The sequence below is a fragment of the Nelusetta ayraudi genome, unplaced genomic scaffold, assembly GCF_046127955.1.
Source record: "Nelusetta ayraudi isolate G7.1 ecotype Tasmania unplaced genomic scaffold, CSIRO-AGI_Nayr_v1 ptg000005l, whole genome shotgun sequence".
Lineage (NCBI taxonomy): Eukaryota > Metazoa > Chordata > Actinopteri > Tetraodontiformes > Monacanthidae > Nelusetta > Nelusetta ayraudi.
The window spans coordinates 1459119-1600369 of record NW_027466055.1 but is presented as its reverse complement, the minus strand read 5'-3'; the positions used below and the strand labels follow the sequence as shown (position 1 = coordinate 1600369).

At 43.2% G+C, this 141251-nt stretch overlaps 10 protein-coding genes and 1 long non-coding RNA gene across 15 annotated transcripts; 6 read left to right on the top strand and 5 right to left on the bottom strand.

Annotated features, from left to right (window-relative positions):
* Positions 1–713: 713 nt before the first annotated feature.
* Positions 714–25043, top strand: homer2 (homer scaffold protein 2). Of its 3 annotated transcripts, none has more exons than XM_076047965.1 (9): positions 714–895; positions 9891–10047; positions 15511–15642; positions 15979–16071; positions 16745–16884; positions 19096–19252; positions 19832–19942; positions 21357–21437; positions 23841–25043. In XM_076047965.1, the coding sequence occupies exons 1-9, from the start codon at positions 852–854 to the stop codon at positions 24027–24029; spliced, it is 1104 nt and encodes a 367-aa protein (XP_075904080.1). In that variant the 5' UTR covers positions 714–851; the 3' UTR covers positions 24030–25043. The 3 variants fall into 3 exon arrangements, with proteins under 3 accessions (XP_075904080.1, XP_075904099.1, XP_075904088.1); XM_076047973.1 differs by lacking the exon at positions 714–895 and adding an exon at positions 1085–1629; XM_076047984.1 differs by lacking the exons at positions 714–895; positions 9891–10047 and adding an exon at positions 1083–1629.
* Positions 25044–28612: 3569 nt separating this feature from the next.
* whamm (WASP homolog associated with actin, golgi membranes and microtubules) lies at positions 28613–39911 on the bottom strand. Its single transcript, XM_076047927.1, has 11 exons — positions 39233–39911; positions 37162–37335; positions 36667–36817; positions 35640–35809; positions 33730–33907; positions 32521–32705; positions 31766–31852; positions 31564–31659; positions 30473–30908; positions 30129–30274; positions 28613–29610 (listed from the first exon to the last, which is right to left on the bottom strand). The coding sequence occupies exons 1-11, from the start codon at positions 39809–39811 to the stop codon at positions 29455–29457; spliced, it is 2358 nt and encodes a 785-aa protein (XP_075904042.1). The 5' UTR covers positions 39812–39911; the 3' UTR covers positions 28613–29454.
* A 647-nt stretch (positions 39912–40558) lies between these two features.
* Positions 40559–46149, top strand: fsd2 (fibronectin type III and SPRY domain containing 2). The gene is made up of 12 exons (XM_076047938.1): positions 40559–40922; positions 41346–41441; positions 41629–41862; positions 41992–42014; positions 42246–42367; positions 42888–43052; positions 43184–43318; positions 43479–43632; positions 44106–44239; positions 44749–44881; positions 44959–45135; positions 45643–46149. The coding sequence occupies exons 1-12, from the start codon at positions 40710–40712 to the stop codon at positions 45890–45892; spliced, it is 1836 nt and encodes a 611-aa protein (XP_075904053.1). The 5' UTR covers positions 40559–40709; the 3' UTR covers positions 45893–46149.
* Positions 46000–53405, bottom strand: LOC142902670 (uncharacterized). Its single transcript, XM_076047952.1, has 14 exons — positions 53230–53405; positions 51774–52041; positions 51569–51685; positions 51396–51469; positions 51221–51273; positions 50909–51114; positions 50204–50412; positions 49688–49748; positions 49382–49439; positions 49021–49253; positions 48372–48476; positions 47596–47678; positions 47388–47512; positions 46000–46995 (listed from the first exon to the last, which is right to left on the bottom strand). Exons 1-14 carry the CDS (start codon positions 53256–53258, stop codon positions 46862–46864), a joined length of 1755 nt encoding a protein of 584 aa, XP_075904067.1. The 5' UTR covers positions 53259–53405; the 3' UTR covers positions 46000–46861.
* Positions 53406–53930: 525 nt separating this feature from the next.
* pde8a (phosphodiesterase 8A) lies at positions 53931–92483 on the bottom strand. Its single transcript, XM_076047906.1, has 22 exons — positions 91318–92483; positions 72095–72151; positions 67476–67666; positions 66375–66431; positions 66143–66197; positions 65739–65827; positions 65455–65533; positions 65070–65210; positions 64354–64442; positions 64211–64262; positions 64079–64121; positions 63437–63514; positions 63177–63247; positions 61853–62017; positions 60346–60394; positions 59692–59827; positions 59382–59580; positions 58210–58427; positions 57547–57679; positions 56546–56710; positions 56272–56401; positions 53931–56070 (listed from the first exon to the last, which is right to left on the bottom strand). The coding sequence occupies exons 1-22, from the start codon at positions 91468–91470 to the stop codon at positions 55964–55966; spliced, it is 2457 nt and encodes an 818-aa protein (XP_075904021.1). The 5' UTR covers positions 91471–92483; the 3' UTR covers positions 53931–55963.
* A 4973-nt stretch (positions 92484–97456) lies between these two features.
* LOC142902632 (uncharacterized) lies at positions 97457–103069 on the top strand. The gene is made up of 2 exons (XR_012929121.1): positions 97457–97736; positions 100418–103069. It is a non-coding gene; the product is annotated as an uncharacterized LOC142902632 (long non-coding RNA).
* On the bottom strand, positions 103061–107090 carry gatm (glycine amidinotransferase (L-arginine:glycine amidinotransferase)). The gene is made up of 9 exons (XM_076047869.1): positions 106881–107090; positions 105757–105975; positions 105478–105673; positions 104992–105182; positions 104758–104895; positions 104414–104578; positions 104107–104170; positions 103903–104019; positions 103061–103823 (listed from the first exon to the last, which is right to left on the bottom strand). The coding sequence occupies exons 1-9, from the start codon at positions 107073–107075 to the stop codon at positions 103711–103713; spliced, it is 1398 nt and encodes a 465-aa protein (XP_075903984.1). The 5' UTR covers positions 107076–107090; the 3' UTR covers positions 103061–103710.
* A 2256-nt stretch (positions 107091–109346) lies between these two features.
* LOC142902620 (long-chain fatty acid transport protein 2) lies at positions 109347–116294 on the top strand. The gene is made up of 10 exons (XM_076047856.1): positions 109347–109886; positions 110684–110893; positions 111343–111501; positions 112575–112699; positions 113687–113881; positions 114591–114681; positions 114845–115043; positions 115425–115522; positions 115633–115763; positions 115872–116294. The coding sequence occupies exons 1-10, from the start codon at positions 109379–109381 to the stop codon at positions 116046–116048; spliced, it is 1893 nt and encodes a 630-aa protein (XP_075903971.1). The 5' UTR covers positions 109347–109378; the 3' UTR covers positions 116049–116294.
* Positions 116295–117487: 1193 nt separating this feature from the next.
* Positions 117488–123384, top strand: ildr1a (immunoglobulin-like domain containing receptor 1a). The gene is made up of 9 exons (XM_076047842.1): positions 117488–117740; positions 118468–118638; positions 118859–119008; positions 119610–119729; positions 119857–120003; positions 120386–120508; positions 120638–120822; positions 121604–122272; positions 122511–123384. The coding sequence occupies exons 1-9, from the start codon at positions 117695–117697 to the stop codon at positions 122547–122549; spliced, it is 1650 nt and encodes a 549-aa protein (XP_075903957.1). The 5' UTR covers positions 117488–117694; the 3' UTR covers positions 122550–123384.
* A 463-nt stretch (positions 123385–123847) lies between these two features.
* Positions 123848–132099, top strand: tmem39a (transmembrane protein 39A). Of its 3 annotated transcripts, none has more exons than XM_076047819.1 (9): positions 123848–124159; positions 125846–126059; positions 126175–126397; positions 126820–126903; positions 126994–127148; positions 128245–128602; positions 128857–129044; positions 129137–129257; positions 129822–132099. In XM_076047819.1, the coding sequence occupies exons 2-9, from the start codon at positions 125947–125949 to the stop codon at positions 130059–130061; spliced, it is 1482 nt and encodes a 493-aa protein (XP_075903934.1). In that variant the 5' UTR covers positions 123848–124159; positions 125846–125946; the 3' UTR covers positions 130062–132099. The 3 variants fall into 3 exon arrangements, with proteins under 3 accessions (XP_075903934.1, XP_075903925.1, XP_075903916.1); XM_076047810.1 differs by having other exon boundaries at positions 123849–124146; XM_076047801.1 differs by having other exon boundaries at positions 123849–124165.
* A 1795-nt stretch (positions 132100–133894) lies between these two features.
* Positions 133895–136315, bottom strand: LOC142902608 (serine protease 23-like). Its single transcript, XM_076047831.1, has 2 exons — positions 136008–136315; positions 133895–135071 (listed from the first exon to the last, which is right to left on the bottom strand). Exons 1-2 carry the CDS (start codon positions 136031–136033, stop codon positions 133907–133909), a joined length of 1191 nt encoding a protein of 396 aa, XP_075903946.1. The 5' UTR covers positions 136034–136315; the 3' UTR covers positions 133895–133906.
* Positions 136316–141251: the final 4936 nt, after the last annotated feature.

Sequence of the window (141251 nt, the reverse complement as noted above, 5' to 3'; positions counted from 1 at the left end):
TCGCTATCAAGAAAATTATGACATAAATGAGTGTAGGTATGGATTCGATCTGGCAAGTGTTACCTATTGTCCCTGCCTCGATGGTTTCCTCCTCCACGGCTCCTCCAGTCCTCGACTATAGGAGGAAGATCCGCTGGTCGGCTCCGATACTGTTGATACTCATGATCTTCTGAGGTGTATCGGTGGGCGAAGAGCTCCTCGTATTCCTGAATGGTTTCCGTGGACTCACCCATACTGCGACAGCAATTGCAAATATCAGCACAATATGTATATATAACTTTATCGGTTACGTACGTATTTAATTACATTTGCAGGTGGATTTTACAGTGAAAAATTTGGCCCCTGCATCTCGAGCAACATCCCAATGGAACCGCAACAACTGGTGGGGTCTACTGGGGTTTAGATTACCGACTGTAGATCAAAGTTAGTACGCATACACAGCTATACGTAACATCGCTTACAAATACTAGATGGGTATAAACATTTTATAGACTATATAATTACATTTTGCAATACACTTACACGTAATTATATATCCACAGAAATATATCGTTGTGCTGAGGAATGAACTTCTAGTACGTCTCTGAAATACTTCCCCCCCGGAACAACAAATATTCGTATTTACGGTTCCGGGGGCGCGCGCACCTGAACGTAATTAAGCGGCTGATCCCAGCTATTTTTTCTGTTTGTTGGAGGGCACAAAAAAAAAGTCGTTGAATATTAAATTGTCTCAGAAATATTACATTTAGAGCCCGTAGTTGAAATATAACCCATATCTTATGTCGTACACATATTTTGCAAGGGGCAGTAGAGGCGGTTAACCGCACGCACTGCGTTTATCTGTTGAATTTATGCCAAAGTGTCAACTGGAAGCCAACGCAGTCCCACCGAATATGTAAGTGTTGCGCCATTAACGAGACAGCCATTGTCAGTTGATTTTTACAGCACGCTGCTTTAATTTGCGGTCGATTGGAATTGTCCCCGGGTTCCCTCTGGGCGCCAGCTCGGGACTAACACACCCCCCCCCTAATGGAAAGCGCGGACATTGTGGGTGGCTCCGAGAAAAAAAAAAAAAAAAAAAAACCCGTGTGTGAGCAGGTAGACGAGCCGCATAGTGTCGCTGCTGCTGCCCTTTAACGCAACACCATTCCGTTAGGGAGGACGAAACTCGGCGCAGCGAGCGAACGAAGCGAAGAAACGTGAGCTTTAACTTAATTAATCGGTGCCGGAGGGTGAAGCGACAAAACTGGGAGAAGTGGTCATTGGATAAGAATCTCTAGATATTTTTGTGTCTCAAGTGGAGGGCAATTAAACAGGAGAGAGGCGGGAGGAAACTTCCAACGCACGACGAGGCGAGACTGATCTTGACAACCCGGAGAATCGAGTTTGCGAAGAAGTGCTCTCATATTTCAGCTGTCGCGCAACAGCGACAGGACTTGTTCGTGGCTGGCGCACCGGGGAACCAACTCACACGCCACAGCGCTAATCATCTGTGGACTTTGACTGCGCGTCGAACCTTTGTTTTCTTCCACACCTCTCAACCCCTCTCCAGAAAAAAAAAAAAATCAAGGAAAAAAAAAATCAAGAAAAACAAATTGAACCTTTTCCCCTCAGATCCGCGGCAATGGGGTGAGTAATCGAAGAAGCTCTGTCCTTCAGAGTGCCTCGAATGACACCTGCGCGGCGCGGTGCGGTGCGTGTGTGCGTGTGTGCGTGCGGTGAACACATCGACAACTGTCAAGCTGCTCAATTCATTTGATTGTCACAGCGGGTTTCTGCCATCGCGAGCCGACCGCTTGTCAAGTCCACAGTTTGTGATCGTATTGTTGTTTTATTTTTATTATTTTTTTGCTGTGTGGGCGACTTTATTCTGTCTCCTCTGATTCGCTGTATTTTGCCCACTTGATCCCGTATTAGGTCTTGGTTTATAGCAGAATATTTGCACAGGACTTCAAGCGCGTCACTGATTCCCTTTTTGGGTTTGAAAGTGCTCTGATATGGAGGCGTCAAAGTCGGCGGCGGCGGCCACTAATTACGAAGGATCACGCACTTCTGGGAGCGCGTATTAATGCGTTGTGCTCGGTGCTGGAGGTGCCAGACCGACACCCACATTTGCCCACAGTGTAGGCTGCAGTATATGATTTTGCCTCCATAATAATCTACAGTGCGTGTGTTGACCGTGTGGCACAATGCCATAGTTATGCAATCAGCAGCTCTGCTTATTCCTCCATACATTATGGACGTTTCCGACGAGAAATAACTTTTCATTGTGACTTGGATTTTTTTTTTTTTTTTTTTTTATTCCAGCAAACCACAATAATATTTACAATCAAATACGTTGCAACAATTGTAACGTTGTAAAGGACTTAAAGAGGCATGTGGTAAACATTTGGATTCAGTAATAAATCGAAATTCACCGCCCACTCCTTTTTTTCTCTCTCTCTCAATATGTTAAAAACCAGTTGAGCAGTCCTGACTTCTTCTGAGTTTTGGATTACTCATCAAGCAGGTTTGAAACAACACAGAGGCGGCGGTATTATGTCATGAAACTAGCTGGCTCAGTGGACTGGCGTCACGACAGCCTGTCACACCTTTACTGACAACAAAAACATGACAACACGTTCTGGCTTTATCTTTTAGTCACTTGCTTGGTTTCAGTCAGCGTCAACCGACAGTTTCACTTGACGGCGAAATATCTTCGGCACAGCGGTAACAAATGGCTCCCAGGAATTTTCAAGCAGTCTCTCAACCACCTGTCCATGACTACAGTGCACACAGAGAGTTCATTTTAGCCACTTGTTGAGTTTAACTGATGGGTTTCCCAAACTTGTAGCTACATTTCGTTTGTCATTTTTAGCGTCAATGGTTTGTTTTTTCCCTTTCTATTAAAAATGGAGTGGTAACTTTTCCCATCAAACTACTATTGCGGCTTATTTGTCAATAGGTTAGCATTGTTGATCTCCAAATATTTTTGCAGTGTAGAACAAATCATTAAACTTCAAGTCCCACTAGGTCTCACATACCTAATACCTGTTCTGGAGGAGGAGGTGCGGCACTCAGGGATCACTCTGATCTAATCCCCCAAGCCCAACCCTTGATGCTGAGTGCCAAGCAGGGAGGCATGGGGTCCCTTTTTTATAGTCTTTGGTCTGACCCACTCTCTTAGCAAGGAAGTTGTGTGTTCACAGACACCCACCATGTGTCTTTATTTTGACCCTTTCTCGCTGTAAGTCAGATCCTGATCCATCAGTACCAACTTGAAATTACACCAGTCTCTGAATAAATCAAGTTTGAAGGATTTGCACAGTGGAGCAATCATGCCAAGTCTTCAGCATTTAATGAGGAAATGCTGCTCGTGGTGAGAAATGATGGTCTTCGTTCAGTCTTGGAAGTATAGGTCAGCAGAGCTCCTCTGAAACCTATGAAAATGATTTCAAAATAAAGTTCAGACTGCCCAGGCACATCTGATCACTGCAAAGCTGTCCCTCAGACACTGACACATTAAGCATATTGCTATTTAAAATAAGCCATGCATGGAGCAGCCCTCAAACAGGGATAGATGTTAATCTCCTGGGCAGCCAAAGAGTGACAGCTAAACAGTGATTAGGCTCTGCAATATGTGACGTGGCACTGGGTCTCTTGGCTGCCCCGGCAGGAGAGTGCACTCTTAAGCCTCATCCCAGTGTTTGTGTGTGTGTGTGTGTGTGTGTGTGTGTGTGTGTGTGTGTGTGTGTGTGTGTGTGTGTGTGTGTGTGTGTGTGTGTGTGTTGTTACAGGCTGGCGATAAATGTGTGGACGTGTAGTAAGGCTATAGAATCAGGTCCCACCGTTTAAGACCCACAGACAAATGAAAAGGGACAGAGCGATGGAGGATTGGACGTCTCCTTACCAGATGGTGGAGGCCTAGGAGGCCATCTGCTGCCTCGCTGTGCTTCTGCTGAGACTTCCTCGTTTCCCTTTTCTCTGAGCCGCTAGTTGCGGTCGGACTCTGCACCCCGCGCTTTCTATGACCTTACCGTGACGCACGAGACCGAGCTGCAGTTTCCACTTTGAATCTGGCGCATTGCTTGCATCACACGGCATATTGTGTGTGTCTGTCACCAGGTCACGCAGCTATACCGGCGTGTACAACGGGGAACACACATAGATGTGGTGTTTCTTAATGGCTGTTGAAATGATGTAGAAGTGAATGAAGTTCCAAATGGAAAATTGAGAGCCCGAGGACACAAATTGGGATCCGGTATTTAAAATAAGCACACTGCCTGCACTGTTAATGAAGGTGCAATGTAAAAAAAAATAAAATAAAAAATTCACAATTTGAGTTTTCAGGTCTTCAACACACTGTAGTTCCATTATTCTGTAGGTCACATTGTCGCTAAAGTTCTGGCTTTTGTTAAAGAAAAATAATAATCTGAAAAGGCTTTTTAAATAATACAACTGCATTTTTAATGCAATAATAGCCCGGCTGGTGTTGAGCGTGTTGTGTGTAGCCGCGCTCTCCAACCTGCCTTGCTCATTCATGCACACTAAAGGACATTCTCACTAACAGGCAGCTCTGCTCCCAGCAGACCTTGCAGGTAAAAGTGACAACAAGCCCTTACGCTGCTGTTCTCATAAATTAATGCCTCCGTGCTGCTCTAATGAGATTTTATAATATTAAGTCCACTGCTTTAATGTTGACTAATGAGGGCTACATTGTTTGTCACTGTTTTCTGTTGGCCAGAGTTATCAGTGCTTTGCACTGCATGACTCAGATAAAAAAGAAAAAAATGCTTTCTGACAGAATTGGTGGAGATTCTTCACTGTGAGTTTGCTTAAAAGTCTTTTGCTGCATTATTATTAGCAATAGCAGAGAGAGTAAAGAATGATGTGTCTCCGTACCTGCCATCAGTTCACTGGAGCTATTGAGTATTGACTAAATTCAAACTTCTAAACTTCTGCTCATTTTCTCTATTTGTCACACCACTTGGAGTCAATGGCACTTCTTGTCGCGTGGAGGAAACTTGAACTTGCTGTATTTGGTCCCAGAGTGCTTGATATACAGCACTAATGTGTTCTGTGTGCATCGGTACGTTAAAAAGAGGCTGTAGTGCTCTTCACATGGTTCCTTTTCATAAGAAGACTGCTGGATTTGTGTGTGCTTTTTTATCTGGACACTAGAAATGTGGTGCATTTCACCTGAAAGCACTGTGAAGACTTGGTTTGGTCCTCGAGGACGATCAGAATTTGAGTTTCCCACAATCCACAGATCATTAATCCTCGCGCTTTATTTTGTCGTACAGGCAAGGTTTTGTGCTTGTGTTTCTCTCTCTTGAGTCGTTTCGAGGCAGACCAGGCAAGCACAACTCCAACAATAAAGACAAAACCTGCTCTTAATATTAATACGATAATTAATCATAAAATAAATAATATCAATATTAAAGAACTGTGCTGTTAAAGGCCTGAGCCTCCCTGATGAATGCACCTGAATAATGAATGAAATCAAAAACTGATAAATGTGTTCACACTAAGTGAAACAAAAATCATGGAGTACCAGGAACAGTCGTAAAACAGCAATGACTGTTTTAAAGCAACATTGTGTCTCGTAATGTTGCACTACAAAGCCTAGAAAAAAGAAAGGCAGCCTGACGCCTAAAGTGGATGTATTTTGTCCCAGATAGCAGCGCTTGCCAGCCGATATTGTACCCTTGTGTAGCTGTTGTGCCTGTTGTGTGTCTCTGGGCCCTGATGATGAGGAGTCTTTGAGCTCACTCTCTGATGGAATGTACAGAATGTTGGAGAGCACAAATCTGAAGCTGCTGACGCTGCCGTTTGCCCGCCGAACGCGCTTCCAAAGCTCGGCGTTCGACTTTTTGCCCGCGTGTTACACACACAGCCAGTGAAGCTGGGGAATATACACCTGACCGGGCGCTTTTGACTGTGATTGATGAGGGAAAGCTTGTTGATGAGGACTGGGCTCCGAGCGCATTCTAAAAACTCAGGAATGTGGACGGGCCTGTTTTCTCCCCTCGCTGTGGAAACACATTCCTGAATTCTACAGGTGGAGCAGCGGCAGAACACGGACGCAACATGACAGCAGATAAACACTTTAGCTACAAGCTGCCCGCTATTATTCACACCTCATAGCAGGACCCTGGACGGTGCCGCGTGTGACAGGATCGTTCAAACTTCACTTTAGCCGGTGCTGTCGTTCTACTACCGTCACGTCTTCAGCGACCAAACCTGCCCATTCAACACCAGACATCAATACACAAGCACTGTTTAATACAGCTGTTTACAGTTTTGTCTTAATTTCTCGTATACTCCTATTATGTATGGAGTTGCTATGTAACTTTGCTTTGCAGTTGTCAAACCTAAACTGAACTGAGCTTTTTCATGGTTTCAGTTTGGTGACCTTTGGTGACATTGAAGTAAAATAAATGAAAGTGTATTCCTGAACTTCGTCCATCAGGTTCCCGTACTCACAGACGAGTGCAGGTAGTTTTTGATGAGACAATAATGGTCCCATTCAATGCCATTCAAAGAAAGGTTGTGTGTCGACGTGCAATTCCAATTCTAAGGGGTGTGACTCTGTCCGTGCCGCAGCACACACACACACACTTCAAACACCTGTGAATTATTTAAAACACCAGATGGGGGCAGAGAACTCAGTCAGCTGCTGAACAAACTCTCCAGACCCACCGCTGAAAAATCCCCAGTGACGCCTCCCTCTTTTTTTTTTTTTTTTTTTTTTTATCCTTTAAAATCATCAACCCTAATGACTGTTATCTAGGGAAAGCAGATCACTGGATTCCCCCCCCCACCCTCCAGCGGTTGTGTGAATGCATCCATGTGTTCAGATGTGGCCTTTCACTGCTCTTCCCCCTGCCAGTGTGAGCTGGCTCCTCACACTGCCGCTGCAAAGGTCACCGTCTGTGTGCATGTGCACGCTTAGCGACAGCGGCGATCTGAATAATGGGTTTTGTTATTCCCAAAACAGATGAAGACTGAGATTAGGCTTAGAGGGGACATCAAAATCATTAGGCTTTCATTTCTGTGAGAGCTGTAATCCCGGCGGAAACTAAAACCTTATTAGCTCATGAATTTTTGCCGTCTGGCTGCTGCCCTGTCTGTCCAACGTTATTTCCCCCTGGGCAAGATAGTAGTACATAATAATACTGAATCTTTGAACCACTGACCTCGTGTCACGTGTCAGCAATACAATACTGATGCCATAGGCACTTTTTTTTTTTTTTTTTTAATGGAGCTCTTCCTCTTGCCATGCTTGTGCAAAATGATTTCAGTGGAGTTGCGAGAAAAACGGCATTTTATTGATTTTATTTGTTTTTAAATTTTCTACGCTCCAGTTCTAGCACGGTTAGCCAGCAACTGGGGAGGTTTGCTTTGTCGCAACTGGATGTGCGACGTGCTCGGTGAGAAGACACAATCACAGTGAGACTGACGAGGTGCACACACTTTTGAAATATGCCTGCAATTATGGAGGCCTAATTACACAATGGCTTTACACTGCCACTTGTCTGTCAGTGGAGGCAGCCAGCCTGAAGCTTGATTATCCAGGTCTGCAGTCGCAGCCCTGTTGTTTATCTTTTGACTTTTGAGGAATGTCGTCCGCTGGTGCCTTCAGCGCCATCAGTCGCACCGGTCTGAACGACTGGCCCAATCTAAACCTGGGGAGGTCTGCTAAAAATAGTGTGATGCCTTGTAAATGTACTTCAGCATGTAGTTAAAAAAAAAAACAACCCTCAGCTGTGGAGGTCGACTGCACCGTTTTATTCAGAGAATCTAGCGTTCTTGTTCATGTAGATACTAGTCACTGACACTGTAATAAGCACATACAGATTTGTTAGAAATAAAGACGTAAAATTGAGTAAAGAATTGTAGTCACTTTCCCTTTTTTTTCTATTATGAGGAAGGAATTTTGACCAATAGCCATTTTCTTGTTCCCCCCACCCCCCTATGATTTCCATTGATTCCCTCTGGTTCAGCACAGTGCTATAATCTTTGGACTTTTATCTACATTGCATCATAATACAAGTATATTCTATCATATAACAATAGACAAGTTAAAGTTAAAGTCCCAGTGATTGTCACATCCCAAACAGACAATAAATAAAAAAGTTTCTTGAGCTTAGTTTCAGTGTCATTCATACGTTAACAGGCAGCATTCCTCAGTGGACAATGACCTTTGTAACTTAAGAATACTGAACCAGTGCTGTGTGTACAATTAATACCAGCAGGAAAAATGTTTTGGCACAGGTGACCACGTGTCCATGTCTCTTGTTTATACAGACACATCGAAGGGAAGCAGCATAACGCCCTGTTAATTAGATTTTTTTTTTTTAAATGGGATAGTAGTAGTTGTCAACACAAGAATGCATGTAGCAGAACCTATTTTATCTTTGACCTGGTATTAAAATGGGTCTATTACAGCTATAAAGTTGAGTCAAAAATTAGCTATGGCCTCACGCTTTTATGTGCAGCAAGATCAACACTTCTCTCAAGTGTTGTTTCTATGCAGCCATGTGACTCAGCCACTCCACTTGCTTATTTCCCGCTCTTGTAACTTTATACAACCTCCTGAACTCACTTTGAAAATTGTGAGCTCTCTGGATAATTGAATCCCGTAGGTTTCCATCTCCCAACCTCTGCACCGCCGTGACAGAGTCGTCTTCACCTCCTCTCAGCCCTCTCACTCAAAGCAGCCTTAAGTGTCGTTAAAGGTCTTAAGAAAGTGGGAACATGTCTAGCGTGTTTTGAAGTCGCATGACGACAGATATGCTCGCGTTTTTATTTTCAATCTGTATTCATTCAACTCAACGTGTTCAACTCCTCATTGTATCGTCTCACCTTTTTCGCTCAAAGGAGATGACTTGACCTTCAACTTTGTTGAAACTGAATGATAAATTCTTGATTTCATTTGACTTCAGGTTACTAGAATGTAGGTAAAATCTTCATATTACTACTTGACTACAAGCGAAAAATTTGTCACAGCGTACAAACTATAAAGTGCTGTCCTCAGTCAAAAGAACTCTAATATTGTTCAGCCAAGATGACTGGAGATTTTATTTCCTCTCTTGGTAGAATCCAGCTTCCCTTATGGTCTTAATGGAATTAGGCTCCTGGATTTCAGTTGGAAGCATTTTACCGTCGACACGGGATGCCTTTTGTTCTTATTGCGCTCCTATTGCTCATAGCAGTGTTTTAATTGGAGCAACGCGATAACTTTCGGCTGTTTTAGTCACAGTTTAGTTTCAGCTGAGTAGCCGCAGCCAGACAAAACTAAAGGTCAGATACAAAGCAATATGAACTGAAAGGACAACACTTGCTTTATTGGCATCGCTGTATAAGAACTTTGATTTCCAGAACGACGCAACAAAGAAAGACGGCGTTTAGACACAGGAGTTAGTCGATAAGAAATATATACAGTATGTATGCTTAGAATATAGTAGAGAGTGTGTGTGTGTGTGTGTGTGTGTGTTTGGCTGAAATGCAGTGCAGAATTTTTTTTTGATCAGACAGTGCCTGTTTCTTCCATAAACATAGCACTTTTTTTTTTTTTAACCTCATTTATTGTCCATAGACCAGATCATTTTTTTTTACATAGTTACAGAAATCCAGGAATCAGAAACGGGGGCAGGAATTGTGTTGCCCGAGTGGAGGCGTGTTGATGCGCTAAATGCTTTGGGTTGCATCAGAGCTTTTTGTCTCGCATTTTTGCCCACCGGTCTCGCCGAGGAACTCTGGAACCACAACGAGTGGGTCTGTTGGCGAAATGTCCGAGCCCAACACACAGCAGAGCGTTTCTACTGCAGAAATGTGTCTGAGTCGGAGGTGCATGTTGTTCCGTGTGTCACGCTGCCTCTCACTGTCCCCTGCCCTCTGTTCTCCAGGGAGCAGCCGATCTACACCACCAGGGCCCATGTCTTCCAGATTGACCCGACGACCAAGAAGAACTGGGTCCCCGCCAGCAAGCAAGCTGTCACCGTCTCCTATTTTTACGACAGCACACGCAACAGCTATCGCATCATCAGCGTCGATGCTTGCAAGGTGCGTGCCTGCGTGCGTGTGTGTGTGTGTGTGTGTGTGTGTGTGTGTGTGTGTGTGTACATGTACTGTTTTGTGTGTGGGTTTTGGAGAATGTTGCTGCTGTAAATATATATATATATATTTATATACATTCTCCTACATTCAGCTACATGCAAACAGTGTGGATTTGTGTACCAAAAGACGGTTTTGTCCAGGCACCTCTTGAATGGAGCTCACCAGCTGCGTTTCCATTGCAGTGTTTTGCAAAATAAAAGCGATATTTCTAAAAATTTCGACAAAGTGCAATTGCGATTTGCAGGTGATTCCATTAAATGTTGTGAAGCGCGTGAGCTATAATTCTCGTAAAACTCGTCTCGCGAGGCACCAACCCGGAGGTGCAAGATTCTTTGTGTAAATCTGCAGTTCAGTGTTGGTTGTTGTCAAGAATGCTTGTTCTATTTTTCTCTTTGATTACTTGGAAGTAAAATATTCCGTCTCCTCCTCCGTCCAATCATAACGCGTCATTTTCACTTGAAGTGTACAGGACGTCCGGTGATGTGTAAATGTGAAAAAAGTCTCTCCGTGACACCTTTGCGATATGCCTCCATATGGATACGTCTGAAAAAAACAATCAAAACCTTTTAGCCATATTTCAGAGGTTTTTTCAAGTTTAGGTGTTTTTTTAGGTGTGGTTTTTTGCGATATTTAGGTATTGCACAATTCTAGAAACACATCTACTGATAAAAAACAAACAAACCTGTTTTCGTGTGGGTCCGACTATTTGCTTTTACTAACGTTATTAACGGTCGCAGCAGGTCTCCTTTGTCATCTCCAGTGCCTGGTGTTTGGATCAAACAATACAGCTGATAGTACACAAGTGTGTCTAAACCACATATCCACACCTTCTCCCGCCATCTCAAAGAGTGGATGATGTGTTTCCATGGCAATCGTGCTCGTGTTCCGTCTGCATGAGAACTGATTGAGTGCCGTGTCGGTGGAATCCCGGCGCTCACGCCGACAGGAAACCACCTCTGTGCACAGTCACGCAATTTACCTGCAGAGCCACTTTGGGGACTGGCTGCGTGGTAATTGTGTGGGTATGTTTGTGCCCTCCTGTTTGAGCAGCAGCAGCAGCAGCTCCCTGTTTTGCCAAAGGAGCCGTTTAGGATTACCAACAACAGCGGCATGTAGGCTCACTGTCACGCAGACCTCTCTAAATGCTAAGTATTTGCATGACAAGCATTAAAAGGTAAGGAAAGGCTCTTCTCAGGGGTGACGGCTCCAGCATATTAGATTTCATACTATTCAGATCCTCTGCTCGGCCTGCTCAGAGAGCCTCTGCCATCTGATTAGCACCACACAGACAGTCGTCTGGGTGGTACTTAAGTGAACATAACAGTCTTTGATGTGAAATTAAATGCATTATTTCCTGTGTTTGTGGTGCCCAGTCGAGCTTTACTAGCCTCCAGATTGCTTTATTCCTCATTTCTAGAGGCAACAGTTAATTGTGTTACATCATCAAGCAGCACTTATGGAGTGACAACCCCGACAATACCAGTCGGGTTTGTTTTTTTCTCTCTCCAGTCCCTGTTAGAATCACATAAAATCCTGTGAAGCGGCCACAAGAAATCATTTGTGTGTTCTTATCACACAGTCCTCTGTTGTCTGCCATCCACCTCCTCTTATCTCCGCTTTTGTAACAGTGTCGGTCATAAATTGTTTGCATAAGGCTGCTACATGTAAGCGGAGGATTAAAATGTACAAAGCAGTAAAAGGGTAAATGGATGACTCATGTCGACGGCCCCTCTTCCACCGTTGAACGAAAACGAGTGCGTCAAATGGACTGTGGGTTGAAGCCGAGTCGCCACAAGCCAGCGACTGCTCAGTCATGTTTAATACAAGCTGAATATCGTTTGGAGCTTGTACGCCGGCTCTGCGGGGGGGCAGGTCTGTCCAGCCGAGTCGCCTGTGAGGCTGCGCGCAGCAACTCTTGACAGACCGTCAGTTTATATTTGTCCATCGGCGGCGGCCGAGCAACACTCGCTGACGGTGATACGACAAGCAGAGCAGCGGATCAGCACTTTCAGCTCCCGAATCTCACCTCATGCATTAGAGGCCCCAGATTTGGGACAACAGTGAGAGACATTGTACATGCACGACTTGCCATACTATAACATTGTCTAGCGAGTTTGTTTTTATCTTATTGAATTTTATTTTTCTTTGTTCGGAGCTGGTGAACTAAAAGCTGTTTTTCTGTCAAGTTGCTGAATTGGAATGGCTTTAAGTTGGCTGCTTACTGGTTGGTTTGATTCGTCCCGTCTTAGAATCACAGAGTGAGGAGTCTGTATCCAGATTTAGAGCATTAATGATACAAGATGACCAGCTGATAATTGGCAGTGTGATTCAGCTGTGTCAGTTTGCTGAAGGGAAGGACTCCTCCACTTTTGCCCGCTGACTCTTCTCCCTTCGTGCTGCTGCCACCGGGGGCAGTGTTTTGGTCGTCACAGTTCTAATAAATTCATTCATAATCTAAATAAATGAGGAGATTTGCGTCACGTCAATTCATTGATTGGCAGAATTTTTTTTTTTTTTCTATCCGCCATGTCGCGCTCATTACACCTCTGCAAGATGAGCAATCTGGACTCTTCTGTCCCGGCTGTGAGAGGAACTCAACAATCATCATCTCACCTGTGGCCGTCCCACACAGCTGCCGCTTCCTGCTGTTTGTCATGCCGGCTAATTATGTTTTCCGTTTGTCAATGTTTACATAAAAAAAAAAAAAAAACACTAAAACTGTTCAAAGAGTTGTGCATTGTGTTGTGGACTCAGCGGCGGCTCACTTATTGAGCAACTGTAAGAATCTCTTTCCAAATCAACATTTCACTCGTTCCTGTTGCAGCCTCCAGTTTCAGCTGGGCCCAGGATTCCTAGTGAGGCTTCTGGCAAACAAACGTCGCTCTTCCCCTCCCTCCGTCCCTCCCTCTTTCCCTCGTCTCACGTCTGCCTTCCTACCAACGCCGCAGATTCCCGGTCCTCTGCAGACACCTAATCGGCCCGAGTGCGATTTCTCCGTCAGCTCGCGGCTCTTTGAGTTTCCTGGTGGCCAGCGGGGCCTCGGCTCTCCGTCTCCTGCGCCACCTGATCTGCAGCCCAACACACGAGCGGCACAGCTGCCAGCGTCACTCCACTCTGCCCCTCCCAACCTCTGACACCTCCCCGCCCCTCCCATCACACACACACACAGTCATGCACTGGCTTGCAGAGGCACCGGACATTGATTTAAACATTCCAGAACAGGGCCCGGTCATATCGGAGTGAATTGGGTTACAGTTTATTAGCGGAGTTATTGCGTCATGTGGCTGCAGCCTTTTATCCCTGTTTGACACTTGGCCTTGAACTCAGCGGGTTAGTTATATTGCCATATCTGCTCATTTTGAGCAAAGATCAGCACAAAATATGTACATTAACTTGTGGCAGCTGGAAAATAAACAACAATCGCAGGGCAAAAACGCTGAAGCTGAGGATTCTCACCCTACAAATTTGTGCATAATTTAACACAATATCTGAAAAAAAGAGAATAAACAAACTTTGCAACTTAGAGGTCAAATGAAATGAATAAAGTTCAGCTCTAGATATGAGCTGTAGATGAGGTCCCTGTGGTGTTTGTACAATTTTAAAAAGAAAAGAAAAGAAATTCACTGTGTTTTTGTTTGCGATCGGTGTGTTTGTGTGTGTGTACTTGCTGCGCTCGCCCGAGTGGCTGATTATGCAACTGTCTCTTCATGCTGCAAGACTTCAGCCCACTTCCTCCATAATAAGCATTAAAGATTCATCCCAACACACAGCTTCTCACATTCATACAACATTGTTTTTTTCGGCAAAAAAAAAACACCTTTGTGTGAGCCGCCCGACACCCCTCAGCTCTGTTAAATATTCACTCTGTGGATCTGCAGCGGGGGCAACGCAGGGTCACGTTGTTTTCTATGAACTCTCTCAGGAAAACTGTTCCGAGCCCACCTGCCCTTTGTCACATCCGTGGCCAAATCATATGCTAATGTGCTTCTCGCGTTGTCTTCCTCCATTTGAACCAATGGTAGACTGTGAGGGATTTCAACGAGCCGCAATGAGAGGAAGACGCCGGGGGCGTTGGGAAGGACACGGGTCTGTCAGCGCTTTGAGTGGTTGAATCCTGCGATCAGAGCCATGTTGCTATGAAACAAGGGCTGCTCTGTCATTAAAGTGTCCTCCGTTGTTTCTTAATTGCCGGGCTAATTTGCATGCGTCAATTTTAGGTTCTCTTACATCTTGGTGTCTAGTTGAGACGAAGACGAGGCCGTTCAAGCTCTAACGGTTTAGTTTCAGCGCGTTGATCAAACCTTTTGTTGACACTTTGTGTGACACGAGTGGAGACGCTGGCACGGCTGCAGACGGCTGCGTTGGCTCGCACCCACGCTGGCATGTGCCGCTTACAGATTTGGACAGCTGCAGGTTCACTGTGCATGTCCGACAGGTGTGTTTGTAATTTGAGCACATAGGGGTTAGTGGGTCAGTAGCCACCAGGGCGGGAGATTTCTGTTGCTCGTTTAATACATCACAACTTGCAGAATACGCAGCGTTTTTTATCAACCATTCAGATGCGTGCGTCTGCTGTCAGTACTGCGTCCTCCTGTACAGCGGTGGCATTTCTTTGAACGACTGTTTAATTTACAGTTGCTCTGTCAAAGTATTGTGGTATTGTCCTGCTGCTGCACTCGCCACTTCAGTGTCCCGAGTGACTGCATGTCATCAATAAATGAGGGGGCGTTCTCTGGTGCTAAAGACAAAGGCAGGATTTGATTGGCCCATGTTGCTTCAGTGGTTAGAATAACAATACTGTTCAATTCAACATTTATCACACAAGCCCATAGTAATCGTGAAGTCGTCATGAAGCAGTTGGGAAACCAGCAAAGACACGACTTGACAATTTTTTAAAAGCAAAGCAGGACCTTGCAATGTGGCTTTGCTTTGCGAGAACCTCGAGGCAAGAGCACACGGTCACTACAACATGCAATTCTTTTCTGTTTGCTATTGAAAAGGGGAATGTAATATAATAGACTTTGTCATTGATCTACCAATTGCACCCAAAATTAGGGAGAGAATGTTTTAAGAGGCTGGAGAAGACAATCGGTGGCCTTTCAAAGATCTCTCTGAAACCAGACTGCAGTGTTGAACGGAGGCTTCTGGACACGCAAATCAATCTTTTTACTTTCAATGAGCATGTTGGGGTGGGAACAGCGGCAGAGGTTTACTTTGGTATGAACGGTATGACAATAGGGCATTGTCCTCCGCTCAGGGAATAGTGGCTACAGCTTCTGGAGATTTTCTTCTCATTTGTCTCGAAGAAACAAGAAAGAATTTTTTTTTTTTTTTTTTTTTTTTTTTAATGCCGATCAAAGAAACCCTTTCAGCAGTCTGACACCTCTAATGGTTACTTTGTCTTGCCAGGTTATTATTAACAGCACCATTACGCCAAACATGACTTTCACAAAGACGTCACAGAAGTTTGGCCAGTGGGCAGACAGCCGAGCCAACACCGTCTTCGGCCTGGGCTTCGCCTCGGAGCAGCAGCTCGCCAAGGTGAGGAGGGACACGGGGTCGAGGACGCGTGCGCTGCCAAGAGAGGATTCTGAAGGAGACCCAGCAGGAGAAGATCTCCGGTTGTTTCATATATTCAAACTGTTATCTCCATTCGAGGTCTACGGTGTAAAAAATTGGCTTGATTTATGATTTTTATCTTGGTGAAAGCTTAGCATGCTGCCCATCAATACATAACTAAAGGTGTATACTCACAGTACAACGGCCTTTCAATAATCAGCCCTTTTTCAGTTTTCCCTCAAACTCTGCAAAGTTCCGCCACTCTCTTGTTCTGCTGAAATCGCTGCACGTCTTTGAATGCTTTATCCCGCATTACAGTTTGCTGAGAAGTTCCAGGAGGTGAAAGAAGCGGCCAAGCTGGCAAAGGACAAATCTCAAGACAAGGCGGAGACGTCGAGCAATCACTCCCAGGTAAAGCGTGTGCCCGCTGTCTGACGTTCTGATTGGCTGTCCAACCGCAGCCACATTCAGTCTCTGTCGAGGCACAACTAGAAGCCACCTGGTTTCCTCAATGCTGTAGAGTTCCTGTGGAGGAACGGCTGAAGTTATTACATTGTCAATGTAAATGTGTTCATAGAATCTCATTTGTTGCATCCCAAAAAATAATTCTTGCTAGATTATAAATGACTATATGAGGTAGAAGGCTATTTACATTGGCCTAGAGAAGCCTATCAGAGTGGGTTATTCATTTAAATGAGTTGGATATTGTTTGAAGGGCGATCCACTGTGCAGCCAGCCGGCCGGTTCTCTGGCCGCTCTGCCTGAGGATGGCAGGGATCAGACTCGGCTCGCAGACGGTTACACCAGCTGAGCCGTATGACATGATAAACACTGGCAAGCGATTTCCCCCCCACACACACACACACACCACCCCTCTGCTGTCACAGCTGACGTGTCAGAGTGTTTACACCACTTTCACAAAAAGAAGCTTAGTGCTAACTTGTTAAGTTTAACCCGTCACACTTTGAAGCGCTTTGCTCTCCCACTCTCTCTCTCTCTCTCTCTCTCTCTCTCTCTCTTTTTCTTTTTTTTCCTAAAACCAACCGTCAAAGCCATAATAAGTCTTGCCTCTCTTCCCGACCAGGAGTCCGGACGCGAGACCCCGTCAGCCGGCCAGGCGTCCAGCATCAACGGGACGGACGATGAGAAAATCTCTCACGTCGGTCCGGAGGCGGCCGTGCTGCAGAGCGAGAACGAGCGTCTGAAGAGCGAAGTGGAGCAAAGGTACAAGGACACCTTGCTGTTCAATACATCCCGAGTACATACTTGTTTGTGTGTGATGTGTGTGCGTGTGTGTGTGTGTGTGTAAATATATATATATATGTATATATATATACATATATATATATATGTGTGTGCGTGTGTGTGTGTACACTACGAGTCAAAAGTTTGGACACACATTCTCATGCAATATTTGTTTTTGTTATCTTTACCACTTTCTCCACTGCAGATAGATACTGAAGACATGAAATATATGAGCAAGATATACAGTATGTCATTATGTAGCAAAGGAAAACGCATTCAATAACTCTAAATCTGCTTTTTATGAAAGGTGGCTATTTTGAAGCATTTAAATATGAAATGTGTTTGAGTTATTTTAGACTTTTATTGTTCCCTGCATAATTCCATGCGAGTTCATACGTAGTTTTGATGCCCCCAGTGAGAAACTGCGATGTCAATACGCTTGAGAATGAAAGAAACGATATTAAATTCATAGGGCGTCTCCAAACTTTTGACTGGTAGTGTATGCATATACACACACGTAGATATATTTCATCCACCTAAGTCTTTACTGAAGCAATTATCATAAAGCTAAAAAGCTAAAGATTGTTAGCAGCTGATAACGCTTATCAGCAAACCACTCATAAAAATAATTACAACATTCTGATCGTCAAAAGTTATTTTTTTTCCTGGCCTTTCCCGCTGCGGCTGCCTCACGACTGCATGCACTAGCGTTCAGACAGATTATTCTGCAGATGGGTGATAATGTCTAATCTGCGCAAACAATGTCGGGGGCAGAGAGACGGCGGATGCACAGGTGTTTCCAATCCGATTGCACCGACGTAAACAAACCAAGGTGGCAATGGGGGAAAATGTCTCATGAGCAAATGCTGCACTGCGATAAGCAGCCGCGACTCTCACCCACCATCACGATTATGCATCATAAAATCAGTTTATTTACACAATACATCGCACCAGCAGAATGGCTTGGAAATGTACACGAACTCTAATGGGTTCAAACATGCACTCTCTTGATGGGCAGATATCATCTCATCTGGTCCAGAGTGAAGCGGCTCGGCTTGGCTCGGCTTGGCTCTGCTTGGCTCTGCTTGGCTCTGCTTGGCTCGGCTTGGCTCTGCTTGGCTCTGCTTGGCTCTGCTTGGCTCTGCTTGGTCGTCCCCACTGAATAATCCACATCCAGATGTGTATAAATCGGTAATTGAATGAAACAACAGCTGTGGTTCCAGATGGCCTTAAACTGACCCAGAGGGTTTCCGGGTCAGATGGACTGAGAACACTTTTTATTGGTGCCGTGGAACTAAAGTGCCAGTCTATATAATTGCAGTGTAGGAAAACAAATGTTTTCGAAAGAACAGAAAACCACATGAAGACCTCTTGAAACCAGCAGGTGTAAATAACATTGTGTTGTAGTTTCAACCAATAATGTGTGAAGATTTTGTTTCCAGGCGAAAAAGAAACTTGCTCCTTATCTTTTGTCTTGTGTGTATCAGTACATACATATTGAAAATGCCACTATGACGTTTGAACATTTTTCAATCATCAGGGAATTGCAGGAATTGAACAATCTCAACTTCGTGGTCCACTGAATTCCATTCCATTTTTTCAGATATGAGGAATGGTCTTGTGTTTTTTTTATTTATATCTTTTTTTCTTCTTTTTTTTTTTTTTTATCAAAATGACCAAACAGCTCTTGCTTGTTTTACCGTCAAGGCCGATATTTCCTCTTTTCTCTCTTGGCGGGCTGCTTTCCAGGCGCTCCCAGAGCTGCAGGATTAGAAGTGTGTCACAGGGGCGAAACAGCCGTGGACTGCAGCATGCAAGGCGGTCCACATTTCATCGAGAGCGGCACACTTCAGCTCAGCCATGCATACAGAAGGGAACAGCGATGCATACCAAATATACATCACAAGCCGTTCAACCTATTGATAAGACAGCAACACACCGCGGTATGAAAAGATGGCAAAGTGCAGTGCAGTGCAGTGCAGTGCAGGCTGCGGCTCATGAGACCTTGGAGACCTTCACCTCACTTAGTTCTTTTCATCCCAGCTCCTCCTGACGGTGTGATGTACATCAGCACTAATTAAATACTTATGACGGCAGAGAAGCTGCAGCATTAAACCTCAGGTCAGTGGGCAGCAGAGCGGCGCCACTAACCTGTCTGTGTGTTCCCTTGCATTTCTAATCTGGCTGCAGCAACACCAACGCCAAGAAGTGGGAAACGGAGCTGCAGACCTTGAGGGAGAACAACGCCAGGCTGGTGGACGCGCTGCAGGAGTCCTCGGCCAACGTGGAGAGCTGGAAGAAGCAGCTGGCCGCCTGCAAGGAGGAGAGCGACGCACTCAGGAAAAAGGTGACGCGCTCGCGAGGCCCTGCAGGGGGCGAGACACCCTCCTCTGTTCACCACCATTTCTGGAGAAAATAAGTTTTTAATTTTGTTCATGTATTCATATATTATATTAAAAGTAATCTCAATGGTCTTTTGTGTCAATCTTTCACTTTGTTTTTAATGGATAAAATCTGCTTCAAAACTAAAGTATAATTGTGAAAAATTACCCCTGAGTTCATATTTGATTTTGTGTCAATAGAATTTCTCGAAAGGAATAAATCTGTTCATCAGTTTAACATCTGGGGCCTTTTTAACAAAGCAGTTTCACCAGTTCCTGTGTTCCCTCTCTGCATAAGAAAAGCCCTGTTGGTTGTGTTAGCTTCAGTATTCCCTGCACCAGACGCCGCTATAAATAGAATAATTTTTAGTTTCATAATCAATGTGGGCAGTTTAGAGCGGCCGGGCTGCTGCTGCTTCTTCTGCAGGATGACTTTTTCCAACATGTGTCGGCTTCACGTCTGAGAGAGCGCCGCTCTTTACAGAGAGCCGAGGAAGTTTCCCCTCAACTCAACAGAGGCTCTTCTCTCTCTTTCTCTCCCCTAGATTGCAGAGCTGGAAGCGCAGTGTCAGGAAGCCAGTCAGGAGAAGCAGAAAAACGCCCAGCTGGGTGTGCGAGTGCAGGAGCTGGAGGCCGAGCTCAGGGACAAGGAGCAGGTGAGGCGCCTTTTTTTAAATGAACAAATACTGTATTTTATTTTTATTTATTTTATTTTTTACCTTCTGCTGCTGCCCTTCTGCCCATCACTGATCATTATTATTTTATTTTTTTTCACGAATGTTTTGATGGAGTAAAATTTCACAGGCTAGCTGTGTTTCTTGTCTGAGCAGCAGGGAAATTTGGCACTGATACGGTTGCCTATTGTTCAGTGCATCTGCCATCCCTGATCCACACTGGCTGTCTGCTGCCCAGCAGAGAGCAACGGGGCTGCTGCTTCTAATGAGGATGAAGGCGCTCGGCGCCGCCCTCTGACCTCCGCTCGCGCAGGGTCAAATCGTTTTCTCGGCCACAGGAAATTGATGAGAATCGACTTCAAGCAAAAAACCCTTGAAATGACTAATGACCAGCGAGGGGACACAGGAGGGGAGAGGAAAGACATTCTGGCTGTGTTTTAGCAGAAAAGGTTGCGTTAAAGTTTCCCTAGTGTGTGTGTGTGTGTGTTTGTGCGTGCACGTGTTTGTATGCTTATTATAAACAGAAGATGTAAACAGCGAGGAAGTGCTTCAAAGAGCTGGAGACGACTTCATTAGGCCAAAGCTGCAGCAGCGTCCTGCTAAACTCCCTCTCACACTGACCGAAGGGGCTCCAGCGTGCAGCAGGCAGCCCGCAGGGGCTCAGGCTCACCCAGTGACTCACTCCACCAATTAAAAACGTGCCTTTGAATTATTAAATATCCACTGCGGTCTTGACCCCACGCTGGCCGGCTGTGAAGTAACACAAGAGGTTCTGCTAACGCGGCGTTGCACAGAGTCCGGCGCTCCTTCTCGGCTGCGGTTTGGAAAATGGAGCCGATCGTGGGAGCTTCAAGTTCTGCGCTGCTCGCCTGAGACTGAGAGTGCAGTGGAGCCGTAAACACGATGGGAGTTATTTTAGTGTGGAGAACACTGCGTTTGTCTCGCTTTTCAAATGTTGTGCATCACTTTTTACGCTTGGTTATTGCTGGAAGCCTCGTTTTCAACACCGCTGCTTTAAGATCTGCAGCAGAGGTGGGCAAACCTTTGACTCGTGGGCCACAATGGCTTCTGCAATGTGACAGAGGAGCAGCAGCAGCAGCAGATGAAAAAACAAACACGTCTTGGGATACGTAGGAAACATGTGGCTTGAATGTCAATTGAAAATGAACAAAAGCAAAGTTACAACAAAATCTTCGGTGTTCAGCTCTTTATTGAAATGACTGGAAAATCTGATGAAACACCGCTTTTTTATGACTTACTAATGATCTAATTTCTTTAAACTCGGCGGGCCGGATTTAAAAAGCAGGAATGGGCCGTGGTTTGCCCATGCCTTCCTTACCAATTTGTAACGTGCCTTGTGTCCCCCCCCCCCCCCCCACACCACCCCCCTCCCCAGGAGCTGGAGAACCTGAGGAAGCAGGCGGAGATCATCCCACAGCTCATGGCCGAGTGCGAGAGCGTCACAGAAAAGCTGCAGGTGGGTCTGACAGCTGCCCGGCAGCGCAGTCGCTCTTGTTGTTGTTGTTGTTGTTGTTGTTGTTGCTACGAGGTGATTTACGACGGGAGCGTAACGTCCGCAAAGACCTCCGGCTCACACGTGCGCTGAGCCGGGGAGGGGGGGGAGGAGGCGTGCGCTCGCTGTCAGACGGACATAAAGACGCAGCTCGGCTCTGTTTATTTGAGCCTGCGGGCCGGTGACACAACATTCCCACCACGTGTCCCACCACACACACACACACACACACACACACACACACACACACACACACACACACACACACACACACACACACACACACACACACACACACACACACACACACACACACACACACAGTCATCGCTGTATCTGTTAATAAAGGTCCGTTGCATTATTGCCTCTTTGAAAAGGTTTCCCTCCCACTCATCAGCGGAGCAGGAATTTTTCCACTCTGGCTTATTAGTTTCCCCTCGAGGTGCAGATCGCATGGCTGTTCCTGTGGTGGCCAGCAGCTGATGTCTGCTGTGCTGCGTTCACTGACCGCACCTGCCGTTTGTCGCCGGGTGTTCCCGCGCCAAGTTACGCTGTTGCAGGTTTTCTCTCGGCTCCTCCCTCCTCTTCTGGCGCGCAGCGGTTTCCCGTTTTTCCAAGGCTGATTCTTGACTGACTCACACGTCGACGTCTTCGCAGAACCAGAATTGTCAGACGCGAGGAATGACGACGCGCAGGAGGAGCGGGCGCTGACGTGAGCTCTGTGGACGTCGGGACGTCGGTCTCCGATCGGAATCCACTGAATCAGAGCTGGATTTTGTCATACATGGCGCTGCCTCGTTGTTTCTTCCTGCGGGGTTGGGCAAACACAGAGAATAAAAGCAACAAAGGCATGCCTGAATTCCTGTACAAAGCTCGGCTGTCTGGTTCAGTTCTGCAGCAGCCTGCTGGATGGTTGAGTGACACAGCAGCTCCACCAGGGCCGGACAAACTTTTTGACTGGTGGGGCCACAATGGGCTCTAAAAATGTGGCGGAGGGGCCGGAGCAGCAGCAGATGGATTTAGTGTTTTGGTGAGCCGCCCCAGCGGAGAGAAAATCTATCCTGGGATATGTTGAAAACATGTTGCTTTAGTGTCAAGTGAAAGGGAAACAAAGCAAAGTTGCAACAAAATCAGCGTACGACGCCTCACGGTGTTTGGCTCTGGATTGAAATGACTCTCAAAACACCGAAAACATGGATGAACTCCAGCTATTTCATGACCTACCGACCATTTCTTCAAGTTTGGCGGCCCGCATTTGGCCCCCGGGCCGTAGTTTGCCCACGCCTGAGCCAGAAAGTAGTTTGTGAACAAACCGGCCAGCGAGGCAGAAGAGTCGGAGAAAGATGTCGTGAAAATGAAATCACACTCAAAAGTTGTGACTGTGATTTGATGAGCACGGCTCCCCTGCTGCTGCTTTGGCCCTTGATTTTACTTCTTATTGCATTTTGTGTGAAGAGTGAACAGTGTGATGGTTTTGTCCTCTGTGTTTGTAATCATTGCCCCCCCGCCACCCTTTCTATTTAAAGTCAGCTCCCCCATCTGGTGGTCGGGTTTCAGGAGTCCTGCAGGCGCTGCACCCCTTTGGTGCTCCTATTTTAAACCCCACCCTGCCGGTGCTATCTTCTGCACTGGTGTGTCACCACGGGTCGGTGCCTGCTGAAACACTTGGGCCTCTCAAGCAGGGGTGTCAAACTCAAACACACAGTGGGGCCAACATTTAATACTTGGACAAAGTCTCAGGCCAACATTGAAAAATGTTCTTCCAGATTAAACGGTGAATTCTTTCATATGGACCCAAACAAGCTGTAAATAACTTCATATTGCACTCATGCAAACTCAAATTTCAAATTAAAAGACAGCAAAAATAATAACTTGCAAATAATCTTTTATGCAAATCTTTTTTAATTGCAGCCTTCCGATTTAAGTTTCAACATTCAACCTTTTTCCACGGGCTGATAATACATTTGAAAATAAAATGACAACAATAAACCAATTAAGTAATAATAACGTCTTTCAATGAAGGTGCAACCATTCAAGCGCACGCCTTTGAGTCGCAAGAATCTACTAGAATACCAGCAGAGCAATCTGGGATTTGTAGTATTCGCAGTTCTAATATTCAATAAATATTGCCTGGCGGGCCAAATACAAGTACATTCTTTGAAGTTGACACCTGTGCTCTAAAGCTGCCTGTTTGCAAGGCAGGTGTCAGACGGAGTGACCTCCGACTGAAAGGTCAAGCTGATTTTTGTTTTTTTTTGTCATTATTATTATTTTGTCCAAGTGCAAAGGTGAAAATATAATGAATGAATTGGTGAAAATAATAACGAGAATAATAAAAAGTTTCCCTCCTTCTGCTTGGGTCGGCAGGCTGCGGAGGTGAAGAACGGCGAGCTGGACGGCAGGATAGGATTACTGCAGGTGGACATCGACGACAGTCGACAGAAGCAGGGCAACATGAAGGGCGAGCTGAAGAAGTTCATGGATATTCTGGACGGGAAGATCGACGAGCTGCACGAGTTCAGGCAGGGTTTGTCCAAGCTGGGCGTGGACAACTGAGGAGGCCGGCTCAGAGGTCACGGGGGTCGACGGCAGTACGTCAGAAACTACGCGGCACCTCCCCCCCCCGCGCAAGGTGACGTCCACTCCCAAGGCTTCGACTCCTAATAAACACCACCATGTGATAGAGAGAGGGTTTTCTTTTTCTTTTTTCTTTCTTTCTTTTTTTGACCAAGGGAGAGAGACTCTGCCTGGCAGCAGGAAGGGCAGACTCTGTACGGGCGCTGGCCCTTTAAAGCTTTATCAAGTCAAACTCTTCACTATCTTATCCTTTCTGTGCAAGGAGGGGGGGGCAGTCTGTGTACAAAGCCGGTGGTGGGTGCTTGGATTCTGTCGTCTGTCATTCTGGGTTTTCTTCTGGGGGTTTTTTTGTCTTCTTGTTTCTTGTACTTGTGAGGGCTGCGGCGTTCCGTCGCAAGCAGTTTGAGTTTCAGAGTTGGAGGGGGGACGACTTCTAAGGGCTGAAACTGACAACACAAAGGCTGTCCAGCACCACTCCAGTAATAATTGGTGTAAGAAATTTCCCAGAAGTCGAGGCGACGTCTTTCTCCAGGCTGTCCCGTGTCGTTGCTTCTCGTCTTTCTCAGGTGTGCAGGTGGCAGTTTTTCACTCGCTAGGCGACGGTGCACGCGTGTGACAAAGGGCCACAACACAAAGTGCCTCCAGGTGAATCTCTACCTGGCGAGGAGAAGTGGCCAAATGATGACCGTCACCATTATAGTCATTGAATTTTCTGTTTTATTTAAGAACCTGAGAGAGAGAGAGAGAAAAAAAAAAAAGGTTCCCTACTGCTGAAAAGAAACGAGATGGGGGAGAAACTGAGCCGAGTTTGTGACACTGAAGACAATAACGTCATCATTCTGGATGCGAGTGACACACGTTTGCACAGAAAACTCTTGAGAAGCAGAAGCTCACGTCTCTTGTGGGTGCTTTGTTTCCGAGTGAACACTGGTATTAATGTTTGCATAAAGAAGGGAATCTCTTGTCTCAAGAGCTTTCCTTTAAAGCACCGGGGGGGGGTGGGAGGGGGAAACAATGAACAAATAGAATCCAATTTTACGAGTGTAGTGTAGTGCTTTAAGGACTTTGTGTGAATGCTATAGTTTTGTCCATTTGTAGAGCAGAGATGTGCGTCTCCAGAGGCTGCCGATGTGCTGGGAGTGAGGAGGTGAACGTGTGGAGAGCACAGCAGGCCTTCTTCGCTGCGACCAGTCACACTTTCTGTTTGTTTCCTTGTTTTCAACGTATTTATTTATTTTGGTGCCTCTTTGCAATATTCTGGAAGATACCACCTAAACCTTACGCTTCCACCGATGTACAATAATCTGAAATATACCAAATGACGAAGATTCAAATGTTCCTGGATGGCATTTTGGGGAAACGCGTTGATTCATTGTGCATTTTAAAGCTAAGGCACATGTGTGGTCTATTTAGGGGGTGAAACTATGATATTCATAAGTCCATTTTTCCCATCACTGTCATAATGTCGACATACTGAAACTACAAGGGGACTTTTTGCTTCTGTCTCTGCAGCCATATTGTTCATAAATAACCTGGGTAACACAATGTATGATCCTTCCTTTTCCTTCCTGAACCAATGTCTCTTGTGCACTTTGTGACTCCTGTTCTATATTGTATAATAGAACCAATTGCTAAAATTTAGTTTAATTACAACGCTGACTTGGTGTCTTTTTTTTTCTTTCCTTCCTATAAATGCATAGTGGACCACATTTGGGGAGTCATTCCACAGAGGAACAATGTTTCCCCAGTCCCTGCTCAGCTGAAAATCAGAATTGTAGGTTTATGAAAAAAAACAAAAAAAACAAATATGCTGACATTGTGAAAGTCTTAAGGCATTTTTTTGGATGGAGCCACAGAGGAGGTGGAATGAGCCGTGGATGCCAGAGCTGCATCCCGCCGGGGCTCGAGTACAGAAGCTCCACCACCGCATGCCTTTTCTCTGATGCTGATTTACATAGCACTAAATATAGCTGTAATCCTTACAGAGGAGCACATAGCCAAAGCCAAACAACGTGGATATGATCACCCTCTGTGACACATCTTCCCTGGGATAAGAAAGCAAAAAAAAAAAGAAAGACAGTGCTTTTCTTGGGCTGGAGAAACTTTGTCCTCACAGCAAAGCAGCAGCAGCAGCAGCAGCAGCAGCAGGGGTGGATGGAGGTCGTGTGAGGCAATCCCACCCACTCACCGCTGGAAAACAACCAAATGTGATAGTGCAATATTGTGGTGGTAAAGGACCACAGCTGATAAATCTCTTTGAAATGAATTACCGGTACTGACTGAGCCCCAGAGATGGGATGAGCTCTGGAACAGAGCAGGTCCGTCACTGGGGCCACAGAGCCAACTGAAACTGCAGGTTTCTGTCTTGTGGGTGTAGTTCCTACGCCTGTTTGATCCCCATTTTGACTCCATGAACAAACTCCAAAACTCACCAAGTGACCATGCAAGCAGGTTGAAACCGAAGAAGGGAAAATACCAAAAGTTGCCTCTTTAGCGCCCCCTATGCACACACCAAAGCACTGGAATGGCCACTAGGAAGGTTGTAAAGACGTGGGACAAAAGCCCACGTGCTTGTCTGATCAAGACCTACATTTCATACACTCTGACCTTTGGCCTCCGCCAAACCAAAGTCACCAAGCAAAAAGTCACTGGTCGGTCTCATCAAGGCCTACAATTCACATGAAAACGAACAGTGAGTTCAAAATGTTGTGTAATTTGCTTACACGTATGATTGAGACTTCTTCCAGTACGTATTACACACATTGAACAGACTGGTGGAACATTTCACAGACATAAGGAATGAACCCACAAGGCTCTACAGCGCCACCTACAAAAACAATAGCAGCTGCGCACATCCATGTCACAGCACAGAAAGCTTATTGAGGGGACTTGTGGCAGGGCTGGCGGCCGTCGGGAGGTCGCAGCAGGCCCACTTCCTTCCTTGAATGCTGCTTGCAGCTTTAATTTCTCCTTGGGGCTCTAACTGGTCTACACTCACTGAAGTATAGTGGAGACAATTACAATGAGTCGGTTAAGGAAGGGAGTCCAATTTGGGCAGAAAATGGCGACAACAGAATTTCATTTTTTTCGTCAGAAATGAATCCTATCCTACTGAATGATCTGCTCGTGGCGTCTGAGTGCAAACCTGAGATTTTTTGGATGAATTCTTATCTCGCGTGAGAATACTTCAGTGATCTCCTCCGCATGAAAAATCCATTTTCACTGAAACCTTGCAGTGTGTCAGCCAGGGAGACCGCCGCTGCCTCTTTAGCCATCATGGTAAAGGCTCATTGTGTGACTGGTGTTGAGTGGGCGAGTTGGTGAAACATCATTAGGAGAATGTGCCGCTCTGAACGCGTCTGCAAGAGGGAGGCAGCGGAACAGCACTGCGGGCCACTACCGCCAGTCTCCCTGTTGCCACGGCAACGGGCCCTGGAATTTCATGTTGACGCTGGATTGGCGGCTTCAGTTAAATAAGCTCCATGTGTGTCTTCCCCCCAAGGTGCGTGACCCATCTTCCGCTGTCATTACACGGATGACACCAATAAAAGCGGACGGGAACGCAGAGTGACAGCAGTGTTTCCTCGGGAGCCACCGATCCAAACTCTCAAATGCGGAGACATCGGAGAGTCCAGTGCAGGAGCGGCGGGAGAGGCTGCTGGAGTGCAGGTGCTGGCCACAGCCCACACAGCAGGGGCTTCACCCGCACAGGTTGCTGAGACACCTCTTCTCATGGTGTGACTCATCAGTGAGCAATCTGCTTCTGCATCCCAAAGACAAACTCCCACAGCAACGGCTTCCACTGAAAAATCACTATTGACATATTCGCCCTATGGGTTGGTTACATAACTACTGTGGTACAAATACTTTGAGAAACGAACATTTAACCTGAATACATTTACTCTTCTTTTTGTTTTCTTTGCACCTCTTCCACTGTATTTGGACTCTGGATGCAAAACACCTCGGCGTATGTGAGCCGCTCAGTAATTAATAGACTACAGGTACTGCCCGGAAAATTAGAATATCAAGTAAAAGTTGTTTTATTTTGGCAATTTTACATAAAAGATGAAAGCAACAAATTCTATTGAGCCGTTCCACGCAAATTGACATCTCAAGCAATTTCCTTGTTGTAAATTTGCTGATTAGGATTTTCAGCTTATTAAAACCACAAACACAGAAAATTAGAATACTGTGAAAAGCTTCAGTTTTGAAGCTTCAGAGAGTCCAAAGAATCCAAAACACCTGCAAAAGGGTCCTGAGCCTTTAAAAAGTCTGACTTGGGTCGGCTCAGAAGAGTTCACACATGGGCAAATACAACAACCTCTTCAGGAGATTCTCATTTTCTGGGTAGTACTGTATACTTAGAAACATAATGAGAATGGAATGGATTTCTATAGTGCACTTTTCTAGGCACTCGAAGCGCTTTACATTAAACCCATTATGCATTCACAGCACATTCACACTGGTGATAATGAGCTACATGTGCACATTCGCACAAAGTGGATAATTGGTGGTACAATGCAGGTAAGTGTCGCCTTAGCTACAGTCACCACACGAGTGAATAGATGGAACCCACATTCTTTATTTGTCGTGTCTTTTCATATGGCCGCATGGAGGACACACGAGTCGATTGTGAGCAAAGTGCCCATGAATCAGTGTAAAGATACGAGGACATTCAAAGACAAAGAAGACAGAAAGAAGGCCCGGCCGGTAATACAAACAGCGCCGCAGGCTTTACACTTGTACACTTGAGATCATTAACAACTGAAAATGGCAGAAACACAGCAACGGTCTGGGTTATTAAGTGCTTGCTGAAGTGAAGTTAAAACAAAGAAAATTAATTTAAAAAAATCAAAACTAATTGTTCAGATTAAATTCAAAACAGTGCCTTCAGTGCCCCCCCCTCACCCCTCCCTCACAGTGAGAGCTTCACTGCTTCACTGACATTCTAGACTGCTACTTATATTTCTTTTTTGTCGCTGGAGCTCCACTGAGCAAACAGGTGTCAAGGATTAGACGTGGCCCTCGCTGTCATGTGGAAAATGTCAGGCGACGAGCTAAGTACACAATCTTGGAAGTGAGGGACGCTTCATTAACCCTCGGGGGAAATCCTGCCTCTTATTTCCTTCTGTGTTGTTTTTGTTGGCCTGTAAATGACAACTTGAGGCACCATTTTAGCAGGCTACCATATCATTAGCACAGAGCAGCGGCGTCTATGCACTGCAATGAGATGTTTATCTGCAATGTCAGGAGTAGGTGAGCTCTTCCGGCTACATCGCCGGTTCTAAACACAGCCAAATTAGCATTTCAAGCAACATCAGCACAGTGCAGTATTGGGTGATGAGCACTGCAGATGGAGTTAAAGACACGATTCATGAAGAAATAAAGTCTATGTAAAAGCGTCTTAGCTTTCCCAGTCTGCACTCCTCAACTCGTCGTCTCCTCTGTCGTCCTCATCAGAGTCAGTCGCCACCTTCTTCATCCTCATCATGGCGGCTCTGATGCTGCTCTGCAAGTCACTTTCTGAGGAGTTTGGGGTGCTGGTCCGGACGGCGGCCACCTGCAGCGAGCACCAGAAGGTTTCATAGACATCTTCAAGTCAACAATGCTGGAAAAAAGTAAATGTGTCATCCAATTCAGAAATGAGTATTAAAAAGTCTTTTATGCGGACACATAATGTGACGGAGGGGCCGGAGCAGCAGTAGGTGGGTGGAGTGTTTTGGTGAGCCACCTCATAGGAGAAAAAAATATATCATGGGATATGTAGAAAACATGTTACTTTAAATTGAAAATGAACAAAAGCAAAGTTACAACAAAATATCTGCACTTGAAGCTCTTTACTGAAATGACTCTTCAAACTGAAAAAATGGATGAAAAACAGCAATTTCATGACTTACTATTAATATCATTTCCTCGAGTTCAGCGGGCCAGATTAAAAATCTTAACGGGCCGCCATGCCTTTTCTAGACAGTGCTTTGACAAAGAGTAGGCATCCAGATCATCACGGCCTGCATGAAGGTGGACTAAAGCCCCCCCGGAGGTCGGATCCGCTGCCAGGCTTCAGTTTGCTTCCCTCACCTTTCTTAACGCCACTCCCTGCCTGATGGCCGACATCAGGTTGCTTCTCGGGTCCGCCGCTGGAGACTGAGTCCTGGGAGCAGCTGAGACCTTCCGCAGCTGAATCTGTCCGCGCTGCAACGAGGCCAACACCTCGTCCATCGTTCCTGCAGGCGCAGGGGACAATGGAGCGTTTCATAACCATGGGAAGAAAGTAAGAATTGCTCAGACAGACATACAGACAGACAGATAGACAGACAGACAGACAGACAGACAGATAGACATAGATAGATAGATAGAAGCGGATATTGAATATGGATGGATGACATTGGCTCAGTGCATGGTTCCCTCCCCCCCTCCCTCACCAATATTCTGCTTCAGCGTGTTCCTGGCTGGGAAGGGAGGCTCTGGCTGGTCACTGAGAGGCTGTGGGGTGTCCTCAGAGGAAGACAACGCTTGGATTGGTGGAGAAGGCCTGGCGGTGGTCACAAAGGGAGGAGGCGGCGGAGGAGGTGGAGGAGGAGGAGGAGGTGGAGGAGCAGCAGTGGGACAGGGTGTTACTGTAGGAGGAGGTGGAGGAAGATGAGGAGGAGGAGGGCCGGAGAAGATGTGGACTGGGATGTCCCGCTGCTGGTGTTTCTTGGCCGTCTTGTTGCGTCGGGGTGCAGGACAGATGGAGGAGGGACCTTCAGGCCTGAGGGTCGCGTCCAAGCTGACGATGGACAGAGGCTGCGAGCAATCCGGCACCAATGGTGACATCCTGGTGTGGGGAGTCTTCACTCTGTACTGACCCGGCCGCTTCTGAACAGACAGCAGAGGGAGAAAGAGAGTGAGAGGGGGGAGAGAGAGAGAGAGAGAGAAAGAGAGAGAGAGAGAGAGAGCGAGAGAGAGAGAGAGAGAGAGAGAGAGAGAGAGGGAGACAGAGAGAGAGAGAGAGAGAGAGAGAGAGAGAGAGAGAGACAGAGACAGAGACAGACAGAGAGAGAGAGACACAGGGAGACAGAGAGAGAGACAGACAGGGAGACAGGGAGACAGAGAGAGGGTAGGGTCAGATATTTGAGAGGTTGTAGCACAGGCAGAGGCAAACTATGGCCCGGGGGCCATATGCGGCCTGTTAAGCTTTTCAATCCGGCCCACCGAACTTGACAATATTGATATTGGAATTAAAAGTAAGCAAGTCAGAAAATAGCTGCATTTCATCCATTTTGCCAGAGTCATTTGAGTAAAGAGTTGAATACAGTGGGGCTTTTGTTCATTTTCATTGTCGCCAGTGTTTTAAATCTAATGTTATGAGGTACATCCTAGAAACAACGACTCTTCCTTTTATAACGCTGGAGGTTTTATCTGTGGCACCGCTCGAGTTATATTTCTGTGTCATCGGAGGTACAAAGCTCTCTGCATGCCACTTTCAAGTGGAGATGAAAGAGAGAAGGTGGTGACAGCAGGAGGGCCGGACCTCTCTGAAGGACTTGAGCCTGCTCAGAGTCTTCTCCCGCTCCTGATCCACCCACTCCTTCCTCTTCTGCTCCTCCTCTTTTCTTTTCTCACGTTTCTGCAAGAGACAACAGGGGGAGACGGTGAGCGGCACACGACAGGAACAGCCACGTTTCTCTTGGAGAGGCCCCTGTGGGCTTCCTCCCGCTGCCATCAGGTCGTACCAGGTGGACGTGGTGATGCTGGTTAAACAGGGAGAGGCTTTGCTGGGCTTGAAGCTTCGTCTGCTCCTGAGCCTCCACACACTGGTCCTGAAACACGCAGCAAAGCGTAAATAATATCAGCAGTCGTTGGAGAAACAGAGCTTCAGCTTAACGAGGACGGAGGATCAGTGAGGTATCGAGTTCTGTACGGTCAAACGAAGAAGTTCCTCGGTTCTTCAGTTCAGTTGAGAACTGAAGAAGCCTTTCTGATGAGAGGAGATCACGAGAACAAGTCGAGTGTCCCTGACTGAACCCCTTCTACTGTAAGACCACCTGGATGACTGAGAACATTCACTAACATGCACTCAAAAGAGGCTGTGAAATGAAGAGAAGTCGCTTTTAAGTTGTTGTTGTTTTTTTTTTTTGTCATATTTGACAGCACCATTAATAAACACAAACATAGACAGCAGCGACAATTTATAAAGATGGAACCAGGGGATTTCTTCCCCCCCACTTTGTTCTCAGCAATATTTTTAATCTGGCGACTGAGGACGCAGCCAGAAACAGAGGAGAAGAGGCCAACTGCACCAACTGTGCTCAAACCAGCCAGATTTGAGGCTCAGAATAAAACAATATTGTGAAAGCATTCAGTTTAGAAATCACACAGGGGGGTCGAGGAGAGAAGACAATTATCAGCGCTTCACAACTATATCCAATCATCTCATCATCTTTCCCACCCCCCACCCCCACACACACACACATACACACACACACACCCTCTTGTTGCGGAGGTAGGCTCGTCTGGCACAGATGCTGCCTCTCTTGGTCTCCAGGGTCTGCAGACGTCTCCGGAGTTGACGGACAGCGACAGGCTCTGGCTGGTGGGGACCTGCGTGGGCCAAACTCTGCAGCTCCTCTGCATCCTCGCACACGTCGTAGTACACCACCTCCTCCTTCAGCTCTGAAACACCCGAGCACAAGAAAGTGTCGGGAAAATATGTGCAACTCCCGCAGGCACCGCAACTGCGGTGGCTTGTGATTCTGAGGGTGTCTCTGTCACTCTGGCGACATCCTGTCCAAGGCACAGTGGAAGCCACGCTCGTCTCTTCTTTGGTTTTTGCAGGTTTTGGACATAAAACTCCCACAGCAGGCAGGTTCAGAGAGAGCGACTGCAGAGCCTGACGAGGGCAAACACTGCAGATGCAGGCCACGAGCGCCAACGTCTGATGTCCCAGGAGGGGCCATTAGGAAAATATTTAAACAAACTTTGTGATTCCCAAGTGTGAAGCCTCCAACACTCGACCCTGAGTGACCACGTAAACACAAACCCCACAACATCCTCTTCATCAAAGATGCTGCTTCTGAGAAAGATGTGCATGCAATTACAGGCCATAAAGTAGAGCAAGACATTAACATTTCTCTTTGTGAGGCGTAACCTCCACTGTCCACAGGGAGGCTCCACTGACTCTGATCAAACTGCTGATATTCAGTCAGTGGTGATTGGCCAGTGGGATGAGGCTGAACTTTTGTTCAGCACTCTTTCTCTCTCCTTTCTTCTCGTTCTCTTATTCTCCGTCTTCTAGGTCTCAATTTTTTCCAAGACGTGGGCTTTGCTATATTAAAAGTCTCTGGGCTTTAATGACACTGAAGATCGGTTAACTTTGGGTGTGTGTGGGTGTGTAACACAGCTACGACAACAGTCAGTTTAAAAATTCCAAACATTTAACTGATATTTCTGAGAAATAACATGGGTAGAATGGGAATCATGTCATCACTGATTATAGTATATGTGCGTGCATGTATATATATATAAATATACATATATATGTATACATATGTGTATATCTATATTTTTTCAGCTACAGATGGGGCATTTTTGAAATGATATTTAATATTTGGAGGCGCTGCAGAAGGAGCTTCCTTCCCCTGAACTGCCTGCGCAGATGTGATGTGTGATTGTGATGCGACACTGTGGTGGAGTCTACCTTTGATCTGCCGCCGGACGCTGTCTATCTGAGCCACCAGCAGCTGCTCCTCATTCTTCAGGATCTCGAACTTGGTGTCGTACAGTTCTCGTTGGGTTTCGTAAAACTGCAGCTCCAGCTGGTCCAACCTGTCCTCCTGCTGGCTGTCCTGGGAAGCACTGGCAGACAGGCACGCCAACTAGGCCGCAAAGGCACAGGGGTCAGAGGTCAGAGTCAGCCGAACATTTTCTACTATTTACAGTAGAAGTGACATCATCCCAAATATCTCCTCAATGACCTTTTAAGGCAGTAGGAAGGGACAAATCAAGCTCCACTTTAAAGGTACAGTGTGTAAAATTATGCCATCTAGTGGTCAGATTTTAGACTGCAACGCTCATTCACTCTCTCTCCCTCTCCCAAGATTGCCAGTGAACTACGGTGGCCTGCGATTCCACCGATTGATATACATGTGTATATTTGTGTACATTCATAGTACTGTGAGTAAACACTTTTATATATATATTTACGGGCAGTATATTAAGCTTTTACCAATACAAAAATCATAAATCTGGTAAAAGATTTTACACACCGGATGTTTAATTGAACGACATTTCAGAGCGTCAGTCAGTCCAACCCCAACACCCACGCCAGTTGCTGAAGTTTTATTCACTGTGAAGCCACTCTGTGGTCTGCGATCAGTAGAAATCAAAACGCTCTGAGTTACATCCAATGTATAGGAGGAAGTGAAACTCTGCGATTCTAAATAAAAGCATCACACGGTGCCATCAGACAGCGGAACGCTCATACTGGCCACTGAGCTCTGAGATATTGTGTGGGCGTAGCTTACTGATCTCATTATAAACACGCACACACCGCTGCCTCTGCAAAGCCCTGTGTTAATTTCACAGCGGAAGACACCGCCAGCATCCCCACGCCTAATTTTGAAGAGGTTTAGGGGATGAATAATGCAGGCACAAGCAGGAGTAGGAGGCAATGAAGGTGCTCTCAAATCAGGCCATGCCATCGTATACACTTAAGTGGGGAAGTTTTCCGAGCTCCTGTTCCGCCCACACATCCACACATCCACACATACGCATATATCTGACATGCTTCCAGTACGTAGATGCATGCGGCTCGGCCCGGTTATTCATGTATGCAGGTTTTGGGGAAGAGTATCAAGGGGATTCGTGTGTTTTGACAGGGGCTTTATAAATAGATCAAAGGACGACAGCAGCCAGAGATCTACATCAGGCTGGAATACCAACTAAATATAAAATGGAGCGAGTGCAGAGACTGTGTCTCTCGTCTACACGCTGGCCTTGAGGTAGGAAATACAAGTCAAAATAACAACCGGGGGTTTTCAACCTTGTGTGTGTGTGTGTCCAGTACACTATGTTAGAAGGATTTGCTCCATGTCAATTGCTAGTTATGGACATTGATGTTTTATTTCTGGGCCAATGATGTCGTTTAGAATTGCAGTTTGTGCAAATCACACGTTCCTTAATGTTCTTATTTTGTTTTGAGTTATTTATTACCTGAAAGATACATTGACACTGGCATTAAGTACACTGGTGTACTTAAAAGGCCCCGTGTGTAACATTTAAGTGGATCTACTGGCAGTTTATAGTTCAACTTACTACAAATGTGATATGATATGAATTTTTTTTTTTTTTCAAAGACAACAAGACTGATTCCACTTTGCAAAAGGCCGCCGCTCTACGCCAACGTGTTCCTACATTAGCAGGGAGAATGGCTCTGCTCAAGGTCTTGCAATTTCACACTGACTGCTGACAAAAGCTGGATGTGAAGTAGAACGTCGGAAAACACGGACTGACGTGAACATAATTAACGATATGCTTTCACAGCCAACAGATGCTTCTGCTACGTGCACCTCTAGTTCTTAGTGAAGGAACTGTGTGTCTTCCTCTCACCTTTTCTCTGATCCTGCTTCTCTTGCGGGTGAGACACATCTCTGTTGCCCTCATGTGCTGCAGGGTTTCTTTGGCCAAGACAAAGCAGAGTTTCTCCAGTCTTGGAGCTGCGGAGGCCCACGCGGCCGCCCCGAAACGGCACTTGTCCTCCTCCATCATCTTCAGCATACCTGAATGCACACAAACAAACAACCATTGTGGCTCACCGAGGGAACACAGCAGAATGGAAACAGAATTTTAACAACAATGTCAAATCTTTCCGTTTCCTGGCGTTTCAAATGAAATGAATGCTGATAATATTTCCGGAACAACTAGCCATCATCTTACAATGAAGACAGCTTTATATGACAGTTCAGATGGTAGGTCTTTACTCAGCTCATGAAATACAGCAACCAAAGCAAGAAGACACACTGCTACAAAAGAAAAGGGAACATACGGTCATTACTGTGGAACTCCAGGTCAATCACACTTCCTGGATATTAAACTGTTCAGTCAGGGGGCAATAATGGTGGTGAATCACTCTCGCCTACTTTAGTGCAAATGGGACCTATAACAGGTGCAACGGAGAGGCCATTCAGAAGATTCACACCGAGCATGCGACAGACGTGAGAGAGTCTGGAGACAACGTGGAGAAAGTTCTGCTGCCTGCAATCATCCTCTAGCTCGACCCGTCTGGAGGGTTCAGTGACGGTCATAACCTCAGAGGACTGCACAGACCTTCTATCTATCTATCTATCTATCTATCTATCTATCTATATATCTATCTATATATCTATATATCTAGATATATGATCTGGGATGTGTGATTGAAGTGTTCCCTGTAGCTTTGAGCAGTGTATGATCATTTCCTAGAAAACTACCTCATGCTACAATGTACTTCCACAGATCCTAGCAAATGGGTAGAACATCTCTGTATGCGTATACAACACCAAACTGAACGGCCGGTCTTTTCCTGTGAACAGCACAGTAAGCGGTTTATCACTGGACTCAAGAGACAAGAAAGCTAAGTGATCCTGGCAGCTCCTACCAGCCAGAGCCTTTGAAGTTTGTGCAAAGTACGTGACAGTGATGTCCTGAATTGAGGCGACTGCGTCCTCTGCTTTCATTCTCCACTCTTCCGCCTCCTTCTCAAGAGCTGTGATTCTCTTTGGGCCCAAGTCCTCAACCTCCAAAGACTTCTGCAGAGAACCACAGGAAGTAAACAACATTAAAGTAAATTCATGAAGTCACATCAATTAAAAACAACCACCTTTAATATCTCATGCTTACTTAGGTGCAGTCAGCTTATATTTGAATCCTCATCCAGATGGACGCTAACGCTGTGTTACTTTCATGTCAAATGACAAAAAGGAAATATTTCAACTCAAGAACTTGAGTTCAATAATGAAGAATTCCTGACATTTTACCAAAATGAACAGTTTGAGGATAACGCAACAGTCAATGCAGAACAGGGAAGTTATTTGTCTATTATTTGTCTATTTCCATTTGTCGACCACACATGCACGCAGAGGTTTGCATTTACCAGGATCTCCATCTTGTACAGGCAGGCCAGTTCTCTCATGTCTCTGAAAGGTTGCAGTAGATACTGGAAGAAGGTGGTTGCCACAGTGACCAGGGTCTGGTAGGCCTCATCCTCTTCCTCGTAGATGCTGAGCAGCACAACCATTCTGTCTGCACTGGCATGTCTCTGCAGCAGCTGGAAAAACAATGACATCACTGAGAAACTCTGTCTGAGCTTTGGGTCGCACTCCATCATTCCAACACGATGTAAAATCATGCCTGTGGAGAGAACACGATCGATGGCGAGATCACCTAAAGAATGACTACAGTCATGTCATGATGCTCAAATATAGAAGATGCATTAACCTGAGCGTTTTATTATGTATTTTCTTTTTTAATTTGTATCTCTAATACATACAAAGATAAATGTACGGTATATAAAATTAATTGAATACAAAGTTTGAACTGTCCACTGAGTCTGCTGTTCTCAAATTGAGCTGCTGGCTGCTGACTAAAGCGTAAACCTAACTTGAAGAAAACTCAAAAAATAAACCATAAAATAAATCAACAGTGCTTGTTTTTATGTTTGCCTCGTTCCTCATTCAGCTCACTGCTTGACTTGCAACATTCTGTTCCAATCACAATTAACAGAGTCATGACTCGGGAGTCATTGGCTTTCCCCACACATGTAGGCTGTTGGCTGTTGGTTGTGGATTGTCTTCATTTCAGCAGTGAGATGAAGAGGCAAGTGGTGAGAGTCGGGGGACCACTGTGGGATTGTTGTCCTGGCCTTTTTTAGTTTTGGGTATTTAAAAACGTACGGCATGTATACATTTGTATATAAAAGTATTTGTTATTATTATACCATAGTTGCATTTATTTAAAATATATGAGCCTCATTAAGTCAGGTAAATAATGGACTAGATATTTGGATGAACATGCAACTGGACAGGAGTATCTCCTAAAGTGATGTAGGTGTATTTTTCTGTAGGTTTTGGCTGTTGTTCTCCAACATACTACTGTTTGATTTCCCACATCCATTCAAGGTGAGTGCACCACATAAAATGGAAACTGATAGAAAATGAAATAGCAATGAAATCCTGCGTTCTTCCACTTCTTGCAGCACATCAAAAACACTGATTCATACCTTTTGCCAACGAAGGTCTTTGTAATTCATACAACTGCATTTCCTACAATGCACAATAATCACAACCACTCATGTTATGCTCACCGACCTCGAGCAATGTACTTGTTATTAACCTTGTGCGCCCAGACCACAGTTGTGCTAACAGTGCAGAATGTGAAGTGAGAACAACATTGTTGTCTTTCTTTGATCTAAAGTCTAATAAGTGAAAAACATAGCAGCTTCAGGAAGTAACCAGGGTTGAATGAACGGAAAAAGGCACTGATGGAGGACTGAGGTACAGCTGATCTATGCGATGGTGGTGATGTTGTTCAGCTTTTTCTGCACCTGTCCACCCTAAGCTATTTGTTTTCCTCCTCTCCTCCTCACAGCAGGGTTTCAAAGTGCTGCTGTTGGGTGATCCTGACTGTCGCCCAGTAAACTAACCCAACAGTTAACCATCCCTACTTGTAGCGCTGCTGTTGGAGGAGATTGAAAGGCACCTGTACAAAGTCTCAAACGTTGATACTGCATTTTATATAGCTTCTTAAATCCTCAGTGGTTCATCACTGATAATCCTGTGAGATTTCAATGCTTTCCTGTCTTCCCCCCCTTTTCCCACCAGACACGTCATCACATTAATCACTTTCTTACATTTATTAACCTGTTGTTGTTTTTCTGAATGTGCACTGCTAGTGTGAGCATGCCATTAAACAGTATTGATAAAACTTTAAAAGGCTTAACTCTCTTCGGAGACAACGCAGCTCCAACTTCCTGGACTGACAATACAAAGTTACACAGTTGACCTGTAAACTTTTTTTTTCTTCTTTTTTTAGTGCTGCAACAGTGTAGTTTCCCAATTTGGGATCAATAAAGTCCATCCATCCACCTATCTATCAGTGTGTGGTTCGGTCCTCTGCCCTCCCCTCCCCTCCCCTCCCCTCGCTGAGAATCCAGCACACCTCCTCACCTGACGCAGCAGCCCTTTAGCCCGTGACATCTCGTCCTGCATGCTCTTCTTCTTGAACTCCTGCAGGTTCTCAAAGTACTCCTCGACATCTCGATCGTCTTGGGTGAACAGCGTGTCCAGGACGATCTTTCTCCCGCAGATGTCAATGGCCGTGCTGAAGTATTTCTCCAGTTTCCGGCACGGCGTGTCAAAATCCCTCTCGTCGTCATCTTGGGTTCCTGGCCTACGACTGACGAAGAGCAAGTCCCAAATGTTGCCCTCTTCGAAATCACACAGGTCCGGGAAGCAAGAGCCCAAGATGTCAGCGACCCCGGAGAACTGCTGGTGGATGTGCTTTAAGTCGTTCACCGAGAACAGGCCGGCCCAGCTCGTATCGGCGTCCCCGACCACGGCGACCCCCGCTCGACGCTTCTGCCGCTGTAAAGTCCGATTGTGACAAGTGACGGCGAACTTACACTCGATGACGTTCCACTGTACGATAAAACCCAGTCTGTACGTTTCCGTCTCCTCAAATATGTTGCTCTTGACGGCCACCCAGCCCTCCAGACTGTCGAACCGCTCGCACTCTAAACTATTCATCCCTGTACAAAAGTTTCACTTTGACCACAGTGAAACTGTGTCAGACAGTGTTGTTATACAGGCCCCTGCGTCCATGGGCAGGCCGCACCTACTTCCTGTATACGTCACTAAATACATCTACGGATGCCGAGCTTGGACAAACCTCCGTTAACATATGTTTATTCCTCTGCGATACACCTAAGTTACCGACGCTTCCTTGTATCCGCCAAATCAATGACGAAGATAACTACAATGACCACAGAGACTGTTGGACTTCAGAGAGAGACTGGCAAACGTGCGCCGCGTTAGGAAAAAAAAAAATACTACGTGCAGAGGGTTTATCGCATCTCGGGAAACTTAATGTTTCTTATACTTACGCTTCAATTTCTCATACTGCACACGATATATTCAGGGAATTTAGTGAAGATAAAAAATAAATAAATAAACAGATGTTGTAAACACTGCTTCGTTTTTCAAAGCGGAAACGAATGACGCTAAACTGCAAATTTACGATGAACATTGAATGCAACAAACAAAGCTATTTTTTAACCTCGACCTTTAAATCACATGTTGTGGGAGTTCCACTGACTCATACTAAAACAATGTCCGATAGTAAACCTTAAACTGTCGCCGGCTGCATTTCTTTACAGTTTCTTCAAACTATTATACTCATACAATCGTAAAGCAAGTTTTTTTTAATTTATTTATTCAATACACCAACCATTTTTCTGCGTATATATTTGGCATGCTGGAAATGTGCCCTGGCTATTTCTGTCACTGTCTCTGGGTGAGGGGTTGAATGTCCACAGCTTTGGCCTGACACACCGGTGCAGACCTGCTGCAGTTGCTCTGGACAAAGTGGCACACAAAACCTTTCATCCGAATTTGATAGTCAGCCCCTCTGACAGCAGAGCTTCTTATGGACCTGTATGACATCCGGGGAGGCCGACTGTGTGTCATTAAAGAAGAAGCTGAGTATCAGGAGTCAACCACCATGGAGAGGGGGTTCTCAGCGAGCACGGCCCGGGGTGACGGTGCCTTACCGCGGATCACCGAGGACTCCACTCCATCTCCAACAGGGGCAGACGATGGACAAGATGATGTTGAAGAATTAAAGGAGGAGGCAGCAGAGGTGGGGACAGCAAAAATAACTTTGACCCTTCATATTTCCTTCATTGATTTCTTGCAATACAATAACATTTTTTTTTTTAGAGGTTTTTCAATTAAATTGTTGCATACATTCTGAACAGACCTGTGTACAGACTGATATTGCCATCTTACTTTTAAATGTCATAAAAATATACAAGTTCACAGTGATGTCACACAACACCTCTTACACTACAAATCTTCTTAGATCGTGTAGATGCACAGAAAAGCCAATATATACAACAGTTTAAAATAAATACATTCTACTGTTGTTTTCATCTTGTCTGTTGGTTTGCGTGTCTGTTTTTAATTTAGTTATTATTCATTTGATGACCTCTTTCTTGAGTCGTCTTCTTGTCTTCGCTGCTGACTTGTTCGAAGTAAATGAACAACAAATGTTATTTTCTAGAGAGTCGACGTCTCCGTAACAAACCAGCTGCAAGAAAAAGTTGCTGAAATGGAGAGTTTTTCAGGCCATCTAGAGGAGATCTTTCTCACTGTGGAGGTAAACAACACTTTCCAAAAACTCTTGACTAAGACTTGAGGATTTTTTTCATGTCATAAATGTGTCTTAAGTGTGTCAGTTAACTTCTCACAGATGAAAAAAGGTCAAGTTGTCTTCCCTGATTTTTTCCCCCCTTTGTTTTATCTTTTACTGCTCTATCATGATCATATATGATGCGTGTGATCAGGAGAATTTTGGCCGGCGAGAGCAACACCTGGAGCAGCACTACAACGATGTGCTGCAGACGTTGTCTCAGAGGTACGGCGAGAGGTCGGCGGGCCTGGAGGAGGAGAAGAAGGGGAAGCTGGAGGCACTGTACAAACAGCTGCTGGCCTGCGGTCAGGCCATGGACGCCTCCAAAGAACTCATTGAAGCCTCGCAGGAGATCTACCGCACTGAGGACAAGAGGCTTTTCTTGAAGGTGCTGAAGCTTTGAATCTTTGGTCAGATACTGAAATCTACTGATTACATCCTCTGAGGGGAATATAAAGTGAAAAAACAGACACAAACTCGTTCTTCTATAATTCCTGTCTTTGCCCTCTTTTGACAGATGGTTATGCCCACTATGAAAAGGTATTTATGGTATTTTCATCTGTGAAAGTTAAAGTGTGTGTGACTGTGTTTGGCTTAACCATTTAATATTACCTAATTCATTTTGAAATAAATGCTTATGTTTATGGAAAAAAGTAAAGCTTGTGAAGTCTGCATGACAAGCGCGTTGCTGGCTGAACTGTGCTCCAAAGAGGTTTACTGTACGGATCTTTTGATACTTATATTATTGCTATTTATGTTTCACTACACTAGAGTTGAGGAATATGCCAAAGAAGATATGGACCTCACACTAACGACAACTCTTGAGTTTAGTACACCGTTTGCTGACCTGTCGGATGTCAAAACCATGATGGACTCCATCAACGTTGTTCCAGGTCTAAAACACAAACTACACAAGCGTCTCTGTAAAGTCAGTGTGCAGCAGATAGTTTACGTCCAAGTTGCTACACTCAGTCAGTACCTTAAAAATATCTCACGTTATGTAAAAATACAATGCAAATTGTTATGATTCTATGTTTAGGTAACAGCTAAATGTATTAGGGAATATAAGGAATATAGTTAACATTTATGGCCTATTACAACATATGAGCACATATTGACCAAAAACCCTTTTCCAAACCCATGTACCCACACTTAGACAAATGAAAGGTCCTGTGTGTTTGATTGTATCCACTCTCGCTTTTAGGTTTGACAAAACAACAAAAAGAAAGGGAAATAAAAGCAGATGTTAATACATTATTTAACTGCTGGGGTTATCAGACTGGGCAGTGGCCACTATGTCATTGTACTAATAACAAGCATCATTATAGAGGACTGTACGGGAAGCATTGAAGAGAATGTCTGATAATGATATTTAATGTGAGGACAAATTCAAACTTGCGCCCTCTGCAACAGCTCCATCTGCCCCGGTGATCAATCCCCAGATCGCCAACTCAGCCACCCGGGCGTCCCTGCGTGTGTGCTGGAGCCTGTTCTCTGACGACACGGTGGAGTACTACGAGCTCTACTACAGACCCCTGCTGGAGGACACACCGGCAGACGGCACCTGCGTGCCACCTGGTACGGCACGGCACGCACGGCGCACTCGCTGAATGACGACACCCACGACTGTTAGAGTCGTGCAGAGATCTGATCGGCCTCCTGTTGACTCGTTTCCTGACATCTGAAGAAGATGTGCGCTTGCTTTTCAGTCAGCAAGATAAAAGTGAAGGAGACGCACTGCACCGTGAGCGATCTGGTGCCCAACGCTCAGTATGAGCTGTGGGTGACTGCCACCAACACCACAGGCATCAGTCCAGCCAGTGAGAAGGCCCTCTACATGACTGGTAGATGATCACACTCACACATCAAAAAGTCCCGCATCACATCTTTGATTCTTTAATTTTAAGCTCTTTCCTAAAATCCCTTTCTGGGGTGTGTTGATGTTTGTGTTATCACTTTATATGTTGGAAAATCTTAACTGGCGTTGATGCCTTTTGGGCCTAGTGCCTTCTCCTCCGGTGATCAAGCAGAGGGAGTGTAGCAGCTGTCCAGAAGCTGCTCTGATCCGCTGGGAGTCGGGAAACGCCAACCCTGTCGACTCGTACACGGTGGAGCTCAGTCAGATGAATTCTGATGGCTCACAAAGCGGCATTACTGAGTAAGAACTGCCTTATAAAGAATCAATGCAATTCAGATGTCAAGAGTTTATTGTAATGTTTAAACTGTAAATGGCTCATAAACACGCTAGCGTAGTTGTCCAGATCAATGTGTGATTTCTCCCCTTCATCAAAGGACCTGCAACAACACTTCCACTTTATTTTAGAAATGAACAAGCCTGCATTTGTGCTGGTCTGGAAAAGTTGAGGTCCCGAGTTGGCTAAGTCTGGCTAAGAAAATCTAATCTTAGCCTCAGCTCCCGCGGCACTGTTGGGAGCATCATAATTAATTTACATGCAGTCAAGCATGCTGTTTTAATGTTATTTTGCTTTATGGCATCTTAGCAGTTTTCCACAAAAAAAAAACAAAAAACAAAACATTTAGACAAATTAGATTTAATTTGACACAAGGTCTTCACTAAACACAGTGGTCCAGAGAAGTGACATCAGCATTTTGTGTCATTTCCTCCCCCAGGTCTATAGTTGCTGTTCCCACGTGTCAGTGTCTGATCCAGCTGCAAAAAGGACGGCGTTACCTCATCTCTGTGAGAGCAGTCAATATTGGTGGACCCAGTGACAGAAGTGACGTTGTAACCGTCTCTATGACAGGTAAACGTTTAAAGGAACTCCTTATTTCTATTTAAATGGCTCAGTAATCACTTTTTCAAAAGGCGAAGATATTACAGTATGTCCTGCTTATCCTGGTCAAAACTAACATTTGTCAGGCGCAATGAGATGGGTAGAAAAACATTTTTTGTGAAATTAATGTATTGTATTTGTCGATAAAAAAAAATGCTAAATACCTAAATAAGTTGTATTATCTATATATTTTATATGTAAGGGGGCTATTCTAGATCATCTAAAATATGAAAGTTGTTTGAGTTATTTTGTTGCATAAATATAATAAATTAATTATAATTCTATGTGTTCATAGTTTTGATGCCTTCAGTGACAATCTACAATGTAAATAAATAGTCATGAAAATGAAAGAAAAACCATTAAAGCTGACTGGTAGTGTACAGAGATTTCCAAAAATGCATCTTTTTCCATTAATAATCCTATTTTGGTGTTATTTTCCATCGCATCATGCACATCAGTCTGCCCTCTTCCCTTTGCAGGCACTTTATTTTATCTCCTGGAGGACAGCGCTCATCCCTGCCTGTCTATTTCTGAAGATGGCCTTTCTATATTTTATGGCGAGGAGGAGTTGCCAATCAGTGCTTTGGCTTCAGACGAGAGCACCTTTTCCAGGTGAAGTACCCAGTTTGAGTCTATACTGAAAATTCAAATGTTTAAGAACTCTTTGTGATACAGGTTTGTGCACGCAGGTGTATAGCTGTATTAGGGAACCTGATTCCAGTGAGAGGCCGCCATTACTGGGAGGTCCAAGTGGACGAAACAACAGAATTTAGGATTGGAGTTGCTTATGAGGACACCGAGAGGAACTCGTACCTTGGAGCAAATAACACGTCCTGGTGTATGAGACACATACTCACTCCTACCAGGTAACAGTGCACAATGTCTAGCACAGCTGATCAGCAACAGGCAAGGTTGTTCAAGTTTTATTAACTGCACAACCAACCACTTTTCCCACCCCATTTCAAATATTTAGCCAGAATAGCAGGCAGAATCTCAGGCCGATGTGCCAACTGGGTCAGTTTCATTGTTCCTTTTATTCAGGGTTCAGAGTTTACAGGACAGACTCACAGATCTGACTGTCTGTATTAGCCAAATACTGGCTTCCACAACTGCTGTTCATGCAAATTAGGTTTTCACTAAGTTCAACGGCATACAGACGTATTACTTTGCAAGCATTATTAGGGCATCCCTTTGTAGAATAAAGCAGTTTGTAGGCCATGAATGTGGTTTACGTAGGTTGATGATTCTGACCACTCTTACGCCTCTGTTTATGACTATAACTGTGATGATCACTGAACACCTACCTCTGTGTTATTTTATTAATCACAGTAACAATGTTTATCTTCACCGTTTCTCCACAATTGTCCTTACAGGCATAAATATGAGTTTCTTCACAATGGCTGGAGTCCTGAACTAAGAATCACAGTGAACCCAGTACGAGTTGGAGTGGCACTGGATTACCACAGGGGAACGCTCTCTTTCTTCAATGTGGATCTGAAACAACACCTGCACACTTTTCACTGTCACTTCCAAAACTTTGTCCAGCCCTGCTTTAGTTTAGAAAATCCTGGTGCTCTTACTGTGCACAATGGCATAGATTCTCCACCATACGCCTTAATGTGACTCCACAAAGATGAGATCAAGTGGGAGCGGAAACAGAAGGTCTTATTATACTTGGTGATGTTCTTTTCAGAATAAAAGACACTTCAAGAAAATGTGTGACGACTACAGACGAGCACTTTCAGTTGTTTATTAGAGTATTCCATGGGAACCGGCATACACCATTTTCCAATATAAGAAAAAGTTTCACTGATTGTACAGCTGGTGTAGACCAAGTATTAGAATAAAGACAAATAAAGAGATTCAACAAAAAAAACAAATGTTTTAGAATTAAAATCATTGCTTTTACTTCTTAAAAAAAGAAAAATCCACCCTGAATCTCCACTTTAACTGCTCAAGACCTGTGTCAGTGTGTTTTTGGTTAATAAACAGAACAGTATGTCTGTGCTTGTGAAGGTGAAACTTCTTTTAGATTAGATCGCTAAAAAAACAAAAAAAAAATGCTTCTATCAAATCAAGTAACAAAAGAAAAAACAACCTGAGTTTTTAAAACCCAATCCCTCAGATGTCAAAGGACAGTCGTTAGTCGTAGCTTCAGTACAAAAACATGCACCATGTCAATGCTTCGCTTGAGTAGAGCGAGCCAACCTTCTAGACATCTGCTTCATCAGCAGCCAAACACTTCTCACGTCAACCGACTGTGTCATGGGCTTAATAAAAGCATTTTTCCTGTTCAATTTATGTAACCAATTTACACTGCAGAGTCTTCCTACAAAATGTTGTTTTTAGGGAACGGGGGGTGGGGGGGGGGGTGACAGGTTTGTAAACTTCACCACACAAATGTGAGAAATTCTATTCTTTGAAATGAACTATATAAAATGTGGCAAACTGGCATCTTCATTAAGACGATACAGAATGGATTTTTCTTTTTGCAGAATCCGAAAACGGCACCAGTGAACTGGATGCAGACTTTAAGAGTCGAGTGCGAGTGAGAGCTGGAATCCTGGGAGGTGGAGATACGACGGCGAGGAGTCACGAGCGACTGTCTGCCTTACTGCACAGTGTTCGCTCCTCCTCTTCGTCAGAGGAGTCTCCATCGTAGGGCACGAGTCCCAAAGCGTCTTCCTCCGCCTTCGGCTTCGTCTCACGTAGCTCCTCTTGGACGCCTGGAAGGTTGTGAGAAAAATGGAAGGGCCGGGGGGAAGGAAGGAGGAAAAGGAGAGGGACAGAGCAAACAGAGAGAGAACCCATTGCGGAGCCCCATGTTAGCGGGAGTTTAGGGTTCCAGCGATCCACAGCCGGGGGAGGGAAGATATCAAATGAAATGGCAGCAGATCACACATCCACAACAGGCAGGTCCGGCCGCGCATGTTGAGAGAGAAAACAAAGGGAAAGACAGAGAACATATACAAGAACAGCAGGTCAGTTGGTTCTACCAAGGAGAGATTGCGAAAGGTTCCACTCCTCCCCCATTGCTCCGCGGGGGGGATGCATTTAATGCATCGCACCAAGAAATGCACGAGTCTTCAACAAAATGAATCAATCTAGAAAAGCGTACCCATTGACGGAGCTTTGCTGGGCACACTGACTGGATCTTCCGCAGCAGCAGCATCCCTCGGCCTTTTGCGTGAAACAGGAGCAGGGATCAGAAATGTGGATGGCGGCGGCGGCGGCATCAGAATCCTGAGCAAACAAGAAGCAAACGTTTACACCCAACAAAAGCAACACCGACATAAAAAGGCGAGAAATCACATGTATGAACAAACCTTTCAACCTTATCCTTTTGAATCCTGGCGGTGGGAGGTTCAGCCTCCTGATGAGACGCAGCCTCGGCACTGCTGCTTGGCGGCTGAACACAACAGAAACATTTCATACAGTTTAAAATGCTACCACACACACACACACACACACACACACACACACACACACACACACACACACACACACACACACACACACACACACACACACACACACACACACACACACACACACACACACACTTCATGTTTATTTGTATGATAGATTATTTCACTTTTTAAATTCAGGGTTTCAACCTCAATTTGTGAAAACCACAATAGACAACAGTCAGACTTGGTGTAAACCAGCCAATTAAATGTCTCTCTCTGAGTCTGTCAGCTGGTTTCTGTGGCACATTTTATAATGAGTCAGAGCCAAGTTCAGGTTGGGAAAGTTCCCATGCTCATTCACTAAAGCAGCACATTTATCATGCCGTTGGCTAAAAGACACAACTGACTGCAGCTAGGAGCCAAAACTTCCAGAGTGCGTTGTGAAGCCAGAGTTGCCCAAGCAGCTTTGAAAATGTGAAGGAAGGGGTTTCTGCTAATGCAGCAAGTTGGGACGTCAACTCTGACTTCTGAGAGTTATAACGGAACAGGTAATGGTTCATTAAGGCTTCTATATGATTAAACACTAAACAGCCCGGGCCCAGAAGGCCCAATTATTTGAGTTTATGTAAAATACACAAGAGAGAAAGCGCGGTAATAATATCATTCAGGAATACGAGCTGCTATCAGCTTACCTGACTTCTTTTCTCCCCCTGCTGGAGCTGAGGGCTGGGACTTTCTGACTCACTCAGGGTGCTTGAAGATCCTTTAGGCTCCACATTCTCACTGCTGGCTGAATTCTTAAAGAAGAACATACACAGACACATTCAAATTGCCGCCGTTTTGAAAGAACTTGAAGCAAATTCAGACCAAATTTTGAATTTGCAAAGTCACATCGACTGCGAGTTCATAATTACTTATTGTTAAGTTTGACAAATCTTCTCACTGCATGAGTGAACAGTAGCACATGAATGAATAATATCTATTAACTTGGCAATGCATAAAATGAAAAAAAAGAAGAAGCTTAGTAATCAACCATTTTGAATTCTGCATGACCAATGATATGTAAAATGTCCTTGGGCAAGGCACTTTTCCCACGTTTCCTCATGTAAATATGAATAAATGTTAGCTGGCAGTCGACGGGGATGTTGGTGCAGACTGACACCCCGCTCCCATCAGTCTGCTGCAGGGAACCAGGGTGAACGCGTTGCAAATGAAAAATTGCTTTGACACAAACGGCATTGAACGTGTGATAAATCCAAGCTATTTTTTTTTTTATTATTATCATTATTGTTCTTGAAACTGTTAAGGTTGCCAGAACAGATGCCGTTTTCTTGCATTTACCTGGACAAGATAAGAATGTGGCTGTCTGACTGGATACTGAACCATCGTCTGAGAAGGTTGAGGGTTTGTCGCCATGTTAGAATGACTTGAGGGGCCATCGCTGGCGTTACTCCAGTAACCACTGGCCCCAGGGTACGCTGAATAGCCACCAGCATAGCCGTTGGCTGGGTAGCTATACCAGGACCCGTGGTTAGCGTAACTGCTGTTAGATGAATAGCCATGTGGAGGATATGCTGAAATCAAAGTAAAGAGGCGTGAGTTGATCCTTTGTTGTATGAATGAATGTACATGAAAAAAAAAATGCACCAGTTTATATGCAGCCATCCCAATTAGAAATTTCTTGCAGAAAAGGAGAACTTACATTGTGTTGAGCCGGTGGCAGTATAAATGGACACCATGCGGGCGTGTTCAGCTCTCACCTGCGGAATGACAAAACACCAGGTATGTTGAGGAGCAAGAAAACACATTTCCTCGTCTGTGTTTAACAAGATGCAATGTGGGTAAGAGCAGAGCACTCAGAACCTATCTCTGGAGGTCAGGTGGTTCAAACTACCACTTTCACTTTAGGAGGCTGGTATCAGTGATGACCATATTCTGTCATAGCGCCACCTTCTTAAACCTCCACTCATTTAACCACTTCGGGGAAAATTGCAGCAACATAACTTACAGTTTCCAGCAGACTCTCTGTTAATTTCTTTGCTGCCTCCAGTCCAGCTGCATTAGGGTGGCTGTAACACAAACAATGACACACTCAACATGACTTAAGTCTCAGTAGAAGTAACACATGGCGTTACTTGTCTGCCTAAACAAGAGGTCTTACATTTTAAATGCATGTTTTTATTTTAGTGTAGTGTGACATGGGAAGCTAAATAAAATTTAACTGGTTTCCTTTAACGTGCATTTGTACAAAGGGGATGGGAATGGAAGTTTCCAAAAATAACAGGAGGGTGTGTGTGTGTGTGTGTGTGTGTGTGAAGCAGATATCTTGAAACTCCTACATGCGAGTCCACTGTCTACCATTTGCACTGGAAAGTCCTCATTTTTGATGGATGGCTCTACAAATAGCAACTGCCTTCTAATTCAACACATAAATATTTTCAAAATAAATTGACAAACATGTATAGGATGCAAGCCTTGTGCAAATCATAAAGTTTACTAGTGGCTGATTTTGGAAGAGACATACCTGATGTACACATACAGGGGCTCAAAGGACTCCCGTTTTGAAGCTTGTTCAATGTAGCCAGAATTTTTTCCCCTCAGAAAGACTCGAGCTCCTGTCTCCGTCTGGATGTGACTCAGGTACGAACCTCCAGGACCCTCGATCTTTTCGTTCACGTTGAATGACTGCAGCGTCTGGTCTAGACCCACAAAAATCTTTGTGTGCACAAAACTCTGAACATAATGGACAAAGTGTCACTTATTATTATGCTTTAAAACAGTAGAGTAGTTAAATGACATCTTAGCAAAGAGTGACTGGGACTAGCGCTTGTAAGCAGATGCAGTCATCCAAGTCTTTTCCCTCGGTAAACATGGATGTTCTCTCTGCTACTTTATCTAGGAGGTGAGTATCAGTAAGGCAACATGGCTTTCATTTGCCTCACTTTCTTTACCTCCACTGAGAAATTCTAACTTACCGCAATGAAAAGAAATAGCCCACAAAAACTATGTAAGTGATATGAATAATGTAAATGAAGAGCACAGATTTATTTATTTATTTATTTAACTTTAAGCCCAATTAATTTTTTTTATACAAATGATCTCGTAGCAATTAGTTCCCATACTTTGGCTGATCACTGTATTACCCACCACCATTAATCAAAAGAGCATACATTTAAACTTTGGGAAATCACAAAATAGAAGTATGTCTCAAGTGATGGAGTTTGCTTACCCCTGTGTGAGGAGCTGCAGGCCGATGTCCCTGGCTGGGCATGGCACCACTGTGGGGCATCCTTGGCGCAGGGGACGGAATGACAGGGCGAGGAGGCTGAGGGTAGAGTGTGATCGGTGGCATCATTGGCACCTGGTGACCTCCTGATGCTGCTGAAGCTCTTAGCAGATCCTCAGAGATGATCTCCTTAATTCTCATCACTGCCTCTGATGTTGCAGATAAGCACACAAAAAGTTAAAGAATATTTGAAACATTTGGAAATGTGTTAAGTAAACTTGAGACTTAACATAAAACGCCTTTGCTCAAACTTACTGTTGACCTGCTCTTGGTTCTTTCCTTGGACATGCAAATAGAGTGGTCTTTGTCTGAAAGGGTTATGAGAAATGTTAAAAAAAAAAAAATACATAAGTACTGCATTCACATTCTACTTTCCTGTGGCTTTCATATGCATATATACAAAGGCAGGATTTAAAATGCCAATACATACCCTGCTTTTCCTCTATCAGTTTCAGACATAAAAAGGCCTTTAGTTGAGACAACTGCACCACTAAATTGTCGGATCTGCAAGTTTGTAAGAAAGAATATCAAAACATTGAATAAATCATAAAAAACAGCCCATCGTGTTCATTTCTTCTTCTTCTCTTTTTTTTTTACACTTACTTCTTCCTGTGTCTTCACTTTAGTAAGAAGATCCCTGCAGTTTAGTGGTACATCATTAATGTCAACCTCGGTGATCACCATCTCTTCAGGGATGGCTGGCACAGGTGCACTTGGAGCCTGAAACATTGGTGAATTAACAACTCAAGCTCCAAGAAGCTCTCAGAAACTCTCCATTAGATATGTCATACAGGAATCAAGTTATTACCTTTGCTAATAATGGTGGTGGGGTCAAAAGCTTTCCTTTTGCCATTAACATTGCATTTATTTTAGCAGCCATGGCAGCAGCCATTTCAACCCCTCCTTGAGGCTTTCCCGCTGTTTCCGGTGCCTCTGACATGCTGTTGTTTGGACCAGCAGTGCCAAGAACTCCAGACAGAGACACAGAGTGGGCTGCATTCTCATTACTCCCCTGTTGCCTGACATCAACACTCTGTTTGGGTTGTGCTGGCTTATCCCAGCGGCTGCTTAGACACCTGTAACAAAAACAACAAAAAGTGTTAAATACATGATGTTTAGTTTCTAGGACATTAAAAACAAACAGACCAATTCAAAACTTTTCAATAATAAGGAACCTCTAGCCTGTCAGACTCTCCAGAAATGAGAAAAGGACTGATTTGGTTTTCTATGTTCTTCAGAAAGATTCTGCGCTGTAATTGAAATGAGCCCTTTATGTCAAAGGTGTTAAAGACACCTTGCCTTGAGGTTTGTGACAAAATACAAAAATACAAAAGTGCATAGTCACCAACAAAATATCAGTTTCAGGGAGATAAAAGGAAGAAAAACGTTGCTTTTTGAACATTTAAGATGTGCATTCACAATGACAAGGCAGCTTTAATCACGGGGGCGAATAAGAAGTACGTAAATTGTTTTCTTCTGCGCTACAGTTAAAGTGTGTGACGAGCATTGATCCAATAGGATAGAAAAGTTCGGTATGCAAAATAAACAGCTATCCAAAATAGTTGAAGGTGTAAATGTTAGCGTCCTTATCAATATACATTTCCCACAATTTATGAATATACTGTACATATATTTATTTTTATACCAACAACGATGGTATTATAATAAAAATGTCCACCAGTATGTGAAAAGAACATCTTCGGTTCTGGAAACATCACGTCCGGTTGAACTGAAACAATAACGATTGCGTATGCGGTTGCTGTTGTGTAAGTTGAAGCAATGCTATTGTGTTAAAAATAATAATATAATAATGATAACAAATTAATGCCATCGCTAAAGACGTTTAAATGCCCCTTTGGGTGATGGTAATGTATCACTTCTACGTTTAGATGGTAAACCACAAGTTCACCGACAACTTTGGAGCTAGGGTGGCTAGGATATGCTAATCAAAATCAGCTAGTAGAAAAGTTAACTCGCTGAAGCTCGGGCCGAGCTGCTAGTTCCAGCATATTTCAGAGCCTTGGTGAAAAATTTTCACGCGAGCCAACCCTCTTGTAGACTAACGACTATTAACTTATGGGCATATAAATTATGTTTGACAGACTGGGTAATTCAAGTGTTCGTCAGACAACGTCCAAGTTATCGTAACTAGCTTTAGCTTAGCTTCAAAGGCTAGGGCTGAAGTCTACCCTAGTATGCCGTGGTGTCGTCATTTAACCTGGTCAACAGTTATATACACATAGACAGACTGAGTCAGAACCTACGGTGTTTGTCCAGTCATCCCCGAAGACATAGCAGGACCTCACCAATGTGGGAAAAAACAAAGAAATGTGACTAATGTGGCTGACTACGAACGGCAGCGCCCATCCATCCATTAGCTTCCTCCCCACCTTTTTCTGTTGACGACTTGTCGCAAAGTCACACTTGACGGAAGTAGTGCTTTTCTGTCGTCAGAAACAGTATGCCACTTTTAAAATACCACTTTCCAATTAAACTGACTTAACGTAGCCATATATTTCGCAAATAGGCCGTGTTTAAAAACCTACATTTGGAGGGTCGACTCACAAAAATGATAAAAGTCGCCGCATTGACCAACATATGGGCAGTGAGCTCCAACAATTGTTGGTTTTTGTCCCCTCAAAACTCATAATGTGGGTTGTTAAATACTTCCAACCGTGAACTTACTACAAAGCTAAAAGTTTGTTTCACCACTCCAGATAAATGGCAAACGTAAATGTTAACTAATGCAAATATCGGGAGACGTTTTGTGCCACAAACATTTTCCAAACACGGTGCAATGTCTGGGCTTGCTTACACTTTTTATTTATTTATTTATTTAATTGATTAATTAATTAATTGATTAATCAATTAATTAATTGATTTGTTTTAAGTAAACGTGTACTTTCTTCTTCTCTCCTTTTAACAGAAGGAAACTGCAGTCATTGCAGGAAATAAGATTGCAAACTCATAATTGACATTATTTTTTATTTTTCATTGAATAGATTTCCAATTATTTTTCTCGTGCCTTCAGACCAAGATGTGAATCAGAAGAACAAACACATCCCCCGATCAAGTGTACAATTCCTTCAAGAACAGAAAAAAAAAAGAAAACTGTGGTCAATATATCTTATTACCATCAGTTGTTTAGCTGTTATGGCATGGATATGTTGTTTAAAGAGGAAATATTTTGAATAAGCAACAATTTTTTTTTAAACATATATTAGTGTCCTCTTCTGAAACTAGCCTTAAACAGAAAGCTCTTGCCTGGGTCTGTGCATAAAAATATTGGATAAGTGGCCAAAATAAAATGGTGTTTGACTAAAAATTGACGCAAGTTGGTCTCTAGGAGACTGCTCAAAGACAGTGATAGACAACTCTGCAATCCACATTCTGCTTAACCATTTAGTTCTCTGTATACATGCTCAGCACCACCCATACAATTCACAGGTATTCAGAAAGCTATAATGGTTGATCTCATTTGCTGCAAATCCAGTGTAAAATTCATTGTCTATAAAAATATTAAGATTTACTTGAACATAACCCTCTGACTATGCTATAAGAAAAACTCCAGATGTCCTTTGCCGTTGCACAGTGGGATGTAGTGTATAAATATTGTATAAAATAAGGCAGTCTTTTCAGTAGGATAAACCAGATACAAAACTTTCTGGGAGAAAAAAATTTTCAAGTCCAAAATGTTTTCACATATTTCTGCTGTTGTCAAATGTCAAGCGGTTTACAGCATTAAACCAAGAGTTAGGGACTGTTGCAACAATGGAGCACAAATGTGCACGCATGCGTGCACACACACACGTACACACACACACTCTCTCTCTCTCTCACACGCACACACGCATGCACGCACACACACACACACACGCGCACACACACACAAACTCCGAATGATGAACGATAACAGCTTATTCTACAATGCAACATCCCGTTCCTGGACAAATCACTGAGACATAGACATTTCTGATATTGTTTACAGTGCAATACAAAAGTATTCATTCAAACTGGTACTGTACTTTTGATAAGAAAATAAAATGTTTAGTATGGTAATTCTTCATGTGAATAATAAATGTGTTTTATTGTCAGAGTTGAGATTGTAGGTTAAAGTAGTATTTGTCTTCATTAGCTTTGGCTTTTCTTTCTGTGTTACATTATTTTGTTCTTATTTCTCAACTAATTTTACTTATGAATTTTTAAGATAGAAAAAATGTAACATCTAAGAAAACATATCAAATCATACGTAATTAGTAACCTATGATCATGATGTTGAGGTGTCTGTCGTGTCAGCAGTCGCTGAAGGTAAAAGAGCCACTCTGACCTCCCAAAAATTCATCCTTTTCCATTTGTCTGTGAGGACACCCATCTGGTAATATAGATGTGTTTCCAAGGGACACGGACATATTCCAAGGACATGGACATATCGCCAAAGCAAGACAAAATAAACACAACAAAAAACAAAACAGTGGAGTGTTCGTTCATGATCGGCCCTCCAGGAACAGAGGAAGCTTTGCTGTGAGCACAGGCCTAACGGTGATTGGACTCCTTTGTGTCCGAAGTCTCACTTCTTCCCCTCCAATGTTGCTTGCTCCTTCAGGAGGCTTCCTTCGCAGGCAGAGAGGGGAGCCCCCTCAATAATTACAGGACGGATGCTTTGCCAGGAAGATTTTAAGGATCGTCTCTCAGTCGTGGTGCTTGACAAGCTACACTGTGAATACCTGAGAGGCACAAGAAGTTCATAAGGATGCTGTGTGTCTGTGTCTGTTTTCACAGTTTCCCATCTGATAGGCGCTGAATACCCAGCAGCGTTGCTGCTGCCACCGCCAGTGAGAGAGTCCGCTCTGTATGGACGGACTATGTGGATGTTTGAGATGCTACAGAAGCAGTAGAGTGTAGGCGTTGAGACCCTCTGGCTGGCACGGGGAGAGACACCTCAGCACGAGAAGAAAGGACTGCTGGACTGTTAGGTCTTAGGGCCCGACACCACAGTGCCTATTCAGGAGGAGGCCTTAGGCTGTGCAGCTTCCTCTCATCAAGTCCTTTCCAGTACTTGAAGTTGTTGTCCAAGTGCTGCATAAGATTAGGAAGATCTGCAAAAGCTGAGGAGACAAGAACAAATTATAAGCCAAACATAAAAACAACTTCAGGCCTAAACATAAAAAAATTAATTGAAAACAAGAATGATGGTTTGATCCCGTCGCTTAAAATCTGTTTCATATCACCATTGATAAGACACAACATCAGGTATGAAAGAGACAAATACAGTAGTTAGAAGTGTGTCAGTTTCTGTGCTTTCTTACCATCCCATGCATCAAACATGTCTGTTATGAAGTAGTCTATGAAGGAAATCTGGGACTTTGGGATGCTACAGGTGTTTCTGTCAAACACGGGCATGACCACTGGTAAACCTTGTCTCTTCTCCTCATCTGTCTGCAAGAGAAGTCCGCACAAGCGATGGCCGCACGTAAATTAAATTTGTTTAATGAATCATAAAGTAAAGCAGAGAGGATAATCTAAAATCTAAGTAAGTATCTGCTAGAACATTAATGCCATCCACAGCATTTCCCCAGTTACCTGTGCAAAATACTCCTCTGAGATGCGTCCTGCCCATTCTATACAAAGCTCCAGAGGCCTGCATGGATTGGATATATCTGCACACTTTATCAGCATCCGCTTGACAAGGATGCGATTCTCAGGCGACGTCAGAATGCTTTTGACGGACTCCTCATCACTGTTTCCCTTTTGACAAAATAGACAAAGAACGTCCAAGAATTTAGAGACGACAGAACATTGATAAGACGAACATCAAGAAAAACAGGCACCAATGGCTAATAAAAGTTTTTATTTTCTTCATCCAGTGTTCTATATAATAATTTGGGCTTGCAAAAAACACATACAAGTGAGTGAAGCCTGCAGTCACAGGATTTGCAGCCTACTGCATGTATATTGACTTATGTACTGTGTTCACTAAGTGAACAGAGGGTTTATATTTGCAAAGCCAAGATGAATGAGGCCACGGACTTATTTGGACATACAGTATAAGCCGAAAAATCAGCTTACTAGAAATATGCTCCCAAAATACCAATCGGCCGCTAAGGAATGCTGGCTTCTGTCAGCCTTACAACCTGGTCAGAAAGGAGCATCAAAAAAGGTTCACATCATATGCCTTTTGAAGAAAAGGCAACTTTTAAAAGTGTGTGTTAAGCATTCCACACACAGACGAGAAAGATGGGACCAAGTTGTAAAATTCCCTCCCTACAAAGCGCTCTGGCAAAAAAAAAGAAAATAACACAGTGTCATCAAGCTCTCTGACCGCCGTTGCTCTCATACATTTGGACAGACTGTGGCTTAAGACCTAATCAACGCAGCATCCAACAGCTCAGGTGTGTGATGCCTGTCCACCTAAATCTCATCAGTCTGATGAAGGAAATGTGATATGAATATATACATATATATATATATATATAAATGTGAAAAATAGCCTTAAATAAAATAAATAAAAGATGAGGCAGAAAGATGAAACGTCAAACTTTCCAAGTCAGCAACATTTCCTCCTTTTTGTTTTCAAAGCTCACCCCATTCTCCTCCAGAGCGGCCAGTGGCTTGTTGATGCTGTTGACAAACTTGTTGACATGTTCAAAGTGCTTGGTCATCTCTGTTGCGAGAACCATATCAATGATAGCCTGTCGGAGTGTTCGATATTCGTTCCTGGGGGAGGAAGAGAGGGGCAGAGATGATGAAGGGAGAGACAGCAGGCAAAGAGAAAACAGAGAAATGTTGCGGTGTGGTAAATAGCATGGAAAGCTGTGTGAACTGTTTCTCTATTCTTCCTGCAGTGACAGTGGCAATGAATGGATGCTTTGTTTGCTCCCTCACCCCCATAACCCCCCCCCCACTCATCTGAGCTGGGCAGCACACATGAGCTTCCCCACTTTGGGACCAGAACCACATTATTCTGCCCTTGTGTCTTAAACTCACACAGACAGACAAACACCCAAATGTATATTTGTTAATGGCAGTCACGTCATTCTGATGATGCACAAAACAAAGACAGGATGTACAGAGTCGCTATGACTGCCAGACCCTCACTTAAAATGCATTTGGATTCATCAATTAGAAAAAAATATCTTTGCAGGAGATGACAAACATTTTCTTCAATCTATCAACTGTCCAGTCACTTGTAAAAAGCCAAAGCATAAACAACTGAATTGAAGTGAATGGGAGCACAAGTCCTGTACCGTTCAATGTTCTTGAAGATGTTGCACTTATCGTCTCTGGTGGTGATCTGGAAGGCCAGAGCTGCATGGTGGCTCTCAAGCACAGCTGTGTCATTGTAGAGGATGGCCAGCTCACTTCCTGCATTGCACAGGAAGCTGTTGGTGCGACCTGGGTGGTCCACGTCATGCACAGTAGCAGCAATGAGAGCGGCCACCTCATCAATAGGATCCAGACTTTGCTGTAGGGGCGAAACAAAAGAGAAGGGAAAATGGAAATAAACTAAAATGTGATATGTGACCAGTCGTAACTGCGGTCATGTCGCAATCAGAGGTTGAGTAAACTGTGAGTCAGAGAATCAGAAAGGTCGTGAAGAGGCAAAGTGCAGCGCTGCTAATACAATGTAAGTCTCCTCTGTGGTCTTTCCTGCAGAGACCTGGGTTTGATTTCAAACCAGGGCCTCTCTGCATGTCATCGCCGTGGGCTACTGTCTCTCCTCCTCATCCACACCTGGCTTCCTTTAATAGATTAAAGTGCCCAAACCTGACAAACGAAACAAAAAGTCCAGCCAAAACAGCTCCACTGCGCTATTTTTATTTTCAGAATATTTTCATTGTTTATTGCTGGCTTGACAGCCACGATGCCAGAGCAATGTAATGAGGTAAGTATGAAGGGAAACGCATCGATATGTGGGTTTTCGAGGTAAACGTTGGACATCGCTGACCGTGTAACCTGCCCATGATGCCCCAGGGATGAATTAACCTTGGGTGATGTAACTTCACAGTTTACGAGCTGAGCCGATAAAAGATCACTGCACTTGGACCAGAAATAGAATGTTTGGTAATCAGCTTAGCCAGTGCATGGGCTAAACCACTGAGCCACTGACACACTTGGGCAAAGGCAGGACTTTCGTGGACAGTGCAGGCTCAGACAAAACCTCTGGCTCTGACGACTTCAGTCAGTTGTAAAACAAAAGCCAGAGCTATTCTCATCCGACCATTAATTTTTGGGGAATATGAGACAGTGACGAAACGTCCATCACGGGGCATTTCATATCTATTCTATTATGAAAATGACTTTTAAGCATGTGGGTTAATCAACAAAGCACACCTCTGACCGAAAAACACACATTTTCTTTTATAATGTATTGTCAATTTTTATTTTAATATTTTGAATTCAATGTTTGCATACTTACTTTGACCCTCTCCTTGCAGAGGAAATATGCTGTTGCGTGCAGGACGTCAGCAGCATGGGAGGAATTGTGGTACGAGTTGCTGGAGTGGTAATTGGCTTCAATTACTTGCAGCCAGGAGCGCAAAGTGGCCTCAGGACAGTTGAGGAACTCACAGACCCCAAACCTGGAGAAGATCTTCAGGCCAAGGTAGGTCAATGGCCTGTGGAAAGATTGAGTGTGTTTAACACGACCTCTCATGGCAACCCAGCAGGGCTCTCAGCCTCTTCTTCAATAGTGTCATCGACCCTGCTTGCTTATGTTGTACTTTTACCGTTTCATAGTTGCAGCCTCTAGGTTGAAGATGTCAAAGTCCCAGGAGTCCTCATTTTCCATGGTCTGAGCGATCCGAGGAGGGATGTCATTTAGCGACAGAGGAGTAATCAGGTTGCTGGGGATGTGGTGGGGCTCTGTGGGCAAAGACGTGCACGACAGTGGGGAGTTAGAAAAAGGTGAGTGTCGAGTGTTTGTTGGCGTTTCACAGAAGTAGTGTTCTAGTCAAGACCGCACCAAACGAGACCAAGACATTACTGAGACTAGAGTATCGAGATTGAGACAAGACCAAGAATTTATGTATCAAAGAAAAATAACAACAAAACAGAAAAAAATGACCGGTAAATTCAGGTTTCTAAATGGAACAGCAACATCTCTTTTCAGCAAGGTATCTTTTAATCATTTTCTTTAACATTTTGCTGCTTTGCCAACTATTTTGAACCATTTAAAAAAAAAACAACAACCTTGCTTCATAAAAAAAATGATGAAATAGGAATAAGGGGCAGGGTGTCACTCTGGGTGTCACAAACAGAGCGTAAAACAGCAGCGGCTGGATTCTTTTCTGTTATTATCGTGTCATTGCAATGTTAGTCAAAGGTAGTCATTTCACAACTATTTCATAGCCCCGATCTCCAATCTCTCGACATCAACTTACGTTTTGTGGAAAGGATGTATTCATTCCCTGACAATCTGCGTAGACCATCCTGTGAAAAAGAAAAACATTGCGTCAAAATTTACAGTGATTTACAGCTTTTATATGAGCCATATGTTGTCAAGCAGCTGCTTTTAGTAGCGTAGACCAGTGTTTGGAGCAAAAGCACAACTGTGTCTGTGTGTACACATTTCAGCCTCTAGAAAACAGCAGGAGGAGGCCTTTCGAAAAAAGAAAACAAATAGGAAAATAAAAGCCGATGAAGCGAACCTTCACTTTGTCCTATTTAATTAAGACCAGGAGGGTCTCTTCAAGGAGGGGCAACACACCAATTAAGTTCACGAAGGCATGAATTCTTTAAATGACTCATTGTGAACAACACAAAACTCATCCACAAGCCACCAAACTCCACTGAGCATGAGACCTGCCATAGAATCAGAAGTAAAATCTCAGTGATCCAGATATGTTACCAGTGAAGAGAAGTGGTCATAGCGTCATAAGGTTGTCACGAAGGCCCAATTCCACTGGCCAAAAAACGTGGTGTTTCTTGCAAATAATCGGCAAAACCAAACGCTTTTTAATTCATTTGTCATGCGCTGTGAGTGTATATCAGCTTTCTGTTTCACAGCGTATTTTGGGTGTCACCAAGTGCATGGGTGTGTGTCACAGAGTGAAATGTTTACTTCACAAGTGAAAAAGGAAGAGGAGACAGGCTCATCTTTGACCTGAGCATTGTCTCATGGTGGCGCTGCCTCTGTACACATGAGTTATTTTAGGACTTTTTCCTCAGATAGATGACAGCACTTCTTGTAGCGTTCGCTTGAGTCTCGACTTCAGACTCGGCATCGAAAAAAAAAACAACAAAAAACTCCCACTCCAGCCACGGAATCATTTTGATCTGAGCCTAAAACCCCTGTGTCATTATCTTCCAGATCCAAAGGCCTTATTTACTATGGCAGCAGAAATCTTCCAAGGGAAAGATGGTGATTGTGCGTTCACAATGTGCACGTATGACTGACGTCATGCTTATGCAGTGAATCCAAAGAACAGGATGTTTCCAGGCCCGTGGAGTCAAAAGGAAGAGGTTCATGCGAGTGTGACTGTGTGCCTGAGTGCAGAGTGGGTGGGATGTGGGGTAGACTTTCCTCTCCAGCCTACAGGAGCACAAAGGACAATCTAACACTTCCTCTGGGGTCGTTGCCAAGACTGCCAACTTGGCACTCTTTCTATGTATTACTTTACCGCTGTTGTCTGTTTATCTCCCTCTCCTGCTCTCCCAAATATCCAGAAAAATGCTGACAACAACCAACCTGAGTCGCAAGCTGCTTGTTGCCGGGGCCCTTTCGGCGTGAGCGCTTCATGTAAACATGCGCGTTATCACGGTGGAATTCTTCAAACACTATGTCTCCTGTTATCATGTGGGAGCTGATTCATTTGTAGCGGAAGGAAGCTGTTTGGGTGTTGCAGAGTTCTGCAAGGACCCTCACACTCGCAGAGACGTGCTGCTTACCGTCATCAACCCCCCCACAAGGTCATTTGTGTGAGGGTCTTCATCCTTGGTGCCCAGCTGTGGCGAGTAGAGCTCTGTGGTCCTCAGAATCTCCAGAACCCGATCCAGAGCCTCAGCCACGGGCATGGGACTGCTCTCCTGGGCAGCATTAATGATGTTGATAACCTGGATATAAAAGATTTTTTTTTATTATTATTATTATTTTAAAATGTATAATTCTAACAGAAAACTCATAGAAAGTGTTAAGAAAATAATAATAAAGAATTCTAAAAAAAAAAAAGAAAAAAAAAGAAACCAAGGTACATTTATTTAAGCATGAGTACATTGATTTATGTAATGGATCACTCAGCCATTCTGGGCCCTAAATATCTCTTTAGATTTATACACACACACTTGCAGTCAAAAGTTGGACACACCAGTTTCTCCTTTGTCTTGACTACTTTCTACACTGTAGATACACACTGAAGACATCAGATGTATGACCAGGATATGTGGATTAATGTGGCAAAAGAAAGAAAATAGTTAAATACCGAAATATGTTATGTTATATATACTGTATTTTATATGAAGGGTGGCTATTGGAGATCATCTAAAATACAAAACTTGTTTGCGTTTTTTCACACTTTTTTGTTTAATACATATTCCATATGTGTTCATTCATAGTTCATCCCTCAGGGGATGGAACAAATGTGGAGGACAAATTTCCCATCCTTGTGACAATCAGTGGGACTTTAACCTTTAATGTATTGTGCACCACAGCTGTAGTGCACTTCTAAATCCAATCAATATTTTTGATTATTTTCTAATTTTACAATATTAGACATTCCGTAGTATGTAGCTTGTGCATCAACATTCAGGGGTTCTAATAACAGGCACCTGTGGCAAAGTCATGTGTTCAAAGAAAACTTTAAACTGACTCATGCACACACACACACACACACACACACACATAGAGCACACAGAGCACACAGAGCTGTATTCCAAAGAGGACGATGCCTTTGGGGAACGACAGCACAGTGAAACGATACAGCAGTGAAACTGCAGTGTGTCATATGACCCGTCCCTCGGGATGTTCTCTGTTTCCAGCTATGTCGACTGCAGACTGAACAACCACAGAAAAAGCAGGTCATGCTGATCCACCATGCCTTCATGTCTTGTGCATGAGATTAGATGTTTTATCAGCCAATCTTGTGTGACTGTCCCGCAGCCACAATACATTAACAGCTTTTGTGTAGGCACACTTGGTGTGCAGGGCCGAGTCATGAGATGCAAAGCGCTGATCATATGATGGGTGCTTGGAGGAAGGGAAGGGACATGAACCCACCTTAGTGATGGGAGCTTCAATAGTCATGGAGTGGATTCGGGCCATTGAGGAGTGCCTTCTCTGTGAGCTTCCTGGTGGTGTAAAAGACAATAAAATGACCCTCATATTTTCATTGAACAATAAAAGAAAATATTTGATTTGTTTAACACTGGCTTAAGTGTGAATGTTCTATCGAAACGTGATGAACACAAACATCCAGGAAGGTTTTATGAGCTGCCAAAAAACACAAGATTACATCATCCATTCTCCTTTATCCTCACCATCGCTCCCCCGGGACGTTGTGGATCTGACGTCCAGAGATCCTTTCCTTCGGTCTTTGTGCTTACTGGACTGGATGTCTGTGGAGGTGGGAGAGAGGGGAGAAACATCTCACATGAAAACAAACCTAGCTTAAACATGGCAACAAAGTTGGCTTTCTCATTAAAATCGGCCAGTGATTTACAATACAACTTGTCAAGTGTTATTCCATCCATCTTAATCAGAGAGGCCAGTATCAATTCTTCTCCAGCCGTTCATTATTTTTTTGAGTGTGTATTGATAGGGTGCCATGAAAGTGTATATATATATGATTATTATATATATATAATAATCATATATGATCATATATCATATATATATATGATTATTTTTGCAAATAATCAAGGCAGCCTGCTGCCTTTCTCGAACTCTGGAACTAAATGTTGTTTTCCAAATAACAAATAACAAACATAATGCAGGTGCTCAGACCTTGTGACAGATCACAAGCTAAATGAAAGGATCTTGCGTCACTGGTGAGGACAAATGCACAGCAGAAAGGCTGTATGACGTGTGCGCTGTGTGTTTCACTTTAAATGTCAATAACACGCAAGCAGCATTTTTGAGCTCCTTTTGATGAAGTTGTGATTATTTCAGCATTTTCTTACCTGTCTGAGACTCTGCTTGCACACGCTCGCTGGTTTTATCACTCTGCATAGTAGAGAACAGCACTGTTCACATTCAAAGCCAAAAAATGTCTTATTCTAATGGAAAAAAAACCCAAAAAACTCAAATATTACCTTATTATTATCATTTAAAGGCCAGTTGAGAGACACATAGTGTCTGATTTTTCTGTGAATGTCAAAAGAGAAAAAATTGTGATGGCTCTTTTACATTAAACCTGGGTGAATGGACCGGGCCTTGGCAGGATGCCCTCACTCACCCTCCCTGTCCAATTACAGGTGTGATCTTCACATTTTGCTGAATGCTGTCTCCATTCTTCTTTTTGGCATAATAAGTCCCCTGCCACTCCTGGAAATGAACAAAAGCGGTGATGCCATAAAGGAAACAAGACCGACAGCGCACATTCAGAACATTTCCATCCATGTTGTGACGAATTTGGGGAGTTCTCAAAGAGAAGGCGCCATTTGGATGCAGAGCAGCTTAGTTGACGGAGTCAGGCGGGGGCAAACAATTTCAGGGAGCCGCAAGCGACTTTCAGTGGGTCAGAGGTGGGAGCGTTCCTGCAGTGTGGCCCGTTTGTTTCATGTCCATCCACCTGCAGACCCGCTGCGCTGGCTTGAAAAGGCCATTCCTGCTGTTAGCCTGTCTGAGAGTGACCTTCGCTCTCTGTGTAGTAAGATTACGGCACCGTCATCAGCCACTGTTCTTATGCACATGAAACAGAATGGCTGGATGGCGCGGACTGGCCGCACGCATGGGTGCGTGTGCACCCATGCGTGCGCCGGGAGAAGGCAGACATCTGGAGCGCCAGTGATCTAATGGAGACGCGAGGCCACACTGGAAACTACACAGGCCGCTTGTACACGCATGCGCGTGAAGAGCCGGTTGCAGACAGTTTGACTTTAACGATGAAGGTTGGTTCACGTCTACAAAATGCAGTACGGATAATGATGATGTGAGTGAGTGCGTGATTACCTTTCCTTTCCGTATGCAGGAGTTTATTGTTTCAAGGAGATCAGGCTTATTCTTCTCACTTTTAGGCACTTCTATAACTTCCTTCCCTATTAGCTCCCCTTGCTGGTAGCCCATTGTGGACTCGTAGGCAGGGTTCACATACTGCAAAGGAGAACTCACAGTTATGTTCAGTATTGATTTGCGACAGCCAATCGCAATGAATTTGTACCTAGGAAGTCAAAACGAGGGGTTTTATTTGATGCTTCACAACAGTGACACTGAGTGATTGATGTGCGATACACACAGTGACCAGCTAAAGTGATGTGATGTTTCAAAAAGGGCAATTCAGAGTGACAGGGGTCACATCTAATGCAACTGCAACGAGTGACTGGTGCATTTTACCCACCTGAATAACTCGATCTTCTGAAGTAATCTCTATGGCCTCTTGGCTTTGTTCTAGAGCTGTGAAAATAGCATTTCCAGCCCTTGTACATATAGCAAGACAGCAGCATCAGAATCGCAGTCGTCACTTGCAACAAGATCAGCAAAAATGCACACAAAGACAAACATTCACACCCTGGACAACTGTTAAGTTAAGTTTCGGCTTCCTCTCAAAGAACCAACTTCACATAAAAGCGACGCGTCACCGGCCTGACATGAAATCACAACAGCAGACAAAATGAGACGCACCTCAGTTTGAACTGCGATCGCACCTCTCCGTGCTCCAACTGTAGCAGCTCATTATAGCAGGCCATCATGTTGGCATTCTCCACGTATCTCTGCGCACAAGACAACAGCAAATGGCACGGATCAAGCAAGCGCCCCACACAACTAGGAAAAATAAATAGCGCCTTCTCAGTTGAGTTTAGCAAATAAACAGCATGTGTTGCTGCTACTGGCACTAGCGTGGGGTTTGAGGTCTGTGGAACTGGATGCACATGTCCCAGGAACAAACAGAGGTGATTTACAGGACTATTAACCCGGCTCTCTGCGAGTGTTGACATTAGGGAGGGATATCAAAGTATATCGGAAGAACAGCACAAACACAGGCAGCCGAGAACAAACTACGTACGTTCACAAATATTGTCACTCACCCGATTAAAGCCGGCATTGATCAGGGGCATCACAGACGCTTCCTCTCTGTCCGGCCTTAAACGGAGAACACATGAAGGTCATTTTGTCTGTCTTACATTTTTTTTTTTTAATATCATAGGTCAGCAGGATTAGACAGAGCTTCTTCTTCTTCTTTGTTCTGACGGCAGTCCGAACCACACGCTGCCTAGAAAGACAGAGTGAAATGAACAAGAGGAAGCAAATGGTACTTACCTTTTCACAACGGCGACTATCACAGTGTTTTCTGAGAAGGTGACCGCTCTAATTGACCTGCATGTAAACAGAGAGAGCCGTTTAGCCAGCTGCTTGACGGCTACAGGGGCCCATAAAATCAAATCAAATGTATTTTCACGTTTTCACGCTCCGATTCTCTCAGGCAGGCAGAGCCCAGCAGTGGAGCTCTGCGAGAGGGACTAGGACTCTTAAAGAATGCTGTGTACAGAGCCACTCATCCGCCTGTGGTTTTTCACCAGCCAGCGGTCATAAAGGCCCTTTAGTTCCCCGCCAGAGCCTGAGCGTGTACTCTGAACATATGGAATTGGCCAAAATGAATTGGGTTAGCATACATACCATACATGCAGAGTAAATGAATATTTATAAATTTGTTTTTTGTTTGGACAGAAGCTAAAGATAGAGGCTGGTATGGCTCATTTCTCACTGACACGACTCCATAAGGACGGATTCTGAGGGAAGTGAGTGGAGGCGATTTGGCTGCGCACTCCCTCAGAGGAATGGAATCATGCTATGGTCGAATGTGGGACAGGACATGAGAAAGCAATCCTAGGAAATGATGGCGTTGCCGGTCTGAGAACAAAATGGAACAACAGTTATTTTGTCTTGAAATAGTTAAGATCATTCATGTCTTCCCGGTGACAGTCATCAGAGTTTTCACTGGTCAACAGGAGCACAGATGCTGCTCTGATGCTGCTTGGACACATTGGAAAGACCAGAAAGGAGCAAAGTAAATGGGATTGCACTAAAGTGCAACTACTGCTGTATCTACAGGTATAACCCGAGAACTGCACTAGTCGTAACCATTTTGGTCAATTGTCTGGAAGAGTGTAAATCATTCCTGGAAAGGAGGAATTCATATGAATTATTATTGATTAAGTCAATTTGGTATTAATCATTGATTAGTCTATAACAATAGACTTTATATTTTTTACTTTGAAAATGAACATTGGGACAAGTTTTAATGACTTGTTCATGACGTCAGTCAGTGCATGGTAAAAATGGGGGGAACCAAAATGAGCTCATTAAAATGGGGCCTCGGCACTGTTGTACTGCATTAAGTAAAGGTACGTTGATGCTTACCGGCATAGTGCTTCAGCGTCAAAGTGTCTGGAATGTCTGTGGTCAATGATGACAAGGTCATGATGCTTCTCCAAGAAGCATTCAAGAGCCGACTCGGGTGTACGTGCCATGCTGCACCTGAAGCTGGCCTTCTCACACGCCCAGCAGAAGCCATTACTCTGACTGTCCTCTTTGGCAAAAACTAAAAGTACCTGCAAAAAAGGAGAGATCTGTGAGCACCAACAGCATTCAGCTGAGCACTTAAACCATCTCATATTAACACAACTTAGACAACAATAACTCATAAAGACCGGCTATGTTGATTTTTGGGAAACTTTCCAGGATACAGGGGGAAGAGAATCAATTAAACTAACTACTGGGCTGATGAATAAAAAAAAATGGCACAATTAGTTCAATGTATATTCATATTTAAATGCTTGGCTATTAAAAAAAAAAAGATATTATGCAAAGCATACCAGACAAGTTAAAAAAGAAACAATGTTTACAGGGAACATTATCAAGAAAACCATTAAAAATATATATATATATATATTTAAAATAAATATATAGGAGACCAAAGGGAAGATTTATGGATGTATTGAAAGAGGATGTGAAGTTAGTGTTAGTTGTTGTTGGAGAAGATGATGCAGACTGTGATGACGTCTGAAAAGAGAGAATACGCAGGTCTTCTCTCAATTCAGTTACTTTCTTTTGATGTGGGCTTCAACCCTCAACTATCTGTGGCCTCTTCTTAATCATGGCAACTTGAGCAAAAGGAGCCACATAATAGAAATGGCTGTGATCTGATCTTGTGACGTTCCGGTTACTTAAAGTCCCAGTGATTGTCACATCCCGAAGGATGCGAAATGTGTCCTCCGCATTTGACCCATCATCCCCTGAGGGAGCGGCGGGCAGCTGCAGTGCTGCGCCCGGGAATCATTGGGTGATCCAACCCCCTAATTCTAACCCCGAATACTGAGTGCCAAGCAGGGAGGCAATGGGGACCATTCTCTCAGTGCGGACACTCTACCGCTAGACCACTGAGCTGGTTCAGCTAGACCACTGAGCTGGTTAGTTCCAGTTAGTTCTCAAAGTATCAGCGACGACTTCCTGTGGATTCACACCGTCGGCCAGCGGGGCCGTCACGCCTCCATTGGTCAGGCTTCGTTTGAGCTCGAGGACGTCGCAGAAGATGCAGACTGTCCGCTGCAGTCGCCTATGGCCCAGAATCTAAGATGGCGAACCATTCATTTCAATGAAATTGCTCTGATTGACCAAATCGATCATGTGAGTTCCAGAGGCATGATGGGCAGTGACACTACCTGCGCAAGCTCTATGGGCCCATCAATGCGGAAGTCAAAAACCTTTTCAGCGTCTGCGCTGGATGAGCAACTTCAATGAAATGAATGTGCTGCCATCTTGGAGTCTGGTGGCTTGTCCGGCCTCTACGCTGCGGAGGAGCGGAGGAGTAGCCTAGCTGTGAGTTGTAGCTTCTTCCACAGCCCTGGCCAGGCTGTGGCAGAATGTGCTGCTGCTGTCAAACCAGCCTTTGAGAGCACTCTCTCCCTCTCCAGCAGCATACTTTGGTATAACCCCTTACTTGTGTAAATAGTGGACAGGAGATCTGGGCCTGCCTCCAAGTGCAGTGCCACACTAAGAGTAGATTCATGAGTCACACTCTCAAACGGACGTCATTCCCAACTGTTGGCAGGGACAAGAATGAATGTAAAGAAAGGGGGAGTTTGTTCTGCGGATTTTATTTTATCACGCCCGTGAAAGTGAGTTGGGGGGGAAGCCCCGACTTTCCTGAGAACACCGAAGCCCTTTTCTAATGCACAATAAAATAGGGACAGTGGATTGTTTGTTTTGACAGTTGTACTTTTGAGCCGTTTGATCGGCTTCATCCCGCTGGCTAATTACAGCTGCAGAGCACTGTGGGGGAAAGGGAGGTTTTTTCTAAATCTGAATCTCTGATGAGGTGCCTGACAGGGGCGCTATTAATGCAAACCAACGCGGGAACATTTCCCCAAACGATGGCAACAAGTGTCTCGCATGCAAATAAATCACTGTAGAGTCGGGAGTCCTATGTTCTGTGCACACTGGGACTCTGCACTGAGGATCTACAATGGGATATTGGGAGAAAAGTCAACATTCCAGCAGACATGGAGGGACACGGCTGAGACTTAGATAAGACATAGACTCAGATAAGGTCTTTACGTAGGCAGGCCTGTTCTCAGACCAGACAGAAAGGGCCTGCTTCCGGAAAAAAACAAACACTTTCAATTGACACAGACACAAAAACAATTTCCGAGGACAAGAAAAGAAAAAAGCCTGCTTGCTCCACATGAACACGTGTGAAAGAAACATAGAGACAACAAGAGCAAGAGAGGGGAGAAAAGGCAGCTTGAAGAGGGGAGTGAGCATTTTGGCAGGGTCTGATTGTTCCGTCTAAAAAACATGGTAGTTGAAAACAGCGAAGGGCCTGGCCAGATCCTGTGAGCTGTGGGAGAAGAGGATGAGGAGAGAGGAGGAGGAGGAGGGCATGGCAGGATCAGCTGTAAGTGACAAAAACAGGAAGAGGATATCTCTCTACCTCGCTTTTCCCACCGTGGTCACGTTTGAGCGCATCAGACAATAATGTAGAGACTGTGCACTCACGCACCGCACCAAATTACAGGACGTCTGGCGCGTTGCTTTGCTGTGACTCACTGATTCCTAGAGTTACACATCTCGAAATGACAATTATTACATTTTTGTGGAACCATCTGGGGGAAATGTGAAATATCTAACACATAAAAAAAACAAACACGAACATTTCTAAAAAAATAAATTGGCTGAGTTCCCCACTGCATTCCACTTTTTACCTTGGCTCTGTGTTGCCAAGCACTGTTACTATTGCTTTTTGAAATAAATACAGGAATCAATTAATGCATCAATCAATACAGTAAGACTAAGAATACCGATACCTGCAAGTAAGACTGAGCAGGATTAAAATTGCAAACTTCAAAAATGTGAAGGGTCATAACCAAGAAACTGAAGATCATGTGTATGCAGCCGTTCACATCACAGGATATTAATGTAACTGATAACTGTAACTTCAGTGTTAAGTTTTTAGCTACAGGTTTATAGTCTCAATTCAAGCAAAGAAGTTGTTATTACTTATTTCCTTTTTGCATCATCTGACATCCTCAACTTCAAACGGATTAAAGCCACTTTGGTTTGGAAGTCAACATGTAGAGTAAGGTGGAGTTTCAAATCTAAAAATAAAGTACTGATAAACCAAGGAAAGCGGGAACAGTTTGGAATTGTTGAGCAAACCCACAACCTATCACATTCAAGCAGACCAATCAGATTTGTTACTGCCAGCTTGAGACGTCCTACTTTACAACAACATTGACAACACATGAAACCATAGATACAATGTAGTATTTAATGGTCAGTGTTAATATTATTGTGACTCTTTATTCTTGCCAAAGCCAGTCAGGAGAAAAGCAAAACAATGTTGTTAACATAGAAAAGCCTTATTTTTGTCATAAGTCATTTATTTTTAATGTGAAGATGCATCCCTGTTCTGATGTAGTTTCTGCTACAGCAGCGTCAAGCTGCTATCTTCTGTGTTTTTTTAGAGCAGCTTGGTGCAGTTGCTCGCTTTGGAACCTCCGACCTCATTATCTAGAGCGGAAGCAGATTGATTATGGAATCCATTGGGGTTTTAAGATGAATTAAAACACTGTCGGTTGGAGGAGGGACAACATGGATGCAGATGCGGCAATCTGGCTGGCCTACAAGTTAAATGGGTTCAGGCAGGTGACTAAAGCTGAGCCTCTGTCAAGAAGACTGAAGTCACCTGTGCTCCTTGAGCAGACAAGTCAAACTGCAACCAGCATTTTCCCTGATAAAAACCCGCAGTGTGCCACAATGAGGCGTGTCATGTGGTTTTGCACCAGTTGGTTGTGGTCCTGCCACCTTTTCCAGGCAGAAAAGGGTGGCGGACATTGCTGAAAGTCCTGTCATAGAGCCTTTAACTTTTTTGGGTAAGGCAGCAAGCAGCACCTGGCCAAACGTGAGCATGAATGATCAAGAACTAAAGGTGAACCCATCAAGAATAATTTTTTTCTGACTTTATCAGTATTATTATTATTATTTTTTAAATTAAGTTAAAATATAATTTAGCATAATTTGTCATTCAGGTTCTATTCCACAGTGGTAATGCATGATAAGGAACAAACATTGTACTGTACTGTATATATGAACCACTGAGTGTCAGAGAAAGTCCTGACAAAATCTGCCCAGGGGACCTTTTTTCTTCGTTGGTGCATCCTGTTCATTGTGGTACACGATGGTTTTTAATGTTTGGCCTTGTTTCCTGGACAACCCAAGACTGCATATCATGCCACACATTTAATGACATTTGTTTCCACTGGAATGCTCCATTTTGTTTTTCATCCGCTGGCCAGGTGCAATATAGTTGACAGATGTAACAATAGTTTCAACTGAGAACACGCAGAGGAAAGGTTTTACCAGGCTAATCCTCCAAGCACACTAACCTGTAAGTCCCTGAATAGAAGGGAGATTCACAAAAGCAGTTTGGTTTCATTGTAGGGTTTTCTCATTGCATTCAAACACACTTAAAGCAATACCTGAAGTGGGTCTTTAATCAACTTCATTGGTCCAAATTGCACCTCTGTTAATGTGGTCTGAAAGATAACAAGGAAACAACAATTAGAAAAAATAAAAACATTCATTTTTGTCAACATTTGTGAGGGACGCACAGACTTGTGTATTTTCATATTTTACAAACCATAGGAGAACAAGAGTACAGCAGAACTGGGCTAAAAGTCTAAATATAAAGTGGTGGAAAACCTTTTTGGGACGCCCCATGCATGTGAAATATATATTGCATCTAAAATCACTCTTAGGTCTCCAAGTGCAGCTTTTTGGTACAGCCACCCAAAAACCCAAGCTCCCTTCTGCATGTGCAAGTATTCAGGTCAAAAGTGAATGTTCCAGCAAGATAATGGCCATAGCCACACATCCATTCAAGTGCAAGAATTCAGTTTGGTTAAATTGAGGCTTTCAATACAAAGAAATTAATATATTTAGGGTCAATTTTCTGCTCAAAATCATTTTTGAAGCATTACCAGTATTAACAGCAGTGATCTATTCTGTGCATTGAATTGTCAGACAATATCAAAGAAATATCAGGCGTTGAAATCACATGTTGAAATCACAAACCAAACACAATGTGACTGATTGACATCTAGCATTATGTTTCATTTTATATAATATGAAGACAATGTTAAAAAAAAAAAATGATTTCAGTGAAACGATCGGTGCAACTGGCTTTTCCTTAAACAAGCAGCAGCAAGCGCAGGTGAAAGGTTTTTCCCGATATCGTTGCAAGAAAACGGCAAAATGAAGATGAGACACATTTTCACCTCATTGAGCAGTCTGTATTTCAGCTTATTCCTTTCTGTCTGCAAATAATTTAGCTTTCTTCCTGTTAAATGGAACCCAGCTCAGGGGTTAGTAACCATAGCAACCGGGCCCCTTGCGGACCGACATCCCTCTAGAATTCCATCCCTCCGTAAACAATCTACACTTGTCAGGAGAAATACAGAGTGGAATTTCAGAGCACACCATGCAGCAGTAAATCACTTTGTGTGAAACTGTGTAAGCTTTTTGAAGGCTCTGCGAAACAACCCGGGGTGAGGGGAGGGAGGGGAGGGGCGGGGGGAGATGATTAGCCCTCGGTCGTAGCCACGTTGAGGTCACGGCGACACTGGGCCGTTTGTGGAAGTCGTCCGCAAACGGGGAATTTGATAAGGACGGCTTTGAGCTGACGCTCCGAACATCTGATCTCGCACAAGGACGCGGACCTGCTTAGACCCCTGGACCACAGACTGCACGCTCGTAGCATGTGCTCCTGTCTGTGTGTGTGTGTGTGTGGCCATATAATAAGGAGCAACATCTGGGAATGGCACAAACATCTGGGAATGGCACAAACTGAGGCTTTTCCAAAGGGGTCGGCCGAAACACGGACTTAACGAGTCGGAGAATCAGAGACACAAACCACCGCTGATAAATTTCACTGAGCAGGTGAAAGCAAACCTTTTCTCTTCTAGGAAATAATACTGGGTAAATGTCAACACAGCAGGTGGACGGACGGACGGACGGACGGACAGATACATAGATAGATAGACAGATAGATAGATAGATAGATAGATAGATAGATAGATAGATAGATAGATACAGTAGATAGATGTATAGATAGCTGTTCTCCAGGCTCTTTGATGTTGGCTGCTCAGCCACAGAGTCGTCAGCCTGAGTGGAGCAGTGTGAAAGTCCCTGTGTCCGGCATCCAGGGAGACGTTCCTCTCTGAGGGACACTGATGCACAAACAATGCTGAAGTTGCCTAACTCCAATACAACACACACACACACACACACACACACACACACACACACACACACACACACACACACACACACACACAAGCCTGCCAGCCTCCAAGACAACTTGCTCTTTTTTTTTTTTTACAGTGAAAAAACACAAAACACACACACACACACACACACACACACAAAACACACACACACACACACACACACACACACTGCAATGAGTCACTCAGCCAAGCATTTGCATCAAGCAAGCATCACGCTGGCACTGAACCAGAGGCAAACAAAGCAGTGCAAGTGAGTGAGCATGTAGGCCACGCAGCCCAAGAGCACTCAGGTCTGTGAGTATTCCGACGTAATCCCTGTCCCGCCCTCTCGCTATGTGCTGCCACAACGCACACACACGCACGTGCACACACGCTCGTGCACATCCGCACGCGCACACGCACACACAGGCCAGTTCTTCATATGACAGCAACTTTGCAAAAGAGAGCAGCAGACAGAGGTGTTGCCCTTGACTGTTGCTTACTGACTTCATGAGAACCTGATGATTCCTGCCTGTTTTACTGGAACAGCACATGTGAGCTTGTGTGTCACAAGAGCACAGCAGCAGTTTGGTTTCCATTGACCATAATCTGATATTGAACGCATTACCAACTCAAGCTGTGCATGTTCTTTTGAGAAAAATGTCTTGTGTGCAACCTTCCTCGTCATCTCTTCCGAAGACACCAGTGTGTTGCTGGATCAGCAGTCAGTCAGACAAGGCAGCAAGAAAGACACACGTTCACCTTTCACTTTCTTATTTGCCACGCTCAGAGACAACAACACTTGGGAAGTGGGTGTATGGCCACCCGCTGATAAGTGTGCACGTTAATGATTAAGGTAGTAAACTAGGGTTGCTGTTCTTAACACAAGGGTATGAGGAGCAATGTGAGGAGAGGAGAGAGTTCAGCAGAGCAGCCAGTGAGTGGAGACTTAGATTAGATAAAAATGACACGTCCATGCATGCAGCTTTAGCTTGCTGGATGTTGAGGGCTCACTGTTATTGTCGGGGGGGGTTAGAAAGTGTAACCCTTTGAAATTCTCTCACATCCTCCAGCGTCGAGGCCTTTTTAAACCTCACCAGAGCAGCAAAGGTGTCATCAGAAGCTGACTTCTGCACAGTCCACAGTCTCCAGCTCGGCTCGTTCAACACACCTAATGTATATAGAGGAGAGCAGAGCTGCCTCTGACCCGACATCCTGCTCGCAGTGTATCCGGCCCTATAGATCTCCTCCTCCTCCTCCTCCTCCTCCTCCTCCTCCTCCTCCTCCTCCTCTCCTTCAGCCAACCAGCTTTTCTGTCTTACACACACACGCGCGTGCGCGCGCGCACACACACACACACACACACACACACGGGCACACACACACACATGTCCTACACCATACACACTGAGACTGGCTTTCCACTAAAGTGAAAAACAGGAAATTGGATGACATTGTTCAGGGCGCCGACGTCAGCAGTGAGAGATAGAAAGAGTAAACAGCTTCCTCCATCCCAGGGGTGGGACCAGGATGTAGGGAATCTTGGGATGCCTGCTAGGCCCGTGCTTCTTAAAAAAGAAGAAAACTAGAGAGGGGGAGGGAGAGAGAGAGAGAGAGAGAGAGAGAGAGAGAGAGAGAAAGAACCATGCATGGCTGCCCTGGTCACGAACAATCCCAAGATCCCGTCGCTCTGACGCAGCTCCTTCCTGCTGAAAAGGCTCCGCCCCCTCCATCCAGCTTCTCAACGTCACCCATCGTTCCCCCTTCAAAAGCGACGCCGCGCGACACAGCAAAGTGTTACACACACTCAAGAGGCAGCAACACTCGGGCAAAAAATTAGAGTCAAATATGTCGCTTAAAGGTTGCGATTTGAAGTGGCCGCTCGTCTTGCGTGAGGTAACGCGTGCCAGACGCACACACATTGCGCTTGAGTGTGAATTCAATGGGGAGGAACCAATGTTCTTCATTAGGTCTTATTAAGGGAAGAAACTACAGGTGTGGATGCACGCAGTGTACCAGACAGTAAGGCCAGACAGGCTAAGTCTCACACACACTGAGCGGAGTGATGGGTTAAATTGCAGTGAGGGACACAGTGGTCTCGCCCCACACTGAGACACTCACACAGCACAGCTCCACGCCCAGCCTGTGTGTGTTACCTCAAAGGGAATAATTCACCTTCATGTGTGGTGGCTTCAAGTTGCAGTCAATAGATTTGTACCAAAAACAACTGGGTGCGCTGTAATGTGCAGTAAAAAAAAAAAAAAAAAAAAAACTTACACTACTACTCATTTGTTACAGAAAAACTTTGCTGCCACTCTAGAAAAAAAAAAAAACAGGCCTCAGGTTGACCCTATAGCGTGAAACTATCACGTTATTTGGTGATCATTTCCAAGTTATAACATCACACTGAGCCCTGTCTTTTTCTAGTGTGGCAGCAAAGCGCTTCTGTAGTAATTGTAAGTAACAACAAGTAAGTGCTTTATGTATTTGTACACAGATTACAGAGCGAGATTCAACAAGATTTCTAGAACCCCAAAAGTCCTTTGAATCGCTGTCCTATTGTGGGTTCCTTTTCAATCAACTCGCGTTGATGCAAGCGCATTTATGTAAAAATGAACACAAAGTAACGTGATTGTTCCCATTTTTTTTAAGTGATCATTTTCACCTTATAACGTGAAACTTTCACAAAATAACGTGAAAATTATCCAGAAATAACGTGATAGTTTCGCACTATTTCCTGATAATTATCACGTAAAAAACATGATAGTCTCTCGTTATGACATGATACTATGCTCTCTTTTTTTTATCTAAGGTTGCAGCAATGCGCTTCTGTAATTTATTAATTTTAAAGTCTGGAGATAAAATGAGGCATTGCATTTTTATTATCTAGATTCAATTTCTATATATATCCTGCTGCTTTGTACGTTTGTTCAACCTGTGATGACAGCAAAGCAGGACTGACAATACAAAAACGTTTCAAAGGGCACACATGTGTAGAGCATGTTGAGTAACAACTGAATTATAATTATATAAGTATTGATAAATTTAAATAAAATTTGTGCTTTCTATTTTTACCAAAATTCACAATGAGATGAACATCACCTTGTACTGATGCTTTACGAACAACCTTATTGTAGCATTGTGGTTGCAATAGGGAAATTCTAAACGTTTTAATGTACTGTCAAGGTTGTTTACTTAACACATAATAAAGGAATTTACACGACCACCGCAATATTAATAACAAACTGCTGAATTTGTCCTCCTCCTCATTCTAGCACATCAGTAGTGGAAAAAATAATTAATACTTATGGACGAGATTCAAGTCACTTGGCTCTCATCACATGATGTGGCAGTCACAGCAGCTCTCATTTGACCATCAGCTGTTCACGAGATGGGCCAGTGGAGTATTTTTAGTTCACTATATAGGGTACAATAATTCTCACCAGTCGTTTGAACAACACACGACACGAACACAAGTTATGGCAGACTCAGCAAACACATTTCTTACACAACCTTGTTCGTGCCAACCTTTAAGGAGCACTCGATTGTCTATCTGAGGTTGAACAAATCCAACATTTCGCAAGCGTCGAACCCTCTGTGAACCCGGTCCCCTGGGCAAAGCCAACAAGGACAGAGAGAAAGAACTGATTGGGATAGAATTCAGAGTTTTGTCTGCTGGTTTGTTTAATAGTATCAGTTTTTAGTTTACTTTAGTTTTAAGAAAAAAAAAAAAAAAAAAAAAAAAGGTTTCTAGCATTTCAAAACAATGCAAAGTACTGTGTTTTAAAGAGCCAGCAAAATAATTCATTTGTCAATCTGCATCAATTTAATGACAGAATAACATAAAACAATGTCATACATTATTTCAAGAGGCAGGCATCTGACTGAGCAGCACCGTGTCGCACAAGCACAGATGGCAGCAATAAGAGATAATAAATAATAAATAAGAGATTTCACAGACATCTCTAATTGGACAACCCTTTTATTTGGTCCTGTTATTTTGCACTTCCAACAGACGGGAGGGCAACAGGGAGTAATCTGATGTCTGAGTGAGAAGAAAATACCTTCCAACCGCTCCGCACCACCAAAAAAACCAACACAACAAAAAAAAATGAAACAGTCTCATGTGTTAATGTGATTGCAGTTCATCCATTTATGAAAAAAAGAGCATGTCTGGCCCATGGTGACCAAAGCCACAGGCAGCCAGGCAGAAGAGTTTAGTTGAGTCACGGGCAGGAGGAAAACTAGGCCACCGTTGATCGGTTTGTCCCAGACCATCCTTGCTTTCCCTCTGTTGCTCTCCCTCCTTCCCTCCATCTCTCCCTCCCTCCCTCCCTCCCTCTGTTATTCTGCTTAAACACACAACATAGTGGAGAACCACTTCCAGTAACGAAAACTACAATGTGTTGCAGAGGGGAAACTCCATTTAGAATGTTTAATGTTCAGAACTAAGTCCTGCCACATCTGTTCTATTATCTCTACAATCTCTCGCTCTTGCTCTCCTTCTCTTCTTCTCTCTCTCTCTCTCTATCTGGCCTCCTGTTAATAAATGTGTGTCAGATGCAATGTCATGAGATGAGCAGCATGTCCTCTCAGACAACTGCAGGCATATGACACCATATAGAATCAGTGGCGCCAGTATACCTTTTAAATGCATTTGTCCAGATCTCATCTTTTTTTTTTAACTTTCTAATCATTCTGGTTTTTTTTTTCCAAGAGCCACAAAACTCTCCAGTCATATATGACCCAAAGACAATTGACACTCGATGTGCAACACTAACTAGGATCGTTGGGCACAAAATGCAATAGATAATCCATAACCAAACGACAACAACAAGAAGCATTTTTATCGTGCATTAAGATCACATCCGTTTGTAAGGAGGTGATTGGTGGTCATATGGTACCACCTTGTTTTACCATGTTATAGTAGCGCAGAACATGGACCAAAATTGAAAGTTTGATCGTTTCACTTGGACATTGAAGCCTGTTAAGAATTACTGACAATTTGGAATTTGAGAACAACCAATTAACAGTTTCTGAAATGTTTTCAGACAAATACATTAACACTGGATGTACTCAGACAGTCAGAACAACTTAAGTAATTCCAATTAAAAAATAAAAAATTATCATTAACTTTTTCAATAAATAAAAATAGCCCTGCGATGAACTGGACTTGTCCAGGGTGTCACCCTGCCTTCGCCCTAAAACAGCTGGCATAGGCTCCAGCAGACCCCCGTGACCGTGAATAGGAATAAGCGGGTACAGAAGATGAATGAATGAATAATTAAAAATAGAAAACTCTACCGATTAATCTCACTGAAAAATAAGGTTGTACAATGTCAATACAGCTTGATTCCTGGAAGCTCAACCTCTATGTAAGTCAAACAACAGTTTTAGAAGGAGGCGTTCTTCTCGTACTGGCTCACCCATGCTACTTTCTACTGAAAATGGAAAATATCTACAGCTTCCAGAAGATAATGTGGTCAAACTTTACCAAATCAGGTCAGTGGCACACCTACACCCCTCTTCTACACGCTGCCCCAAAAACCAGCCAATTACTCAATGTTTCTCAAGCAGTGCTTGAGGAGTTCAGCCTGACCTTTATTTGCCGACTATGACATCTGCCGCGACATCTCTCCTATCTCACTACGCTCGCACAGTAAAAAGACACAGAAGCTAACGACAGACAGGACGGACTCGTGCAGGAATTTATTCCCAAAAGGTCTCTGAAGGAAATCTGTGGTTTTAAAAATACATTGTCATGACTATATTATTGATGACCTCTGCTGTTCATGCCACACCTCTCACCAAAAAAGAACACAAAAAAAATACTTGCATACGATGACAGTTGGAAATTGAGAATACATGAAATTTCACGCACTCTTCAGAGCATGATATGCAGATGTCCATGCAACATCAGGGACCATGGCCCTGCCTGCATGCATGCTTGTGTCGATTATAGGGACTGCGTGTGTGTGTGTGTGCATGCGCGCGTGATGCTTGCGTCACTGGGCCAAGGAGAGCAACTGAAGCCTGGCGGCAGAGCGTGTAGCTCCTGCCGACAGGCCTGGTGATGAGACAGTGCACTCAGAGCCCTCACACAGCCAGCGGCCCACGGGGACACCAGGAGCAGCAGCAGAGGAAGAAATCCACTCATTAAACATCATGCTAACTGCCGACTGGCTATTGCGACCAAAGCTGAGATTTCTATCCAAATCAGTGAGACTGTGCAACCTGTCTTTTCTGCATTTGTCAGGGATATTTTGGCCACATTTGTCCCCTAACAATATTTCTTTTCATCTTTTAAAAAATCAGGCCTTATGAGTTTATGTAAGCTGATCTCACTTTGAATCTGAACATTCATATCGGCAGATGGTAAGGCCTGGTGTGTAAGATTTATTAGCCTCTGACGGTAATAAATCCCGCTGCACAAATCAAAACATAAATCTCTATTTTCTGATGTCTCACTTGGTCGCACATCTTTCTCATACCAGCTGCAATAGGGTAAAATCATGAAACTGAGATCCACATTCCAAGAAATCTGTTGGTTGGCTCATACCATATGAACAGCAAATGGAAAGACAACAGGTCTCTTGTGACTTATCAAGCTAAAACCATTCAGCTGAATTTTGCTATTCCATTCCAATTGATCCCTGTTAATGGAATGCACTGGAGCTTTACAGTCCAAGGTTTTCAATCTCTAAGACCTGGTCATGACCATTTTCATAGACGTAGAGCTGAATGCGCAACCAGGTTATGAAAAGGGGAACACTGTTATCTATTACTGCACTGACGGCCCCATTATTTTTCAAGCAAAAATATGGTTTTGCTTCTTGTTTTAATGCACATCATGCAAATGATGAAAAAGTGTTCTTATTCCCGAAGAAAAATTGCATTTTGCATTTGCACCTGAGGGAGGAGTGGAAACGTGTTGACTTTCCTCCCCATGTCAAACTGCGGTAGACTGAATTAATAAAAGACAAAAGAGCCACGAGGAGCAGGCCACTTTCTCCAGTGTTCACCTTCAAAGTATTTCTGTCCTTATCCAGATTACCTTGAAATCCCTATAAGACCTGGACAATCCTAAGCCTTCCAGTGCTCTGGGGCAGCCCCTTACTAAAACCTGCTCTTCCTCTGCCCCCAGCTGCCTCCTTCAACACCACTCTGGCTCTGCATAGTTCACCTTTTAGTCACAGCCACCTCGGCCAAACAATACCCTCAATACTATAGCGTAAACACACAGAGCAGACAATGCGTCACAAAATGTTAACAAACTATTTCTTAGTGGAGCCATGTAATTCTGCAAGTGAAAAATAAATTCTCTTCAATTCTTCTTCAATGTGTCTGTATACATTTTTTTTTATTTTGGTCTTTATTTGTTTTATAGCTCTTGAAAAAAATGAATTTGGCTCCTTTAAGCTCTTCTTTGTTCCTCTGCCAGTTGTACGTGATGTACATTCTGTCAGCTTGTACCTTTTCTGAGGTTGGCTTATTTCGCTTAAGGCCAAAGTCAAACGTCAACAAAATAAAAGACAGGCGATAGGTGCTTGAGGAGATTCAATGGGACACTGCTTGGTCCAGTGACACTCGACTCTAATATGACTGAGAACCTTCCCACTGCAGTCAGCTTCTTCTCCCCTTCAGTTCATCCAAATGCATGACAAGACAAAGAGTATCAACAACAAACTTTCTTGCTAGAGCCACTTCCAGCGCTAAGATCAGCCCCGTCGGCGCACAGAGAGGATCAGAAAGTGGCTGTCGGGGGGGAACGGGGACAGCACCTGTGCACTATGTGCAACTCTCTGTGGCTCCACCTCTCTGAGACGGCTTGGATGCATGTGGAAATATCAGAAGCAGTTCAGTGGGACTCTTCAGATGGCTGCAAGGGCATTAGATAATCACCACACTCCCCCTCCTTTTTCACCTGCTAAAAGAGGAACGCTGATGTCACTATTGCAGGATCAGGAGCTGCAGCAACCGGCTGGCACACAAACTTCTTTACAAAGTTCAAACACAATCACACATACGGTGCACAAACTCAATCTGCTGACTGCGTGCCAATGCTCACAACAGCAGAGGTGTGTAAACACAAAGTGGCAAAAAGCTTGGATTCGTTTAACTGAAATAGTTTGCGTATCGTGTAGTACAATAAATAAAATATAATTAGAAAGTGATGCTAAAAATGTTATTTTGGAAATATTAAAAAAAAAACATAAAATATATGTGTAATGTTCCTATACAAATTGACCTCACAATGGTGAAAAAAAGAAAGAAAATCTTCCAAAAAAATAATAATAATAATTTGAATCTAAAAGTATGATGAGATTGGATTAGTCCTGCTTGAAAAGTCCTGAGTTTGCTCAAGAAACAAATTTCCAAACCACATGAATTTAAATTGGGAAAGATTTTCTTTGACTGAATTTTCATTGACTGATATCCATATTTTAAAAGAAAGTACTCAATGCAATTGCAATTGGTTATTCAGTTTAATAGAGACACTAATCTCTTTCTGCACCAAAACTATAAATGATGTGCTTAATTAAAGGCAGAGCCAATTTTACAATAATTCTTCAACAATTCTGATACTGATGCTGTTGTAAACGTCATTACTGTTTATGAGAGATTTAAAGTTCCCAAAACTATATAGGAAAAAATTAAGTCTTAATACTACTGAACACCAATTGAATTTTTTTTTTTAATCAAAAACCAGACGACCTCTAGATGGCTGGGGTTCTGGGAATGAAGGCAGAGTGCCTCTGTTTCACAGGTACAGAATCTCTCATATGAAGTTGAGTAATATTTTACACGTCCTCAGGCAGCCAGTCCAGTTGTGACGTAGAAAGTAAAAGCAGGTGACCTGTATGGAATGTAATCATGCAGGTGCAACCAGGAAGAAAACTAGGCAAACAATACATGCCTTGACACATTTGACGTGTTGCAGCATTAACTATCAAAATCAGGACAATAGGAAAGTCTATTCAGCTGGTGGCCTGTAATCTCTGTACGCGTTTCCATTCACATTTTTCCTGCCCTGTAATTCTGAAAAATGACAAGTGCAATATAATTTACTAACCTACATAGGAATCAAAATTCAATTAATTACTTGGTGAAGCCATTAAAACAAGTTGTGTTCAGATGAGAAAAATGATACTACGTGATACTGGCAATATGGCAGTTTAATGGTGGTTTACCACAGTGAACAAAACCCCGAACATATACTGTGTAGTGCAGAGGTTCTCAACTGGTGAAGTCTCAGGACCCACATTCTTTCCCTTATAATGAAGTCGCTACCCAAATTTATTTCACAAAAATAAAAATGCTTGAATTATTGAAATTAATGAATTGATTTGTATCTCCTGCAAAATAAATGTCCAACATTTTCTCTGTAAATATATATATTTAAAAATTCTTTAATTAAAAAAAAAAAAAAAAAAAAAAAAAAAAGAAGGAAACTGCCCACAAAGCCGCGACCCAATCAAAACAGTTACGTGACCAACTTCTGGGTTGCAATCCACCAGTTGAGAAACACGGTTATAGTTGATACACACATATTAACTTTTGCACATCGTTTTGAACAGAAAGATTAAACAAATGTTACGCTAAATTGAATGGGCAACACTGTAGACTTCAAAAAGCAAAGCTGAATTGAGTTGTATGGAGAAGAGCCGCACTGATCCTAAAATGTGTCCTTGCAACCAAACACCACGTCCAACAAAAACAATGTGCGCCATCTGTGCGCTGGCCCATAAAAACTGTAAGGATATATCAACGCAGGGCGCAGTATATCTTTAGAGCGCAGGGCAGGACACTCTCCAACACGCTTTGCGTCATCACTGTCTTCATCAAAATGAGAGCAGAGCAGCAGTGCTGGCTTGCTGAACGCACTCACTAGCAGTGAAAGTCTTGTATCTGGTTCACTCCTGCCGACAAGCTGTAGGACCATGTGTGTTTTCTTTATGTCTTCAGCAAGGAATCCCAGACTAAAATGATGTGAAGGCATCTTAGACATGTTGATTCTATTAGATCAACAGTCAAATAGCCATCAGCTTTGAATTTCACCACTCAATCTATTTAGTTCTCTCACAGCAGGATAAACTCTAATACACTTCTCATTTGGAGGAACAACGGTGTGTTCTGTACATGACGTACTTTTGAAATCCACTAAAGCGTTTGGGTACAGCTTTGACAAATGTACATATAAAGGATGTGCACATGACACTGCTGTAGTTTGTTACGGAGGCATTCATAAGTAAATAACTTAATAGCTGCTGCTCGTTAAACTGAGCCATTTCTAGGAAACACTTTGAAAGATATCATTCTTTAGCTTCTTCCCACTGTTAGACATTACTGTTCATCTTTAAAGGCATTGCAGCTCAGTTGAACAGAAAGTTGAACAGAAAGTCCATAAGAGACTCACAAAAAGACATTAAAGACGTCACCAAAGAAACTCAGCACTCGCAGTCTCTACAAAAAAAAGAGACTTTTAATGCAACCCTTAACCCAGTGTCAGTGTCTTGTCCATTTTACTTTATAATGTTACTTTTTTTTCTAGATGCAGCCTGGCAGCAAGAGAAAAGCGAAACCCCACTTCTTCCCCCCCCCAAAAAAAACAACAGTTATGGTCATAATACTTTCTACAGACACTACTAGAGATATTTAATAAAACTGTTTTACTGCATCAATGTTAGAGCAGACTTAGAACCAAAAATGCTCATTCTACAAAATTCCCTAAAGTCCAAAACTAACACACCCAAATAATACAGATGGGACTTGAAGTACTTCTGCATAATATACACCTTAATCAGTTGCAGACTGGGCTCGATGCTCTACATGTGCCACAGTTCCTCATACACGCTGTGACTCATGAGACGAACAGCACTGATATAGAATGGAAAGAGAAGTTGGGAATAAAACATGAACAAACACACAATAAGTGTTAGCGTGTGTTGTTTGACATGCCACCACTTCCATGAATTCACTTTTTTTTTGTGGACTATTTAATATAAACAGTTTAATAACACCAATATAAATAATAACAATGAAAACCCATTATTCAACGCCAAACAGTGTGTAAGGTGACCTGCTCTGGTTTAGCTGGAAACACTTTGGTCAATCAATCAATTCTCTTTCCTTGCTGGTATACTGGTGCAAGGACAGTGGTCCCAGTCAAGCAGCCTTGATCTGCATAGCAAAGCTCACCTTAGCTGTGCATGTCAACGTTGTTTAAAAGAGCTTTGGCAACACCAAGCTAGAGTCCATCTATATGGACGTGAGAGATGCAGTAACTGCAGCATAAAACCTCAACTGCTGCAAAAGTACATAGCTGGTATATTCCAAAACTTTCAGCCAGAAGATTTACTAACTTTTAACCATGGGTGACTCATAATGCTGAAGGAGCCTCCCGCAGACCTGAGCCCTCTTACATATACATTCCAGTGAGCCTCTGACAGAGAACAGAGAACATTGCTACTAAGTAAACACTTGTAGTGCCTCTCTTTGGAAGAATACCTTTTCTATAATCTGATGAAAGCATCACATGCTGACCTTATGATACTAAGTTCTTAACCAGAGGCAGAAGCAGCTTTGAATGTGGCCTTATTTGTTAAGATTTTTCAAAACAATGGCAGGCTCTGTTTCAGAAGTACATGCACCCAACTGACACCTCATAAGTGTCCTCGATGAAGAGTCCCACTGTGTCTACTCAAGGTGACAAGGGGATGTATTGTATTAGCCTGAGAAGATTGAGCCACATTCATTTTTTTGATGTCTACAAAATCCAAGCAGTGGTTGGCCATCAGGACCGGCCAGGACCTCTGCTCAAAAGAGTACATTTCATTCTTTGTAAGCATGCCAATAAGATTATTGTCAATGGTCTGGTCTCTTAATGTCATATTATATCCATCTAGTTGTTCTGCTCCTAGTGTTGCATAATATGCCAGAGTTTTTATCCAATCATATTTCAGCTCGCTTGTGTTGTCAGGTTCCATGAAATCTGCCTGAGGCCTTCAGAATCAACTGAAGAGGCTCCTGTAGTGTCAGCTGTATGTTGCGATAGCCAATCAGATCTGGAGTCTGCCACACCAAGGCCAGCTAGAAGGCCTTTCGCTGAACTTGACAAGTACAAGTCCTCAGATTGGTTAAGCACTTGTGAAAGGAGGCAATGAATATCAGAAGTAAACTCTGATCATTGACAATGGGCACTTTGTTGGACAAACTTGCACATCTTGTCCTTGTGCTTTTGTTCTAATGTAATTGGTAATTAATTGTTTGTTGTTTTTAGTGCTGTAACAGCAGAGTTCCCCAATTTGGGATCAATAAAGTACATCATCTATCTATCTATCTATCTATGTAGATGTCAGTGAAGGTCTAGGCATAAAATCCACCACACGCCACTGTGCTCTACACATTATTCGTGTGAAAAATCTCTGCTGCCTCTACTGATATCAATCAGCATGACAGCAAAGAAAAAAAAATAGATTTAGCTATCTCTAGAAATGAATTTGTCAAAGGTCCTTGTTTACAATAGGAAAAAAGGAGACTTGGATGCCTAGTTGCCATGTGGACGATACATGAAAATACAGTGTAAGTTTATGTACAGTAGGTCTTGATAACTGCTATCAGCCTATTACGATGGAAAATGCATTGACCTGTGCCAATGGATGACCTTGAGCTGCAATTCCTTATTTAGGGATCTGTGAGTCTTGAACACTGATTGAGTTATCAGATCCAAATTCCTTTTGAATCTAATAATCCTAAAAAAAACCATTAGGAATAGAAGTTCTGTTTTGTGAGCCCCTGTCTTTTTTTTATATAATTTTTATATAATTTTATATAATTTTTTTAATATAATTTTATAAAACATAATAAAAATGAGTAATTTTACCATTCAAGATGATATCTACAGCATTTTTTTTTACTCTTATTGGTGGGGTCATTTGTATTACTGCCTGCTTTTAAACTCCACAGAGGCTACTGTCTCTAATTGAACTATATAGGAAAATAGAATGAAAGAAAAAAGTACACTGTACATGTACAAAAATGTACATTCTCTTGAAATGAATAGTTTTCTGTGCAGTTGTGGGAAACAAACTGGCCAGCATGGCTGCGTGCCAAGTGGTTAGTGCCAGCCTCTAGGCAATAAAATAGCCTCGTTCACATACAGATGACATCCTTGACAGACACAGATAAGCAATGTCTATCTCTTGATGCAAGCGGCAGCTGTACAGACAAACACAACCGCAAATCTGATGAAGTCGACTGCGTGCGTGCATTTCAGAGGGTGCAAACATGGAGGCTCGTCCTCGTGTGTTTGCACCATTGACCTGAGGATTTGGGTAAAAAAAAAAAAAAAGTAACTGCCAAAGAAAAGGTGCACGTGTTACATTATGACACCGACACGGAAGCATGCAAGGGCAATTCCATAGTTTTCACAGTAAGGTTTTGCTAGTCAAAGCCCTCTAAATGTTAACAGAACAAATCTCAAAATAAACTCTGAATAACCAATAATTTGCTTTTTACTTCTTCATTCATTTTAGATGGGAGAGTAAGTGGCATTCTATCGTGTATAAAGAAACTCAGACCCAATATCAGATGTGTGCAACAGTTTTACAGTTAATAGTTGAACAGTTACAATAAAAATTTGAAGGTTGCGGGTTTGATCCCAGGCCTGGGGCCTTTCAATGTGTTTGCATGGGTCTGCGTGGGTTCTCTCCAGGTTCTGCAGCTTCCTCTTAAAAGTCCAAAACATGGCTGTGAGACAAACTGGGAACTCTAAATTGTCTGTAGTTGTATGAATGGGCGTATGTCTGCTTGTCTTTCTGTGTGGCCCTGCGATGAACTGGCCACTTGTCCAGGGTGACACCCCACCATCACCCCATGACAGCTGGGAGAGGCTCCAAGCAGACCGCCGCAACCCTGAGTACAGGAGGAAGCGGGTATAGAAGATGGGCGGATGGATGAATGGATGGATGGGTGGATGGATGGATGGATGGATGGGTGGATGGATGGATGGATAATGCGATAAACATCCTAATGCACATAAAATGGCTTAGAAATGGTGGGTAAATATATTTAACCGTGCAAAGAAGCTCAGTAGACACTCTGATGAGGCTGGCAATATTTTCCTCGCAAGCTATTTTTGTTAAACTATCCACAATCTCGCAGATCCATCTGAAACAGCCAGTTGTTCTCCAGACAGACCAATGTACATTCTTTGAGGGGCAGAAACTAAAGCAGAAGTTATTAGTGCGGTGTCCAATACCCATTCACAACAAATCATAGTATTTACATTCTATGCGACATGATTTTCCTGGCTAATATCAGCATCATAGCATCTTGACCCGCAGAAAAGCACAGTGGATTGATTCATCACTACGATGAGCCTTTGACCTCCTCTGGAATAAATTGTCCAGTGACTCTCAAATAGAGTAAACAGACTCACGCAAAAAAAACAATATGAGAGCCAATTCACAAATAAGGCAAACCAGTTGACGTCAGTGGTATATCACATCTTTCTACATCTGTATCTGTCTGATACAAATGACCAACTCATATGAAATCCACCTTGTCAATGTTATCTAGCAGTAATATGCACTTGTATCCTGCCACTGGCCTCCATAAGTCTGTCCTTTACTTCCTTTGCTTGATCTGGTTTTCAGAGAATGAGTGCCAAAAAGAAAACCTCACTCTATTCTGAAAATTAGTCCTGTGTGACATCACAAAGGGCACTGATTCCTTTTCCAGGTATATGACAACAGTGTCAGCCAGCTATTTGTTTTGCCGAGTGACATCACCTCACAGCTGTTTCTTTTTAAAAGAAAAACCAAGCAACATGGGGGCGAATTCTGTGTTTTTGCTGAGGGCTGTAAACAGGTGGCTAAATTCAGCTTTCTGGAACAAGACCTCAAAAAAAAAGGCTGGTGCTTTGGAATGCAATCAGATGCATCTCAGGGGGAGCAAAATGTACCGAGACTTAAGAGAGAGACATGAGTGCTTTCACGTCACTGGTGCAACTGGACGTCTACTTAAAAGGAGCTCATGTGATGTATGGCGTCATGAGAGTGCATAGCGGGGGGCAAGAATGGTATCACTCTGCAGATAGCTCAGCACCTCTTATTGGCAATTAAACTCAGAGGTAACGGTACGACCAAGTCAACATTTACTGTTTGGGGTTGGGAGGTGTGTGTGTGTGTGTGTGTGTGTGTGTGTGTGTGTGGGGTAGGGTGGGGTAGGGTGGGGTCGGTAAAAGGCGGGGCTACTTGATTTTGTTGAGTGTGACAGGACAGAAAAGTCAAGGCCAGATAAACAGAGTTGTGTTTGGCTGAGGCCTTTGTCTGTTTGATTCCACACACACACACACACACACACACACACACACGCACACACACACACACACACACACAATGCACACTATCGCAGGACCTTGTACTTGAGCCTTATCATCACCAGAGCAGCGCAGATGGCAGCGTACCCTTGACAAAGACTCACATCACACTTGCAAAACCACTATTGAATCTTTCTCACACTGCGGACGCCTGCACATGTCCTGCCTCTCCCTCAAGTAGAAAAAAGAAAAAAAAAAGACACACGAAAGCACAGACGCAGCACAGTTTGAGCTTTGCTTCGCGGAGTTGTGTAATGTGGAGAGACTTTGCGCTGATGACGTGAATAATTTTAATACCTTTCAGCGGTGGATACGTCCACCGCTGCCACTGTCGGAGGCACAGCGCGATGTAATACGCTCACTTCCTGGGCCGCAATTAAAAATAACTGATGACATAACTGAAATCACTGACTTTTCGACAAACACTAACCTGGATCTGCACATGTGAAATCTACTGAGATCAAGATTTAATAAAAAAAAAAAAAAAATTATCATAAATAATCAGAACTCTGACATAACTTAAGATAAAATAAATTGCGGAGCCACGACAAGCAGCAAAGGCGGGGGAAAAAAAGTGCAACACTCCCTTGAACGCAACACTGCTGCAGGCTGATGCACACATTCATTAGGGAACAACGATGCCTTGCTTTTCCATACATTGCTGTATATTTAAACACAACATCACAGCAGAAATGTCAAGCGGAGGATGTCAAACGTGACACCTCAGCAGGCGGAGGATTAACCATTTCCAGCCGAAGGAGATTTGTATGCCATTAGTCTAACGCAATCAGGGGACTAATTCAATCAAAGGCACAGTGGGCGTCTTGACATGGGGGCATCTGTCACACTGACTTCTCACTGCATCCTGCAGTGACATTTGGCCACTAAATTCAGCTTGACAGAGGCCCTCAAATCTCCCCCCAGTGCTGGCACACCAACACACACAAACAGTTGTGAAAAACAACTGCTGCTAAATCACACTTTTCTTTTCTCTTTTTGTTTCTTTTTTTTTTTTTTTTGAGGCAGATGTTTTTCATTTGGAAAAGCCTCCAGATGTACATGCAATCATTACAGCGAAACGTTGCTTTGATTTTATAGAATCCGTGTGTCACAGCCCGAGGCCGTGTCCCTCTTGAATCATGTGGGGAAAGCCATCTTAGCACAAAATATTTTATGATGATTAAGCACAAGTGACATGAAACATTTTGACAGAAAAGATCAAACACACACATGTACAAAGGTTTTGCCTTTTACTCTTATTGAATTATTTGTTGTTTGATGCTAAAATTGGAGGGTTTATGTAATGCTGATGATTTTACTCCTCTCTCATCTCGCCGACCGTAACTCCTTTTGCTATTTTACGTCTCCTTCCTCTTTGCGTGCAACCCCTGCTGCACATTCACGTGTGTAAATCCATTTACAGTTCTGAGTCTCACAAAACGCACACGTGCCGTTCATGCATTAATGACAAATCGTGGGTCTTAACTGCATTCCGACATATCCAACGGGATAGTGACGTTGGTGGGACGGAGGCTAAATGATGCCAGACGACAGACGTCAGCGGTATGCGGAGCGCAAACCCTTACAGCAGTGCGCTCACACACATTATGCCTCTTAATCTGTTGCAAACATCTACGTAATCCCAAGTCATGGATGTGAACACCAAAGAAAATAAGCATCAAGTTCACGCGGAGGCTGTGACCCCTTGACCTTTCATTAAATGTGTGCGTTTGGCTCATTTCCTTCAGAACTTTTTGCTTTGACCCGTAAATATGAACCTAAACCAATGTGAAATGCTCGTTTGAATGAGCTGTATTATTCATGCAGGCAACGGGCCTGTCTGTCTGTTGCTTTCAAAATAAGTTGCAAAAGAAGATTGTCGTGCATTTAAACGTATGTTTTTCCCAAACAACTTTAGCGCATGTAAGTACAATATTCATTCTCGCTCTCTCTCTCTCACACACACACACACACACACACACACACACACACACACACACACACACACACTATTCACTCTTGCTGTGTAAGTACTCGACGGTGGTTGCCTCACCTTGCAGCTCGGGGGCTTCAGGGGTAGACCCGAGGCAGGATTTCCTTGATGCTGAGTGGTATTAGTCTGCTGGGGTGAGTGGGAATCCTCAGACTCTTTTCCACTGTGGTAGACCACCCTATCAGAGATATGAATACTTGAAGCACAGCCCATGCTTCAACCCACTTGAGCCTTTTACTTTTTGCGCAAGTGCGTTACTTTGAGGCTACAAGTGTCATTCGCTTTCTTGCACGTTTTTGTTTCTTTTTTTTTTTCTTCCTTTAAATAAACGTCTACTCTTCTTCTTATGGGTTCATTGTCTTAAATATATATAATATAAATATAGATCATCTAGGCCACACCAAAGCCAGCTCTACAGTTCCTCTGACACAAGGCATGAATAATATATCTTGCTGCCTCCCAGCCCTCGACCAGGAAGCTGATTTCCTTTCTTTCTTTCTTTCTTTCTTTTTTTTTTTTCACATGAACTTAATTGGAGGTATTTTAGTCAACACATCTGTCTGATTCCGAGGAACTTGGTTCGCTTTCAGTCTCAGTCGGCTTGGTCAGATCCGCAACAGTTCTGTGTTAATTATCCTTCACTCCGGCTCCTCTTCAAGCCTTCTTCGTACCACATCACCATTTTCTCATTCCCCCCCTTCAACTTCACCGTTATCTATCAAGCAGGCCCCAACAAACCCGCCGTGCAGTCCCGCCGCCCGTCTCATGCAATAGTTTTATCCATTTCTCCGCGCAAGGTTTCATGAGTAGTCGTCCTCCCCCATCACGTTGTCATCCAAAAACTGTCTTCCCCCTCCTCTCCTTTCACTTCTCCAGCCTCGCTCTCAAACAATCCGCTGGGCCACTACTTGGGGCTCAAGACACGGGCCGAGGACCGCTTCTCACGACACTTTGCTCCGCTCCTGAACGGCTCATCATCAACAGGCTGAAATATTCACACCGCGGGGTGCTGCTCCGGCCGCTCGCTCCGATGGCAAACACCCTTGTGGGCACATACTGTCAATGTAGTCCGACGGATCGATCCATTGACGAGCCGAGATTCAGCAAATTGGGGAAGCGGCGAGGAATCTTGCCGGATGGTTCGCGATCTCCATTCAGGCATCCGAAGCCCGGGCGCGTTCGCGTTCACCAGGCGCTGCGGTTTTCTCTCATGCTGCCCGGGGGAAGGAGATAGATGTGGAGGCTGTCCGCTTCCAATGTGTGGATGTAGCTTCGCCACCTCTGGAGAATGTAATCGCTTGAGAGAGACGCGCAGGGAGAGAGAGAGAGAGAGAGAAAAAAAAAAACCTTCTCTTTTTTTTCCTTCTTTTTTTTTTTTTTTTTTTTTTTAAAAAAGGTGGGGGTAGAGAGAGAGAGAGAGAGACTGCTCTGTGCTCACAAGTTTCGGATCAAAAATCGAGGACAGCGAGGATCCGCCGCGACGGACGAGAAGCTGAGCTGAGGCGGAATCGAGCTACATAACGCTGACATTTTATGCTTGCCTTTTCTTTGCCTTTTCTGCCGTTTGCCCTTCTAATTCTTCAGCACTGCTTGACAGCGGCACATCCAATAAAAGCACCCGCAAGGATTGACCTACAGCCTTTACTGACGTTAATGCAAATGAGCAGCGCGCAGCTAATCAGCGTCGCGCTCGGCGCCGCTGGGTGGTCCTCCGGTTTCCGTGGGAACTTTGAAAGCACCAGGAAGGCAGCTCTGCTCTTGCGGTCCGGCTGCGGCTCGTCCTCGTCGACGTTTGCTGCCCAACGCGCCGCCAAGACGGCTGCGAATTCTCTCATCTGCCGGTTGACAACCTGTCTCCAGTGGCCTGCTGCGTGCCGGTGCAGTTCGTCGTGTGCTAGCGTCCGTCAAAACCATGCGAGCCGCCTTTTCAGGTCTGAGAATTCATTCACATTAGCGCTAGCGACGAATTGCCTGACAAACTCACAATAATAAAAGGCATTTTTATGTGAAAATTGACAGAGTACGTTTGAATTATCTAGTTTGGTTATACTTTATCATGGTGATCATTTCTAAAATATATATTTACAAGGGTATTTGTAGATTTTTAGACCATTAGTAGACAATCAGATGCTACTGTGTCCATTTATCTGAGGTGACTAAACGAACAATTATTTACCAATGTCACTAAATGTACATCGATTATTATTATTATTATTATTATTATTATTATTATTTATTTATTTATTTATTTTACCATTTACTCAACTGTTGTAGTCTGCAATCATAGGACTTTTGGCAACACTGATCTGACAGTTCAAGCAGGCAAAATCATTGTACACACAGTTACATACGCAATTAAATCTTCGTATATACATAGGTGCATCCTCTCCGTAACTCATTATTCTCTGTCTCTATCGCTTCATGTTTTGTATTTCCTTTTCACTCCAACCAGTCAAGGCAGATGGCTGCCCTCCAGAGTCAGGGTCTGCTCGAGGTTTCTCCCTACAGGGGAGTTTTTCCTGGCCACTGTTGCTTTGAACTTGTTTTGGAAGGATCAGTGGGTTTCCCTTTCATTGTGTGAAGCACTTTGAGAGACTTTTGGATGTGACTTAGCATTGATTGATTCATTGACATATACATCTCAAACTGCTTTTTGTTTTTTTTGTTTTTTTTTTGTCAGGCCCATCCATTTATTTGTGCTATGCATTCAATATGTAGGCAGCAAACCACATAGGTGGTGAACTTGGTGGTTACATTTTTGTGAGCTGTTAATCTGCTTGTTTTGACGAGTATATTGAGAGAGCTGACAGGAGGGGAACTACACAAAAAACCCACAAACTGATTAGATGGTAATTTTAGGCCATTTCGACTCAGCATAAAATTAAATTGCAGCTACAGGGACACTGCATCAAGTGAAAAATCACATGTTAAAAACGATGTTGTTTTTCCTTATAAAGAAGAATGACTAAGAAACCTCTTTGTTTGGTTTTGTGATGATTGTGCGTGCGTGTGATATGTATTATTTTGGGTATAGTTAGTTCTGAATTTGCAGAAAGTCCCTGACCCACGCTGTTATTTCGTAACTATAATCATGTGCACCACGTGGTAATAGTGTCTATTGTGGAGGTACGATTTTATGTTGCTAAAAATGGGTTATCATGTTATCAGTGTTTCCATTACAAGCTCTATGCTGGTGTAACTGTCATATTGCAGGAAGCACAGTGCAGTAATTGCCATAATAGTAATTACCTCGATGTCATTCATTACCCTCTCTGTCTCATTGTATAATCCAGGAGGTGTCGCCACGTTGACCTCATCAAAGACATCATCACCGGGTCTTCGGCAACCTTGTCAAATTTGTCCCAAAAAGTAATGGGGGGCCTGCGCAATGGCGATGGACAAGTTGCAAAAAACTTAAGGAGACTGCGAAGGAGGGGAAGAGACTTGCTACTTTATTAATCCTTCACATGAAATTAAGTATTTACAGCATCATTATCATACATACATACATACATACAAACTTACATACAAACATACATACATACACATCCCCCACTCCACCATCTCTCCGAGTACATGGACTGTTATGTGGGGTTCTTCAAGATTGCCCTCTTCTCACCTCACCTCGTCTACTGCCACCTGCTGGACGGTTTGGAATTTACCACAGAGCTGAACCTTGCAACGGTTTGTCTTCTGTACGTGTTTCCCCTCCTGGCAGAGCAAAGAGCAGAGCACTGGCCACCACTGAATGGTACACACTTTGCCAACGGGTTTGGCAGAGGCAACCTCCTCAAGAAGTAGAGTCGACTTTGCCCTTTTCTGTACACTGTCACCACATGAATCAGTCAATCCAACTTGTTGTCCAGCTGCACAACGAGGTATCTGTGGTGAGATGACAGAAATGCTTTGCCTCAGCTTGGCGACAGGAATTAAACACTGATAGATGAACGTGATATCTGCAATTTATTTATACATTTTCTTCAATCCATGTCAAACAAATAATTTGTTAAACATGACGAATCGTTGGTTGAGTGTTTTAAAACACTACATTATTCACTAATCATTTACTTATTTACTTTACTACCAACATTAATCATTACTGACAAATGTGTGTAAGTGATTTGTTCATGACTTTCAGTCCAATTAGTCTTTGTACTAACTGCTATATAAGATAAGATCAGACAAGATGTTCCTTTATTAGTCCCGCAGAGGGGACATTTCCAGTATTACAGAAGCAAAGCGGATGGCAAAAAATAAGAAGCATCAGTAAAAACAGCAAACAAGCAATACAAATAAGGAAAATAGAAAAATATGAACAATTTGAACAATGAAAAACACAGTGAACACCAGTGATGTGTATTATAGTTCTATTTTTGGAGTCCACTCCATAGTCGATGGCTAATGCCACCACGGTGTCATTAAAGTGCAGTCCAGTTTATTGTTCATGAGAACACCCAGGAACTTATAAGATGTCACCATCTCATCTCCATTCCCTGGATGTCCATTGATTGATCCAAGCTCTCAAGTCACTTCTCTGTACCCTCTGTCGTCCCCAACTGTGACGAGGCCGATGGTTGCAGAGTCATCAGAGAACTTCTGCAGGTGTCAGGTGGTTGTGTTGTATGAGAAGTCTGCAGAGGGAAGAGGATTCCTTATATACTGTGGACGGAATAATGCCTTACAAATGCTTTATACATGATAGTTATGATAACGCGTCATCAATATTTTGAGTCAATAATGCTATCATTTAGGTAGCATAGGCTCTCAGTTAATGCTATCAGTCCATTCATAGTGGACCTGTGAGTCTCAACGACTGACAAAAATCAAATAGCTACCAAAATGGTGTATTTACTTAAAGACAAGACGTCTTTATACATATTGACAACAAAAGTGTCCACAGCAAGAGGAAACTTCTTGCTTGCTCCGGGGGCCCGGTTGGTTCTCTCTGATTGTATAAAGTGCTTTGAGACGCCTTTTATTGTTATTATTATTATTATTATTATTATTATTATTATTATTATTATTATTATTATTATTATTATTATTATTATCTTCCTGAGCTGTTCCATATCAGAGACGCTTTCCAGTCAGTTCACAGAAGAACCTTAGAACCGTAGGTTCAAAAAGGGAAAGACGAGGCCCATCCAAAAAGGTGATTTGACAGACATTCTTTAACCTATCAAATCAGAACTGGACCCTTCATAGTTGCTACAGTCTGTGCAACTTCACTATTTACTATTGCTTCACTGTTGGTCCAAGGCCTGGCACCAGAGCTCTGAGGCAGAGTTGTTTGCTGTTACGGACGGCGGCCACCGGGTGGCAGTCATTCGTTGAGCCGTGTGTGCGTCACAGAGGTCCTCTTGTTTGTTTGTTTTTTGTTCTTCTTCTGCGTTTTCTTTCGACGCGAGCAAGAAAAATGAGCGGTCACGGACGGTGGGTGCGGTGTGTGTTGCATGTGTTCGCCAAGTCAAGAGTTTGGAAAGTGGAGCCGTTACGGCCATCATGAGGCGGACAGGAGTGACCAGCAGCTCTGCGTGTCACTTTAGTCCTGACAGTGTCCTTCCGTATTCTGGACGCCCGTATTTATTTATTTATTTATTTTTAATGTATTTTAAAGATGGCTGTACCATTTATTTTTCTACACCTGCTACAATATGACTCGAAATTGTAGTCCATGAGGAATTCAAGGCTAAATATGCAGCTTCAGTTGTTTTAATATCAGCAAGCCATACACTGATCGGATATTAATATGTAACAGGAAAATAAAAAAGGACAGACATGGACATTTTTGGCCTGAATATTGGTCATGGGAAGTGTTATCTCCAGTTTGTGCTCAGTGTTATTTCAATTAAGTACCACTTGGCGGCAGCAAAGCGTAACCTTTCAGATTTAACTTTAAGTAAAAAGAAACGTGAATATGTTGTACTTAGGTCCCATTTCCTCTCATGAAATATTGGTGACCTGCAACCATTGGTATTTCTCATAATATCTTTTGATAAAATGTCAAGTGAGAACTTTTATGTTGTTTTCTGTGACTAACAATCTGTATTTAGAATGCCCAGTATTACTCTTTGTAACCCATTGATGCCTGCCTAAAATTTCAGCTTGCAGAGATTTGAATATGTTTACACAATATTATGAAGTTGTTACTTTGTATGGGGTTACCAAGAGGATGACCGTTATTGTCATCTAGAATTTAAGTGTGATCATCGCAAGACCTGAATCAATGTTTCCGTTAAAAGACAATTGATAAAGCTGCAGTGTTGCACAATTGGGCAGCTGTGCAAACAGGCAAGACGACAAAGGAGCAGGACAGACATTTAGCAACTTGGCTGAAAGTGTACCTGTGCTGACGCAAAGTTGACTTTAATCAAAATCTGATTGTGTCTTATCAGTGCAAGTGGGAGCCAAAGACCTCTTCAGAGTCACAGCTGGACCCTGATAGTGTTCACCTACTGGCCACTCACACTGTCATAAAGGTAAAGTATTTTTTTTTTTGTATGCATTTCATTTATTGAATAAGATAAATGAAAACAATCTCTGTTATTAATAATAATCACCAGATGAAAGCAGACTGGAGGAGACCACAACTTGATGTTGATTTGTTATTATTTTCTCCAACAGTTTAGTAACAATTTTAGATTTGTTGGGATCAAATTGCAGATGAGAAACTGTGCTGTCAGCCTTAAATCATCATGCAAAGTAGAAATAACATCTAGTGTGATAACACTTTAAAATTAAATTGACACATCAATGACACTGCCCTCTAACTGGACCATTATTTCACAAAAATGGAGGAAAATACGGAGAGATTATATTGTTAATCACATTAGTTAAACACATTTTTATATTTCTCAAAAACACACACACACGTTTTTTTTAAATTAACCTGGACATCAACACATTATCTTCAGCTGAAAGAGAAGTTCAGACTTCAGCATGCAATGGAGTATTGTGGTTTACATAATTATAAGTGTAAATGACGCAATATTCCTTGTGCTACGCTGAACCTGGTTAATGTTTGCAGACATGAAGGTGTTACACTGAACGTGTTAAAAGTGGGGCCTCACCACATGTGAACGTAACAGGTTCCAGTTTCACACATCTGTGTGATTTATCTGTCCTCTCACCTGTGTTTCAAGGATTGATATGTTTCAACTGTACCTGGGTTAAAAAAAAAAAAAAAGTTATTATATTGTTATCACTTAGTTATGTGCATCATATTCTATAACAAAATATCTTTTTCAAACATTGTTTAAACAACATAAAGTCTGTTTAACATAAAAAAAGGCTGCTGGAAAGTTGTGAAATGTTACCCACAACATTCTGGAATATTTAACTGAATGAACACCTGTAGTTCATATAGTTTATGAATTCATATTGCATACAGGAAAAAAAAAAAGTGAGAGAGATCTCTTGTGTATAATACCGTGATGACATGCTTAAAGTGCATGTCTAGCATGGAAGCACCCATTACTACTAAGTGTTTGCTTGATGTTTTGAGGTGGATTGTTGGAATTATCGCACATTCTCAGATATAAGAAGTTCTGAGCAGTTTTGAATCACTATATACGATTTTATGAAATGCATTATTGTCATTTGTCACACAACGCTCACAACTCGATGTGCAAGATGGATGTGTTCTGTGGTTTCGTTCTTGTCATTGCTCCTCAGAAAGGAAAGAAAATGCTGTTAACGTTGCTGCTTCATCCAGGGATTTCTTCAATGAAGGGATTGGCCTGGTCTTACGTCTGGTGGCCACAAATGGATCAAGATGTTGAGAGGGAAATAAACTAGTTTAATGCATGTCAACAAAATGTTATGTCCGCCTCGAAAGTACACTTACATCCCTGGGAATGGCCAGAGAATCCCTGGACTCAACTCCATGTGGATAAGCGGGTCCATTTTTAGACAAGATGTTTCTGGTGCTGGTTGATTCCCATTCCAAATTTTCTCCCGGTGTCTGTCTCTGCACGCCCCGGGGTGCTACAGCTTACTCCCGTTTCCAAGAAATCCCTCAAAATATAAATTGGGAAGGCAAATTGGGAACTCTAAATTGTCATCGGCGTGAATGCGCTTGTGAATGGTTGTTTGTCTTTCCACGTGGCCCTGCGTTAAACTGAAGACAGCTGGGACAGGTTCCAGCACCTCCCGCCACAATGAGTGCAGGAGAATTGAAAATTCAAAAATGAAACAAAATGAAAACTATTTATACAGATCATATGTCCATGGATAGTATTTCTACTTCTTTTAAAAACCGACTAGTTGAATTCCACTCTATTTGGGCAACAATAATCCAATTAGACCATTCATAATTGACACCCATGTATAGTTGGCTGGTTCCACAGTGGGGGAAGGGTTTGGTAGTTTGGAACTGTTCCCCCAGTTGCGGGGGTTAGCTTGGCTTTTGCCCCAGGTCTCCTTTGAGCCAGTGAGTGGGGGATGGTGACCCTGACAAGGGGTTTTCTGGTGGTATCCAGTCAACCAGGGCCTCTCTTGCATTTACCCTCAGATGGTTGTCTCTCATGATGCCTGGGGAAGTTGGGTGTCTGGACTATCACATCCCTTTAGGCCTCACACCTCTTGGTTCAAACGTCAGATACGGCACTTTCACGTCACACAGTTTCAGCACAACTCACCTCATCTCTTTCAACATCGTTTCAGCTTCTCTTAACACATTTTTCATTGTGACGTTTAATATCACCCTGATAAATACTCCAAGTACAATAAATGCACATACAGTATAGTATTGAAAAAAAACAAATAATATCAATTTCACCCCATTTGTTGAAAGCAAATGGTCCTCCCCCAGAGTCTGGATCTGCTTGAGCTTTCTTCCCACTGATTGTTCTCGCCACTATCACATTGTTCGCTCTGAAGGGCTCTCCCTCTTCCTTTGAAATGTATAAATGGTGGTGAGGAGTTGTTTCTGTATCCCCTCAAGGGTACATTACCTTAGCCAAGGCATTCCCCAACCCAGCTGAATGGAAATTGGTCATTTACGTTCCCCTACATCTATTACACACAGTACTGTAGTCTGTTTTACGCTGTCTTTCTTGCCAGAGAACTTCTCTGGTCCTTTTCATACGCAGTGGGTGCCTAAGAGATGTATCACGGCTGCACCTGCAGGTCCACCAACCCAACTTTGTTGTTCACACAGAACCCAATGAAGGCAGTACTTTGCGGCATCACACCATCTGTTTTCACATCTGTGTGAAAACAGAACCACCTTGTGCTTTAACATAGAGCCACCTTCCCAATACACATCAAGACGTGGACACCAGCAACTGTGTTGATAGCTGTAATCTTGTAGTGGCTATAATACTGGCATGACGAATTTGGGTTTCCTAAAAAAAAATATGTTATTTTAGGTAATAAACGTGAATGATTTGGAAAATAAATTAAAAGAAAGAAATGCAAGAATGTTTGCTGACCAAAGCAAAGAGGTTAGAATTGGGATTACACAACTAATGGAAGAAATAGATGAAATTCTGGAAATGTGGAAAAAGGAAGTGGAGAATAGGGAGATAAGACAGATGAGGGGAGCTGAAACTCTCAGCTCTGCAGAGAGCACACACACATACAAGCAACCCCACCTTATACAAGACCACTGTTTGGTCATGGTGGTAATGCCTCTGCTCAGAGTTTCCAAGCAGTTCTACCGTAGCTCCCACAAAAGTGGACCTTGATCTTTCTTCCTATCAGCCTCATCCGCTACCATCACCAGCACCCTCTACATCTGCAACTTTGGGGCAACCAGCTGAAGAAACAGCTCTTCCCACACCTGTTGCTCATCCGCCATCAGCGAAACGGCCAGTGCAGGCACCAATGCCACTGCTTCAACAGCAGGTACAGACACAGTCCTCAAACCAACAGACTGTCTTTGAATCAGCAGCAGTCTCTCCAGGCCTACGCAGGAGCAGCCAGCATCCCTCAGAGGTTGCAGGCAGCCGTGCAAATGGCTGTTGTAAAACAGACTTTAAAGGAGGAGGGGAAAGAAGGAGGACAATGAATAACCAGTTTACAACAGGCACTGGTGGAGCAACACGTACGTCAAATACAACAAAGTATGAGTGATTATGGTGAGACACGAGATGAAGAAGCTGCTCCTTCAGCACTGATGGTCCAGGTGGGAGGAGCCCAAGGTCCTATACTGTTTTTTTCCGTCTGTGGGCCATGACTGACTTGAAGGAGGCATTAAAGCAGCTTCCTGCTGCCACCGAGGGTGGAGAGAACCTTGCTAGAGAACTTTTACTGTTTTGTCATACTCACATGCCTACTTTTCCTGAAATAAAAATCCTGCCGAGCAGACGTCTTACACCCAGCCAGTTTGTGAAACTGAGAGAAGCCGTGCTGTGTTTGATTAAACAGCAGTGTCCTGAAGCCAGAAAACTACCCAACAACTCCAACTTCACCCCCCTATGAAGACCACCCAAAGAATTCCTTCATCAAAGCACTCTTGCTGCAAAGCAATTTGTAGATAATCCACACCACTGCCCCCTCTCGGCCACTCAGACCACAACCTTGTCTGTCTGTAGCCTGTTTAACCCCCGGTGTGTGACACCAGCAGAAAAAGGCTGTAAAGATCGGGTTGGATGAGGAGTGTGAACAGCTGGGGGGCTGCTTTGTGTAAACAGACTGGGACATTGCAACTCACATGGGGAGGACGTCAACAGTCTGACCCACTGCATCATTGATTGTGTTTTAAGTTCTGCGTGGAAAACACTGTGCCATCCAAAAAGGGACAGTTTTTCCCAAACAATAAACCTTGGGTGACCCCTGGAAGGAGGAAGAAGAGGGCATTCATTTCAGGGGACAAAGAGGAGCTAAGGACATTCATCAAGGACTGATTTCAAAAATTTGGCTGAAGTAGCGCTTGTAATTCCAGTCTCCAGCATGGCAGCAGAGTGCGGATTCAGCCTCCAGAACAACATAAAACAGCCACGTGAAGTCGTCTGTCACGACAATGGCATTTGCAGCAATCCCACTTGAGACATTTGGTTACATGCAAGCAGGCACGCAGTGTGAAATGGTTTGCTTAGGCCACAGCCAGTGAATTGTTGTTATTTCATTGTGTTCATACTGTGGCGTCCGGGGGAAGCTGGGTGCTGCCACCAGAGCTGCGAGGAATCATGAGGAAAATCTGGTCGGGAGAATTATGTATTATGTTGTGTTGCTGTTTAAGTGCGAGTGTGTGTGTCTGTGTTACTGCGTCAAGGGGAATGTTTCATGTATGTTGAGTGCATCAACAGAAGAAATGCAATAATTTGGTGTTTTCCCACATATGCATCATCTCAAATCATCACACACAAATTAGATTTTAAAAACACACAATAAAGAAATCCATAATTTCACATAGCACTTTTATTTAATTAAATTTAATACAGCAGCATAATATAAAAGATCACTTTTCATTTCTTACTAAGCCATAATATCCATTGAATAGAGTGTTTTAAAAGAAACACCCATTAAGACTTTAGGAGGCAAACCTATTTTATCCCAGGATATACTATACCATCAAGCTTTCCTCATGCATATACTTACAATTGCACACCCCAAAGCAGCAATACACTAAGAAAGACAGTAGAAGAATACAACTGGCCCAGTTTTGCAAAGGTAGAAAATAACAGAGGCAAAAGGTATACAATATTTGATGTGAACCGCATACTTAATAGTAAATACAAAACATTTTTTGTGGGAAATCCAATATAACATATGGAAAAAAAATATCTATATTTCAATAATATAACATGATATGATACGCACTTAATAGTGTTCAGTGACCTAAGTAACAATTTTATTATATATTTTTTTTTAAAATAAAAAAAGCATTTTGGAAAAACATAATTTACTTTTATTGAGGAAGTTCCCTCTTTCCCCCTGTGCCCTATATTGTGTGATTTTAACATACCAAATTGTACCAGTTGTCCTCAGAGTTATGACTAACTATAATCTTCACAGTAGCCAGGCCAGAAATGCAGTTAGTATTGAGATTGCTAACCAGTGTTCACTTGTTGCATGTAAGTATAGCCAAATATCTGAACAAAGCTGTTTGCAGACGCAACAATTCTTTCCAATGGGACATTAAGACTCAGTCCAGAAAGAACTTTGGTGTTAGATGTCATTAGACACTGTTATCACCTTGTTTTATAGAGAAAGCATCACTCCAAATGTTCCCCTTCTTCCCTATATTTTCACAATGATAAATATCTATATCAGAATTTGAGCATGCTGTGTCTTCTCCTTAGACCAAAAAAAAAAAACTCTTTTAAAATGTGTTCACTACTTTAAAACTGCCAAAAAACTATTGCATCACAAAGCTAAACTCTTCATTTTGTTAACATGCATGATCACTGCACGATAATGTGATTTTGGCAATAACACTTGCATTAAAATTCAGGACTGAGGCTTAAATCTTGAAACCTCAATAAAAACTGCCTTTGGCTGGCATGGCTAGTGGAAGTAGGACTGCAAGGTACCACGGCGACGGACATCAGTTGTCCAGCAGTGGAAGCCGCCACCGAGGGAATTGGCATGGCGAATATTCACCTTTATGGTCTGAATACCTGTTAAAAGAGAAACATGAGCATGAACAATTTGAAATGACCCACAATTGCATACGACCACTGTGATGTATGACCTTACCAAGACTCTCAAACATTTTTTGAATGCTGCTTTCGTTGGCCTCCACCATAACACGCTTGTCATCCAACATCAGGACATTCATGGACAGCCATTTAGAGGACATCCACAGTGGGTGGTCTACAAAACATAAGACAGTGATGAAGACCACTGTACTGTACGTGCAGTATTTGTATGAAATAAAAATTATAAAAATCTAGGACTGACCATCAGAAATCAATGGTGTTGGTGGTTTCATAATTGTCCAACCAGCCTTTTTGAACATTTCAATCTGGCAGGAAAACCAAAGAGCAAAGATTGTTACAGTGGTTAACGTGAGGTAAGCTCTGACACTAAATGCAACCCAATGCAAAGAGGCAAGTGCTACTCTGACATCAAAAACAGCATATTGGAACAGGATACAGAAATACTATGACTGATCAGTTTTCATACGCTGTTGTTTTACAGTGACCACTGCAGAGTGACCACCATTTCTAACATTTAAGATAATTTGTGAGTGTAGACATTCTTGCACCTGGTGACATGGGCGATCAGGGTTTGACAGCACCAGTCCTGGTCCGATGATATTAAAAGTGGCATCAATGTGCATAGGGTTAGGGTCCTTAAATGAGATAATGTGGATGTTGTAGTCTGGGCCCAGGTGGCGACGCATCCATTCTATTCCCATGTAATTTGTAACCTGTAAAAACAGTGATGCATGACAGGGTGGAAAATTTGCTTTAACAGTCTTTGCACTAATATGACTACAATGCCAATATTGTTGACTGAGACACAGAACAATTTTAAACATATAATGGGCATTCTCCATATTGCATGTTGCAAGCTGAGCTGGGCACACAAGTTGGAGATTCTTTGTACCTGACTCCTCTGGACAAAGATATCCTTCCCAGCTCGCATGAAATCAGCAGCATCAAAACAGGGCTCGTACTCTGTAGTCACAAACTTTCCTTGGGCGGCCAGTATGTGTCTGTCCTCCACCGTACGCATGGGGTAGTGCTAAAAAAAAAAACCCACATCATTATCATATAGATTCTTGTAGAATTGTGTGATCACTCACCATTGACATTTTAATCTCATGGTACTGAACCTTACCTGATCATACAACTCATCAGACATGGTGGGCTTGGGGGCAGTAGTCCACTTAGCACCTTTCCTGAAGTACTCCTTGATCAATGGTCTGTAGGCTCGGTACTCAAAAAAGCGAGACCTCCAGGCCATTGGAGCCTCAATAATCTCATTGCCCACAACCAAAAGGATGTCTCTTGGCATAGCAGCATACATGCCTGCAAGAAATTGATCAATATATGATGATTGAGCATTTGTAGTGCCTAGTACTTGCAAATTAAAATTCTATGTTATTTTATTCAAAAAAGGTATTCCTCAAAAAAAAAATTGTCCATGGAAAAGTATGGCAGAGAATACTGTTCTTTGCTGACAATCTTGTTTGTTTCATAATTTGTGTTACTATTATTACTTTGGTCAGGTACACACATTAATAAACACATAACTTGACAACGTGTGCTAATAACAGACTATATAGATGGTATGTAAATGTATTATTTACACAGGCCTTTTTACCTGATGAAGTAAAATCTGGAGTCTTGTACTCCAGGGACCAGTCAATTGGTTCTGGCCTCCTCACTGTGACGCCCTCATGATGCAGAATATTGCACATTTCTTCAATCTCAGCAACAGCCTTTTTCAAGTGGTCCGCGGGAAAAGGTTTCCCCCCATGTTGTTGGTAGAAGGTCCAGTACTTGTCATATGTGTTGGCCTGCGCAGTGGTTGTCAACAAAATGAAATGAATACAATCGGGTGACAGTAATTTGTTGCAGACACAATTGCTATTATACTTACTTTCACTTCTGGAGTGAAAGGAGGCACGTGGGCATTTTCTGCACGACCCACAATCACCTCCTCAAGAGGGTCCCATTCATTGTAGCTGCACACGGGACACTCCTGCTCCACGGGCTCAGTAACATGGTCATTCTCGAGTGCGCGCTGCGACTGTGCAGCAGCTGCAGACGAGGTGCTCTGGAGGGCCCTCTGCGCCCACCCAGTCACCGCCCGGCCAAGCTGGGGAGGGGAGAGAGACATTTAGAATATACTGTACATGTTTGTATATCCATATACAGATATACAGTAGATATATACAATACTTAATAGTACAGTCATTGTCTTTGGTTTCCAGTAATATTATATACTATTATATGTATATAGTATATTAAATTGCTTAAAAACAAAACAAAAAAACTCCTGGAGAGATTTTAAAAACAATAACAAAAAAAAAACCCCATATGGTTAAAATAAACAATTTTGTTTCTAATAGTTGACAAAGGCAATCCATTCAATGCACACAGATTGACGGCCAGAAGTCGGCTGATTAAGCCATGTAGCTATGACAAGAAATGCCGACAGATGGTTTCGAGCAAAGTCCACGTTTAATTAAGACGTTATCTCGAAAGATATTGTTGCCCCCGTTGGCTCGGCTGCAGCGCAAGTGTCACTGAGTTTGAGAGCGCACCTGTGCCAAACAGCTGCTTGCTGTCACTCATGGGAGCACGAGGAGAGGACAGAGTTCTTTCTCACGCCAAGTTGACTGTAATCAGCCTCGATAAAAAGTTTTCCCACCCAATCCGTGATTTTTTTTTTCCTTTTTTTTTTTTTAAACTGAAAACTCTCTTTCTGATTAGGCTGCTTCTCCCCCCCACTTTCCCACTGCAACTGCGTGACTAAAAATAGCAAATCAAAAGTGACCAATCAAATCAAAAAAACTATCTCGAGCTTAGGATGCAGCTCTGGTGAAGCATGCTGAACAACATTTTAAGCATCTTTATTCTTGTGCATTGACATGTGCTGTGCGCCCAACCTCTATCCCGTTAAATACCTTTTGCCATTTAAAAAAAAGAAGGAAAAAAAAAGAAAAAAAGACCAAAAAAGACCAAAAAAAGAGGAAAATATGAAACCACCGTGTTACCAACCATGGCTCCGATCAGATGGGCAGCCTCGGCCCCTCTGCTACCTCCTCTCAGACACCTGACTCGCAGCATTGTCCGATGTAATGGTGAGTGCGTCAGTGAATTCAAACAGCAGCGCAGGATCCGCCTCTCAGTAGTGCTGACCGTCCTGGACGCCTCGCCTTTATAGAAGCGCGTCTGCGTGCCTTCCACAACCATTGGTCGCCCCCAAGTCGGGGAGCAACGTGACTTTAGAAAAAGCATTTCTGAAACACAATCCCTGACGCCAGCAAATTCTTATCAACTGGCTCTTAAACGTCAAACAGAGAGTTGTCGCTCCTGCACCCAGAAAAGTCGGATAATTCCGACGTGCTGGCGACGCGTTTCACCTCATTTGACTTGCGTTGACGCACACGAACGGATATTTTATTCGTTGAATTAAAATGTCAAACGACTGACAATTAACTTTTTTGGGGGGCTTAAGTCATTGATAAACCAATGATAAGCATCTTTATATTGCCGTACAACGAACACACAGTTTAGTAAATAAAAAACAGCCCCCCCCCCCCCCAAACAAACAAACAAACACACAGAAAACAAAAACAGAACGAAAAAACACAAAGTGCCATGATTCTCGTCCTGATGACTTTTGCTTTGCACCACAAACTACTGATGAAACAGCACTAAACCAAACAAGCACTGCATACCTGGCGCCCCATATTACCTCAAGATACCTCTCAAAGTATTTTTGTAACCCACTCTACTGGTCCTCTACAAATTTAACGTGGTTAATAGTAAGTACAGCGCAGCTGAAGAGTGACATAGGACACAGGGTGCACTTTGAAAAGGCGCTGATAGGAGCACACGATAGAGCTGATTGATCTCATAGTGGTTTCGTAACCCAAAGACCTCATTGACCTCAGCTTGTGATAGACTGGGATGCACTGATGACATCTGCAGCTGCCGTGAGTTTTCGCGGGCCACGTCGAAATTGCGGAATCGGTACAATTTTTGTAAGCAAGAGCAAGACGCTGTTCTCACCGCGGGCGTATTAAAGCGTCCTTGATTTTTGTGGTTTAAAATCACGTTTGACAAAACTGCCAAGCGACTCTTTTAATATGCACGCAAGTGTTGCAGCGTCATCTAGTGGACGATGTCGTGAACACAGCCTGGGAGTCTTTACGTTTAACGTTAAAAGTATTGGTTTTACTTCACAGGAACCAAGTCACGAAAAATAACACGACACGTAAAGGACGTAGTTCCTCCTTTCATGTACAGATTTAAAAAACAAAAAACAAAAAACAAAAACAAAACTGAAAACATAGCATAACATAACTTAACAACACTATGTATTTTGTATTGTCATTTATAAAGCGAAATGTACGTGGCGGGAACGGGATAAGCCGAAAAGCAGCCTGATCAGCCGTCCAGGCTCATTTTAAATTGAGACAGTGACACCTACTGGATGGCTGTAAAACTGCTGTGTGCCACCCAAACGCTACTTCTTCTTTTTTTCTTTTTTTTTTTTTTCAAACAAGTTCCCTTCAGTTTACAGTTTGGTTTGATTTATGCTTATGGGACGGAGTTACAGGGAGCTGTCGCGAAAAACAAAAGGTCGAGGGATGCACGACCAGGACGGATTTGACCAGAACCGCAGTCTTGCACACACACACACACACACACACACACACACACACACACACACACACATGCTCCTAGTCAGACCAGCGAGCGAATGTGATTTGGTGTGGCACAAAGTCAAAGTCTGTCACTAGGAGGCGTCATGTGAGCTGGGTAAAGTGTCGTCAGTGGGGATTATATTAGGAAGACGTCAGCGCAGCAGAGGATGAGCAAATGGCCTGTTTCTTCTGCAACGGTGGACGCATGTTCAAACTGACTTTTATTTTATTTATTTATTTATTTTATTTTATTTTATTTTATTTTATTGGTTCGTATGTTTGTTTGTTTGTTTTGGAGAGTTAAGAAAAACTAACGTAGCGTCTTTATCCTCGTTATTTTTTTTATGATGTTCTGGTGAAGTATACCGACACATAATCAGTCACATCAGTTTCCTCACCGACAAAGTCAATAAACAATACTGAATTATTCGTTTTTGATTGAATGAGATTGAACCAAACGCTATTGGAGCCTTTAATGGGAAGTATTGATGCACACTATGAGGTTGGGACCTGCAGACTCTGCCACACGAGAAAACGTGTGTGCAAATTTCTGGATTCCTCTCATTTTTGCAGCTCCGAAGCGCCGAAGAAACACGTTTTATTCCTCAAATTATTTCACTTAATTCGAAGTAATTGCATCCGGTTTAACATTGTGAATCTTCGAAACAAAAGTTTGCAAACTCCCGTACTACGGTGCAACCTTAGAAGCCTTCCTTACATTGAAAAAGTGAATTTACGTCTTGAGAAATTGCCCCACCCCACTGAACAAATTCCTTTACTCCATACTCTTAAGTCGGGGGGTGGGGGGGGCTCTTGTTTTTTTCCCCCGTTTTCCCCCCCTGAATGACAGGCGCCGATAGCTTCGCTCAAAACACGATGTATTTACTATCGATCACTCTTGCAACTATCCTCATCATTCCCTTGGCCATTAAGTGGTTCTGCCCCCATCTGTGGAAGGATGTTGTTTACTGCACGGAGCTGCTGCGAATTTTGGTGACGTTCGTGTCGAGGCGGCGGAGGCGACCTCTCTTCTTTGTGCTTGACCGTTTCTTGGAGCAGACCGCCGCCAATCCACACAGGTTGTTCCTCGTGTTCGGGAACGAGCGCCACACGTACGAACACGCCGACAGAAGGAGCAATCAGATCGCAAACGCGCTGCGCTCGCAGCCGGGCTACCGGGCTGGAGACACCGTGGCTCTCTTCATGGGGAATGAGCCCGCCTTCATATTCACCTGGCTGGCCTTGGCTAAGCTCGGTTCTCCGGTGTCTCTGCTCAATCACAACATCCGCTCCAAGTCTTTGCTGCACTGCTTCAACTGCTGCAAGGCCAACGTGCTGATAGCCGCCTCAGGTTTGTGCACTTTTATAAGGGGCATAGAACGATTGACTGATGTGATTCATGTTCATGTCTCATTAAACACTTGGATTTCATGTTAATCCGTCAAGAGCTAAAACCCACCCATTACTTATTTCACACTTGAAGTGTGTGCTGAAACAGGCCTCTAACAGCCCTTGGTGATGTCACAGAGGGCGTTGACGCGTCACTCTGTTTACCTGCACTTTAGATAACTAGGGTATTGCTTTACTCTTGTTACAATCAGAGTCTTCCAACTACTCTAATTACAGAAATGTGATTTTTCATGAATGACCGGGATGATTCGATCATATTCTGATTGCTCCTGCCGTGTATCCGGAGAACTTGGTTTTAATCAGCGTATGCATTCTGTGCATGCTCCACTCATCACTGAGATGACAAGTAGAATCACGTTGCCTTGATACCGCCTCCAGTGTAATTGTTTGTTGTCACTGTGGCAGTTCCAGTGACAACAACCCCAGTCAGACGCTTGTTCTTCCCTCTGGGACCTCCCAGCTGCCTTGTTTTCGTCCTGCTCCAAGCGTGTGACTAGTAGGACTAACTTTTAGCAGGAAGCTAAAACTCCTGCATTAATTGCAGATGATTTTCAAAAGCAACACTGAAACAAACAAACAAACAAAAAAAAGTGTATTTCATACGCATAGCTTTCTCACATACAAGAAAATAATGTTAATTAAATCCAAAATACAAATTACGTTTCGTGATCAACACCGTTTTCAGTGTCAAGGTAAATATGTTGTTCAATCTAAAACTTTAATAATGACCCTTTGCAGAGCTAAAGGAAGCTGTGGAAGATGTCCTTCCCTCATTAATTGAGCAGGATGTCACCGTGCTCCTGATGGCTGAACACTGTGACACCCCTGGAATAGACAGCTTCTCCAAAAAGGTGGATGAGGCGTCTGACTTTCCACTTCCTCGAACCCTCAGGTCACACATCACATTTAAAAGTCCTGCCGTTTACATCTACACCTCTGGAACCACAGGTAACTAGATCAATTGATTTTCTTTGGTTTTTAATGGATTCCTATCTTTTGTTCATACAGAAATAGTTTTTCTCCTACCTTTTATATGTTTGACATGCTTCGCCGGTGGCTTCCACCTTCCTCTTAAAAATGTCACTTTGTGGCGTGTGCGAAACGCCTTTATCAGGTCGAGGGAGTGTACTTGCTCTCACAAAGCTGGAGTAGCGTCCTAAAAAGGTGAACAGATAATTAAATCTGGGAACAAGCTGTCAAAACAGGTTGGTCTCGCATCAATAACACCAGCTAATAAAGGTGTGTCACGGACAGCATCATAGGTAGGAGAAAAACCCATGTCTGTATCAAAGAAAGGTAAAAAAAATCCACCACAGGTACCTGGTACAATGTATTGTTGATTTTTCTTCTTCAGGTCTTGCGTAACATGATTATGACTTGCGTTTTGTTGCTTTCAGGCCTCCCTAAAGCAGCTGTAGTCAACCAGAATCGCCTCCTAACGGCTCTGGTCGTTTTGTCATCAAACGGTGTCACAGCCAATGATGTCATTTACGTCAACCTGCCTCTATACCACACAGCTGGTTTCATTATAGGCTTCATTGGCTCCATTGAGACAGGTAAAATGACTTGATTGCTTTGTTGTGGCATGTCTGGCTTTAACTCTAAAAGCCATTCAGTTTCAGATGGGGGGATTTTCCTTCCTCCCAAAGTGAAATTCTGTCCTATCAATGGTAAAATGGTAGTGGTTGCATTCTCTCTGCACTTGCACTGTCTTGTTGTAAATGATGCACAGTGACGTTTCCTTGCAATTGTGAACATGGCGGCTTTTAGGCAGAACAGCTTGCTACACTGGTGTACGGCTTTATTTAATCAATAGGCTTAATGAACATTATTAAGGCAAATTAATTATATTTATATTATCATTACTTAGACGGTCACAAAAGTCAAAATAGTGACACTTATTCATGTACTTCACAGCGTTCAATTTCATTTTCATTGTGTGATCCACACACAGATTTATTTGATCTATGTGGAGCAGAGGAGCCTCCTGGGGACCGAATCAAATAGTTAAAATTGCATTTTTTTTGCCAGAAGAAAGATTTGCTCAGCGATCTTATTTGCATTTCCTACTCAAATGAATGATCTACAGCAGGGGTCACCAACCGTTTTGGCACTGAGAGCTACTTCATGGGTCCTGAGCCGTATGAAGGGCTACCAGGGCTTCCACCACAGTGAAATGTTGACCTATGAAAACCAGATTCCCTATTTGTCATGACATGCTCCTCGAACGTTATTAAACAATGCACGAAATGACAACATGAAAGTTCTTCAGCTCTGTTACGTGGGAGGTGAGGCTGATGCTGGACTTCTTTCCACACATCTCAAAGAATCTTTTGTCAGAGTAAACCAGTAATCCCAACAGAGCTGGTTAAATCAGATTACGCCCATTTTCTCTCTGCTTTAGTTTTATGTAGGTCAACGTTTCCTCTGTTACTAGAGTTCAGTTCTATAAAGTTGGGGTCCTGTGTTCAAAGAACAAGATAACTTTATAATGGGCAAAGAACAAGATAACTTCCTTGTTATGTTATGAAAGTTCTTGTTAATTTTCATAATCATCTCATTGTTATTAGATAATAAGTTAATAATAGATTGATGACCCAGTGACTCACTTTTTTAAAATGTTTTCTAGGTTCAACTATTTTTCTGAAAAGGAAGTTTTCAGCCTCTCAGTTTTGGGATGATTGCAGGAAAAACAATGTGACCATTGTCCAGTACATTGGTGAGGTGATGCGCTATCTCTGTAGTACACCAAAGGTAAATTTTCTCTGCATGCAGTTCTACACAATGGCGAATACACATTTGGGTCTGATTCCTCTCAATTCAGCAGATTCGTCAACATTGTGGCAGCAATTTTTTTTAAATGGTTTAGCAACATCTGAGCTCTTTTATGATTTGTTTGCCATTTTTGAGCATAAACTGTTTTGTATATATAACTGCAGCATTCAACATTTAAGATATGCTTTGACCTTTTCCAGTACTGCACTCACATCTTCCGCCCCTGTACTGTTTAATCCTGCGGTGCAGCACAGCTGGCCTGCTAAAATAGAAATCGTTAAATCTTGACTATCGAGTTCCAGTGGTGTTCGTCATTCTCTGCAGATGGTAGAGCAGCGTGGAACCTCGTGGATTTATTTGCACTTCAAGCACTAAAGTCATAAATATAGCATTATAAATGATGACATGCCTGTACAGTGTCTGTAACGTGTATTTGGATATGGCCCGATGTAAACACTATTCCTGCTTGTATGGCCATTCAGAGTATCTACTTGCATCACATGAAGTGCTGTCTCAATTTACTGAGTGACCTCGCAGCATTAGGAGGAGGTGGTTTTTCTGTATCTGGTCACCTCTAGGAATAGATGGTGGCCTTTACTTTGGAGGACCATATCAGGTGCCCTGGCAGTCAATTCTCCTAAGACTAACATGCCACTACAAGGTGCCGTTGACACACAGTCAACAATATTAGAATTTTTATTGGGTTAAAAGCATTTTTAGGTCACAAAGTATTTTAGGGTACTATCTCCTGGTTTCTAATGTATTAAATTCATACATATGGACCGGACATACTTTATAAGAAATCACACTGAACATGTCATTGTTGATAAAAGAGTTAATATTTTTGTAAAAAAAAACAACAAAAAACAACCTTTTCAAACTATTTTGTGTTTTCCTTCTTAATTTGTAATTTTTCTATTGGTTTTTGATGACCTCCTTTTATTTCATGTCTTTGTTTCAATGCAGAGAGACAATGACAGGGATCATAAAGTAAGGCTGGCCATTGGGAATGGTCTGCGAGCAGAAATATGGAGGGAGTTCCTCAATCGCTTTGGAGATATGGACATTCGGGAGTTTTATGCCTCGACGGAGGGAAATGTGGGATTTATCAACTATGCAGGAAAAATTGGAGCTATTGGACGAGTGAACTTTTTTCATCGGGTAAGAACAATACAAACATTTTAATGTTGTAGTTTTGCATTGCATGTAAAGTGTAGGAAACCAGTTTGAGCATGGCCTTTGTGGCCTCAAAGGAAATAAGGATCCTGTTTCCAGTGGACTTGATTTACAGTGTGTTGACAGACAGATTTACGTGAACCAAAACATTTTAAAATATTTTGAGCCCCATTTCTGTCGGCCAGTTAGTTGACATTTGTCGTGGCAGTGATGACATTGTGAGACGGTCATCCCAAATCTCTGATACATCCAGAATTTGTACTGCAAGCTAATTTTGTTTGAAAACTATGACAGCATTCACCCTTGAACCAGACTCAAGAAACTGCAAGAGCAAAGATTTTGCCAATAGTCATTTTCCCCTGGGATGGTGGCATATTGAATTGTATGTAGCTGACTTTCATAGGACCTTCAGAGCACTGGGCCCAGGTGCTTCAGATGTGACTGCAGTCAGCCCTTAGACAGAGAGGCAGCAGTTGGCAAGAGTCCACAGGAACAGCAGGGATGGTCAAATGTTGAACTTTGTAAACTGGCTCCACATGGAGACAAATGTTTTACTGAGCAGAGATAATATGAAACACTTTGATCAACAGCTGATTCAACAAATACAAGGGAGATTAAAAAACAAAGTGAGTAGATTGTTGTGACTGGCAGCTTTACTGATTAAAATAAAAACATGGTTGTTACTTCTTTGCAGAGACTGTTTCCATATACTTTGATTCAGTATGATACCGAGCGTGACGAACCACGTCGTAATGCTAATGGACTTTGTGTGGAGACACCCAAAGGTGAGAAATTCTGCTTGTGTTCATGTGAAACAAATCATTCATTTGCACCCGTGTTCTTCAAATTGAACCTTGTAGCGAATACACATCAACGCAGGATAAGATCCTCGCTGTGCGACAGCTCAGTTCACAGAGAGCAGCAACATACCTTGTCACTTTCTTTAAGGTGAGACGGGACTGTTGGTGTCGAAGATCACAGACGTTGCCCCTTTTGTCGGCTACGCCCAAAATGAGACACAAACCGAGAGGAAGAGGCTTCGTGATGTTTTCAAAAAAGGAGATCTTTACTTCAACAGTGGCGACCTGATGAGAATTGATAACGACAACTTCATTTACTTTCAGGATCGTGTAGGTGACACATTCAGGTATGGAATTTAACAACAAGTCTAACAACAAGTGGAAAAGTAATGGTCTTATTCTTTAAATCAGGCACATTTTTTTATTCTGACTGTATAGTCCACTTCCCCTCGTTGTGGTTTCTCAAGATACACTTTTGGGTTAGACGGTGTGTTTAAAGAGAAGAAAGCTCACTACAAGGATGACAAAATATGTTTTCTCTGCTAATCTATTGGGTTAGGGTCACACAGGACACACAAATAAGGTTTTTATAGGCTGTAACCTAGTAGCGTTTTTACTTTTTTAAGATTAGGATTTACAGATTTAAGATTTAACTGCTCTCATTTTACGCATGTTTATCCCGCAAATAACTAAACAAACTAAATCAGTGAATCACTTTTTTCTTACAGGTGGAAAGGAGAGAATGTGGCAACAACAGAGGTGTCTGACATCCTGACAATCAGCGAGTGTCTCAAAGAAGCCAACGTTTACGGAGTCAAAGTTCCAGGTAATGTGTCACTGCTCTGTAAAATTTACAGAGACATTTTGTCATCACGTCCTGCTCATCATTTAATTATGGATTTTAAATTTATCAATTACTTTTGCGTGGCAATGCAGGCCACGAGGGGCGGATAGGGATGGCAGCAGTCACTGTGAAAGAAGGGGCTTGTTTCAATGGAGGTAAAATATATAACCACGTCCTGAGCTACCTGCCCTCATACGCCCGACCCCGCTTCATAAGGATACAGGTAACTGATCTCATAAATACACGGTGCAACTCACCCCAAAGGATGGCATTTTGACTTCTTTTTTTTTTTTTTTTTTTTTTTGACTATTTGTATTTTTCTCTCTCTTAGAATGCTATGGAGGTGACAGGGACTTTCAAGCAAATGAAGGCAAAGTTGGTGGAGGAGGCTTTTGACCCAACACGTATCCAGGATCGTCTTTACATCCTTGACGATCATGAGAAGAGCTACATTCCTATGGCGCCTCAGATCTACGATCACATCGTATCAGGAAACCTCAAACTCTAAGTCAATATTAAGTAAAAATGCAAGCTACTTTGAAAGTTTGAAAAATACATTTTCTGCAAAAAAATTTTTTAAAAACTTGTATTACATATATTATTACATTTAGAGAGAGAGAGAGAGAGAAAGACACCTCATTAATGAGAAAAGTTTATTTACCTCAAGTCAAAATAGAATAGCCTTAAGCAATAACTCAAATGCTGCAGAACTGTGAAAAATTAACAACAGCAAAGCATAATAATTAGTTTTCTAATGTGTTTACATACAGCTCTTGTTTGCCTCAGTTGTACATATTAATAACTTTCTTACAAAATACAAAAAGTGCTCGTAAAATGCAAACTGTGCTTTTTAATTTTATGTAACTGAGCCTTGTTAGAAGGACAAGATGTTTATAGCCTTTTGTTCTCTTTTTAAACCAGTAGTGCAGCTGTTGTTTTGTGAGGACTTATCCATACCTTTCTTCATACATACATGTTGCTGTTTGTGTTGATGAAAAACCTTGAATCTAATGATGTGATATGATAATGGAAATGTCTCATTAAATTGTAAACACTCTTTACACAGAGTACAATACAACGATAATAACTTGGAACATTGAAAGAAGTCATTGGTAATAAATGTGTGCCTTACCAACCGTTATTCATATTGCATATTGTGTGTGTGTGTGTGGGGGGGGGGGGGGGGGCGTACCATAGCACATCTGCTATGGTACGTTGTCGCCACCTACTGATTGATGGAGCCAAGTGACGTTTTTCCTCTATTTTTTCTTTCTTTTTTTTTTTTTTTAATTCCCACACCAACCACACGACCCTCTAGTGGTGTTTGCGGGTAGTGACTGTTAGTCTTTTGCAACCTATTGATTTCAGAGGGAAGTCTGAAATTATAGGCAAAATGAAATCAGCTGTCGTTTATGTCACTGATTTCAAGAATACAGCTGTATTCTAAAAACAACAACAACAACAACAACAACACGTTTTTTAATTGTTATATGATTAAATATCAATTGTTGCATTCTATGAGTAGTACTTACTCAACTGCGCCACTAGGAGGCTCTTTCCAGACTACCGGTTGTGGTCAAGTATGGGTAACAACAACAACTGGAAGTACGAGCAGAAGAGTGTGAAACACGGGAAGATCACAGCTTTTTACAAACCAAACACACTTTTTCTGATCTCCTTGCATGCGTGTCAAGTACACCTACTACAAATGTCATCTTAATTACTATTTTAGCGTTTCACAAATTGTCAGAACGAAGATGACACGATAAAATGAATGTTTGTCGCATTGATGCCGTGAAATGCTGAATTGGTGGAATCGGTTGTGCGTCGGTTGAGAGAGCTGTTGTTTGACCGGCATGATTGACATGCTGCCTGAGCATCGGCGGAATGGTGGCTCGACACCTGCCTACGTCACCGCCGGTGATGGGTTCACCTGTTTCGGGGTGTGGTTAGAGATGAGTGAAGAATCGGCTCTGAGCGAGTCGACACCAAAGCTCGGAACGCCACCATGAGCGTTTGAATTTAAGGCCTGGCGCTCGAAGACAGGACGTTATTGGTTGAGATATTCCTGCCGCAATTCATCGTCTGACATAGTTTGATTCTCGAGCAAAAATAATCGCTGCCGGAGCTTTGGAACCGCAGCCTTCCGTCAGCATGCGGGGACTTCCTGCCGCGACACTCCTGCTCTCCATTCTCCAAGGTAATGTTGAAATAGCCACTTTGATATGTTAAGTATCTTGCTGATGTTGGAAGGTTTACAATTCAATTTTTAAAATAAATAAATCAATCAAAATTAGTACAGAGAGTCGGTCGTAAAACTGAAACGGTTTCGGTCACATGACACCATTGTTTGTTGTTTGCCGCATCTTTTTTGGGGGGCTGTTTGTAGGCCTCAAAACCTGTGCCAGGACTGCAACACTCCTAGTGAATGGACTCCCAAGACTATAACAATTGTCGTCTTGCCTTTCCCCACTCCATGTAGTTATTTACATTCTGTCAGTACTGGGACACTGGGCCAAATTCCATTCGTTGGAATTAGACGTTTGCCCCCCCACCCCCTGATAAGCTTGTCGGTCTCTAGTTTGTATACTCCTCATTTATTTTTATATTAAAGACACACCTTTCCACATTTGGGGACATGTCCACCTAACTGGTTTCATTCCAGCTTTCAGTGTTTGGTGTCTTTGGTTTCATAGTAAACTGTTTCCTGTCTCTGTCAGTTACCTGTTTTTCCGGTTTTGTCACTTTGAAATGCTCCTCACCTGCGACAGCCAGAGTCTACCAGAGTCCCTCACACATTTCTTTCCTGCTTACTGTTTATGTGTACAATTTAGTTAAAAGACACCTGCGTTGTTTTTTTGTTTGTTTGTTTGTTTGTTTTTTAAGAGAATACCCTGGCTGATCTTATCTTTTTTGTCTTCCCTTAGTGTCGGTGTGTATCCAGGTGATTGTTCCACAGCAGGAGCGCAGCGTCCCACTGTTTGGTTCAGTCATTCTCCGGTGTGACTTCTCCACCTCTGCAAACCTCCAGGATGTTCTGGTCACCTGGAGGTTCAAGTCCTTCTGCAAGGACCCTGTTCTGGAGTACTACTCTACTGGTATGTGTATGGTAACCAGGTGTACCACTTCCTGAAAATATTAAAACCAATTAACCATAAATATTTATGGACTCTGACTTAAACACATTGATGCATTTTGCACAAGAGTTTTGTTGTAGGTTTAGCCCTGGAATACATTGAATACAAAGTAAAGGAACCTTAGCAGAAGGTTATCAGTGGGACTAAAGATTGTGGTTTACTCTGCCTCTGCTCTTTGCAGCGTACCAGTCTGCGTTACAGTTGGGCCAAGACCCTTCGAATGACTGCCCAGACCGTCAACGGACAGTGCGCACTGTGGTTCAGAAGAGAGGAAGCAATGAGCCGATACTTGGAGCCGAGTACCGTGAGCGCAAGATCACCATCCAAAATAGTGAGTTCATAAAATCATAATTTAGAATACTGCCCAGTTTTGATTAGTTATGACAAATAAACTTCATCATGATCATGTCTAACTGCAATCCTAATTTTTTTTTTGCCCATTTGTGATGACAGCATTGTGTTGATATTATTTCTAATATCTCCCCTTGAGATTTCAAGGCAATGTATTGACATAGTCAGTGCAGAAGATAAAGACAAAATATTTATGTGTGGTAGATCAATCTGACTTTTGGTTGTAATCAAACAAAAGATGTGTATAAATCTAATAAAAGATCTAGTTAGTTATTTGACCTGACTTGACATGACATGAAAAACATCATAGCTGTAGCTAAGCCATTCATATTCATTATAAAATCATCAGACATTCATATTCATTATAAAATATATGGTTTACACATGTTTTTCATGGCCCATTTCTCTGTGTTATGTTGAGGGCCTACTCAAACATTTTTGAGTCACTTTCCTCACGTCAGCTATTCAAACAAACCAAAAAAAAAAAAAAAGAAAAAACAGAAAAAGTTTGTTTCATAAGTCTGCAGTCAGTGTAATTATTTAAAACCTTTAACAGTTTCTCATTTGTGTTGTGTGCATAGAGGCAGACCTGGTGATCAATGAGGTGATGTGGTGGGACAACGGGGTCTACTTTTGTGCTGTTGATGCTCCGGGAGACACCTCTGGAGACTCGGACAAAGAAGTGAAACTTATTGTTTACCGTAAGAAACCTGAGGAATAACACATTGCATTATGTTTATGTTGCTGCATTTCTATCACAATTGTGTGTTAACTTTCACCCACATTTAGCTCCAGCGAATTAATGTCTCTCTTCTTCCCCTGCCTCAGACTGGTTGACAGTGCTGTTCATCGTTATTGGGGCGCTCCTCCTTATCCTCCTCTTATGTATCTGCTGCTGCCAATGCTGCCCTCAGGCTTGCTGCTGCTATGTTCGATGTCCTTGCTGCCCAGAGAAATGCTGCTGTCCTGAAAAAGGTAGAGTGGATAAGCACCTGCTGGAGCTGACCTACATAAGGGATGCTTTTGGATGGTCTTCATGTTAATAAGTTATGTGAAACAAAGTATTCTGTGTTCTGCATTTTGTAGTTTCACCTACAATAACATCGTTAGTAGTCGGATGAAATTGAGGTTTTTTTTTTAAAGTGTTTTTACAATGGAAGAAAGAAATCCCACGTGCGAGCCAACTTGCAGGAAGATGGAACGAACTTGCTGTTTATTTCATATCAAAATATGTTTTTCAAGATTTGCTGCGACCGTTGCTTCATTGTTCTACTGCATTGCATCTGAAAACAAACGGCTGAAAAAAAACAGTTGTCTTCAATTCTGACATGTGAACTTTGCTGTCCTCCTCTTGCAGCTGTGATGCAGCATCGAATGATGAAGGAAGCTCAGAGGGCCATGGCACCCTGGGCAGGAGGACAGCCAATCTATGGCCCAATGAGTCATGCCTCCTCCCAGATGAACCCACTGCTTTACTCAGGTGCACACTGATACACATGCATACATCATGCGACTGAGTCAGTGCCGCTCATACTGACTTTCACACCTTCAGTGTGAGCCTTTTTATGAACGTCTCTCTCTCTCTCTCTCTCTCTCTCTCTCTCTGCAGGATCAGCTTCAGGCAAAAGCATCCCACTAAAGCCCATGCCACTCCCCCCTCCTCAGTCTTCAGCCTATAGCATGCCCCCCCCAAGCAGTGGCCATGGCAACCACACCCCTGCCAACACCAATCAGATGCTCAATTACCTGGAGAGCCAGGTGAGGGGCATGGACATGGCCAGTCCTCTACTTCAGGTATGTAACCGTTCATGTGTCTAACACTGCGTGTTGTTTTCGTCTGGATTTCATTCTACGTGTGTTTGAATAATGGAGCTAATTTTATTCCTGTGAAGGTTCTCAGTCATGCAGGTCATCTTAATGTAGAAGGGTTAAGTTGGGGCAACTGAACCCTTCTACAGTAAATTTTATAGTTGAATTACTGCCAATTATTTGATTTGGTGTTTTCTAGTCCAGCCATAGAAACGATTATGTTTGACGAGAACCATTCACTCTGGCTGAAAGAAAATTCTAAAAATACTAGTTACTATTTTTGCATCATTTTATAACAGATGATGAATAAAACATTACCCACCACATTGTGCAATAAAGAAACAAACATTTCTGACTTAATATTTTGATGATTTCCTAACACTTGATTAACATATGCACCGTTGATATTTGAAACAAACTCATTTTGGACAGTTGCGACTTCAAAATACAAATAACATCTTAAGTGAAATATATTGTATTGCTGATTAGTCCTATCCTCCTTCTGTGTTTTACATACCGTTTAGAAATGCACCAACATCAGTCCGACAGTAATGAATTGTTTCATTTTAAAGAGCGTGCTACAAAAAATGCACTGAAAGTACTTTCACCATGCAACAGATAACATTTGGCAACTGGCCAATGGATTAATGGACGTGTTGGTCTGATCTATGAAATTGCATTGCACTGCTCTGAAATGATGCATCATCTTTTGTCTGAGGGCTGTTGAAGTATTTATTTTTCTCTCTTCTCCTGTGATCTTTTTCAGTCCCAGCCACCTCCACCGCCCCACATGCAGCAGATGCCACCCCCCCACATGCAGCAGATGCCACCCCCCCACATGCAGCTGATGCCACCTCCACTGAACTACATGCAAGGGATCCCACCACCTCCCCAGCACATGATGAATGCTGTTCCATTTTCCCCCGGACCACCCAGCATGATCTCTGCTCTTGACGATGGCCTAACCGAGCGTCGCGTCATCACACTTCCACCTATAAGGGAACAGAACCCTGGTAGAATTCCACCTCCTGCACCCAAAACTCGTCCCCCCAGCTCGAGCGAGAGCAGCCGCAGTGGCTTTGGCCGTCATGACCCACGAGGTGCGGCAGCCAGGCGTTATCCTTCACCCAGCCGGTCTAGAGGTGTTCCCCGGAGTTACAGCCAGGACTCATTAGATGCACACAGCCAGCGGGGGCCCCTGGACCGCCCCCGCTCCCGTTCCAGAGACGACCTATTTGACAGCAGGTCCAGGGGAAACTACTCTCGCTCCCAAGGTGGATCATGGAGCTCGGATGATGAAGACAGCAGCAGAAGGGGTGGAGGTGGAGGTGGAGGAAGAAGAGGAGGAGGAGGAGGCTGGGTAGAAAAACCTCCCAGCTACTCTGAATATGAACCTGGCCAGAAACCGGGGACTCGGAGGAATGAACGCTACTCCGTAAGACACACACTACTTTAGTAATCGCACCTACAACCTAAGGTTCTTATAGCAGGTGTAAACAAAGTGAAACTCCATGTTGTCTATCTGTCTGTATTCCTGTCTGTCTTTTTTTCTCTCTGTGTCTGTCTCTCTCTCTCTGTCTCTCTCTGTCATGGCTGCCTACCTACCTACCTGAAAAGTATGCGCCTGACTGCTTTTTAGTGAAATAAATCTAAAGTTAGTATGTCTTTCTCAGGACAAGAGTTCTCGCAGTGGCACCAGCATTGTCATCTGAGCCTTCCAGCTGTAAAACGCCCCGTGACGTCAGTTTCTGTCAACATGCACGGCGCTAGAACTGGAAGCCCTGTTGTTTGGCTACTGGTAAACTTCTATATGCCACCATTCTCATGCTTTTGATTATATGACCTCTGTTGCCGTTTAGTGTCAGTTGCTGAAAGAAGGATTGAAAAAAAATGTGAGATTTACAGATAGAAAATATAGAAACCAGTTTTGACTCTGGCTACTAAATAGGCAACAGATATTTATTTTGGTGTTTTAATTAATGAGGATGTCTTCAGATAAAAGTTTCTACTCTCAAGCGTTCTAACTCAGTTGCAGGAATAGGTCATAATTTATCATATGCTTTAGTATTGCTCTGTTACCAAGTTTATTCAATATGTGTAAATACCTCTCAGGACCTGTTAGAAAAATGCTGTTACATCTTCCAGTAACTGTTTGAAGCCAATTAAAGATGAAGCGACTCTTGTAAATGAAGTTTTAGCAGAACTTTTGTATTTTTTCATGTTTGTGCTGAAAATATTGTGAAAATTGTGCCTTTGTTTCTGAAATATTTGAAGGATAGCCTCTCTTGCAATGACGATGATACTTGTTTTTTATGAACCTTTATTCATAGGTTTAATTTTTTTTGCACTTAGTGCTTCTAATTGTACACGGTTTGAATGCATAAGCTGCTGATGTCCAACATATGATCATCAGCATGTTTTTTTTTCACTATTTCTTTAACTTTGTTGTCCATATTGTGTACCAATAATATATTTTATTTGCATTTTCCCCAAAAAATAAAAATCACCTGTATGAAAAGATTTTTTTTCACTTTAATGAACAACATGAATGGTTTTGAGGTTATTTTTTGTATAGACACTGTTTCATGAAATGGATAATAAATGATATTGTGTGGGATTATTCTTTAATAGTGTTTTTAAAATTGTTTCTAATTCTAGCTTTTGTTTTATTGCCCAACTTCTGTTGCCTTTGGACCAGCTCTAAACAGCAGTGTTAGAAGTTGCTATAACTTTCTAGTAGCCTATACTACACTTTGGTCTACAAATAAAAATAGCTAATGTTGTGCATTTTCCTGATTATTTGATTTAAATTAGATTTTTTACAAGTTGATACCTAATTTTAAAACAAACAAACAAAAAACAAAACAAAACAACATTTCATTCTTTAAGGTGCGGTTGCTAAATTCCCAGTTTGTATGACATGTTTTAATTTTACTCCAACCTTTTCCTCCCCCAACAGATGTTTTCAGCAGAGAGCGACTGAGCAGCTCGGCTCACTCCTGAAGTCGCACACTGATGACGTCGAAGTGAGAGGCGGTGCGCGTTTGCCACGTCGGTCTCTGTGCAACGAATTCATACTGTTGATCCTGAAGGCGTTTAGACCGTTTTGTGTGTGTTTTTTTTCCCTCCCCGGGGGCAGCTTTAAAAGAGAACATTCACGACCACCGCCGCCTCCGTAGATCGTCGTCAAAACAGCGGCTCACGGATTTGATTAAAGCTGGAAGGCGGAGAAATGCTCGCTGCTGTCTGGACTCGACAGGCTGGGAGCCACACAAGTGACTGATGCATCCTCGTCCACTTCACCCTCCCGTATGTTGTCGATGTGTGTGTGAGTAGCCGTGGCTCTGCGCAGCCAACACAACTATCTATCGCCAATTCCTCAAGTCAGTATATGCGAGCTGGTGCTGGTGGCTCAAATACCTTTACGTTTACCACCACGGTGGACACGGCGCACCGAGATTTCGTTGTTGGCAAAGCGGCAATTCTCCATAATATCACACGTTAGCCTGGAGTCTTGCACGCACGTCTGGGCACATGGACAAAGCCTACTTCACATAAAGTGTCCTCAACTCTTTTATAAACGAATTATCACCAGGGATAACGTTTTTTAAAAAAGAAAGAAAAAGGGGCATTGTTTCACGTGCCTTCCAGTTTAACGACACCTCTCCGTCCCTCCGACCCAACACTTGTTGAGGTGAGGGCTGTAAAGCGTCTTGTGCTCTGGAAGTCACCGACTGCCATCCGGGGAGCCTCCATTGTCGTGAAGTTGACGATGTCACAGTTCCTGTTTTCTTTTTTCTTTTTTTTTCTCCTCTCTTTATTTTCTTTTTCTTCTTTTTTTTATACTTAAACTCACAGTTAGGTATGGTGCCTTGCGTTGTCTTGTATGCTTACGTGTGCGTGAACGACTACTTCCTGTTCAAAAGTGCAGTGTAGTGTCATGCCCATTGTAAGCCGCATTTGTGTCAATGAAATGCAACGCAGCCCTCGTCCAATGCATAGCCGTGCTTCGGTCCGAGTGGAACCTCTCACTCGCCAGGTTTGTAACAAAATTGTTCAACGGTTTGGAAAGCTCGCAGCCAGCCTTTCCTTGGTAGCTCGTTATCTAAAATTGATCCTTATCATTTAAACACCGCCGGTGTCTCTGTTCTAAATTTAGCACGACCAGATTGTTGCTTCGTGTCTTCAGTGTGCATGCACTACGTGTACTTGATAGACACCTCAAGAAAGAACCAAATCTTAAGATTCACTGCAATCAGACAGTTGTTTTGTTGTGCACAAACACAACAAGTGTTTTTTTTTTTAAAAAAAAAGAGAGAGAGAGAGTTGAGAATTAAATTGGGGGAAGCTAGATGCTATCCAGCTGGTTTGACATATTAAGCATAAGCCTGGATTTAAGGAACAACGTTATATTGTTTCCTGCATTCCGTTTAGTTGTGTTGTCACTGCTTGTGTTGGCTCACTGGCATACCTGAAGAGTTCCTTGTCAGTGTTTCAGCTTTTCCCCCCATGACTTGTTGAAATATAAGTTTAGTGATCAAAATTTAAATACAGCTTTTCGAATCAATAAAAAAAAAAAGTAAACATGAGAAGCCTACTTCATGTCCGGTGAGGCCTGCATTGTTGTTGATATACACACTTGCTTTTCAATGGCGCACGTTCTAAATGCGAGATTTGCCGTGAGTTCATTACACATCTGCAGGAGATTGCTGGAGGAATTGTAATTTATTCCACCATCCTGCAATAAAAGCAAATTTCATTAATTCTCAGTCTCATAAAGTTTAGTTTGCACAGGAAGTGATTCAGTGGGAGGTTGAATCAACATTTGAATGCGTTAGTTGCATTGCATTGTGATTTACTCGTCATTGCCCCTTTGAAAATGGAGCATCAGTTAGCACTTAATGAATTCTCCTTGAACAAACAACACTAATGTCCCTGCCAGATGCATGCACTCAACTTGTACTTTATTTAAAAATAAAATGTCTTGCCATCTGCTTTTCCTCCCCAGTGGCCCAGGTATACATGGTGGCTCATTGAGGAGAAAGAGGAAAGTCCCAGGGGCTGTTGGTTGGTGGACAGCGTCCGTGGTTGCCACAGTAACTGGCGGCCATGCCAGGAGGTCGCAGGGGTCCCAGCAGACAGCAGCTAAGTCGCTCTGCTCTGCCATCCCTGCAGACTTTGGTTGGGGGAAACTTCGGCAATGGTACAGGCCTCAGAAACCGGTGAGCCAAAACCTTTTCATTCATAATTTGATCCCACAGACCTCTAGAACCCATGGACAAAGTTCCTTGCAGCTGTCAGTGCGTGACTGGTGGTGTTTGTCCTTTCTTCTCCCAGGAGCAGCACTTCTGTGGGTTTGTCGGCTCCCCCTCTCTCGGCCCTCATTACTCCAGAGCCGGTGCGTCACTCGAGGATCCCTGAGCTGCCACTGGACAGCAGCCTGCTGTTTGAGTTCCTGCTCTTTCTGTATTTACTGGTGGCGCTGTTTGTCCAGTACATCAACATCTACAGGACAGTGTGGTGGTACCCATACAGCCACCCAGCTGCCTCTACCTCACTGGTGAGAACGAACCCTCATTACCACAGACCTACAGCTTTGTCGTTGATGCTACCATAACCATCCATCCATCCAAGTCCATTTTAAGCCCTGTTATAGTCCACTAGTTCATTATTAGAAACGTGATTTAGTCCAGAGATTATGTTTAGAATTAAAAACACATTCTCTCTCTCTCTGCTCTATCATTGCACACACTGTGCTAATCTGATGTCCTGCTTAATCTCACATCTTAATGTCAGTATAGAATCACAAAGCTTTTTTTTTTTTTTAATGTGGTGGTACATACTCTGTACTGGTAGATTGATTTGCCATGTAAATGAATTATGACACCAAACCACAACAGTTTAGTTTTAACTATATTGAAGTTACAACATAAAAAGACACAATAAAGAATGATGTAGGACTTTGTCACTTTGCCTCAACAGAACTTTCATCTGATGGACTACCACTTGGCTATCTTCATCACAGTCATGTTGGCTCGGAGGCTTGTTTGGACAATAGTTTCTGAGGTAATTCAATTTTAGACGTGTGCAGACATGGACTCGTCTGTCTGAAAGCTGTGAGCTCACTCACTCAGAATCTACCCCCCCTCCCCCCAGGTGTCTCAAAGCACCGGTGGATCCGTCTTCCGCTACATGGTTCTGATCGCAGCTCGACTCACCCTCCTCACCATGTGTGGCTGGGTGATCTGCTGGACGTTAGTGAACCTCTGCAAGAACCACTCAGTGCTCAACCTGCTCTTCCTAGGATACCCGTGAGTCTCCGCTGATAGCTGCCCTCTCTCTCAACAGCAGCAGTATAAACACTACATAATGCTCAAAGGGTAACTCGTCGTTCAGATGAGGGACTTTGAATTTTATTCTTGTCAATCTGGAAATCTAAAGTTTAAAACACCCTCTTAACTGTTACTGGAATATAACTGCAGAACATTAAGGATAAGGAGCTGGAACACAGTGGGGTCTGGAGGGCCATGGTGTGTTGGTTATCAGCACGGGCAGGTTAACATTTTTGGACACATAGAACTAAAATTTGTGTGTGAAATTTTTTTGAGACAGATAAAATGCTACAGCCACACTTTTCTTATTAGTTATGTAATAGCTATACAAGTGCAGTCCATTTGCCATTCTTAATAGTTCATATATAAATATGTTTTAGCCATTTATGGTTGTTTCAAGTGAAATGCATGTGCTGTATCTCCTTACAGTCCCGCTGAGTACATTTACAGATCAACCAGGCTACATTTTTCCAAACCATGAAGAATGTCTATGTATCGTAGACATTTTAAAAAAAGTGACAGTAGCTGCGTTTCTATGACCCCTAGAATTGCGCATAGCCTAAATATGGCAATAAAAAACTGGTTATGGAAACAGGTGACGTTGGAAAAACCTCTCAAATGTTGCTAATTGTCCAGAGGTATCCATAGAGAGGTATATCGCAAAAGTGTCATGGAAACACTTTATTTGCATTTACACGTCAGCAGACGTGACGTACGGGGTCACATGACCAGTTCACTTCAAGTGAAAATGGCGCTTTATGATTAGATGGAGGAAGAGTCGGAATATCTTTTGCAAGAAATGAAAGAGAAAAAAATATAACAACCATTCTTGACAGACAAACAAACGTAAACAAACAAAAGCAAACATAATTTAAGAATAATGGCTTCACACTGTTCAATGGAAACACCTGCAAATCGAACTTAACTTTGCAAAAAAAACACTAATAGTGCTAGTGAGACGTGAGCTTCCTTCATGCGTGCCATATTTGTCACAGTCCATCTCCTTTTGTCCCCGCCTCCTTTTTGAACTCACACCTTTGTTTTCTGTCACTCTCCTCGCCATCCTTGGTGTCAGATTTGGGGTGTACGTCCCCCTTTGCTGTTTCCACCAGGAGGGAGGGAAAAGCCAGACCGCAGCAGCAGAGTGCGATTACCCAGCAGACCACCAGCAGAACGAACTGGCAGAGGCGCCATTCTTTCGTCCGCGGGACTTCTTCTTCCTGCTGCGGGAGAACCTCCGAGAGCAGTTCTCCAGCCCCCCTCACATGCCCATTCACACCTGCCCACCACCTACACACTCGCACACGCCTGAACTGATCCGGACTGAAGTGGAGGAGCTGAAGAGCGACTTCAACCGGCGTATCAAGGAAGTGCTGTTCAACTCCCTGTTCAGTGCTTACTATGTGGCCTTCCTGCCTCTCTGTTTTGTCAAGGTTAGTTTGCTCTAAGGCAGGTTTTCCTCTTTAACTGATGCTCGGGTCCTACGGTGGAAAGGAAAAGTGAAGAGAGAAATGAAATACAGACTTCAAACTGGCTGCATATGAATCCAGTGTCCTCGTTTTAAAACTCAAAATAATCTTTGCCGTTGTTTCGAACCTTTTCATGACGTTTGGAATTCTTTACAATCTTGTGTGACTGAGCTGAACTGACCAGATGGGACTCCACTCGTGTGCCTCTCTGTCCACAGAGCACCCAGTACTATGACATGCGTTGGTCATGTGAGCATTTGATCATGGTGTGGATCAATGCCTTCGTGATGCTGATGAGTCAGCTGCTGCCTCCCAGCTACTGCGACCTGCTTCATCGCTCCGCCGCTCACCTCGGCCGCTGGCAGAAACTCGAGCACGGCTCGTACAGCAATGCTCCTCAGCACCTGTGAGTGGCGCCACTCTTTGGACGCGCAGACAACAACAGTGCATACAGTGTTCATACGTCATGGCAATAACTGCGGTATTGATGTTCTGCAGATGGTCAGAAAGCACAATTTGGCCGCAGGGCGTGTTGGTACGACACAGCCGATGCCTATATAAGGCAGTTGGACCTTATAACGTCGCTCTGCCCTCCGATGTCTCACATGCAAGGTTTTACGTGAGTATCTTTTCATTCATTCATTGTTGTGACAGTCGAGCGAAGATACTCTGTGCTTCGTTAGTTCAACTTTCACACCTCCCGTAAGACATGAACTGTGAGTGCGATCCGTTTACCCAAGTGACACATTGCATAGTGGCAGTAAATGCCTTTTAATTCATGATGTAGAGGTTTTGCGTTGCCTGGTCCAGCTCTATGTTTAAAAAGGGCAATGAAAGTAACTGTCAGCAGTAACTCGCAGGAAAAAGTTTGACCTGCAATTTTGGGTCTGCTTTATGCCTGCATGCTAACTTTCAAAGCATTCATCCAAGTTGACCTGCAGCGAAAGAGCATTCTGATTATATTTGATATTCTTTGAAAAGAGTAAATCCAGTGGTTTAAAAAGAGAATCAGTCTGAAGACTGCTGGATTATTATTTTTTCCTGTAAAGGATATAAGACAGAACAGAGTTTTTTTGTGGTGCTTTAGATTTATCCATCGCATTGGAGAACCATGGACCTGTTGACGGCCCCAGACTGCATTCTCTGCTGTCTTAATAATTTCTCTCCTTTTTCCTCTTTCCAGTTTCTTTTCCACAAACCTTTGCGGATCCTGAACCTGCTGATCTGGATTGAGTCCAGCGTGGTTTTGTATCAGTTATACTCTCTTCTGCGCTCCGAGCGCTGGAACCACACTTTGTCTCTGGGCCTTATTCTCTGCTGCAACTACTATGTCCTTTTTAAACTGCTGCGAGACCGCATTGTGCTGGGCAAAGCCTACTCCTACCCTCTGTCCTCCAACAGCTTGGGGCTCAAGTCACAGTGAGGTCCTTTTATACTGTCAGGTCTTACCTCTGGACCCTGTCGTGGAAGTGTACTAAAGGCCATAGGGTGGATTCAGTGCTGTGGCTCTGAGGTTGAGGGACAGACTGTGAACTCATAGTCGTGTTTTGATACGGTTCTATTTTTACTGCAATGTTTATATAAACCTATTTAAAAAAAAAAGAAGAATATTTTTATTTTGTATACTGTTTTGAGTTACATCGGGCATTACCCGCTGACAACATAAGCATGTTTGTTATGTTTTTTTTCTGGGTTGACAGGGAAGTGTGGGAATGCCAAGAGGTGACCTTCACCAAAGATTTTAGAGGACAGAATTCTAGTCACAGCAGCCGTGGCCTCCTTCAGTTAAACCCGTCAAGCAGGAAGGAGTCGAGCTCTTCGACCCTGCGGATCCATAAACGCTACGTGTTTTAGATCGACAGGATGCAAACAACGTCACTGCTCAGCATCTCTTCTCAGTGGCTGCAAAGCAGAGGGTGAACAGTTTATGAAACTGCTTATTTATTTCCTTTGATGAGTAAATTAGTAACATATAGAGACAACACAGACACATTATCTGCCTGTGACACAGAACTGTGATACAAGGCATCAGATAAGTCTGCCGACCAAGACACACTGATAACACAGTCGACAGTAATTCATTTTGGCTTGAGGCATTGAAAAAAAAAAAAGATCTGACACGTTGCTCTCATTAACCAAAAAACCCTGAGTTTCAATTCAACCTTTTTGTGTAACGTGCTAAACTGAGTTGCTTCAGAACTCCTCTTGGCTCTGGACCAACCAGGCTCTTCTGGTTTCATTGAGAATGAAGCTAATTTATTCTCTAACAGACGGTCAATAAGCATTTTTCTTACTTCCACAAAGAAAGTGAATCCCTTCTGTAAAAGAAGTTCAGTCAAAGGTTTGCTGAAGCCATGGTGTCAAAGAGGCTTTCACAGGACGTTCACGATGTTCTCATGACAGTCACATTAGTCACTGTTCATTGTATTAAGTTTGGTGCCTGAATGTACAAGCCACAATAGTATGCCATAATGCAAAGTCTGTCAAGTTGATGCAAATAAAGTCATGAATGTAGTGAATGACGATAGTGTAGGTAAACAAGTTCGAGGTCACACTCTCCCCATTGCAGCCATGTCAGTGGTGTCACACTCGCCCAGTAGAACATCTTCCTGAGCCTCACCATGAGTCTCCTCAGCGTGACCAACAGGTTGCTTCGCATGTCGTTGCCGCTCTGCAAACACCCTATCGCTCTGCAGTGGAAGAGGGGGAGCTCACAGCCACCTCAGAATCTCGCCGCTGGTTCTTACTCTGATTCACACAAAGGCTGTTAGAAAATGTGGCATTGGCATTACTCTTAAGCAGTACATGTGGACTGTAAAGATGAGATTTGGGGTTGAGTGTAGGAGTGAAGGAAAGTCCTGATCGTATGGATCAGCGTGCAAGTCTGGAGCCTCTGCTGTTTTTGTGTGTGCGTGTGCCTCCGAGGCACAGAGTGAAGCTGGTTTTTACGCCTGCTCGTTCAACTCTTCCTCAGTCTTTTCACTTTAAATGACCATGACGGTGCTTAAGTTGTGTTTGCAATCATTTATAATTTGAATGTAGCAACTGTGAGTAGTATGCTGCTGACATGAATTGCCGTGTCATCACCAGTACTAAAAAAAAAAACATTCTCACCCCACTAAATACTGTTGTATGACCCTAAAAGAAGACCCTCCACCCTTCCAAAAAAAAAATAAAAAAATGCTGATGTCAGTTAATAACAGAATGTAAAGTATTTGCCATATTGACACATTAAATCCAGCATTGTGAAGTTCTACCAAAATCAAGAGAAGAACGCCAAGATTTTGGATTGCATTTCTGCCAGTCTGTGTTTCACTGTTTGAGCCTGTTGAAGAGTGCTGGAGAAGTTCATGGAGCTGGTCCTCATAGTTCGGCTTTACAGTATTCAATTTTCCCAACAGCATTTCGAAACAACAAAAAAAATGCTTTTCACATCCAAAATAAAACAATGTTCCAACAAAGACTTGAGTTGTGGATCATAGTTCTGTGAGAGGTACGAAAAGATGAATCGCAAATGTTTATTTCCAAGCATACACTTAAAAAAAACCCAACAACCTTAAAATGTTTCTGAAACAAATAATATATTGATACAATTTATAACTGAGTAAAAACGAAAGTAAAAGTGCTTTAGTAGCCCAACACCATGTCACTTAACCTTCGCTGCTGTGCACGTATTGATTTTGCCACTGGAGGGAGCCCGGCACAAAAATACAAAACCAACGTTGCGCAGTCAATCCGCAGCCTCTACAAAAAGAAAAAAAAAAAAAAATCACTTGCATTTCTCTCCGTACAAATCCAGTCCAATGTGTACGGAAGCGTATTGCTTTCACTTGGCAAAAAGAAAAATACAATCTGTTTTTCAGTGTAATGATTTCTGTGTTTTGTGCTAATTTTTTTTTTCCAGCCCAGTTTTTCGCGCTATTTTTTTCTGCCCTGTTTTTCGTGCAAATGTTTTTCCAGCCCAGTTTTTCGTGCTATTTTTTTTTTTCTGCCCTGTTTTTCGTGCTAATTTTATTCCGCCCCGTTTTTCGTGTAATTTTTTTGCCACCCTCTTTTTTTATTTTTATTTTTATTACTTATTTTTTTTAAAATCCCGCGAGAAAACAGTAGACAGGTGACTCTATGGCATGGATGTGCTCTACGGTGGTGACACCAGTCTGAATGCACTTCAAATGTATCATTTAGTATCCATGGAGCCATGATACCATATTTATCCAAACATTGCGGTGTCGAGAATATCTGAATGGGCTTTCCTTCGAAACAACCGCAAAGTCCTCAGGTGCCCACGTAAAGTTGATAAACTGATTGTAATGCCATCTATGTCACTTAAAGACAGGACTATTTCCCAGTGTCTCAAACCCATGTCAAAATAGAATTTGATTGAACTGAACAAGCTGGCCATGTTTGCTTCCATTATATCTAGCTCTCAATGAAAGAATGGATGCGATTGTTTCCGATGCTCTCGAAACTCGGGGAAATAGGGCGGAAAAAAATTAGCACGAAAAACAGACTTTTTTTTTTATTTGCCAAGTGAATGCAATACGCTTCCGTAAATGTGGGCTTTTTAAGTAGTGAAAACGGAGCATTGACAAAAAAAAAAAAGACTTACTATCTGTAGATAAACTCTTAGCACTTTTGGTGTATAACTTAAACATTCACAAATACATTTCAGTAATAAAACTTTGACAAAATCTTTAACTGTAGAATCTTTAGTATTGGCACAAAAGCGGCAATGAGGCATAGTAACACTGACTTGTCAGTTTAGCTGTATGTGATTCGAGTTTCTCCAGAACATGTCAGATGTCTCAGATCAGCCGATCACACAGACACCATTCCATCGTTATCTGAACCAATAACAAGCCTTCTGTTGAACCAACATTTTATCATGTAGAAGTAAGATGTTCTGGAATACAACATGACCATCCGCTTACAAACTCCAAGCATTGCAGGATTCCTCTCGAAGAAACGGGGCCTAACATTAAACCATGACTTCCTTGAAGCGTAGTTTTAAAATATTTGTAACCAACAATCAGCATGGAGCACTTTCATAACTCGCAACGGTAAATATCAGTTGTTGAAATTTTGGATTGAGAAGTTGCTGTGGCACTGGTAGTTCAATGGCTATTAAAATTGGATTATTGTGGCCTTCAACTTTCCAATACGACGTGTGAAGATGTGTTGATCCTCGTCAGCCGCACCTCCTCGTCACCCCCAATCACCATCTCCTCCTCCTCCTCCTCCTCCTCCTCTTCCTCCTCCTCATCTCCCTCAACCCTCTCGACAGTCCACAAAGTTCCCTTTTATCCAGTAGCAGATTTGGGCGTATTTGAGAGGCGTGATCCTCACAGCCACGTTAAAGTCCTGAGATGCCCCATGTCGCTCCACCCACTGGTGCCCCGAAAAGACGCCGATGACCTTCCTCTCCCAGCGCTTGCGACGCCCGTCCCACATGCGGGCGTAGACTCCTGAGCCGCTGGCGCCGGGCTGCGCATCGCAGTGCTGGTACAGCAGGTCGGACGTTTCCTCGCCGGCCGGACAGAAGCGATAGACCAGCTGACCGGGACGATCGTTGTCGAATCCTGAGAAGTGGACTCGTCGGCCAGGCAGCCGCTGAGCAGCGGGGCTGATTCCCAACTTCATGTGGCGCCGTTTGTGGGGTTTCTTGAGCTCAAGCAAAGCGTAGTCGTAGTCCATCCCAATGTCGTTTGCGTTGCCCTTCATCCACCCTTTGGGCACGTGGGTGCGTTTGGCTCGGATCCACTGGAATTTCATCCTGGTGCTGGTCGCTGGGGCGTAGGGGAGAGGAGCACCTTCAACGTGGTTGGTGAAATTGGAGGAAGACGGTCGTGTGTCACGCTGCTTTGGTTTCAGAAAGCCCACTCGAAGCCTCTGTGCTCCTTTGACATAATTTTTGCCATCATGGACGCAGTGTGCGGCCGTGAGAACGTGGCGGTCTCCCACCAGTGTACCAGAGCAACCCGTGGACAGTTTGACCGACACTGAGAACGGGTATTTCAGGAGGAAGTCTTGGCCAGCGATGCTAAAGCGGTCATCGTGGCCAAAGATCTGCCTTTTTCTTCTGACATGGGACGACTCAGGCTCTGCAGGGGACCCTGAGGCCGGACTGCTGTTTGGTCTGGGGCTGTAGCCGTAGATTCCAATGGCGGTTTCTGTTAGTTGACCGTTAGAGTGGAGCGTCTCGTAGGCCAGAAGTTGTCGCAGGTCCGAGTAACTGGGTTGAGGGGCTCGTTTGTGACATTCTGGGTCACAGGAGGAGCCGACATCCAGACGTGCTAAAGCCAGGAAGTGCGGAGCGGGTTGAGTCTCGGTCCGTTCTGGAAGGACCACAGGAACACGTTGAAGGACCCACTGGGGACGGGAGGAGGACGGAAAAACAGGGGAAAGGTAAATCAGAAATAGGACGAAGGTCAACCTGTGGATGGAGAGAGGGAAAAATCAGAACATCTGTTGTGCAGTGAAACAGAAATGTCTGGAGAACCTTCTGCACTCATTGCTTGATTTCCCTGCTCCAATATGTTCAGGGTGGCCGATGTGACTGATTAAAGAATGTGATTCGTTGACTCGCTTCACGCATTTGCAGACCAAACATTCCACAGGATCCCAATGGGGTTTTAAACATGTTAAATATGGCCGGATATCTGTGTTCATCTTAAGCACAAAAAACATTCTTCTTCCTAAAACAACCATCATGGATTTGCATCATATGCATGGGAGCAGAAGGAGAATATTCAAACTCTTGACAATTTTATCTGCCCTGGAATTTGGCAGCAGCACAATGTTTATGAGGCTAGAAATACATCAGACAGAGAGGGCAGAGATCGGGCCCAGCTAAATTTTGATGGAAATTTTTCCCAAGAGGCTTTAGAACTGGACTTTGATCGCTCAAAGAGTTTGGTTGCTTTGAATCTTTGTCAAGGAAACAAAATGAAAACAAATGTCTAGTAAATATTTTTCAGCACGTCCACCCACTTTAGCTTGTGAGGCCAGGAATGGAATGGATTTGACTTATCAGCAGGAGTCATAGAAAATGATTGATGGCGTAAAATCCCTCACCAGATGACTATTCAGTCCTTGACTGTATGTAAACTTGTAGCTCAATATAAGGTACAAACGCATCCGTGTCATTGAATTTTAAGGCGCCTTACTTTATAACAACATTTCATTTTTTTTTTTTTTTGTTAGTAAGATCCACAATCCACCAACTCCCTTTTCATTGTGATTGGCTATCGCTCTGTACCTGACATTTGCATCTCAACCTAACCGCGATGGAACTTTATTACCTCTTCTTCGTTTTGTTTTGTTTTTTTTGTGTTTAAATCTTCTCACCAAAAATCTCTGTCCGACTTACCGCGGGAGCGCAGCCTGGCGGCGCATGTCTTCTGCAGGTGAGCGGGTCTTTGGAAGCAGGGGGAACTCCTCCAAACGCGCCGCGGGAGTTGTACACGATGCCGCTGTTAATAGAAGAAGAGGCTTCTTTCTCAGGATTTGGTGACCCTCGCGTCCACCGAAGTCACGACTGTGTGGAGTGATCCGAGGTTTGGTGGCCGAGCGGTGGCTGGTCGATCATTGTGCGCCGCTGGAGGAGCTGCTCCGCTGTCTGTCTGTCTGTCTGTCTGTCTGCTGCGCCGGAGCTGCGGAGCTGAGCTCACACTGACACATCTGCGTCTCAGGCTGACGACAACCAGCACGGTCATGTGATCCCGGCGGTCATTGCTGCCGCTTCATAATAATAATAATAATAATAATAATAATAATAATAATAATAATAATGATAACCCCACCACAACATGGAGATCTCAAGCGGCGTCATATCGAGAAGAGTCGACATCATTGTATATATTTATGTATGTATAACAACACAAATAATTGACTTTATCATGCATGTAAGAGTTTTTATTCAACAAAAGCAACTTCATCCTAATTTTCTGCTTTTTCTTTTTTTTTTCTTTCTCTAAACAATTTGACAAGACTTCAAAGATAATCAAGAAGTTGTTAGTTAAAAACGGACACACACACACACACACACACACACACACACACACACACACACACACACACACACACACACACACACACACACACACACATACAGCCACCAGAAAACCAGCAGCACCATCACTGATCTGCAACAACCGAAAGAAATAAATCAGCAAAGAAACCACGGAAACAAGTGAATTAACTGAAAGTAATGTAACTACTGGGCGAATCAACTCAATTCAAACAAAATATATATTAAAAAAAAAATACAAAATGAAAAAATATTCCGTCTCCTCCTCCGTCCAATCATAACGCACCATTTTCACTTGAAGTGAACTGGTCATGTGGCCCCGTATTTCACGTCTGCTGGCGTGTAAATGCAAAAAAAAAAAAAAAAAGTGTTTCCATGACACTTTTGCAATATACCTCTATATCAATATGTCTTTACGTCGATACGTCCATGACCAGTTTTTTATTCTGATATTTAGGTTTTGCACAATTCTAGGGGTCATGGAACCGAGACTGAGACAGGCATACTCTTAAAAATGTCTCAAAAATAAATCAATAAACGTGCTAGTTGTTATTGTTGCTGCTGGGGTGTAGTTGAGGAAATGCTTGAGCTGTGGGCAACTTTATGATCTGTGATTTGGGAGCTTGTGTTGACAAAGGGTCCCATTTTCCTCAACACCACATGACTGGAAGTTTGGCCGCAACAATAGCTCCGACACGTTAATGGCCCTCTGAGAGAGCTGCCGTGTGTGGCCACCCGAGTTGTATCTACGGGCTACCATCTCCACAATAAAAAGCTCCCACTGTGTGTTTTAGTTAGGGGGCAGAGCCAACAGTATGTGGTTACAACAGGCCAGCAGTTCAGCTTTAGCTCCAAGAGGTCCAAAGGTTATGGTACTAAACTGCAACAAATGTCATTCACATGCGCTATCATATCTTTGCCAAAGATTATCAAGCTTGATAATGCCAGCTGAGGCATGGAGAGGCGTTAACTTTACTTAACTGCTCTTCAACATTCTCACTTTGTGCTTTGTGTTAATTTGCCCAATCTTGCAGAAAGAAGTTTCCCTAAATATTGCAGCCAAGCTTATTAGTCATATTAGCTGCATGTCTAATCCAGCTTGATCTTGAATAAAAGGGCCTTTTTCAGATTTCAGTGTAGGCCTGTGTAACCCTTGGCTGCTCGTGGTTTTGTCAGTGATAGTCTGATCATAGCTACTTTGAAGAGGTTTCAAAATAAGTAATAAGTCCCAGTTCACGTGGGGATAAAGTGAAGACAACAACTCAAATAAGAAAACTGATTTTGATTTTGAATCCTATGTAAAAGAAATTGCCTGAGTGTAAAGAGTTTAATATCCAAAATATGCCAATTGAGGAGTATTTTATTTCCAAGCAATCAAAGAGAAAAATATAACAACTATTCTTAACAGCAAACAACATCAAAATGCAGATTTATACAAGGAATTTTGTACCTCCATCCTCCATCCTTTAGTAAACCAGGCCCTAAGAATGAAGAATGGGAAATTTCCAGTTCAGGCTAGTTGTGGGTTGCACAAGTAGAGGCTGGTAAAAGAAATAATGAGAAAACAGATTAATCACCAACCTCAAACAGTCTGCAAAGGATATGGGGCTTAAGCACACAGTCGGAGCAAAAGTATTAACATGCTATGATACTCAAGTGCAGCATTGGGTTTAAAGAGTAGGAGGGGCTGTCAAGGAGATGGACAGGAGGTTATTATGTTCTCTAACACAAGGCACTAAAAGTTACATATTCAGTGGGTTTGGCAAAAGTTTTGTTGTCTTCCTTTGTGCTTTGCCTTGAGCTTTCAAAGTTGGCTCAGATTTCCCCTTTGATTTCACAGCCAGTAACTTCTCAAAAGTCGTTATCACATTTTGCCAAACAGCTGTTTCAGGGCCTCCTAGGATGTCAGAGAGAAGAAGTCCAGCATGGGAGAGATGATTGAAATTAAAGACTGAGAGGCACTGACACGGGACAACAGGAAGAAGGGCAGACAGACGGAGAGAGACCCACAGAAACATGAGTAGGTGAGAACGTTCAAACATGTGAGAGTCTTCCTGCACGTTTTGTCTTGTCGGTGACCAGAGGACGGAGGAGGAGAGTTGGAGGGATGGAACCACCAGCATGAACAGTACTCTTGGGAATGCGGGTTCCCTTGACTACAGCAAAATAGCAAAACAAACCGACGCTCGAATGATTGAAAACAAATAGAAATGTTTGTTAATTAGCATCCAGTCCGGGGAAAAAAGGGGGATTTCTTCCACTTGGAGGCAAAATAAGATGCTTTCTTTTCAAATGACCATACATTTTAATTTTAACTTCAATTCCTTGTGTCCCAGATGTGTGCCAATGTATGCATGCTACCATAAACAAAAAGTAGGAATGTCAATAATGTAATAATATCTAAACGTCGCGGGACTCTGTCAACACCTTCAGAAATGTTTGGTTGTTAAAACAACTATCAAGTAAAACGTCTGACTAGTTCTCATAGTTAAGATTATGTTTATTTTTACACCTCCATCAGCTTTCATTTCATTTTTCTATTTCAGCGTCACCGGCATTTAGGGTCACGGGGGGGGGGGGGGGGGGGGGGGGGGGGGTTGTGGAATACATCCCAGCTGTGTTTGGGCCAAGGTGGGGTTACACCCCGGACAAGTCGACCAAATAGACAAACAACCATTAGCACTTGCACACACTCAGCCAATTTATAGTTACCAATTACCACTTCATATGCATGTCTTTGGACTGGAGGAGGAAACCCGGAGTACTGCGCGAGAACCCACACAGTAACACAAGGAGGACATGCAAACTCCACACAGACAGGCGACACACTCGGGGATCAGATCAGTGTTATCCTTGTTAAACCTCTTCAAGCCTGGTAAACAGAGCATGTCTTGACACTAGACTAAAAATCTAGACTTAACTGCGTTAACTAAACCAACATCACTATGGGAAAATATTGCGACAAATTATTATCTAGTAAAATCACAATACATTTAGTATTGTCCCAAGCAAAAGCACAGCGCACTTACAATACAAAAGTACAACAATGACCATCACACAACCAGAACGTATTGCTTGTTGCTTAAAGATGTTCTTGGTTTTAGTTTTGACATGCCAACCTGCCTGTGTAAGTATAGTACAATTCCACATGAATTAGACTCTTTCCTGCGGTCAGAGTGACATGTTGACGTCGATAAGATAAGAAAAACAAATCTGTTTCAGAACAATAACAATGAACTTTAGAGACGCATTAAGCACTCAGGTGGGTTTTGCGGTCAGTCGTGTCTAAACGCGAGAAGCAAGTCAAGTTGAAAAGAGGCTTTAATGGTACAGCAAGTTGAACCCAGGGAGAGATGAAGTTGAAGAAGAAGGTCTCATGTGTCCTGATGTTCTGAGGAATGGGTGGGATGTTGGGCTGTTCAGAGCGGTGTTTGAAGCCAACAGGTCCACCCTGTCTTCTGGCTAAGGTGGTGAACTTTAATCAGTTGCAGGAAACCTTGGACAGAATGCCAACATTTCTTTCCCCCTAATGTTTGCACATCTTGATGCCAACTCACAGCAGGGTTTTTAGTGCTTCAGCATATATAAAAAAAAAAATCAATTTGAGTTGTGACACAGATTTGCAACATTAAATCCTTTGCACACTCTTGTCTTGCTTGTATTAGCATGGGCAAGTGTTTATGGGCAGTAATGAGTTTCCAAATCCATTTTCACTCTGCATGCCAGTCACCATCTACAAATGGAAAAAAAGCATCCTTCCTACAATGGTAAATGATGGAAAAAATATGTATTGTTATTAAAAAAGGCACATGAGATATTGCAGCAGGGTGCGGTGAGACGGCTCCATTCTGCTCTGCAGCCATGCATGAGTCCCCGCTCTTGATGCAACACTTTTGTTGGCTCTTCCTCACCGTCTTGCTAGTGGGAGCGGCGCACAATGAAATCATGACATACTAACGTATCTGCCAGAAGCTCGGACATCTTCAGCATGGCTCGATCGAAGCGGGCTTCCAGCGTTGGCACCAGACCCACTTTGTGCCCACTGAACTAATTTCTCAGAGGAAATAGCCAGAGTCACAGCGAGGCCACTTGTGGATGTAAATGTCAGAAAGAATAATGAGTGCCAGTGAATGATGTGAAAGAGGGAAGGTTTTGTTTGGAAAGGAGCGGCCCTCTGCGAGCTCTTACCACTCTTTGCCATGAGTGTGCCCAAGTCTGTGACTCACCTGTGAAATTCTGTTTGGGCTAAACACCTGCAGTGCCATGCATGCAATGTCATTATCTAATGAGGAGGTCAATGGCATATGTGAACTCATAGAACACGAGAGACAAGAAGAGTGCGGTGGCGTCAGCAGATCCAAGGAGAGAATGTGGGTCAGTATTTTTTGGAAGGGTGGCTCACTGTGTGTCTCAACGCCCTTCAAGTATCTCATCCAGCGCTCTGTCCTCCCAACCTGGAGGTCTTTCACCTCCTTCCATCCTCAGTTCCGGACAGAGGTTTTGTGTCGCCACACAGCTGTTTGTTTGTATAATGGTGTACTGGTGGTGAAAAATGCAGAGGGTTTTCACTTTAGTTTAGAAACT

Bases quoted from the DNA above. Each gene is read 5' to 3' on its own strand.
- LOC142902620 (XM_076047856.1), top strand. From the start codon at position 109,379: ATGACAGGCGCCGATAGCTTCGCTCAAAACACGATGTATTTACTATCG. The intron at 109,887-110,683 runs GTTTGTGCACTT...GACCCTTTGCAG, and splicing joins CGTGCTGATAGCCGCCTCAG to AGCTAAAGGAAGCTGTGGAA. The intron at 111,502-112,574 runs GTAAAATGACTT...AATGTTTTCTAG, and splicing joins CATTGGCTCCATTGAGACAG to GTTCAACTATTTTTCTGAAA.
- gatm (XM_076047869.1), bottom strand. From the start codon at position 107,075: ATGGTTGTGGAAGGCACGCAGACGCGCTTCTATAAAGGCGAGGCGTCC. The intron at 105,674-105,756 runs GTAAGTATAATA...ACCACTGCGCAG, and splicing joins CTTTCACTCCAGAAGTGAAA to GCCAACACATATGACAAGTA. The intron at 104,171-104,413 runs GTGCAAGAATGT...TTTTCCTGCCAG, and splicing joins CTGATCGCCCATGTCACCAG to ATTGAAATGTTCAAAAAGGC.
- ildr1a (XM_076047842.1), top strand. From the start codon at position 117,695: ATGCGGGGACTTCCTGCCGCGACACTCCTGCTCTCCATTCTCCAAG. The intron at 119,009-119,609 runs GTGAGTTCATAA...TTGTGTGCATAG, and splicing joins CAAGATCACCATCCAAAATA to AGGCAGACCTGGTGATCAAT. The intron at 120,509-120,637 runs GTGCACACTGAT...CTCTCTCTGCAG, and splicing joins GAACCCACTGCTTTACTCAG to GATCAGCTTCAGGCAAAAGC.
- LOC142902670 (XM_076047952.1), bottom strand. From the start codon at position 53,258: ATGTCTTCGGGGATGACTGGACAAACACC. The intron at 51,115-51,220 runs GTAAGTTTGAGC...CTGCAACATCAG, and splicing joins GAACCAAGAGCAGGTCAACA to AGGCAGTGATGAGAATTAAG. The intron at 47,679-48,371 runs GTAAGCTGATAG...TGTTGTGTTCAG, and splicing joins AGGGGGAGAAAAGAAGTCAG to CCGCCAAGCAGCAGTGCCGA.
- fsd2 (XM_076047938.1), top strand. From the start codon at position 40,710: ATGGACCTGTATGACATCCGGGGAGGCCGACTGTGTGTCATTAAAGAA. The intron at 40,923-41,345 runs GTGGGGACAGCA...GTTATTTTCTAG, and splicing joins TAAAGGAGGAGGCAGCAGAG to AGAGTCGACGTCTCCGTAAC. The intron at 42,015-42,245 runs GTATTTATGGTA...TCACTACACTAG, and splicing joins GTTATGCCCACTATGAAAAG to AGTTGAGGAATATGCCAAAG.
- LOC142902608 (XM_076047831.1), bottom strand. From the start codon at position 136,033: ATGCGCCGCCAGGCTGCGCTCCCGCG. The intron at 135,072-136,007 runs GTAAGTCGGACA...CTCCATCCACAG, and splicing joins CGCCAGGCTGCGCTCCCGCG to GTTGACCTTCGTCCTATTTC.
- whamm (XM_076047927.1), bottom strand. From the start codon at position 39,811: ATGAATAGTTTAGAGTGCGAGCGGTTCGACAGTCTGGAGGGCTGGGTG. The intron at 37,336-39,232 runs GTGAGGAGGTGT...TTGTTTTTCCAG, and splicing joins CTAAAGGGCTGCTGCGTCAG to CTGCTGCAGAGACATGCCAG. The intron at 31,853-32,520 runs GTGTGTGTGTGT...TGCGTGTTTCAG, and splicing joins CCTACCTCCGCAACAAGAGG to GACCAGTGTGTGGAGGCTCA.
- homer2 (XM_076047965.1), top strand. From the start codon at position 852: ATGCCAAAGTGTCAACTGGAAGCCAACGCAGTCCCACCGAATAT. The intron at 15,643-15,978 runs GTGAGGAGGGAC...CCCGCATTACAG, and splicing joins CGGAGCAGCAGCTCGCCAAG to TTTGCTGAGAAGTTCCAGGA. The intron at 19,253-19,831 runs GTGACGCGCTCG...TCTCTCCCCTAG, and splicing joins GCGACGCACTCAGGAAAAAG to ATTGCAGAGCTGGAAGCGCA.
- tmem39a (XM_076047819.1), top strand. From the start codon at position 125,947: ATGCCAGGAGGTCGCAGGGGTCCCAGCAGACAGCAGCTAAGTCGCTCT. The intron at 126,060-126,174 runs GTGAGCCAAAAC...TTCTTCTCCCAG, and splicing joins GGTACAGGCCTCAGAAACCG to GAGCAGCACTTCTGTGGGTT. The intron at 127,149-128,244 runs GTGAGTCTCCGC...CCTTGGTGTCAG, and splicing joins CTGCTCTTCCTAGGATACCC to ATTTGGGGTGTACGTCCCCC.
- pde8a (XM_076047906.1), bottom strand. From the start codon at position 91,470: ATGGGCTGTGCTTCAAGTATTCATATCTCTGATAGGGTGGTCTACCAC. The intron at 67,667-72,094 runs GTATTGCTTTAA...CCTTTTTTGCAG, and splicing joins TGATTAAAGACCCACTTCAG to GTACTTTTAGTTTTTGCCAA. The intron at 66,198-66,374 runs GTAAGTACCATT...TCTCCGTTTAAG, and splicing joins ATAGTCGCCGTTGTGAAAAG to GCCGGACAGAGAGGAAGCGT.